This window comes from Aquarana catesbeiana, linkage group LG08 (assembly GCF_042186555.1).
Source record: "Aquarana catesbeiana isolate 2022-GZ linkage group LG08, ASM4218655v1, whole genome shotgun sequence".
NCBI classification, from domain to species: domain Eukaryota; kingdom Metazoa; phylum Chordata; class Amphibia; order Anura; family Ranidae; genus Aquarana; species Aquarana catesbeiana.
In genome coordinates, this window is record NC_133331.1 from 256,000,033 (window position 1) to 256,140,865 (window position 140,833).

Genomic DNA, 140,833 nt, shown 5'->3' on the forward strand with positions numbered 1-140,833 from the left:
GTAAACGTATTGGTCCAATGGGAGAATTTTTTTTTAACCCATTTAGAAGCATTTTCAAAATGTCACTATGTAGCCAATGGGTTGGTATTTGGGGCTCTGTATCTTTAAATTTCCACAGTAAATTCATACCGTATTGTAAGATATCATAGAGGTGGGTGTGTATGACACATCTGCATTGTAAACGTATTGGTCCAATGGGAGAATTTTTTTTTAACCCATTTAGAAGTATTTTCAAAATGTCACTATGTAGCCAATGGGTTGATATTTGGGGCTCTGTATCTTTAAATTTCCACAGTAAAATTTAACCGTATTGTAAGATATCATAGAGGGGGGTGTGTATGACACATCTACATTGTAAACGTATTGGTCCAATGGGAGAAATTTTTTTGAACCCAATTTGCAATTATGCAAAAATGTCACTATATAACCAATGGGTTGATATTTGGGGCTCTGTATCTTTAAATTTCCACAGTAAAATCATACCGTATTGTAAGATATCATAGAGGGGGGTGTGTATGACACATCTGCATTGTAAACGTATTGGTCCAATGGGAGAATTTTTTTTTAACCCATTTAGAAGTATTTTCAAAATGTCACTATGTAGCCAATGGGTTGGTTTTTGGGGCTCAGTATCTTTAAATTTTCACAGTAAAATCATACCGTATTGTAAGATATCATAGAGGGGGGTGTGTATGACACATCTGCATTGTAAACGTATTGGTCCAATGGGAGAATTTTTTTTGAACCCATTTAGAAGTATTGGAAAAATGTCACTATGTAGCCAATGGGTTGATATTTGGGGCTCTGTATCTTTAAATTTCCACAGTAAAATTTTACCGTATTGTAAGATATCATAGAGGGGGGTGTGTATGACACATCTACATTGTAAACGTATTGGTCCAATGGGAGAAATTTTTTTGAACCCAATTTGCAATATTGCAAAAATGTCACTATGTAACCAATGGGTTGATATTTGGGGCTCTGTATCTTTAAATTTCCACAGTAAAATCTTACCGTATTGTAAATGTTAGAGAGGGTGATGTAACATATAATATAGTGATTATACAGAGCTGTCACACATCCATTATGTTATATTTAGTTTTTGTGTGTTTAAAATCCAACCAAAAAATACTCATCTGATAGAATGATTTGCAACTGTCTGATGGCTTGACTTCAGTTAGCCCCCCCCCCCCCTGCAGCCCTTCTCACTCCCCATAAGCCTGCAGATAACAAGTTTGTTTCCTAGAACAGCTGGAAGGTATGGAGATAAGATAATGACTCATCTCAAGGTATGAAAATTAACCCTCTCTTACCTCATAGAACTGCAGTATAATGCTTTTGAAAGTTATTTAGTCTATTTAAAGCTATTCAGAGACCCCACAAGAGACTGCCTTAGATAAATGATCCCCACTGACTGGTATATTGGTATGGCACTCTAAAAAAAAATAGGATTTTTTAAAACAGCTTACCTGTAAAATCTTTTTCTTTCGAAGGACATCACGGGACACAGAGCCACAGTAATAACTGATGGGTTATATAGGTATCACTGGTGATTGGACACTGGCACACCCTATCAGGAAGTTCAACCCCCTATATAATCCCTCCCCCTTGCAGGGATACCTCAGTTTTGTAGCCAAGCAATATAGTGTATTAGATGAGGGGCGGGACCTCTGTGTCCCGTGATGTCCTTCGAAAGAAAAGGATTTTACAGGTAAGCTGCTTTAAAAAATCCTATTTTCTTTCTCGAACATCACGGGACACAGAGCCACAGTAATAACTGATGGGATGTCCCAGAGCAATGCTACCTGAGGGGGGGGAACCACGACCAAGTAGGGTGCAATCAGACCTGAGGATCCTGTACCGCTGCCTGCAGCACACTACGCCCAAAGGCGATATCCTCATGCCTTCTCACATCCACCTGATAGAATCTGGTGAATGTATGAACTGAAGACCAGGTTGCGGCCTTGCAGATTTGAGCCATAGAGGCCCGGTGATGCACTGCCCAAGAAGCACCAATAGCCCTTGTGGAATGTGCCCTGATCTGAAAAGGAGGAATCTTCTGTTTCAAACCGTAAGCTTGAATGATCAACTGTCGAATCCATTTAGAAATGGTAGCTTTTGATGCTGCCTGTCCTCTATTGGGACCCTCTGGCAGCACAAACAAAACATCCGTCTTGCGGATCTGAGTAGTTGCCCCTAGATAGGCCTTAACTGCTCTTACTACATCCAACGAATGTAGAGATCTCTCTTCCGGAGAACAGGGATCTGGAAAAAAGGAAGGTAGAACAATGTCTTGGTTTAAATGAAAATCAGAAACCACCTTCGGTAAAAAACTAGGATGAGGGCGTAGTACCACTCTATCCTTGTGTATAATCAAATAAGGCTCCTTACAGGAAAGAGCTGCTAATTCTGATACTCTTCTAGCAGAAGAGATGGCCACCAGAAAAATTAATTTCCTTGTCAACAAGACCAAAGGAATCTGACTTATTGGTTCAAAAGGCTGTTTCTGTAACACAGCCAGGACCAAATTCAAGTCCCAGGGGTTTAGGGGCGCTTTAACCGGAGGATTAAGACGCATCACCCCCTGCATAAAGTTTCGGACCAAAGAATGCGAAGCAAGTGGCCGCTGAAATAATACTGATAAAGCAGAAACCTGGCCCTTGATGGTACTCAAGGCCAGCTTCATCTCTAATCCCATCTGTAGAAAATCAAGGATTCTACCTATGACATATTTCCTGGGATGCCAACCTCTGGATTCACACCAGGTTATATAAGCCTTCCAGACTCTATGATAAATCATCCTGGAAGCTGGCTTCCTTGCATTAATCAAGGTAGATATGACAGGACCTGAGAGCCCACGACTCTTCAGAACGTGGGTCTCAATAGCCAAACCGTCAAATTTAGCGTTTGTAAGGCAGGATGGAACACTGGACCTTGAGATAACAGGTCTGGGCGTACCGGTAGGGTCCACGGGGAACCCACCGTCATCCTTACTATTTCTGCATACCAAGTCCTTCTGGGCCAAGCGGGGGCCACCAGAAGTACCGACTTCCTTTCCTGCCTGATCCTGCGAAGGAGTCGTGGTAGTAGCACAATAGGCGGGAATGCGTAAATCAGTGAGAACCGATGCCACGGAATCACCAACGCATCCGTCCCGCATGCAAGAGGATCTTTTGTCCTTGCCACAAATCTGTCTATCTTTTTGTTGAATCGGGATGCAAAGAGATCTACATCTGGAACCCCCCATCTTTGGCATATGGCCCAAAAGACGTCGGGATGCAGAGACCATTCCCCTGGAAGTAACTGCTGGTGACTTAGATAGTCCGCCTGCCAATTTTCTATTCCCGGGATGAAAACTGCCGATATGCATGGCACATGCATCTCTGCCCAGGCTAAGATCTGGTTCACCTCTTTTTGAGCAGCTCGGCTCCGGGTGCCTCCCTGATGATTGACATAAGCCACTGCTGTGGCATTGTCGGACTGGATCCTGACCGGACAACCCTGTAGCCTGATAGTCCAGGCTTTTAGAGCTAGATGTATCGCCCGGATCTCCAGAATGTTGATGGGTAAGGTCCTCTCTGTCTTGGACCATACCCCTTGGACCGCAGCCTGTTCCAGAACTGCTCCCCAACCTGACAGACTGGCATCTGTTGTTACCACCGTCCAGGTAACCGGTAGAAAGGATTTCCCCTTCTGCAGGTTTTTGGGTATGAGCCACCAATTGAGGCTCTGACGCACCGCATGCGACAGGTGCATCGGAAAGTCTAATGCCTGAACCTTCTTGTTCCAGGTCGACAGAATACTGTGTTGCAGCATTCTTGAGTGAAACTGAGCATAGGGAACTGCTTCGAATGAAGACACCATCTTCCCTAGTAGCCTCATACAAAGGCGGACTGAGGGACCCTTCTTGGTCCTTACTGTCAGAATCAGCTCTCTCAAAGCAGTGATCTTTGCCTGGGGTAGAAATATTTTCTCCTGGCTTGTATCTATAATCAGACCTAAATACTCCAGTCTTCTTACTGGTTTTAGGAAAGACTTTTCTAAGTTGAGGATCCAACCCAGGTGTTCTAGATACCTGACCGTGGTCCTCAAGTTTCCCTTCAAAGAGGCTACCGACCGGTCTATCAAGAGCAGGTCGTCTAGGTATGCTATGACAGCTATACCCTGAGCCCTTAATCTGGCCAGAGGAGGAGCCAAGATCTTTGTGAACACTCGAGGTGCAGTGGCTATCCCGAAAGGCAGAGCCACAAACTGGAAATGGCGCCCTCCTACCTCGAAGTGCAGAACCTTCTGATGAGCAGGAAAAATGGGCACATGCAGATATGCATCTCTGATGTCTATTGATGCCAGAAATTCTCCTCCCTGCAGGGTGGGAACTACTGTTCGAATTGATTCCATGCGGAAGGATTGAATCCTTAGGAATCGGTTCAGATCCCTTAAGTCCAGAATGGGCCTGACATCCCCATTTGGCTTTTGGACCGTAAAAAGGTTGGAATAGAAGCCCAATCCCTGGTCCTTTGCGGGAACTATCATAATGACCTCCTGCGACAAAAGTCGCTCTAACGCTAGAAGGAGCGACTGCTTCTTCTCTGGGTCTCTGGGAACATTTGATCTGAGGAACCGAGGAGAGGGGAATTCCTGAAACTCCAGCTTGTACCCTAAGGTTACCGCGGAGATTACCCATCTGTCCTGGAAGTCCTCCTGCCAGAGCTCTGAGAACTGTCGCAGTCTTCCCCCCACTCGAGTGAGCGGGGGCGCCCCCTCATGCAGAGGTCTTAGTGTTTTGCCTAGTAGGCTTCTTTCCCCAGGACTTCTTTTGTCCCTGGGGTTGACTCTTGTCTCTGGACCCCGATGGAGGCGGCCGTCGAGACTGCCTGGAGGCTGAAGCCCCCGGCGCTGGGGAAAGAGTCCGTTTGAAAGAGGGACGCTTACTCTTCTTCTTGACAGGTAAGAGAGTGCTTTTCCCACAAGAGATTCTCTTGATATAGTTATCCAAGTCCTCTCCAAACAACCTTGCACCACGAAATGGAAACCCAGCCAGTAGCTTCTTACATGGTGCTTCGGCTGACCAATTTTTCAACCATAGGATTCTACGTATATGCACCAACCCCAGTGAAAGACGGGAGGTTTGCACGATAGAATCTCTAATGGCGTCAACCACAAAGCATAAGGCCGCTGGAAGGTTAGCAAACCCCTGGGCCTGCTGTTCAGGTAATACTTTGATGACCTGCTTAACATGGTCTCTTAAGTATTGACAGACTCCAATCGCTGCTACTGCAGGTTGGGCCACTGATCCTGCTAAGGAGAAAACATCCTTCAATAGGGATTCCATCCTTTTATCTACAGGATCCCTGAGCATCTGAGCATTGTCTACAGGACAAGTCAGGCTATTATTTACGGAGGAAATGGCGGCATCAATAGCCGGTATTCCCCACATTTTAATAAACTTTTCTTCCATCGGATAAAGTGTTGAAAACTTTCTCGGCGGAAAAAAACGTTTGTCTGGGTGATCCCACTCAGAATAAATAAGCTTTTCAAGTAAAGTATGAACAGGAAAAGCATGTGCTGCTTGGAAAGGTTTCAGTGACCCCAAAGCAGAAGAGGATTCTTTAGCAGTTTCAGGTATGGGCAACTTAAATGTGGAGCGGACCAATCCAGTGAGGATCTGCACTAAGACTTTCTCCTCTTGGGAAGTCGCAGAGGGTCCCTCTCCACCTGAATCCTCCAAAGAGGAATCATCCATCCCATCCCGATCCTCTGAAAGGGATTCATCTCCTTTATCCCAGAGCTCCTCTGTCTGAGGGTCTTGGGGAACAGAGGAAAGCCTAGTGCGTTTTCTTCCACTGAGTGAAGACGTAATCACGGCCATTAATCTTTCCTCTAGACCATTAATGGTTGAGGAAAAAACCTCTTGTGTAATATATACAGGGGCTGAAGTGCCAGAAGCAGGTGTAGCCCCTGACCCCTATGGCTCTTCCTGGCTAGCCGTCCCTGGCCCATCTTTAGGGGGGGAGGATGCTGCCGACAGGGGGCCCTCAGAACCTGAACGAGATCCCCTAGTGTCTCTGGTTCCTGGGGTGCTTGAACCTCTTCTACCCATAGTGCAAAGCAACAAGGTGTGAGGTATACAAATGAACACTGCCCGCTGAGCGATGTAGTCTGGCTAAAAGCCTTGCTACCCAATGCTCAGTCTGGTGTTACTTCAGTAAATGCTGCCTAGGAGAATGCCTGTGTCCCACCTTACATGCGACCGTCAGCTCTGTGTCTCTCAGAAGGCTGTGTGCACCTGTACAGAGTGCCTCTAATAGCCTGCAGCTGGCCTGAGTGGGAGTCTAAGCACCTGTGCTGACGTCCCGCCCCCTCCTCTACCGCCCCCCCCCCCTCGAGTTTTGAAAAAAACGAGCGCTTCCCGCGCTGCCGACTCTCCTGTCATGCTTCCGGAGAAAGGCTGGGGATGGGGGGGGGAGGGAGGGAGGCTGGTAACAAGATCTGCCTGAACGGCTATCTTGAGAGATGGTGGCCATTAGGCCGCAGAGCCCGGGTGGTATAACCACTTTCTAGACCCCTGTGGCCCCTCTCTAGCCTGGGGGGGGAACATTCAAACATGAGAAATCCCCCTTTCCACCTTACCTGTTTGCAGCCTGCTTGAGACGCTGGGACATAAACAGCGATTACAACACCTGAGACAGAGTCAGCATGTGTAGGTTTGTGCTCTTGGCAGCCCCCGGTGGTCACAATAGGCATAGCATGCATTTACCTTAAAGGAGAAAAGCCACTAGAACTCAAAAATTCTGTGGAATCTCCTCTTACCTTATCCAGCCGCAGGGTGCTGTTTACACAGACCCAATCTTCACCTCTCACGGTGGGCTCCGTTTGAAAAAAACGTCAGAGACTGGGGCCCCCATCAGTAGGGGGATCCAACAGTTCTGGGACCGTAAAGCACCTCGCCAGAAATTAGGAAGTTTAAAGCCATTTTCTGATCTGCGGGGTCCAGCTCTCTAAAAAGAGAAGCATTACGGGTAAAACCTCGTTTCTTCGGACACGAGGCCGGGTACCATTCAATTCGGCCATGAAAAGACACTTTGAATGGATCCGGTTCACTTGGCTTGCCCCAGTATAGGATCTTAGGATATTCCCTTTGGAGCTCAGCACAGGACATCTTTACACGTCCATCACCTAAGACACTGGCGTAAAAACTGAGGTATCCCTGCAAGGGGGAGGGATTATATAGGGGGTTGAACTTCCTGATAGGGTGTGCCAGTGTCCAATCACCAGTGATACCTATATAACCCATCAGTTATTACTGTGGCTCTGTGTCCCGTGATGTTCGAAAAAGAAAAGATTATATTTTTTTTTTTTCTCTCCTTAAGTGTGTATCTGCCTCTCTACCTGTGTTGGGCAAGTTAAAAGAGACTGAGATGGTCATTGTGATGGAAACTCACTAATCACTTCCAAATATAACACTTGCTAGCGCTCTTTGATAGATCCTTTAACAAGATCATACTACTATAACAGCGTTGCCCCCCTGGTTAATAGAGGGCCTAGGGGGAAAATCTGCCACTCGAGCCCCCCTGATTGAAACGCAAGTCGCAGTGTGGGGCAAATAAAGAGGCGGGGGAATAAGATAAAGGAGGTAATATGAGAGGTCGATCACAAAAAGCAGCTGAACCCAAGACCCCAAGAGAAAGCCTAAATTCTAGCACAATACAGAAATATCTTAAAGACATTAGCACAATGAGCCCAGGACTGGATAAGAAACAAACAGGGACAAAAGAGAAAAAGAAAGAACTGGCGAAACAAAAGGGGGAAACGGGGGAGAATAGCAGGGACGACCCAGAACAGCTCAGAGTGCTGGAACGCAGTATGATGGAGGAGCAGAGAAATTTTGCGTTAATACCCACCAAGCCTGAAATGCTTGAAATGTTTTCCAAGTTAGAAAATTCTATAAAGTCAGAGATACTGAATGTACACACTGACATGGGCCACCTGCTGCAAAGAGTCGAGGAGGCAGAAGAAGCATCAGGAATTCAGGCTAAAGAAATACTAGATTTAAAGTCGCAGATGAAGAAGATGCAGAGCGATTATTGCACCCTGTTACACAAAGTTGAAGAGCAGGAAAATCAGAGCCGCCGCCAAAATGTGCGGATTAGATCTTTACCTGAACAAATGAATGAAGATCTGACGATCAAAATGAAAAAAATCTTTAACCCAATCTTGGGTAGAAGGGAAGAAGAGGTACTAAAGATCGACAGAGTACATAGAATCAGAAAGCCCCCAAATTTGAGGAAAGAGGTACCTAGAGATGTAATCATCAAATTCCATTCATATGAAGAAAAAGAAAAGATCTGGAGGGGTCTTCGGGGGGCTTCCCCAGTATGTTTTGAGAATACGGAATTACAAATTTTTTCGGATCTATCAGCTGGGACTCTGGCATGGAGAAGACAGCTAAGACCGCTTCTTGATCAATTAAGAAAGTCTAACATAAAGTACAGTTGGGGATTTCCCTCTTTCCTAGGAGTTATGAAAGAAGGAAGATCGATTAGACTGAGGCCCATGGAAAACCTACAGGATTTCTGTGAAAAGTTGGGCATTCCAGTTCCAGACATCCCTAGCTAAAGGGAAAAAGGGACTCAGTTTTTTTTTTTTTTTTTTACAGAGGAGAATGTCTCGGACTGGGGGGTTTATTGGCTTAGGGCTTGTATTTCTCTCAGTTCTTAATAATGAATATGGCATGGGGAGGGGGGGTGGGGTCCGGGGGGGGGGGTGGGGGGGACTAATACGGGAAAAATGTGATGCAGGTGTGGGGGGTTACGGTGTAGGACGATGTGTGGTTCGGAATGCCCGCCCCGGCCCCTTTCCCCCCGCCGCCCCATTTGTGGCGGGGTGGGGGGGGGCACTGGTTGCCGTAGGTAGAGCCACACCCAGGGTATGGAAGCGCGTGGCTACGCCTTTTAATTGTGTATTAACATTCTTAATCCAATTCCCCCCCACCTCCCTCATCCCGGGTTCAAAGAATTTATTATCCCTCAAATAAATCAAAGGAGAATTATAACTCCATTTATTTTGAGTGTGAATCTGATCCCATAATTTTAGTGTATTAAGTGTTATATCCGATGTGTTTGTGCTAAGTGCTCTGTATTTTGGGGGATTCCATATAGTGTGCCCTAAGTGTGTGCTACTTAAACTATGTTCGATATTAACCCATCTTTTTTCTGATGTCGGCTTTGACCATTCCATCACCCGTGAAAGCGTCACTGATTTATAATATTTACTTAAGTCCGGTAGGGCAAGCCCACCCTGTTTTTTACCCCTAGTTAGGACCTTATATGCTATTCGTGGCTTTTTATTACCCCAGACAAATTTTGCCATTAGGCCTCGCAAGGCTCTCAAATATGGCTGTGGTAGGGAAATTGGGAGCATCTGAAATTTATAGAGGATTTTCGGGGCCAACACCATTTTTATTGTATTTACGCGGCCAAACAGGGAGAGTGGACGCGTGGACATTTTTTGTATTTCTTGCTTAATTAAATTCAATAAGGGCATATAGTTAGTTAAATACAGTTTCTTCAGAGAGTTGGATAGTTTAACTCCTAAATATTTTATCTCCCTTCTCCAGGGGAAGTGGAATTCCCCTGAAAGTTTTTCTTCTTCCTGTTTGTCTATGTTAATATGTAAGATTTCAGACTTGCTGAGATTTACCTTAAAATTTGATATGTCACCATATCTTTTTAAAATCTGCAGCAAGTTTGGAATTGATATCCGGGGATTCGTAATATAGAAAAGGACATCATCGGCATACGCCGCTAGTTTATGTTCCTCGGTTCCTATCCTTATCCCACTACAGTCTGGGTTTTTTCGGATAGTCGCCAGCAGGGGTTCCAAGGTCAAGATGAATAATAGGGGAGACAATGGACACCCTTGTCTAGTTCCATTCTCCATCTTAAATGGCCTTGAGAGGACCCCGTTAACCTTAACGGATGTTGGCGGGTGATTATACAACATTCTGACCCATGCAATGAATCTTGGGCCAACTCCCAGATATTCCAATGTTTTAATCATGAGTCCCCAGTCTACCCAGTCAAACGCTTTTTCGGCATCCATTGACCTTGTACTATTGGGTAGGCGTAGAATGTATCCAGTCTGGGTTTCCTAAAATTGAGATAATTGTATAAGTCTTGATCGATAAGGCCTCTCTGATGGGCAGAGCCAATGATAGAAAGAAATTTGATTTTAAATTGATTAATTTTTGTTGCATTAATGCGTGCATACCATTCTTTGTTACATAAGATGTTCATAACTATATGTTCGTAGTTAGCCTTAGTCATGAGGACGATGTTCCCGCCTTTATCGGCAGCCTTAATCTCAAGATCAGTTCGGTGGTTTTGCAACCATGAAATCACTTGTAACTGTGGAGGGGTAAGGTTGCTGGATTTAGGCGTAACAATCATCTGTTTTATATCATTGACTGTCCCCATCAGGAAGGCCCAAACATTTGGATTGGTCATAAGATCGGGGAAACGTTGTGATTTACATTTAAATTTAGCTGGAGGTATAGATGCTACAGGATGACAATCAGGGACTAATGAGTTATGCTGGTCAGTATGGTCATTTTCATCTAGTAGCAATATTAAGTCCCGGAGAGCTTGAAAGTCCTCGATTGTATAATTCTTAACTTGTTCTGAAATTTGTTTGTCCTGTATAGAGCGAAGACGATCGCTATCAAAAAGGAATTTATATGTCAGGTGTCGCAAGAACAGGTATAAATCCTTGATGGCTTCATATTTGTCAATTACCATTGATGGACAAAAGCTAAGACCAAATTGGAGAACATCCAGTTCTTGTTTGGTAAATGAGTAGGGAGTCAGGTTAATGATGTCAAGATTAGACTTTAAGTGGGAAGTGGTGTATTGAGGGGTGTTTGAAAATTTGGTGAAGGGTTCCTGGATTGGGAAATATGTGAATCCAGTGTACTTTGACATGTAAACATTTGTAATTGTGCTACTGGTGCAATATACCCCAAAGAATTTGTGGGTAGTGATTGTGTATTATTGGCGGCAGAGACTCCCTGTATAACAGGTATGCCGGTGTCGCCGACAACTGAAGTAGAGATAGCATTAGAAGACATAGTCTGTGCCTGCAATTGAGGGTTGAGTAGTTGAATAACCATAAAGAAAAATACTGTGCTATCCCTTTAAGTGAAAATATTCCACATATATGTTCAGTGAAAAAACAAAGCAAAAAAAAAAGGAACAAAATTTTAACCACAAAATGCTGCTGCAACCTTAAATGCGAGACAACCCCCACCTTCCTAACTGTACAAATAATAGGCTGCGCTGCTAATAAATGAACGTGATCACGATGAGTACAACCAACTAAGTGTTGATTAAACATAAGTAAAATAATTGTGATAATTAAACGTGAGCAAAATAGTAAAAAATATTCAATACCTGAAAGATATAAATCACATGCATGAAGGTGAATAAGAGTACAGTGATCACAACAATTGAGTCCGTATAATCAAAAAATTAAAGTCCCTATGGGTGCAGAAACTCGATGGATAGAGGGAGAAAGACACCCTTTCTTCAAGTGGTGGATAACATGCAGAAAAAAACTGTCACTCTAGGAAGCGTGGTGTTGTATGGAATTCCTCCACCTCAAGTAAATGAGCCCCTTACCAGATCCAAAGATCTCCTGTCAAGGAGATCAAACACGCAAGTGGCTGTGTCCCCCAGCCACTGGGTCTCTGTCAGGATATGTGTCACAAGCCACCTCTCCGGGAAATCAGCCTAATGATGATGTTACCGCTCCCAATCCATGAATGTAACATAAAGAAAAATATTCCATAGCGTAATACAGTTAAAAACTACTTTATTAAATAAAAGAAAAGCACTTACAAAATGTGCAGTGTATGTTCGCCTCTAAAATCACAAATGCGCCGGCCGGCTTCAGTTGCTGCCCGTTCCTTCCGGGTACAGCGTGGTGTGGTGGTGACGTCAGCACGCCGCTCCTCCCTACGCCGTTTCGACAAATCTGTCGTCTTCCAGATTTGTCGAAACGGCGTAGGGAGGAGCGGCGTGCTGACGTCACCACCACACCACGCTGTACCCGGAAGGAACGGGCAGCAACTGAAGCCGGCCGGCGCATTTGTGATTTTAGAGGCGAACATACACTGCACATTTTGTAAGTGCTTTTCTTTTATTTAATAAAGTAGTTTTTAACTGTATTACGCTATGGAATATTTTTCTTTATGTTACATTCATGGATTGGGAGCGGTAACATCATCATTAGGCTGATTTCCCAGAGAGGTGGCTTGTGACACATATCCTGACAGAGACCCAGTGGCTGGGGGACACAGCCACTTGCGTGTTTGATCTCCTTGACAGGAGATCTTTGGATCTGGTAAGGGGCTCATTTACTTGAGGTGGAGGAATTCCATACAACACCACGCTTCCTAGAGTGACAGTTTTTTTTCTGCATGTTATCCACCACTTGAAGAAAGGGTGTCTTTCTCCCTCTATCCATCGAGTTTCTGCACCCATAGGGACTTTAATTTTTTGATTATACGGACTCAATTGTTGTGATCACTGTACTCTTATTCACCTTCATGCATGTGATTTATATCTTTCAGGTATTGAATATTTTTTACTATTTTGCTCACGTTTAATTATCACAATTATTTTACTTATGTTTAATCAACACTTAGTTGGTTGTACTTATCGTGATCACGTTCACTGAGTAGTTGAATAGCTTGTAAGGCAGTGGCACCCAGATATTTGCCTTGTGGGTGACCATTGGTGTCATAGGATTGAGGATTATCATGGAAAGATTTGAGGTGAGTGAGGGTAGTGTCTATAGTAGGAGGGCATTTTTTAAGATAGGGTGTAAAAGACCCACCACCAAGATCCCGCTTATGTGCTCCTTGATGAGTATGGTGAACTGTCTGATTGCCTTTCCTGGTAGTAGGCTGTGAAGGAAACAGAGAAGAGTCAGATTCTGTATCATCATCAGTAGTAGAAGGAACATTTCCCTGATTTTTGGGTATACGATATTTGGTTCTAGAGCCTTTGTTTTGAGATGGTAGCTGCCAACGATAGGCAAAGCCCTCCATGAAGGCCAGCCTGTCCTTGGAAAGCTTGTTACGCCAACCTGTACCTGGGGGGGTGGGAACGAACCATTTTTTCTGATGACTCTTTATCGGATTACATGAGCCAGGCGCTATGCTGGCTACATTATATTTAAACCTTGAGTTATACGTTAATACGTTATATTGATGATATATTCATCATTTGGTCAGGTACCGCTGCCATGCTTAACACTTTTATTGATATCTTGAATCATAACCAATTTAATTTAAAATTTACAGTATCCAGCGATGTATCTAAGATTACCTTTTTTGATCTTACCATTTTTAAGGATAGTAACGGTTGTTTGGCCTCCACACTTTTCAGAAAAGATACAGCAGGCAACACACTTTTACATGCTGATAGTGCCCACCCTAAATACCCTTATTCGTAGCATATCCTATGCACAGTATTTGAGGCTTCGCCGTAACTGTACACACACTGACGAATTCAAACTACAGGCAAACATACTCTGCAATCGTTTGAAGGCAAGGGGCTACTGCAAATCCCTACGACGCAAAGCATATAACAAGGCATTGCGTCAATCACGCAATTCCTTGCTATACAAAACTAAGGCTATGAAATCTAACCAAACCGTAAGATACATAACCAGATACACTGAACATCATGCGAAATTGCGTGACATTTTGACAGCACATTGGTCCCTGCTGCGGGATGATCCTGTTCTCGCCAAATACGTTACCCCTACCCCTGATATTACCTTTCGGAGGTCAAGGTCTCTAAGTGACAAACTTACTTCCAGCCATTATTCCAATAACCGACTATCCCAATACCATCCTAATGGCATCACTAGATGTGGCAAATGCACCTTCTGTCCTTGGATCTATACAGGTACTCGCTTCATACTCCCCAATGGTGAAGTTTTCACCCCCACTTTCCATGCTGATTGTGATACTCAAGGGGTTGTTTATTTAATGACCTGTAAATGCAAAGCCTTTTATGTGGGTAAAACCGTTAGACACTTCCGATCCCGCATAAAGGACCATGTTTACTACTCTGCGGGTGGCAAGATGGTCACCTCAGTGAGTAGACATCTTGATCTGTACCACAAATTCGACACCTCAGTGGTTTCCTTTATTGCTCTTGCAGTCATCCCAAAGGACCCACGAGGTGGCGATTGGGACAAACAGATCCTTAGGAGGGAAACTTTGTGGATACAGCGCATGGATGCTATCCATGCCCCTGGCATTAATGAGGCTCAGTCCTACAAACCATTTCTGTAACCCATTTGTTTATTACTCTCATCTGTTATAGATATTTTGCTAATATACATATAAGATAGTTCCTATGTTGTAGACAATTATTGTCCTATTCTGGCCCTATGTCTCCAAATTCCATACTGTGATCTCCTAGTCCATTCACCAAGCTATCCTAGATTGTACCATCTATGTTTTATATTAGTAATCTATTGGTGTCTTGGCTAGTGCGCGGTTCCCTAATGGGCACCGATCACTGCTATTGCTATTTGTAACTATTATTAAGTTTTGTCTTTCTTTCTTTTACATGTTTATCATTTCTAATATAGTATTGTTTTGTTGTATAGATTTGTATATGTTCGTCTAGCAGCATATTCCCTGTGTTCCTCTGGCTCACTCATTGCAGGTGGGCATTTATAGAGTTACTTTTCAGTCACTACGCGGCTGCCCAGCGACACACCATTTTTCCATCTGTTGATGTGACGCAAGCTTTGGCCAGCGGGGGGAGTCTCCTGCTCTGCTCTCCGCTGACCACTGCTATTCACTCCTAGTGCTTCCCTTTCTTTGATGCGGCATCATTACGCCCAGATGGCACACTCATCGAGCGGGCGCATGCACAGTGATAATTTTGACCGGTTCGGATGACGTCACATCGGCGCAGCCAATTTGCTGATGACGGGCGGGACGTACATACAAATAGGACAGGGTCTAGGTATATTCTAACAGCTGACACTGCCTACGGTCGCTGAATTATTTCAGCTCGTTGGTCTCATTTGGTCCATATTATTTAGGTATGTTTTGCCCTGTTATCTCTCTACCCTTATTGGCTTTTTGAATCTACTGCAGAGTCCTGTCTATTTTATTATATTTATTCGGTCATGCTGTTTGCCTTTTAGGCTATCCTATTGAAAGACCACCCCACTCCCTCTATTTATCCTGTGTGGGGCTCAGTCCTTTTATGGGCACATTTAAATAGATTGCCGGGCTACTATATAATGGACTCCCTGTCTTCAATATGATTTTCTTTGGGTCCCCTGGCGTCACCCTCTGCCTCTACAGCAACTGTGTTTGGGGTTTACCTTCTAATGGGTGAGTGTTTTGCAATGTATTTACCCCACCAAGTACCTTGGCCATTGTCATTTTTCTTTATTATTAAAAATTCTATATTCCTTTATAGGCAATTATCCTAACTAGTGCTGACACTGGACCTCGCTATATATACTTTCCCCATTACCTAGCGCCTCTGATACCGTTTTTGTAGGTGTCTCTACTTCCAATTTTGGTTTTAAATCTTCCATTCCAATACACAACGTACAGTAAGTACTACCTTTTCTTTACTAACATTTTTATTGTTGAGCTATAATTGCTGACCAATTATCCTAGTATATTTATTGTTACCATTGTTGGATATGGCATGTCTGGCCATTTTTCAAAAATTTCCTATATAGTAGTCCGTTTATTTATAAATTAATCCCCTACCTCTACATTCTGTTACAATATTATGTACGCCCCCGTAGTGACGATAATTGTTCCCTTCCACCCATCTTGCATTGTTGGAGTTTGGTATCACAGGGTATTTAGCTGTGTTGTTTGACGACATTTACCTTTGTTGTTAGATTACTTTATATTATTGTATGATTTTTTCTATTTCTATTTTTGTTAGCCACAATACTCTATGCTCCTGAAGTAGAGTGAATGCACGCGCAGCATGTTGAGCACATTTCTATGTTGAAATATTATACCATCTGTATGTTCAGCCATACTCTCGGATCTTCGTTTACCATGGAATGATGCCCACATTTCCGAGTTTTTTATAGATGTATGGTCCCACACAGCAACGATTACATCGAGTATATATGTATTTAGATTCTTTGTGTTTTTTTATGCAAATGTATATTTTTATATGTTTTTTCAATAAATATTTTTGTAATTACTTCTGTGTGACTGTGCCTAAAAAGTCCAAACTCCCTTCCCCACATATTTTTTACAAAAGTTTTGTCCTTAGTTATACCTTAAGGGTTTATTTTGTGGGCACAATGCCTACAACATACACTATATTACCAAAAGTATTGTGACGCCTGATTCCTGTCACATTAATTTTAATTTAAAAGTTCATGTGCGTGTATAGGCAGGTGTCCCAATACTTTTGGTAATATAGTGTATGTGTGCAGTAGGCTTAGAGTTAGACTATATTTAACCAAGTTTAGGCCACACCTAATATCCAACGTGATTTATCCACATTCACCTGTCACTGCTTTGTGTGCCACATATTTTCTCCTTTCCAGGGTGTCGCTCTTTCTCAACATCTGATTTTGGAAGGTATGTACTAAGCACAGCACAACACAAGTCATTGTGTTTTCTAGTGGAGTGGTCAGCAAGAGCTCTTTGGTTCAATAGTTGGGAAATACCTCTATTTTACTTCACCAGAAAAAACATGCACCAATAGAAGGAGAGCCTGATTAAATGATACGATTACAAATTAATTTATTGGCTTACACAAAGAAAACAGCTAATGTGTTTCAGGGGCCAGAAAAGACTCCCCCTCCATTAGGGTTTCATAGTTAAATAGTTAGTTTTAAAAAAAAGACACTAGTCAATCTACTTCAACCAGTAAAAAAAAAAAAAAAACACGCACACAAACACACAATTAGGAACCTCCAAATACACAATCCTATGTCCACAGTTGATCCAGAGGAAGGCAAAAAAAAAACTAATAAATAAGGATCCAATACGCTCAAGTGGGTGCAAAAAAATCCTTCATGATGACCAGAGCAAGTTCTTGAAGGAGTCTATTCCACATTTTCACAGCTGTTACTGTGAAGAAGCCTTTCCATATGTGAAGGTTAAATCTCTTTATCTTCGGAAATAAAAAGTACCCCCTTGTCCTCTGTTTGTCAGTTTTCTATCCATTTGTAATCTGAATTTTCGAAGCTTATAGACTTTAATTGACAGATTAGCCATGTGTGCAGAACTGTGTCAAACTCCAAGTATACTATGTCCACAGCGATTCCTTTCTCTAAGCTTTTGCTTACCACCTCATAAAAAGAAATCAGATTATTTTGACAAGTCTTCCATAAATTCAAGCTGACTATTGCTTAAAATATATATTTTTTTTAGCAAAAACTCTTCTACATGGTCTTTTGTTAAACTCTCAAGTATCTTCCAGACAAAAGAAGTTAAACTAACTGATCTGTAATTCCTTGTTAAAGACTTTGATCCCTTTTTAACCACTTTTTAACCACTTGCCCACTGTAGGCCGTCATATGACGTCCTGGACTTAAGGCTGGGTTCACATCTATGCGAATTGGAATGCAAGTTTCTCCGCATCCAATTCGCATGACAGAAGATCTCAATGGAGCCGGTTCACACATCTCTGGAGCGGCTGTGGAGTGCAGTATATCCAAAAAGCATTTAATAAAAAAATGTAAAAGTTGCACTTACAAAAGGTATATTAAAAACAAGCGATAGAGAGAGGGATCTGACTGCTGCTTCCACCATCAAGTACAGAACACATTGACGTCACAGCTCCTATCTGTGATGTCAATGTGTTCTGTACTTGATGGTGGAAGCCAGTGGTGGCTCCCCCATCCATGCGTCCGGCCCCCTAATCTACATGCAGGGACACGGACGTATGGATTCCAATGGGAGGGGATTTTTTTTTAATGACGTGATTAGAGCCTGAAGCTCTAATAGGCTTCAAAAAAGGGTGGGTTCAGAGCCCAGAGCACTGCGCTCCGAGCCAACCCAGTTGTGTGACAATAACAGGTCTGAAACCTCTTTCCTGATGAAAGGAGAAGCGTTCCGATTGGCCGCCGAGGAGGAGGGTGGAGACGGAAGCCGCCGTGATGCCTGCGGAGGAGAGCAGGAGAAGCCCCCATGATGCCAAGGAGGAGAGCAGGGGAAGGAGAAGCAGCCCGTGATGCCAAGGAGGAGAGCAGGGGAAGGAGAAGCCGCCCGTGATGCCTGCGGAGGAGAGCAGGGGAAGGGGAATGGGGAAGCCGCCCGTGATGCCGAGGAGGAGAGCAGGGGAAGGGGAAGCCCACATGATGCCAAGGAGGAGAGCAGGGGAAGGAGAAGCCGCCCGTGATGCCAAGGAGGAGAGCAGGGGAAGGAGAAGCCGCCGGCCATCGCTGCCATGGATGGGGTAAATCCTCCGGTGCTGCAGATGACCCGACCGTCCGAACCAGGGGGGGATGCAGGTTCCCCGACCGACCGAATGGGGTAGTTGTGGGTGCACTGTTTGCCGCCCCCCAAAAAAAAAATTTACCACCAGCCGCCACTGGTGGAAGCCTCAGTCAGATTCCTCTCTCTATCGCTTGTTTTTAATATACCTTTTGTAAGTGCAACTTTTAAATTATTTTATTAAATGCTTTTTGGATATACTGCACGATGAGTCTCCCCTTCATTGTCTGAGACCAAAGGATACTACTGAGATTGACAGTGAGTTTTTATGTGGAAGAGTGAAAGTTGAGGAGTTCATCGTTGAGCCTGTGATCTGCTCCTGCTTAAGTGCTGCCGTATAGCTGGATGGAGCCCTGGAGCTGGACGGAGCTGGAAGGAGCTGGATGTGAAAGACCCTGGATCTCATGCTGTACATGATCTCCTATAATATAAAGATCATGTTGATCTGTTAAGAGGCTTTGTTTTAAAGAGCACTGATGGAGGACGGAAGCACCATATGATTCTAATATTGATACACACTGGGAACAGTGCACGTCTAAATATATTTATTATATGGACACTTTGTAACAACAATATTTTGCATCTTTTTTGAACATTTTTTTCACTATGGAGGTGTTATTACCATTTCGGGGTTTTTTTTTGTGTTTTTTTTTGCAGCTTTATACACTGTTTTTGTTTTTATTATTTGGACGCTTTGTGGTGAATTTAGTATTTTTGTATTTCTTGACACAGATTTAATCACTCAATTGATGTCAATAAGTTTATTAGAAAATTTGTGTTAACGTCATCATTTTTTTTCCTTTGTGGATTACATCACTTGTAGAGAGAGAGTATCACCGCTCCAGGTGGGTCAGATCAAAGTAAAAGGCATTTCCTTCAGTCTAGAAGTCCAGGCGCTGGCAATGTTGTAGCAGTTGGACATCAAAGATATCCTGGACAGCCGCACTCCAAAAATATTTGCCTTTATTCAATAAAGTGTCATCCAAAATACAGGTCACAGCAAAGTGGAAGAAAGCTTACGCGTTTCGCACTACACAGAGTGCTTAGTCATAGCTATGACTAAGCACTCTGTGTAGTGCGAAACGCGTAAGATTTGTTCCACTTTGCTGTGACCTGTATTTTGGATGACACTTTATTGAAAAAAGGCATATATTTTTGGAGTGCGGCTGTCCAGGATTACATCACTTGTAGTTCATTCATCTGAGAATTTGTATATTCTTGATCACAGACAGTGCAGTCTTTTTTATCTGTTCTCATTTGCCCCATTTGCAGTATTAAGGAAATTTAAAAGTGCAGCCGTCTGTTTTGTATGGTTTATTTATTTTTTTTTTTTCTTTGAAGCACGAGGTATATTTTATATATAGTTTCAATTAAACGTATTTAAAAGAGTTCCATTTAACACTAATTTTAGAACTGATTTCAGTATGATAGTATGAGAGTTTATTTTTATTTAAAATATCTCCAAAAGCATTTTCAATTTTTTACTAACACAGTGCATACATAACTACAGAAAAAAATATTTTATGACTGTTTAATGAAAGCCGTAGAAAATAAAGAATACTATTTCTCTCTCTCTTATATCTATGTGCAATGAACTATTATATCTTCAGTATCTCACAAAAATTAGTACACTCCTCACATTTTTGAAAATATTTTATTCTATCTTTATATGTGACAGCACTGAAGAAATGACACTTTGCTACAATGTAAAGTAGTGAGTGTACAGCTTGTATAACAGTGTAAATTTGCTGTCCCCTCAAAATAACTCAACACACAGCCATTAATGTCTAAACTGCTGACAACAAAAGTGAGTAAACCCCTGAGTGAAAATGTCCAAATTGGGCTCAATTAGCCATATTTGCTCCTCCAGTGTCCTGCGACTCGTTAGTGCTACAAGGTCTCAGGTGTGAATGGAGAGCAGGTGTGTTAAATTTGGTGTTATCACTCTCACTCTCTCATACTGGTCACTGGAAATTCAACATTGCACCTCATGGCAAAGAACTCTGAAAAAAAATAATTGTTGCTCTTCATAAAGATGGCCTAGGCTATAAGAAGATTACCAAGACCCTGAAACTGAGCTGCAGCTCAGTGGCCAAGACCATACAGCGGTTTAACAGGACAGGTTCCACTCAGAACAAGCCGCACCATGGTCGATCAAAGAAGTTGAGTGCACGTGCTCAGCGTCATATCCAGAGGTTGTCTTTGGGAAATAGATGTATGAGTGCTACCGGCATTACTGCAGAGGTTGAAGGGGTGGGAGTCAGCCTGTCGGTGCTCAGACCATATGCCACACACTGCATCAAATTGGTCTACATGACTGTCGTCCCAGAAGGAAGCCTCTAAAGATGATGCACAAGAAAGCCCGCAAACAGTTTGCTGAAGACAAGCAGACTAAGGGCATTGATTACTGGAACCATGTCCTGTGGTCTGATGAGACCAAGATAAACTTATTTGGTTCAAATGATGTCAAGCGTCACGTGTGTGATGGCAACCAGGTGAGTAGTACAAAGACAAGTGTGTCTTGCCTACAGTCAAGCATGGTGGTGGGAGTGTCATGGTCTGGGGCTGCATAAGTGCTGCCGGCACTGGGAAGCTACAGTTCATTGAGGGAACCATGAATGCCAACATGTACTGTGACATACTGTAGCAAAGCATGATCCCCTCCCCTTGGAGACTGGGCCACAAGGCAGTATTCCAACATGATAATGACCCCAAACACACCTCCAAGATGATCACTGCCTTATTAAAGAAGCTGAGGTTAAAGGTGATGGACTGACCAAGCATGTCTTCAGACCTAAACCCTATTAAGCATCTGTGGGGCATCCTCAAACGGAAGGTGGAGGAGCACAAGGTCTCTAACATCCACCAGCTCTGTAATGTCGTCATGGAGGAGTGGAAGAGGACTCCAGTGGCAACCTGTGAAGCTCTTGTGAATGCCCAAGAGGGTTAAGGCATTGCTGAAAAATAATGGTGGCAACACAAAATATTGACACTTTGTTCCCAATTTGGACATTTTCACTTAGGGGTGTACTCACTTTTGTTGCCAGTTTTGGTTTAGACATTAATGGCTGTGTGTTGAGTTATTTTGAGGGGACAGCAAATTTACACTGTTATACAAGCTGTACACTCACTACGTTACATTGTAGCAAAGTGTCATTTCTTCAATGTTGTCACATGAAAAGATATAATAAAATGTTTACAAAATTGTGAGGGGTATACTCACTTTTGTGAGATACTGTGTATGCCTTAGTATACAGTGGGGACGGAAAGTATTCAGACCAACTTAAATTTTTCACTCTTTGTTATATTGCAGCCATTTGCTAAAATCATTTAAATTAATTTTTTTCCTCATTAATGTACACACAGCACCCCAAATTGACAGAAAAACACAGCGTTGTTGACATTTTTGCAGATTTATTAAAAAAGAAAAACTGAAATATCACATGGTCCTAAGTATTCGGACCCTTTGCTGTGACACTCATATATTTAACTCAGGTGCTGTCCATTTCTTCTGATCATCTTCGCGATGGTTCTACACCTTCATTTGAGTACAGCTGTGTTTGATTATACTGATTGGACTTGATTAGGAAAGCCACACACCTGTCTATATAAGACCTTACAGCTCACAGTGCATGTCAGAGCAAATGAAAATCATGAGGTCAAAGGAACTGCCTGAGGAGCTCAAAGACAGAAATGCGGCAAGGTACAGATCTGGCCAAGGTTACAAAAAAATTTCTGTTGCACGTAAGGTTCCTAAGAGCACAGTGGCCTCCATAATCCTTAAATGGAAGATGTTTGGGACGACCAGAACCCTTCCTAGAGCTGGCTGTCCGGCCAGACTGAGCTATCGGGGGAGAAGAGCCTTGGTGAGAGAGGTAAAGAAGAACCCAAAGATCACTGTGGCTGAGCTCCAGAGATCCAGTCGGGAGATGGGAGAAAGTTGTAGAAAGTCAACCATCACTGCAGCCCTCCACCAGTCAGGGCTTTATGGCAGAGTGGCCCAACGGAAGTCTCTCCTCAGTGCAAGACACATGAAAGCCTGCATCGAGTTTGCTAAAAAAAACACCTGAAGGACTCCAAGATGGTGAGAAATAAGATTCTCTGGTCTGATGAGACCAAGATAGAATTTTTTGGCCTTGATTCTAAGCGGTACGTGTGGAGAAAAACAGGCACTGCTCATCACCTGTCCAATACAGTCTCAACAGTAAAGCATGGTGGTGGCAGCATCATGCTGTGGGGGTGTTTTTCAGCTGCAGGGACAGGACGACTGGTTGCAATCGAGGGAAAGATGAATGCGGCCAAGAACAGGAATATCCTGGATGAAAACCTTCTCCAGAGTGCTCAGGACCTCAGACTGGGCCGAAGGTTTACCTTACAACAAGACAATGACCCTAAGCACACAGCTAAAATAATGAAGGAGTGGCTTCACAACAACTCCGTGACTGTTCTTGAATGGCCCAGCCAGAGCCCTGACTTAAACCCAATTGAGCATAGATGGAGAGACCTAAAAATGGTTGTCCATCAATGTTTACCATCCAACCTGACAGAACTGGAGAGGATCTGCAAGGAGGAATGGCGGAGGATCCCCAAATCCAGGTGTGAAAAACTTGTTGCATCTTTCCCAAAAAGATCCATGGCTGTATTAAATCAAAAGGGTGCTTCTACTAAATACTGAGCAAAGGGTCTGAATACTTAGGACCATGTTATATTTCAGTTTTTCTTTTTTAATAAATCTGCAAAAATGTCAACAATTCTGTGTTTTTCTGTCAATATGGGGTGCTGTGTGTACATTAATGAGGAAAAAATGAACTTAAATGATTTTAGCAAATGGCTGTAATATAACAAAGAGTGAAAAATTTAAGGGGGTCTGAATACTTTCCGTCTCCACTGTAGGTAGTGCAGTATATTAATGCTTAAGTACTAAATAAAAGCATTTTGAAACAAAAGTTATTCGGTATAGTATGCTCCATAAGGCCCATTAGCCGACTATCAGCAAAACTTTTAAAAGTACCACAGAAGCCCCATGACTATATTATAGAAGCACTGGTCTCTGAAAGTCTATATTTCCATAAGCTTAGGCAAGCCCCCAAGTGACAATGCTTAGGCCTTGCTTTTGTCACTATCAGCCAAGAAATGGGTGCTGTCACCTCGTTAAAAGTCATTCTCCTGTCACATCCCAACACTATGTGCCTGATTAAAGCTGGACATACATTGGTAGAATTGTGTTCAAAACTTTTTATGTCAAGAATGTTTGTTCGATTTTCTAATTGTTAATGGGGTCAAATCGACGCTTTATGAGATAAGAAAATTCTAAGGAACAGGATGGAAAATTTTTCTCGAATGAATAAGTTTCTAACAGTGAATGTGGTTTTCATTTGAAAAATTCCAATATTCTATTACGCTATCTATTCTTAATTCAAAAAAGTACTTTTTATTGCTCACAGCCTCTTCCAAGTCTCCAATTTCCTTTTTTTTCTTTTTTTTTTTTGGTTGTGATCTGACTTCCTATTAGGGGGTGGCTTATGTTGGTTCTTCACGGTGCCACTGTAAGAACGTAGCCAGCCTCTCTTTCTCACTCCAGAGTTGGACTAGGGACTATGGACTGTGGCATGTGTAGTATGCATACAACAGTGCATATGACCACAAGTAACATGTACTGCTTGTTTTAAACAAACGGAAGTGAGTGGGAAAAGCTCACAGAGGATGTAACAAGGAGGCTAAAAAACATAGTAAGAAACTATTTTATGAAAAATAGATTGCAGGGACATTATGTAATGAATGTGTATAGATTGATTTTGAAAAATAAGTATATGGTTTAGTGTCATTTTAAATAGTAGTGACTCTGGAGGTGTCCTGTATGGTAAACATTACAAAAATTAAAGATTGTCTAACTCCCCCCACCCAAAACTAACTGGGTCCAAAATTAGTTATTTTTCACATTACACTTATTACAGGTATATCATAGGTTCAGTTTGTATCCACTGTTTCCTCTAGACTATATTTTTCACCAGCTTTCTTAGGCTTCTGGTCTGGCTTTGTCTTCCTGGATCATCATATAAGGTGGTGGAGGAGGTGGTGCTGATGGTGGTTGAGGAAATTCTGGTGCCATAGCTGCATATACTGAAGGGGGCATTGAAATCACCACATCGTTCTGAATTACAAATACCTGCAATGAAGATTAGACAGCTCAGCAAAAAACCTAACACTTCAAAACAAAAGATTTTAACATTTTGAAAACTAACCTGAGTCTTATGTTCTAAATGAAGTATATATATTTAGAATGGTTCTTCAAAAACATTTAGTACAGTTACCCTTTAAATGGCCCCCATCCCAAGCAAACATCCAAGGTCTTGCATTTATTGCTCTCACTTTTCTGATATTTAAGTTGTTTTGCCTGCAGGGAGACACGCAGCTGTCTTTGCAGAAGTCTGACACCTAATGGAATTCTCTATAGAAATTAGTGAAGATTCTTACACACATGAAAAAGAAGAGACCTCTGTGGCTGCTGAAGATCGCTCAGTTATTCTTTAAATTCAGCCCACTACTTGAAAAATATGGGAGCTCCTTCCATAAATTCCCTCATTTCAAAATGCTTGTTACTGACTCTTTGGCTTCCATTCTTTCTGAATCACCAGCTTGAAACCAGTATGTAGATTAGTTAAATCAGTGAAATATCAGTCTATCTGCTTAATTGTTCCAGTTCAGTATCTCCAAGTGTTGAAGCCAATGGGTTAGCATGACAGCCAATAAATATTGTGTATTTATTACGATTTTCTTGACCATACACACTATCAGCACATAAGGACACATTTGTCATATGAGGTTATCTTTTTATTGTTACATTTGTAAAGCCTATTTTGGTGCACTATAAGACGCTCACGAGCACAGAGCCAATATGCGCCTATCTCATTGGGATTAGCGCAGCACCACACTTTACTCCATGACAGCCAGGCAACTAGGATTTTCAGAGGAACAGGTTTAGCAATGGTGGCCCCCAATTTTTATTCTCTGAAAGGTTTACCCTAAGTGTGTTTGGTGCAAGGAGAATAAGACATATTACCTCTCAATGAGCTGCCCCCTTTGATCTTTTTTTCTGTAACATTCCCTACTATAGAAAAATATCCTCGTTATTTATATGGAGACTGTATTGAAGTCATGCCTCACCTTTTAAAGCCTAACTGTAGATCAAATTGTATATTGTTTAGCTTTGCATCCAGTGGGGAAGGCTTAGATGTTTCTGGTCAACCACTGTGGGATCAATTGCCCAGATTTTTCTAATCATTAGTGTTTTTCCAAAACTGCTCCTTCTTTTACCTACCACACTCACCTCCATAGTATTACATTAAACATTCAGGTGACTAGAGTATACATGTTTATACATGAAATCTTCAGAAAGTTCAGGGGATGGATAATTTCTGAACACCAGTTGAGCACTTTGGTCAAAATGCTTAATCTCACACATATGCTTTTGTTCAGTCTCAAATTATTAGATAAGCTATCAGGCCTCATGAAGATAGAATGTGAGGAGAATAAATAAGAAGAGAGAACTATGGAAGAAGTCACATTACCAACAGAAAAGCATGTGAAGAGCAACCTCCTATAAAGAACTAACAATCATAAAATAATAGGTCTACACTCAACTTAATTGTAATATAATAGTATGTTACGCCAACGTGTGCTTTGGTGCAGTATTTGCACATTCCCATAACAGTGGTCCATAATGCCAAGCTTAGCTGCAACCTGGCAGTGGTTCTCATGACCTTGACCTCCCTATATTATACTAATACACATATAGAAACGATAGATGAGGGAATGCAACAACTGGAACTTTTTTTTTTATTCTATAACAAGGTAAGGAAAGGTTAGAACCTCTGTCAAGTTTTTTGTTTGTTGTGAAGATGACAGGAGATTTTCCCTCAGTTGCTGTCCAGATTGTTTGACGTCAATAGACAAAGATGTCTTTTTTTTTAACCTATGTAACTAAAAGTGAAGTTTTGGCTGGAGATAAACTTTGAGGCTGGGTTCACACATGCTGCGGCTCACAGCAGGGGGTCCGGTGCGTCCCTGTTCACCGATTCAGGCTTGAATCAGGTCCAAATGTTTGCCTGAATTCGCACCTGAATCGGAGCCAAAGACACACAGAACCCTTTCCAAACACGGACTGCGGCCCTCCTGAACATGTGTGAACTAGCTCCATTGCGAGCCGGGCACAATCTCCTGTCATGTGAATGGCAGGACGCAGGACAATTTGCAAAATAGAAAGACTGTCCAAAAGAAGGACGATTGCCAACTATGTACTAGTGTACACCTTCATACAAATCAATCCAAACGCATGATAAATGCAACTCAAGCATCGGTTTACCCTAGGCCTTAGTTACCAACATATCAAATAATGTGTTAAGACCTTAGTGAGGCCTGCTCTATCTGTGATTGGTAGATTTCTCTAGTTTAAGGTATATTTCCCTAGAAAGCATGTAAGCATGTGTGGTGTGGCACAGTTCAGTAAAGACCCAAGTATTGATAGGTCATGCTTATGATATCTCAAGATAATTAGAAGATGAAATGTCAATATATAGATGTTGTTGGGGGTTCTGTACCCCAGGAGAGTGTACCACTGTTTGACCGTGCTTCCCTGGGGTCTTCAAGAAAGTCTTCCCTGTGGCATTGAGGTGAAGCGAGAGAGTTCCCTGTCCTTTTGTGAAGTAAGTGGCCTACTGAGGATGTGCTCCTTGTTGACACCCTTGCCAATAATGAGAGACTGTCGCCTGAATCATTATGTTGAATGCTGTTAAGAAGATGTGTTTCAATGGAAAAAAGGTGGACAAGAGTTATGAGTGGATGCCAATTACTCCTTACTCATCACAAAAGAATCAGTAGGTAATTAGGACAGTTGCAAGTTGACCCTGCCAACAAAGAGCTTGAGACTGCAGTGTCTGTCAGGATCAGAGAAAGCGCAAAAAGGACTAGGAAACTGGGGATGGATGGAATCAGATCTCATGGACTTTGTTTTGAGAATCAGTAGTTCTTTCCCAGGGGGCATAGAGGAATTTGTGCATGATTGGTAGAAGTCTACATTGGGAAGGCATGAAGAGGTGGTAGACACATGACCTAGTAAATTCCTGTCTGAGAGAAAAAGGGCATGCAGAGTTGGGCACACTATCAAGCGTGTGGCGCTAGAATTTAAGAAACCTATCCGAGAGGAAATGTCAGTGAGGGGTAATGGGAAAAAAAGAATCTCAGAGTTGTGTCACCACTCTTTTAAATTAATGCTGTCCCTCTTCTACAAAGTGTCCCCGGAACCCAGTCACACAGATTTTATATATTATTGTTTACACATTTCTGCACCTTTAGGTATTTTAGATCTTTTTTCATTGGTTATTTTGCTCTCATAATGTGCATATACCCCCGAGTTGCTGGTGAAAGTCTACTTCTATGTAACAGTAAGTATTAATTTACACTGACAGTGACCAGCACATTGTCCAAACATTTTTCCCAGGCTCGTATAACACTTGAGAAAGAAATCTAAGGGGCCTTAAAAGCTTTCAACTTTAATAACTTAGTTAATAAGTTATTATCTATAGTTATCTCAAATAAAAATAATTCAGAATGTTTCCCCTCTATTCAAGATTTTTAATACTCATCTTTTCTGCTACCCACAGTGCCATTTGCTGTTGTATTGCAGAGAAGCTACCACTGGAAGAATCTTAAGAATTCAACACTTCTGGGAGTTCCAGATTCCTTGTTCCCCATTGGGTGTGTAGTTCCTACTGCCAGACCCTATATCACTACTGTGTCTTGTAGTAATAAGGAGGCTGGTACGACGAATCACAGACGGGGAACAGAGGAAAAAATAGAAGAGGCGCGTAAAAAAGATTTCCAAAAGGAACACATTTTGGTCTATTATTATTTTCGCAAAAGAGTGTCTTTAATTGAATGTGGTCCTTTGATCCTACTCTAATTCCTGTAGAGCTTTAATTGTGCATTGACAAAAAATGTTCCTTACACTGTTCATTTTTTATTTGCCCTACATATATCTTTTGCATGGACATATAAGTACATAAACAACCCCCTGCTATCCACCAGGTGATGACTTTGAATCCCATAATGTTTTTTTTTTTTTTTTATTGCTTTGATCACCACTGTGATGAAAATGATGTAGAGTATGCTTTTCTGAAGTCTGAAATACTAAAGCTGGCCATACATGGATACAAAATTGTTTGATTTAGCAACAAGCTAATGGCATGACGGATCCTTCTTTTGGCATAAAACTTTGCATTTCTAGAATCGAAATGCGCCCACCAACTTTTCTAAAGTCAAACGATTATTGAGCGCTTTTTCAACCAATTATCTATCCACATATGACCAGCTTTACGCTTTATTTTACTAAAAGAATTGCCATTTTTTATACAATGCATTGTGCATAGATTCATTTTATTATCCAATTATGTGCAGAGGAAAGAAGTAAGCAGAGATTTTCTTTTAACATGATTGGATAATTGTATTTATTGTGTGAACATTCCAAACTTTTTTAAATAAATCAGTATTGCTAAGTGAGTAAATGTAGATGTCTGCCCAATAAGAAAGCTTTGCTAAGAGAGAGAAAATTCTGGTAATTGAAAAACAGCTCAAGAAGAAAATTATGCGCAGAGATAAAGTCAATGGACAGAAGCATTGGCGGTATGAGTGATAAACTACAAAAACATGCAAAATTGAACTGGAAATTTAGGAAATATTAATCACCATCCTTTAAAATAAAGTTCCCAAAAACAGAAAATTTCCTAAAGGAAGTCACGAGAGTGACGAAACCAGTAGGAGGAGCTTGATTGGCTGACGAGAGAGATACCAGAAAGTGCAGGAGAGCTGACAGGGGGAACGCCATGAAAGCTGGGGCTGCAGAGCCAGACCATAGGTGACTCTATCACCCCTCAGCACTATAGCACTTTAAAAGGCACTTTTATGTATTTGAAATGTGAGTATATATGTTGAGTTTTATGCGCAATTAAACATTTTTTTAAACGGTATCACGCTATTGACCGCCTCTGTCATTTCCCGCATGTGATGTATAAGGAGATTTTCTGAAACATACCAGGAGAAAATAGAGACCTCTGAGCTGGGTTATTATCGGAAGGAGCAGGTGTCCTGTGTTCCATATTAGTGTTCCACAAACCCGCATAGGATAAAGGAAGCAAAGGAGGACCTCTGCAGGCTACTGCTATCTATTACAGGCTTATTATTTAAGCCCTTAAGGTGAGGGAACACCCGGTGGGGGTTGTGTGTGCACCACGCACAAAGATACCATTAACACATGATTGATGTTACTATGGACTTTTGCTGTTTGGTTTAAATACTTCATCAAGGATTTATTGATATTCACGGACACAAGCACTTTGTTATTTTTTATATGGACTATTGTCGTTTAGTTTTATATTATCCTCATTGAGCACTGAGTGCAATATCATGGAGCACGAGCACTTTTGATTTATATATTCCTTTTAATGCATGGTGATATGTTGTAGATATCTTTGCTATATATAGTATATTTTATTTATTATTTACATTATTAGCGCTGCACAGTTTATATATATATTGAATTATCACAGTGTGGGGAAGTGTGGGTAGTGCGGGCAGCTGATTATTTTTTGTGTTTATTCTGGATATTTAGGTTTAGGGTGGCAGCTCACAAGGTTTCACCTATTGAGCAAACTGTTGGCGCTGTATAAATCCTGTATAATAATAATAATATTAATCTCTTCCTATTTTGTATGTATGGATTCTGCACAGTAGTACCTCGATCTGTATGTTGAGTGTCAGTGGTGGCTGGTGGCATATTTCTGGGGGGAGGGGTGGCAAACCACAGTGCACCCACAGTCCCCCGGTCAGGTCACCCACAATCACCCCCCCGTCGACTTACCCCATCTATGGTGCAGGCAATGGGCAGCGGCTTCCCCTTGCTTCTCCTGTTCGGCATCACAGCGTCTCCTCCCTCCTCCTCCTAGGCCAATTGGAACGATTCTTCTTTCAGCCAAACGGGAAACGGGTCTCACGACCTGCTTTCTAATTGGTCGAGAGGAGGGTCAGTGAGACAATAGCGAATATTTATTCGTTATTCTCACACAACTGGGTGGGCTCAGGGCACAGTGCTCTGCACCCCGAGCCCACCCTTTTTTGAAGCCTATTAGAGCCTGATCCCTGATTGGAATCCATGTGTCCAGCGCCCCGCATGTAGATTAGGGGGCCAGACACATGGGGGGGGGGGGGGGGCGGCGCCCGTGCATCCTGTATGGATGGGTCACCACTGTTGAGTGTAATTCTTAGTATCTGTTCTTATACTGTATATGGACCCATATAGCCCAGTACAGCTTCTCTTGTTCTGTATGCTGGCTTGAATTCTCAATATATATTCAATATATGCCCTTATTCTAAATGCATGGACAAAACACAGTAGCAGATATCTTATTTTGTTTTGGTCATTCTCAATTTCTGTCCTTATTTTCTATGTATGGGGATGCTGAACATCACCACTTATTCTGTGGCTGAGTGGAATTCTCAGTACTCTCCCACTTTCTTGGCAGGTTCAAATACAAAATACAGACCTATGCACATCTTCAAAAAATCCCTATCTTCAAAAATCGATATATTGTATATATAACCTTAGAAAGCTGTGTTTAACATACAAATACAAATTCCTTTATTAAATCTAAAAGCAGCTAAACTTTGTCATGCATCTTATTCACAACCTACAGCTTGGCTATGTGTATTATATGACATCTTGCAGGAAGCTGTGGTCTGAACAATCTACAAATTCCCCAAGTCACGAAGATGCATAAAAATAAAAAATAATTTAAAAAGGGTGCGGTCCTAGGACTAAGGCTGGCCATACATGGATCAGTTTCTTTTTGATCAGCCAGCAGACACACAGGCGAGATGAATGGAGGAATTCTCCCAGCTGTCCCACTGTATTCTGACAGCAGGGACTCCTTCGCTGTCAGAATACATTGATCAGCACTACAGCTAATCGGCTGCAACACTGGTCAAAGAAAATTTTTTCAACAAGCCAGTTTGAGAGAAGTTAATTATTAGTGTTGTTCATTGGGGCAGTGTGCAGGGGGTTTGTTGAACCACTAGAGAACCTAACAGCTGCTTTGTGTGTGAGCAGTGGTCTCACTGTCCAGAGTGCTGCAACACAATACAATACTCCCTCCTCGGGGTCATATTTAAAACCAAATAACCAACAGCATCTTTGCAGCCTAGAAGGTGATCATATAATTGTATAGCTGCAGTGTATTCAGTACATCTGGGGATATTTGCCGCCTGCAACAGGTAAATTGATTAACTGAGAAGTGGTGTTTCAATTTTTGTTACTTAGTATTCTTGTGTCCTATGAATGAGCAGATTGTATTTCATAATAGTACTTGTAGCAAACTTGCCCTAAACAGGGCTGCCAGTAAATGTAGTTGTGCTAGGTGGTAACTAGCCTGGCTAATTTGTAGTCTTGATCAAATAGTTTTCTTCTAAGCTTGAGTTTAACTGTGATTTCCGTCTTCTGTCAATAGGTGGCACTGTTGCCTTTGGCATTAGAATGATAGATTACAGTGAATTCAGGTTATAAGTGAATATGCTTTTCTCAGCCAATCAGCAGGAGTTTCTTTGGCCACTGAAGCTGCTGGGATAGTCTATTTATTTGAAGAGAGTCAGGTGATAGGGGTATTTTCAGCCTGGGTGAGTGTGTGTAGCAGCAGCCGAGGTGTAGGCCTGAAGCCTGAGGCCTAGCCACGTGTAAATAGGCTTGGCCTGAGGGGAGCCTGATCATTGCTGGAGGCAAAGGAGAAGCCGTTGCCAGAGGGACAACCAGTCTTCTTGCTGGAGGCAAGTGTAGAAGGAATGGAGCTCTGAAGGAGTACCAGAGCAGCGGTTTCACTGGCCTGGGACGGTGAAGTAAGTGGGAAAGCTTCAGTATGCAAGCTGCATTCAGCTTAAAGGCCCTTTTTCTGTATTGCTGTCTGCCTAGTTCTATTTTTGGATTGCAGAGTCTGCCAAGTTGCTATTGCTTTTGCCTAAGGGTGTCCTGTGCCCTACCCCTCTCTCCCCTGTGCCTGTTAGGAGAAATAAAACTCTCTTTGTTCATTTTAAAAGTGACTGGCACCGATCTTTCCATCTTGCACTACACTCACTATGCCTAGTAACCTGCACCTTGAGAAGGAATGTCAGCTCTCCCTGACTCTGGAGGTTATCACAAGGCCTCTGGGGGTCGGGGAGACTGCTACATACAGAAAGCAGCTGAACAAATGTAATTTTGAGAGGGGCGCGGCTGCTGACAGGAGTAGTGACCATGACATTACTACTCCTGTCAGCCCAGCGAGGAGGAGAGAGCCCAGGGGCAGTGCGGCTGTGTTCTCTCTCCCCCTGCCAGTGCAACGCTACTGTTGTCTGTACTGTTCTCCCATTGAGGGGCTGTCCAGAACTTCATCTCCAAGGTGCCCCTGGGATCCGCACTTCTTGCAGCCATGAGGGAGCTGATGAAAGGGTATAGTGTGAGCGGTGGAGGGCGCCGCCTCAGTGTGTGCTGTGCAACCCTCCTGGTAAAGTTTGTGGAAGTATGTGAAAAGAGCCCTTTCCTGGGCAGGCACAGCTCCTTTTCTTCCAGGACCAGAAGTAGAGTTTATCCCAACTGATCCTTCCTTCTCCACATCAACAGATGAGAGCCAGACTAGGAAGGTAGGCTTGTCACTGATTGTAGGGCACTGTGTCTGTGTGCGTTGAATGTCAGATAGTCCTAGCAATCACTGTGCTCTCACTACACAGAACCACAGATCCAATCTTTGAGCTGCAGCCGACAGTGACAAGAGTAGCTGCAGCTGAAGGATCTCTTCTGTGTTACTACTACTGCACTGCCTAAGAGAGAGCTCTAGAACTCTCCACACCTCCCCAAACATCACTTGTTTGCTCCAGCTCCCGGAGGACATAACTTCCCCTTTCACATTTGCTCCTTCTCTCAGCTCCTGCTGAGCTGCTAAAACCATGCTGATTAAGGTAGGGGGCACATTGATACAAAGGAGGTGGGGGCACGTTGATGCAAGGGGGGATACACTGGGGTAAGGGAGGAGGGGGGCACACTGATTTAAAGGGGGGGAATTTATGAAGGGGAGATACTCTGATGTAAAGGGGGTACTGATGTAAGGGGGAAGCTCTCATGCAAGTAAGGCACAATTGTAAGGGAGACACTTATGTAAGGGGGACTCTGATGTAGGGGGCACACTGATGTAGGAAATGACTCTGGTGTAAAGGGGGAATTGATGTAAGGGGAGCTCTAAAGTAAGGGTGGGTGCTCTGTTGTAAGGGGGCACACTGATGTAAGGAAGAACTCTGATGTAAAGGGGGCTCCGAATTAGGGGGGGGGGCTCTGATGTAAGGGGGTTCACTGATGTAAGGAAGGAATATAATGTAAAGGAGGGAATTGATGTAAGTGGGGGCTCTGAAGTAAGGGGGCACACTGATATAAAGGGGCACACTGATGTAGGGAAGGACTGTGGTGTAAAGGGGAAATTGATGTAAGGGGAGTTTTGAAGTAAGGGGGGGACTCTGATGAAAGGGACCGCATACTGTTGTAGGGAAGGACTGTGGTGTAAAGGGGAAATTGATGTAAGGGGAGTTTTGAAGTAAGGGGGGGACTCTGATGAAAGGGACCGCATACTGTTGTAGGGAAGGACTGTGGTGTAAAGGGGGAATTGATGTAAGGGGAGCTCTGAAGTAAGGGGGGACTCTGATGTAAGGGAGCGCACTGATGTAAGGTAGGACTATGATGTAAAGGGGGAATCGATATAAGTGGGAGGCTCCGAAATAAGGGGGCACACTGATGTAAGGGGGCGCACTGATGTAAGGGGGCGCACTGATGTAAGGGGGGCTTTGAAGTAAGCGGGACACTGATTTAAAGGGGAGTACCAATGTAAGGTGGGGCATTGATATAAGGGGGAGGGCCAATGATGTAAGGGGGGCTCTGATGTAAAAGGGGGTTCTGATGTTAGGGGGAATTCTAAAGTAATGGGGGACATTGATGTAAGGGGCACTAATGTAAGGGGGACACGGATGTTAGGGGGGGATTCTAAAGTAATGAGGGACTCTGAATAAAGAGGGACACTAATGCATAATATTGTAAAAATGTAATTGTAAAAAATCATCACATGTTGGCGTTACCATGGCCTTCTGGAAGGTATTCATGGTATTTAGGAAGCTATGGACAAAAGCCTGCCAGCCCCTCTCAGCCATGATCTGTCTGCATTTCATAGAGAAGCTCAAAGAACTAGTGATGAAGTCACTGGGTCTAAAATAAGGTATGTGTAGGAAGGTGCAGCGTGATGCAGTGGCCAGAAAACGCACAGTCCAAGTGCAGTAACAAGAATATATTGTAGTAGAAGTCTAGTAATACACAGCAGACCCGGCAGGACGGCAACCCACCCGGGAACACTCCCAAGTTGTAGCAGTGATGAGACAGTAGATTGAAGACTCCGAGGTGCCCTCAGCATCTTTCTCAAGGAGAGCAAGGTGGCCTGACCGGTCTGTACCCAATTGGGAAAGCTTCCATGAAGGATGGCTTGTCCCTGCACTTTCCCTACTCCTCCGGAACCTTTCCTTGATGCTAAGCACTGTCCCTGACAAACGGGGGACCTGTTCATACTCTAGCCACATGCAAAATGTGCATCAAACCCAGGAGCCAGGGTCCTCAATAGACTCTGCCTGACCCAAGATGACCATCAAAGTCACATGGGGTTCCAGCATCCAATCGGATAGCTGCCTCCCTGTGACCGAGGAAACAATATCTAGGTTCCCTTCGATTTCCTCCTCCATCTGCATTGCTGCTGCGGAAAAGCACCACCTGCAGTGGAGAAAATGAACAGCACCTGTCTACATATTGTATGAATAGAAAACAGAAATCTTTTGCTGAATAAGTTCATTATCAGGTTGATGGGGGAAAGGAGGAGCCAGAGAAGGCAAAATATAAACAGATTAAACATCAACTTTAAGGTAGCAGACACGACGAATCTCCTGTATTGTACCATAGCACATAGCTGTTATTGGTAAAAAAAGCATTTTTAAGTATATGTTAAGGTAGTCACAGTCTGCATTGGATATTCAGATTTTCTATTGGCTCCCCAACTACAATAAATATTGAACATCCTAATTAAAAAATGCTCATACCCTTGGAAACCTAATATTTTATTGTTCTCTGTCTTGTTGCATTAGTGATAACTATAGTGCTGATTGCAAAGTTAGCAAATTGCCATTGCTTGGTAAATTATGTCTTTGGTCTGTAACTAACATCTCTGTAGAGAGATTATTATTACATACCTTATATCTTAATCCAATATTGAGATCCTACATATTTGCTATATTTGAACGACCCTTTGTTTGTGTTCTATCATTTATGGAATTTTAATGTTGTGAACTATTAAGTGGTCGCAAAGGCACAGATAGCATGGGTTAGTGAAAGACAGAAGTTGTCAAACAAATCTGATTTCTTTTTATGAAGAGGTAAGTAAAACCTTGGACAGAGGTCCAACGCAAAAGCGTTCGATACAGTTCCCCACACATGGCTAATGTGTAAGGTAAAGTCTACAGGCTTGAAAAGATCAGTTTGTAAGTGGATAGCAAACTGGCTAAAATATAGATTTAGGAGAGTAGTGGTTAATAATTCTTACTATGAAGGGTCTAAGGTTATCAGTGGTGTACCCCAAGGTTCAGTGTTGGTACCCTTACTTTTTAATATCTTTATAAATGATATAGGGTCTGGGATTAAAAGTACCATTTCAGTCTTTGCAGATGACACCAAACTATGCAGTGGAATAACATCCTTACAGGATGTCTCCAACTTGCAAGCCAACCTCAACGCACTGTTTAATTGGGTGACTATGTGGCAGATGGGGTTTAATGTAGATAAATGAAGAGTTATGCACTTGGGGGCTAAGAATATGCATGCACCATACATACTAGGGGGAGTACACCTGGGGGAATCAATGGTGGAGAAGTATCTGGGGGTTTTGGTAGATCTTAAGCTCAATAATAGCATTCAATGCCAAGCTGTGGTTTCCAAAGCGAGTAAAATCTTTTCTTGTATTAAGAGAGGTATGGACTTCAGAGAGAGAGAGAGAGAGAGAGAGCGAGAGAGAGATAATTTTGCCCCTGTACAAATCATTAGTAAGACCTCATCTGGAATATGCAGTTCAGTTTTGGACACCAATTCGCAAAAAGGATATCAGGGGGACTGGAGAAAGTGCAGAGAAGGGCAACCAAACTGATAAGAGGAATGGGGGGAACTTAGCTATGAGGATAGATTAGAGGAACTGAATTTATTCTCTCTTGAGAAGAGGAAATTAAGGGGGGGGATAAGATCAACATGTACAAATTTATAAGGGGTCCATATAGTGAACTCGGTGTTGACTTATTCACTTTACGGTCAACACAGAGGACAAGGAGGCACTCTTTACGCCTAGAGGAAAAGAGATTTCATCTCCAAATACGGAGAGGTTTCTGTGACGGGAGTCACTTTGTGCGGGGGGGCTTGTTAAACCCAGCATACCTTGGAGAGCACTGGAAGCTCCTTGTCCAGCTTCCCTGGCCCCTCCTATGTATAAGTTACCCTGTGTCTATTAGGGGCAAAGGGTGACCGAGAATTCCAGTTGGGTCTGCCTAACCCAACTCACCGTACAACCACACCGGACTCAGCATTTCCTTTTGACACTGTTGTCCTGGATTCTGTGTGTGTGGTTTTTGCTGAAGAAGTGAAGGGGCTCTTTTCACTTGGGACATTAATGTTTGTGAGCAATATCCTTCATCTTTAGGACTGCTAGACTCTTGTATGAGTATTTCACAGACCATTGCTAGATAGTTTGAGGTGGGGTGGGGGTTGTTATGCGTTTGTTAAATGCCTGTATCCCATTGTTCTATTGTTTGTGTCTGCCTTAGGAGCAACCTATTATGGAATGTATGTCTATGTGATTAGCTGTGAGAGGGGGGTTTCTCCAGCAGCCCCTCCCAAAGACAGTCTACTGATGAGAAGTTTGAATCCACCTGTGTCATGCTACTGGTGGAGATGGGAGGGGGGAAATCCTCCAACAGCCTCCCTGATGATAAGATGGTCTATTGTTAAAATGTTGAATACCTGTGTGTCCCTTTTTGCTGATTGGACGGTTTACCCCGCCCTGAATCAAAGGGAGGGGTGATTGTCCCCTGAGTATGTATATCTGTACATGTGTTTGAATAAACAGTCTCTGTTGTTTTACACTACACTGATGCTTCGACAAAGTGACTGGGTGGGCTAAGGGACCTTGGACCGTGCTAGTACTGGACAAAGGAAGCATTTACGGAGGACAAACTCATCTTGAGTACGGGGTCTGTGACAGTTTCCTCACAGTAAGAGATGTGAAAATGTGGAATAGACTCCCTCCAGAGGTAGTTCTGGTCAGCTCGGTAGAGAAAGGCCTGGATTCTTTCCTAAATGTACATAATATAGTTTTTCGCCTTCCTCTGGATCACTTGTGGGTATAGGATTGGGTATATTGTATGATATTATTTTTTATTTACAGTAAAACCTTCATAATTCGTTCTAGAAACATGCTTGTAATCCAAAGCACTTGTATATCAAAGCATTTTTTTCACAGGGTATAAAAGAGAAGAGAGGCACCTCTAAGTGTAGCAATAAGTTGCTAAATGTTGTACCTTCATTAAATGTAACCATATTGCTACACTTAGAGGCTCCGCTCTTCCTTTTTATACTCAGTTGTGACATGACGCTACTCTTATATCAAGACATTGCTTGTATATCAAGGCAAAATTTATTAAAACATTTTGCTTGTCTTGCAAAACGCTCTCAAACCAAGTTACTCTCAAACCAAGGTTTTACTGTATTTATTTTTATGGTTGAACTAGATGGACTTGTGTCTATTTTCAGCCTGACTAACTATGTAACTATGTAATTTGTACTAGCCTGACAATAATTCAATGTTCGTACCTCAAAGGGATGAAGTAGATTAGAATGCATTCTGATCATGGAGTATTGTGCAGGGGAACATTAATCTACAGATGGTGGGATCAAAAACCATCATAAAATGGAAATACTAACAACTTTGGAAATGTTCTCGTGGAGAGATAGGTAATGTGGTTTAAAGAGGATTTCTATATCAGCATTTCCAAGTGCCAGAGAGAGGGAGAGGAGATCAAACGGGAAAGAGAAACAGCCTCACCTTCTTTATATTGTTATATACTAAAAACCCTAAAACATTGTAATCTAGGTTCCCAGGCATGTCCCAGTTCTTTTAGAACCCTAGAAACACTCTCTATGGATAAACAGATACCTCTTGATCTTCATTCTCACCAGTAAAGATGTCTCCAGATGCCCCTTGATCTTCATTCTCTATGGCCAGGAAAGATCATAGACCATGGTACGGTACAGCTAATAAAAACACTTCTGCACTTTACCTTTACAGCTTTCATTTGTAGGGATAAGTTCGCATTACCTTCAGCCTTCTCATCCAGATATTTAATGTCAGATAACATCTTATTTAAGCCCAACCAAGGCCCATATTCCATGTTTCTCTCACCTGAGGGACTATGGATGATGCATGACTCAGAGAACGGCATCCAAATACAGAGACGGCTATAGATGTACAAAACAGCAGCAGGTTTGTCAGCAGAAGGATGGAATGAATAAAATATCCACCAACCTGTACAATACACAAACACAAGAACTTTGCTAAATCATGTGTGGTAGCCATAAGATATCATTTGACTACCAATATAGGAAATAGAGCAATGGCCACAGTTTTTAGAGTTTTAGGATGACTGCCCACCAAAATATTGTTCAAAATGTTTTCTAAGCATTTGGAAATTGTTCTTAGAACATAGGTGTTTTTCAAGGCTACTGCTTTGCTAGCATAATCTAGAGTGGGAGGGGGGGTAGCTGTTTTGTGGCTAGAACACTAAAGTTGTTATAAATAAGGCAGGGTAAAATAGCAACCTCTATGATTTAGTATTAGATAGGTGCTAGCAGGGGCGGACTGACCAGTTGGGCACTTTGGCCATGGTCCGAGGGCCCAGGGTAAGTAGGGGGCTCCATGAGAGGCTACACATGTGTCACAGAGCAGGGGACTGCTGGTGAGAGGAGCGGAGGAGGTGGCGGCGGTACCCAGGGACGCCGATGTAGGAAGCCCGACCAGCTGGCAGCTTCAAGTTTATTAATGCACTTTTATAACTGATTTTTTTTCCAGCCGGAACTTTCGGCGCTGGCCCCTTGCGTTGCTGCTCACTACAGACACTTATAAAACACAGAAGACATCTCTATCCTTAAGCCCGCAGCATCACAAGAAGCCCATGCCGGCAGCCTGACCTCCTGTAAGTTACAGTCCATTCTTTTCTATGGGGCAGAGGAGCTCTGTGTCCTAGACAGGGAGGAGAGGTCTGTACTGGAAAAGGAGGAGAGAGGCACTCTGTCCTGGCCAGGGTGGAGAGAAAAGATCTGTACTGAGGGAGAGGGGGCAGAAATTTTAGGGGAGAGCTCTGTACTGGAAGGGGGTTGTTCTGTGAGATATGCACTCTGTACATAGCAGAAACCTTAACCCTGCACTCTGAATGTAATGCAATTCTGAACGCTCTCCTCTGTATGTAGCGCAATCCTGAACTCTGCACTCTGTACGTAGTACAATCCTGAACTCTGCACTCTGTACGTAGTGCAATCCTGAATTCTGCACTCTGTACATAGTGCAACCCTGAACTCTGCACTCTGTATGTAGCACAGTCCTGAACCCTAGACTCTGTATGTAGCATAATCCTGAACTCTGCACTCTGTACGTAGCGCAATCCTGAACTCTGCACTCTGTACGTAGCCTAATCCTGAACCCTGCACTCTGAATGTAACGCACTCTTGAACGCTGTCCTCTGTATGTGGCGTAATCCTAAATCCTGCACTCTGTATGTAGCCTAGTCCTGGACTCTGCACTCTATGTGTAGTGAAATCCTGAACCCTGCACTCTGTACACTCTCTACGTAGGCTAATCCTGAACCCTGCACTCTGTATGTAGCGTAATCCTGAGCCCTGCACTCTGAATGTAATGCACTTCTGAGTGTTCTCCTCTGTACGTAGCATAATCGTGAACCCTGCACTCTGTATGTAGCACAGTCCGGAACTCTGCACTCTGTATGTAGTGTAATCCTGAACTCTGCACCCTGTACATAGCGTAGTCCTGAACCCTGTACTCTGTACGTAGCATAATCCTGAACCCTGCACTCTGAATGTAATGAACTCCTGAACACTTTCCTCTGTATGTAGCACAGTTCTGAACCCTAGACTCTGTACGAAGCATAATCCTGAACTTTGCACTCTGTACGTAGCGTAATCCTGAACCCTGCACTCTGAATGTAATGCACTTCTGAACGTTGTCCTCTGTACGTAGTGTAATCCTGAACCCTGCACTCTGTACATAGCACAGTCCTGAACTCTGAAGTCTGTACGTAGCGTAATCGTGAACCCTGCACTCTGTACTTAGCACAGTCTGGAACTCTGCACTCTGAATGTAATGCACTCCTGAATGCTGTCCTCTGTATGTAGCGTAATCCTGAACCCTGCACTCTGTATGTAGCACAGTCTTGAACCCTAGACTCTGTACGTAGCATAATCCTGAACTCTGCACTCTGTACGTAGCGCAATCCTGAACCCTGCTCTCGGTTGGTGGCGTAATCCTGAACCCTGCATTCTGAATGTAATGCACTCATGAACGCTGTCCTCTGTATGTAGCACAATCCTGAACTCTGCATTCTGTATATAGCGCAATCCTGAACTCTGCACTGTATGCGTGGCCCAATCCTGAACCCTGCACTCTGTACGTAGCATACTCCTGAACCCTGCACTCTGTACGTAGTGCAGTCCTGAACTCTGCACTCTGTACGTAGTGCAATCCTGGACTCTGCACTCTGTACGTAGCATAATACTGAACTCTGCACTCTGTACGTAGCATAATACTGAACTCTGCACTCTTTACGTAGCATAATACTGAACTCTGCACTCTGTACAAAGCGCAATCCTGAACCCAGCACTCTGTATGTAGTGTAAACCTGAACCCTGCACTCTGTATGTAGCGTAATTCTGAACCCTCCACTCTGAATGTAATGCACTTCTGAACGCTGTCCTCTGTACGTAGCGCTAATCCTGAACCCTGCACTCTCTACGCAGCACAGTCCTGAACCCTTCACTCTGTACGTAGCGTAACCCTGAACTCTGTATGTAGCATAATCCTGAACCCTGCACTCTGAATGTAATGCACTCCTCAACGCTGTCCTCTGTACGCAGCGCAAACCTGAACTCTGCACTGTGTACGTAGAGCAGTCCTGAACCTTGCACTCTGTACGTAGCGTAATCCTGAACCCAGCACTCTGAATGTAATGCACTCTTGAATGCTATCCTCTGTAGGTAGCGCAATCCTGAACTCTGCACTCTGTACGTAGCCTAATCCTGAACCCTGCACTCTGAATGTAATGCACTCCATAACGCTGTCCTCTGTATGTGGCATAATCCTGAATCCTGCACTCTGTATGTAGCACAGTCCTGGACTCTGCACTCTGTACGTAGTGCAATCCTGAACCCTGCACTCTGTACACTCTGTACGTAGACTAATCCTGAACCCTGCACTCTGTACGTAGCGTAATTCTGAACCCTGCACTCTGAATGTAATGCACTTCTGAACGCTGTCCTCTGTACATAGTATAATCCTGAACCCTGCACTCCGTACATAGCACAGTCCTGAACTCTGCAGTCTGTACGTAGCATAATCGTGAACCCTGCATCTGTACGTAGCACAGTCTGGAACTCTGTATGTAGCGTAATCCTGAACTCTGCAGTCTGTACGTAGCGTAGTCCTGAACCCTGTAATCTGTACGTAGCGGAATCCTGAACCCTGTACTCTGTCTCTCTCTCACCCCCCTCTCTGACACCTCCTCTGTATCCCCCTCTCTCTTACCCCCCCCATTGTCTCTCACCTCTCCCTCTCACCTTCCCCTCTGTCTTTCACACCCCCTCTCCCTCTCATCCTCCCCTCTGTCTCTCACCCCTCCTCTGTCTCTCACACCCCCTCTTTCTCTAACCCCCATCTTTGTCATACCCCCCCATATCCACCTCTGTCTCTCACCCCTCACTCTGTCTCTCACCCCCCTCCCCTCTCTCTCTCTCTCTCTCTCTCTCTCTCACGCCCCTCTGTCTCTCACCTCCCTCTCTGCCCCCCTTTTCCTGGTTGCATCATAAATATGGCTGCGTCATGGCAGCCACCTTTAAATCTGGAAGTGCCCAGCGGCTTCTATGGAAGAAGCCGGGAACTTCCATGCAGGCTATGCTGCGGTGGATATTTAAATTTCCCCTTTATGCAGCTGAGCTGCAATATGTAGGTGGGGCTTTCTGTGGGTGTGGCTTGAGTGTGGACACAAGGGGCCCCATGATCTCTTATTGCCCGGGGGCCCCATGAGTTCTCAGTCCACCCCTGGGTGCTAGAATTAGGTAGATTTAGTGCTGGCTCAACTGTAACCATTTCAGGGTTAGGCAAATTCAGCTCTACCTCACGGTAATCAGTGCAGCTGAATGATTAATTAGGCCTGTTCAGTGTCTCAGCAGCTGCTGGTTTGATTGCTTCCAGTATGCTGGCAATCAGCCATGTCAGTAATGTATTGATTAGGCTTCACTTGATCTACTGGTCCCTGATACCCAACTTGTCACTGGTACATGTGTGATATGAACAACCTCTATCAATGGCTGGATCCATTTGCTTTATAATTGAGGATAACACAACAATATTGTGGCAACGGTAAAAAAAAAACTGCTAAAATCTTCCACTTAAATTTCTAAATTCCAGTCATACTTAGTCACTTTGGTCCTACAAAAGACAAATAGCATTAAAAACTGAGGTCTAAAACTTACAATTCTTCTGTGGCACGATAAATGGTTAAAACACCAGACGATGTGAAAGTCGACAAAAGTCAGGATTATTCCAATAAATGTGAATATTGATGTAATGATGTTCAAAGCCAAGGAACCTTTCACCTGGGCAAGGTAAAACAGTTTACTGATTTTTTTATTTATTTAGTGTATAAACATATCTGTTCACTTTTCACTATTCATGTAAATAATACCTATTTTTATTTTTTTTAAATACTTGTGGCGTTAGATTAGCCATGCAGCTTTTTCACAATGGGCACAATTTTTAGTCAATCAGACTTTACGAAATACCTGACCTGTATACTGGACATTAATATTTAGAAAGTGTTTTAAAAGCACCTAATGTTGATGACCACCATGTTTTTTGGCACCAGTGTTACCTAGGAGAATTGGAGATGTTGATTTATGCACACTTTACATCAATCCTCTGGGAGACAGTAGATTGCTATCACTTGCCCTGTAAGCTAGCACATATATATATTTTTAAATTATACTCCCCTTTGTTAACAATTGAACTACATTTTAGTAAATAATTTTCCTTTGGGGTATTCTTTATTTAAATCTCTTGCAAAAAGGCTTTCCTTCATAAACAAACCCAATTGGACTTATCTTTTATAGAGAGAATTTTTCCATTTTTACATCTTCTTAGTCACCAGCTCTCTGCTCTGCCCCTCCAGTGCTCACTGGAGCACAGAGCTGGGGAGGAGAGGGAGCGGCTGGCTCAGACACCCAGCGGTGCAGCTGAGAGGCTGAGCCATCTACCGGTCCAAGCATCTTGGTGGATCCCGACTGAAAAGTTGGGATCTTTCCCCAACCTGGAAAGGCTGAGTGACGTAATCCAACAGCAGACTTTAGCCCGCTGTCAGCTTAAAACTGGTCACAGGAGTGCAGAATAAAAGAAAAAAAAACTTTGGCCATACTTCTTTAAATAGTTCAGTTGAAAACCTTACAGTTATATCAAATATTTCACATGCCACTCTGGGCAAGAACAGGCTCCACACTCCACAAACACATCTATGGTGCTGGCTCATCTCGTCTCCACCAGATCAACCAAATGTTCCAAAGCTTGAGAAATTGCTGTGCCTCGCATGAAACATGCCAGAAAAGAACCTATTTCTGCAGGATTTTTTTTTAACAAAGGAAAATATGTATTTTGCATCTTGAGCTGTAGCATTCCTGTCCTGGTACAATTGATTGCTTAGAGTTATGTTGTACAGATAAACAACCTTTTGTATAAATTTTGGTGTGATCTAGACCAGCCTTTTTCAACCAGGGTGCCTTCAGGTGTCTTCAGGGGTGCCTTGGCAAAATGCCTAAAAAAATTTCCAAAAAATGTATACAAGCTTGTGGGTAGATGAAGCCTTTTAGTTGCACACAGCCATGGGTTTTCATTGTGCACCATTACAACCTTCTAGCCACCAGGGTCATAACAACCAATAATGCCATCAGTTGATAAGGAGGACCTTGGGTCCTTGCACACCTTCTTATTTACCCCTCCCCTGCCACTCTCTATGAGCACAGGGGGTCACATTAGCTGAGTGAGGGAGAGAAAGGAAAAAGAAACACTAGAATACTAGTCGTTACCAGCTTGCAGAGGTGTGTTTGCATCACCTCTAAGGTTGGGTGTCCTAAGCTTGTGGATGTTGCTGTATTATGTAAAACAATAGGTTTCTTATATTTTAGAAAGGGGTGCCTCAAGGTTGTGCAGAATTTTAAAGGGTACCTCAACTGAAGAAAAGTTGGGAAACACTGGTCCAAACTGAGAATGTTATGCTCTTCTACTCTAACCAAATGTGGGCTACAATAGTGCATGTTGTAATGCTGTACTCATATTTCAGGTTTATAGCTCCAAAATTCCCCTTTTCAGTTGTCCAGAGCTTGAACCATCACCAGCCACACAATTTGTACTTAATGGGACCAGTAGGCCAGTATTATATACTGTATAGCACTTGTATATCAAAGTGATTTTCCCCATAAGAAATAATGGAAACTCAAATGATTAGTTCCACAACCATTTATTCATAAGTCCTTCAGGTTATAGTCCATATAAAAAGATTATAGCAATGTGATAGATTGTGTAACCATAGAAAGTCCATCCACAAATGGAAGCCTCCACAAGGGGATTAGAAGCAAAATCCAGCAGGAGCTACAGAGTATAAAAGAGGAGAGAGGCGTCTCTAAGTGTAACAATATGGTTACATTTAATGAAGGTACAACATTTAGCAACTCACATGGTTGGTGATTAAAATAGGCACATCTAAGTATGCAGGCATCTAGGGTAAAGCTGTCCACATAGACCGTCCTCTGCACCGCCGGCTCTCACCCCTGTCAGCCTGAAATCGTGACCGGGAAGACTACCCCGCAGTAGAGCGATTGAACCGCTTGAGGTGCGCCACGTGGAAGGGACGACGTCGATGGCGGTGTGGAGGATGGTTTATGTGGACAGCTTTACCCCGGATGCCTGCATACTTAGATGTGCCTCTTTTAATCATCAACCATATGAGTTGACAAATGTTGTGCCTTCATTAAATGTAACCATATTGCTACACTTAGAGGCGCCTCTCTTTTACACTCAGTTGTGACATGACGCTACTTGTATATCAAGACATCGCTTGTATATCAAGTCAAAATTTATTACAAAATTTGTCTTGTCTTGCAAAACACTCTAAAACCAAGTCACTCTCAAACCGGGGTTTTACTGTGTGTATGTGTATAATATATATATATATATATACAAATATTTTATGCAAGGATGTTAATGATCTGTAAAGATTTGTTTATATATTTTAGCCCCAAAATACAATTTCCAGATCATTATTAATTTTATATCCTCTTCTCATTGATTATACCTATATGATGAGGGTGTAAAATTTGCACAGTAGGCAAGGTATATTGTTCTCCTTTATTGTATGATAAACTCACCAGACAAATGTTAGGTTTGGCTTTGGCTGCGATTGTCAGTGATCCAGCAATGACATACTGCAAAATACACCACATTCATCATTAAAATAAATACAAATAATTTCCAGCTTGTATTGTTTTTTTCTAACTACACAAAAAAAAAATTAAATTTTTTTAAATGCAATTACAGAAATACACACAATAAAATAGATTTATTAGGTATACATTATAGCTGGGCAAATACTTATTGCTATCAGTCTAATTAAATTCTTAGTCCATTTAGATATTATATTGCAGTTATAGTCAGATAATTTAGCAACTTAAATCACTTCATCTTCCCCACAAAAACACTGCAAGTGAGATATGAGCACTGAAGTTCCCAATTCCAGCCACCTGGCCATGACACAGACCTCTCATTCTTACCTTAACCACTTCAATACAGGGCACTTATACACCTTCCTGTCCAGACCAATTTTCAGCTTTCAGCACTGTCGCAGTTTGAATGACAATTGCGCGGTCATGCTACACTGTACCCAAACTAAATTTTTATCATTTTGTTCCCACAAATAGAGCTTTCTTTTGGTGGTATTTGATTACCTCTGCGGTTTATATTTTTTGCTAAACAAATAAAAAAAGACCGAAAATTTTGAAAAAAATAAAAGTTTTGCTTTTGTTTCTGTTAAAAAATGTTGTAAATAAGTAAGTTTTCTCTTTCACTGATGGGCACTGATAAGGCGGCACTGACAGGCACTGATAAGGAGGCACTGATGAGGTGGCACCAATGAGCAGGCACTGATGGGCACTGACGATGGGCACTGATATGCGGCACTGGTAGGCGGCACTGATGGGTGGCACCGATGTGCAGAACTGATGGGCATTGATAGGTGGCACTGATGGGCACTCATGGGTGGCACTGGGTGGCACTGATAGGCGACACTGATGGGCACTGAAAGGCTGCAAAGATGGGTTCTTATGGGTGGCACTGATGGGCACTGATAGGTGGCACTGCTAGGCACTGATAGACGGCACTGCTGGGCACTGATGGGCACTGATACGTGGCATACGTACGTGGGCACAGATTAGTATTTCCCTGGGGGTCTAGGGGGCATACCTGGTGGTCTAGTGTGGATGGCTTCCCTGGTGGTCCTGGGCGGCTTCTCTGGTGGTCCTGGGTGGAATCCGAGGGGGGGCTGTGCTGATAAACAATCATTACAGACCCCTCCTGTCAGGAGAGCAGCCGATCGGCTCTCCTCTACTCGCGTCTGTCAGACGCGAGTGAGGAAAAGCCGATCATCGGCTCTTCCTATTTACATCGTGATCAGCCGTGATTAGACACAGCTGATCACGTGGTAAAGAGTCTCCGTCAGAGACTCTTTACCTAGATCGGTGTTGCGGGGTGTCATACTGACACCCTGCAACAACGATCGCCGCGATGCGCACCCCCGGGTGCGAGCAGCAGCTCAATATCCTACGGACGTCATATGACGCCCAGTCAGGCTATTGAAACCACTTTGCCACTGTCATTCTGCTATATGGCGGGCGGCAAGTGGTTAAAGTGGATGTAAACCCCATTCATGAAATCTGACCTAGGTACATATATCTGCAGTGTTTACTTATCTCTCTCCAAAGCCCTAAGTCCCAGGCTTTTTTTCTTGGAGAATAAGTGCAGGTACTCCCCTCTTCTGAGTCACCATTTTTCTTCGCCACCTACCCACCTCCAAGCACTGTCCCTTGGTTCCACCACCTACCCACCTCCGAGAACTGTCCCTTGTTTCCACCCCCTACCCACCTCTCAGTATCACCCCTTGAAAAATACAGAACCAAGTATCATTTTGTGGTGCTTCGTAATTTGTATAGAATTTGGTAATGATAACAAGGAAAGCAGTAAAATAGATTCCCTGCAGCCAGCAGCAATAGACCCCCCACAAACAATAGATCCCCGAGAAACAATAGACCTCCCGCCAAAAACAATAACTCCCCCTAGCAAAATAGATCCACGCCAGCAACAATAGATCTCCCAGCAGCCAGCATCAATAGACTCCTTCTTCAATAGCAGGTACCTCCTAGCAACAATAGATCCCCCACCAGTAACAATAGTCCCCCTTGCAACAATAGATCCCCTCCAGGGATAACAGATCCCACATCAGCCAACAATAAACCCTCCAGCACCTCCCAGCCATTACAAATAGTAATTACATACATTCAGTGCCAGAGGTGCCGGAACTGCATTCCCCCACGTTCCCACTGAAAAAAAGGACTGCCTAAGTCCTGTGTCTATCTGCTGCTTCATTCCTCTGTTATCAGCATGATAACTTCTAACAAGCGCTGACACACGAGCTAAAAACAGCTCAAAACTTGTGTTGGGGTGAGTGCATAGAGATAGATTAGCAGAGAGCTTGTCTATTCACAGCTCAGCTCTGCATGTTTCTTCATTCCTCTGCCTATGTGTGTGGGGGGGGTGCCTTTCCTTCAATCAGCTCTCACACAGGGGTTGATTTACTAAAACTGGATAGTGCAAAGTCTGGTGCAGCTCTGCATAGAAACCAATCAGCTTCCAGGTTTCTTTGTGAAAGCCTAATTGAACAAGCTGAAGTTAGAAGCTGATTGGCTACCATGCACGGCTGCACCAGATTTTGCACTTCCCAGTTTTAGTAAGGCAACCCTACAGTGTATGCCCAGACTCCACATCCAGTGGTGGAACAGGAAGAAAAGTTTCTTATGCCGCGTACACACGACCGGTTTTGCCGTCGGAATAAACTCCGAAGGTTTCTCCGACGGAACTCCGACGGAATTCCATTCAAGCGGTCTTGCCTACACGCAGTCAAACCAAAGTCCGACCCAAGTCCGACCGTCAAGAATGCGGTAATGTACAACACTTCCGACGGGACTAGAAAAAGGAAGTTCAATAGCCAGTAGCCAATAGCTTCCGTCTCGTACTTGCTTCAGAGCATGCGTCATTTTTGGTCCGTCGGAACAGCATACAGACCATCGGTTTCCTGATAGGAATTGGTTCCGTCGGAAATGTTTAGAACATGTTCCATTTCTAGGTCCGTCAGAATTTTCGAGAAAAAAAAGTCCGATAAGGCCCACACATGATCCGAATAGACAATGAAAACATTCCGTCTGACTTTTTCTGTCGGACATTCCGCACATGTGTACGCAGCTTTATACAATGTTTACTTTCTAAGCAGTGTAGAAAGCTGATGACAGCAGATATACAAACAAAAATTATATAGGGAGATTTGTTTAATCTCTGTGTATCATCTGAGGCTGTGACTGGGGAAAAGTGTGTGGGCCGCTCAGGCTCGATAGGGAGGGGGTATGTAGTGCATTCGCAGCTGCTGCTAGAGTGTTGACAGAGGATGGAGCCTGTCCTGGCTCCTGCACAGGTTCAAGGAAGGAAGGGTGACCGCTGGAAGTCGCACATCCATGATGTCCTGCTGCAATGAATGGAGTGGCAACCTCAGCCTAGACGGGCTCCATCCCCTGTCAGCACTCTAGCAGTATGCTAACCAGAAAGCTAAAAAAAAAAAAAAGTGGCCCTTTAAGTGTTTACCGGGCGCCGGACACACAGGTGTCTATGGGAACCGTGACATCTTCGCAATCATATGATTGCAGGTCAGATGCTTTATTGGCTTGCTCTGGAGTGTCTTCGGGGTGCAGAGCGATGCGACAGGAACACTCCCACTCCAGCATTATCCTGCCTGTGTGAGGGTTTGTCATTGGAACGGTCCAGAGGACATGAGCGGTGCTTTACACAGAGCCATAGCGTCACTTGCGGTTTCACTGTCACTGAATGGAATGCACAGCCTGAGTGGCGCCTCCTCTGTTAGTCTCGGCTGGACGGTAAGCACCGGCGGCGGGCGAGAATCAATCACTAGTGCCTTGCGCTGCGGCCTGCCCTGCGATATGGGAAGATTTGGTGGTGGGTTAGCTGGTGCGGTGGACTTGAAATTGATGGGCACAGTGATGCTGATTGATGGGCACAACAATGCTGATTGATGGGCACAGTGGCTGCATTTTGATGGGCACGGTGATGCTGATTGATGGGCACAGTGAGGCTGCTTTCTGTTGGGCACAGTGAGGCTGCATTTTGATGGGCACAGTGACGCTGATTGATGGGAACAGTGAGGCTGCTTTCTGATGGGCACAGTGAGGTTGCTTTCTGATGGGCACAGTGATGCTGATTGATAGGCACAGTGAGGCTGCTTTCTGATGGGCACAGTAACGCTGATTGATAGGCACAGTGAGGCTGCTTTCTGATGGGCATAGTGACGCTGATTGATGGGCACAGTGAGGCTGCTTTCTGAAGGGGAAAGTGTCACTGATTGATGGGCACACTGAGGCTGCTTTCTGATGGGCACAGTGAGGCTGCTTGCTGATGGGCACAGTGAGGATGCATTTGACGGACACAGTGACGCTGCATTTTACAGGCACAGTGAGGCTGCAATTGATGAGCACAATGAAGCTGTAATTGATGGGCACAATGAAGCTGTAATTGATGGGCACAGTGAGGCTGCAATTGATGGGCACAGCGAGGCTGCATTTGATGGGCACAGTGAGGCTCCAATTGATGGGCACAGTGAGGCTACAATTCATGGGCACAGTGGCTGCAATTTATGGGCACAGTGAGGCTGCAATTGATGGGCACAGTGAGGCTGCAATTGATGGGCACAGTGAAGCTGTAATTGATGGGCACAGTGAGGCTGCAATTGATGGGCACAGTGGCTGCAATTTATGGGCACAGTGAGGCTGCAATTGATGGGCACAGTGAGGCTGCATTTGATGGGCACAGTGAGGCTGCAATTTATGTTTTTATTCAGTATTTTTCAGAATTTTTCAGTTTGTTTATGACCCCCCCTGTAAAAAAACATTTGAGCACCAGCCACCACTGCTGCTAACAGACTAGACAAACCATCTACCACTGACAGAGTTGCTAACGATAATCAGCTTTTATTTATTCATGTTAAACGTTTTTACCCAAACAAAAAAAAAACCTGCATGATGTAACGGCTTGTGTAACTGTAGGGTAAGCTGGAGTTTGGCTTCAGTTTGTTAGTATATCTACATCTGCTAGTACATCTACCACCCTCTCCCCCCCAGATTAACAATGCTGCTGTCCAAAGGTGCACCTATGCTCCTTTATCCAGAGTGGGGGCACTCTAATGCCCCGTACACACGGTCGGACTTTGTTCGGACATTCCGACAACAAAATCCTAGGATTTTTTCCGACGGATGTTGGCTCAAACTCGTCTTGCATACACACGGTCACACAAAGTTGTCGGAAAATCCGATCGTATTAAACGCGGTGACGTAAAACATGTACGTCGGGACTATAAACGGGGCAGTGGCCAATAGCTTTCATCTCTTTATTTATTCTGAGCATGCGTGGCACTTTGTCCGTCGGATTTGTGTACACACGATCGGAATTTCCGACAACGGATTTTGTTGTCGGAAAATTTTATCTCCTGCTCTCCAACTTTGTATGTTGGAAAATCCGATGGAAAATGTCCGATGGAGCCCACACACGGTCGGAATTTCCGACAACACGCTCCGATCGGACATTTTCCATCGGAAAATCCGACCGTGTGTACGGGGCATTATACAGGATGTGTGTTACTGGCTAGATCACCAGAAGAAAACAGAGGGAAAAAGTCTAAAAAAAGAAAACGAATGCAGCCAGCACATCCAATGACTGGTAAGCTGCAATATACAGTAGTACGTTTTGGGTTAAACATCGCTTTGAGGTACAATCACAAGTATAAAATACAATAATATGATCTAGCCACATTCATATACATTGAAAATTGGGACTCATGGAGTTGCTTTCAGTACTTACAATAATAGGTCCCCAGAAGGGGATTCCGCTGGGCAAAGAAATGGAAAACGTAGTAAAAAATAAACCGATCCCCAAAGCAACCTGCACGAGACTGGCCACGATAATAACAATCTGGAGAAGAAAGAAGACAGTTTTATACATACTGTGTATATATGTATGTATGTATATATATATATATATATATATATACAGTATCTCACAAAAGTGAGTACACCCCTCACATCTTTGTATGATATAGAAAGAAAAAGGATTATGGCCAGGACACCCTTAAGCAGTTGCAATTTCAATTGGCAGACTCCGAGACTTCAATAGGAGGAGAGCTGTACAGGGAAAGGCCCCCAGCAAGGCGCCACATCTGCACGTGCAGGATTGCTGGCTCTTTTGGCAACAGTCTTTAACAGTTCCTAACACATCGTTACAGTCCTCTTTGCTTCACTCCAACCAATACTTGTAGTTTTTCAGCCCCTTGAGCTCCCAGTCTCTCACTGAACCCTCTGATTCACTGACTCTGAATCCCTGGCGCTCCTCAAAGCTTTGCGGTGGTATCTCCCTCAAGTGTCATCCACGCTTCCCTGCTGGGTCCCTAGCTTGGCTCTCCAGATACTTCTCAAGCTTCACCCCTGCTAACTGGCTTGGTCCCTGGCTTGACTCACAAGGCTGCTCTGCAAGCGTCACCTCCACTGCTCCGGTACTTGCTTCAGTTACTGTGGTCCCTGGTAAAGGTGGTTGGTCCCTTAATGGCGACAGCTTTCCTTCTACTGTACCTCCGACCACGACAGGTTCATGGTTGAACTGCAAGCCGCAATCCCAACCCTGCGCTGCCCTCTTACTTTTGGATAGGCCCTCACACAGCCTGGCAGCCAGATGCCCCCGGGATAGGCCCAATCTCCGGCCTAGCAGCCCAGGGCGTATGACACACGTCCACCCAGACAGCCATCCAGGTGACACAGAACATAGATCACCTGACCTCACCCAAATATATAGGTTCTCCCAGCAGGCCAAGGGGTTCAAGAAAACCCCTGCCCATTGGCTGAGATACCCCATATACCCATAACCTGACCTTGGGTTGCCCTTCTCATATCTAGTACCACCAAGTGCCTGGCCATCTAGTGGTAGAAGAGAAAAATACAGCAAGACCAAACTTAGGGAGAAATCAATGGATCTCTAGCAATTAACCAGGGAAACTACTCCTGGCAAGTAAATTTGTGAGGAGCTCCCTGACTAAACCCCAGGGCACTACATATGTGTGTCATATGTTTTGAACTCTTTATTATTTTGCTCTGTTTGCACAATGAATAGTTATCACTAAAATATCATTTTTTATCCATTATCGTCCAATGTGCCTCTAAAGTCCGACTCAGGGATGTTTTTTGCCCTTTTTATCTGTTTCAAGAGTTATTATCCTGCAGTTTTATTTTATCCCTTATATCTCAGTTCCCAATAATAACCTTTGGCGCTGTGTTTTATCCTTTTTTTAAATAAGAAATACTGCCTAATTTTTTTATATTTACAATTTTTGAGCCAAAAATGTGGCCGGTTTATCGGACTAATACTATCTGCTTCGGTGAGGAGAGCCTATTATTTAAATAATACAATAGCTAAAGCTCAGATTACACATAAATCTTGCTTTGAGCACTGTTTTTTAATTGAAAATTCATATGTCTCCCACTTGGAAAAAAAAACAATTGCTCCAAATCTGGACTGTATGGCTCGTCCATGGATCAATGGAATCCTCTCTGGTGAAAGCTAACTATAGACTTTTATTACCCTGGTACATGGTTCCCTAGGGGTTGACTAAATGTCATACTGACACGTCAGACCAATGTTTTAGAGGCTGTAACATACTAGGCACCCGTAAACATTTATGATGGGAATGCCCAAATGAATGCAAGGGATTTTGTACCAGAGCTTAGTGAATGAGGTGAACTCTGCTGACTTCCATCATCCAATCATCCATGAGCAACCAAAAATGCTGTTTTTTAAAAATTTTCCTTACATGTGATTGGGTATTCTTTCCAAAGTGAAACCTCCCCACATTCACTAAGCTCTAAGAAAAAGTCCTTTGCAAAGTACAGCTTCCCTAGCAAAGGGAACATCCTATTTGCCTTTAGTAGATCAATCCCACTATCTCCTGCAGGATTCTGATTGCAGGGTTTCCTCCCTGCCCCAAAGTCCTCTCAAACCCTCCCCTCCCCACTCCTTCTCCAGGTGCCCTTTTCCACCCCACATATATTACTTTCTCTGCTTTTCTTCTACCTCTCACTCTTCTGTTGCTCTAAGAGCTATACTCATTGGAACATTCTGGTACTTAATAAGATGACAGCGACCTGAGAGTATGGTCATCCTGATGCCTAATTATTGTACCATTTATATTGATGACCAGGCAAGTGTAGATCCATCGTGATTCTGAGTAGTGAAGTTGTTGGGTTGTGATCATACCTTAGGTTAATTCCGGGCCTCTTACAGTAAGTGTGATTAATCATTGTTATGTAATGTACGAAAAATTTATAAAAATGTATTGAAACAAAAAAACCCACATATCAAAGTTCTAATTGATCGACCTCTTTTATAGCTGCCATATATGCTGTACTACCTATTGACATTTTGCGTACCATCAGTCAATTTTTAAGTCGTCTTTGCAATTTTGAGTTAAGTTAAAGGGCACTACCATGGAAAATATTGTGTTCTAATACCCTGTTTCCCAGAAAATAAGACCTAGCATGATTGTCGGTGATGGCTGCAATATAAGCCCTACCCCCTAAATAAGCCCTACCCTGTTTCCCCGAAAATAAGCCCTACCCTGAAAATAAGACCTACAAGGACTTTAACTAGGGCTTATTTGGGGGGTAGGGCTTATATTGCAGCCATCACCGACAATCACGCTAGGTCTTATTTTCGGGGAAACAGGGTAATTGTACAGAATAGGGAATGTGTGGAGGAGTTGTATCTATTTTTTCCTTATTATGGCCAGGAATAAATAACTATAGGATAATATTTTATATATATTTTTATATATTTTATATTATTTCTTGAATCTCATTTTCAGCCAGCAGATGGTGCTGGAGTTTCAACATCTACTTTGCTAACAAAAAATCTGTTTACAGAGCTGAAACGTACTGTAAAGGAAATTTGTAAGTTCTGTATATAATTGTATTCTATTTTGTATGTATTGCATACTGCCCTCACTGTGCACACGGCACTAATAATGTTTTCATTACATGTTTGCATTCTTTCGAGTCCTGATTAGAATTAGTCTGCCTATGTTACGCCCCTTGTTACCATATACGTACAATTGTAATATTAATGTGATACCTACGTAATCATGTGTATAAAAACCTTCAATTGCGATATAATAAAGCAGAACAGTTATTTGGAAAGATGCGGAGTGCATCTTTTGTGTCTGTTCCCTACTGCAGTAGTTAAAATTAATTTGGAACCACTAATCAATATGAGGATAGGAGCTGCCTATCTATAAAATTCCATGTCAGTACAAAGTCCAATTAATACACCATAGTAAATGAGTCAGGGACTCTCACCCTCCTTGACTCAGAGGACAGTATCCATATCAAATCTAAATCAGAGAGAGTATGAAAGTAAACCAATCCTGCTCCTGGCCAGATCCCCTACACCCATTAGGCTTGAGTGCCCGCCTAAGATTGCTTGCCAGCATTTTAGCTCTATTTTGACTTTGTCTCATTGCAAAAGCATCAATTAGCATGGCTATTATGGAGGTAACTACCTCATTGGTTAGAAACTGATACAAGGGGCCATTCTCTTTACTGCACCTAGACTTTACCCTGTTTTGTAATGATAGCTGTTTTCCTCCTGTACTATCTGCTGGTGAAATGAAGGAATCACAATGTGACCGACAGAAAGCAGTAATTTTCAATATAACTCAAAAAAGACCAGCGTGCTAAGCACTGTATAAAACAGCGACGCCAACTATTCATTACAAGACAGATGCAGAAATAATTCCTTAGGGAAGTGGGATTTACATGTAAACTGGGAACCATCTTTACTCTAAATAAATATGTGTAATTTAATACTTACCCCGAGAGCTTTGGGCTTGGCCTTTAAAAAGGTCTGGTAAAAGGCTGAAGACTCTGTAATTTGAGGTATGACAGCAGAAAAGCTCCACTGAGGGGCAACAGTAGGCACTTTCCACATCTGCGGAGCCGGGGGTACTTCATACCCCATAGGAACTGTATGGACATTAAACTCTGCAGGATTGCTGTACACATTAGGTTGTGGAGCATCCATAGGTACTTCATTTGGTAGAGCTTCATAGCTTGGCAGATTAGCTTCACTGGTCAAAGAGGGCATCTTGAAGAGGTACTGAAAGAAATAACCAAAAAAGCATTAAGAATAATCTATAAAAAATTCTTCACCAAGATTAGCATGTAAAAATCACCTGCGTAGTTTTGTCTAAACAGTAAGCCAGGATTACCCATCGGTCACATGGCCTATTTGTTATTTTCTTACTTGATCTCATTAAAATTACACTTTGCTCCCTTAGGGATTTATTATAAGGCACATGAGAGCATCTCTGTGGTTGTGATGTAGTCACGCTCTTAGGTTTCATAGAAACAGAAAACTTTTTCATACTGATCATCCATTCATCTTGTATAATGTTGGGAAAATAGACAGGGATACCAAGTGGCCAATCCGACCTGAACTTTTATCTATACATAACAAAACACATTCACAATTGTTAGGGAAGTACTACAGGAGCTGCCAATCAAGTTCTTGGATATGCGATGTTCTAAAAACAACCTTTAAGGATTAACAGTATTTTCTGCAAAAATCACATCTAAAAAAAAAATGATACCATGTAAAATTGCTGGACAAGCCATTTTTTTTAATTTAGCGGATTTTAAAATATACTTTCCAAAAAATGTGAATACCTCTAGAATGGAATTTTTAAGGCAATTATGAAAAATGGAGATTGTGTATATATTAATAAAAAAATGAAAATTTATTGGTACAATTTTAACATGATAAAAACATTTTTTTCCCCCAAACGGGAAACCCAGGCAAAGAAACACACATGTACATGTATCATAATACTGATAATATCACAAGTGGCATCACCCCACTACACATGAAATACCATCCATAAGGTGAATAAATGAATGATGGTGAGTAGTGGGAATATCCAAGATATGGATATTAATCATTTTTTATTAATATATACACAATCTCAATTTTTCATATTTGCCTTAAAAATTCAATTCTAGAGGTATTCACATTTTTTATACTTATACAGGAATGATGGCAATTTACATGCCAACCTGCATGAGTCTTATTTTTCTTAAAATATACTTTCCATTTCAATCTGCAGTTGTTTTAATTTTCAAATACCGTAATTCAATATAATTTTCTTAGACATCTGTGCTAAGATATAAATAACATTTTAGGCCCCATTCCCCCACATCCCCTGTGGCTTTCCTTTTTAGAAATCAGTAAAACCTTGGATTGTGAGCATAATTCATTTCAGAAACATGCTTGTACTCCAAAGCAGTTTCCCCATAAGAAATAATGGAAACTTAAATGATTTGTTCCACAACCATTTATTCATAAGTCCTTCAGTTTATAGTCCATATAAAAAGATTATAGCAATGTGACCAGGTTGTGTAACCATAAAATGTCCATCCACAAATGGAAGACTCTACAAAGGGATTAGAAGAAAAATCCAGCAGAATCTACAGAGTATAAAAGAGAAGGGAGGCGCCTCTAAGTGTAGCAATATGGTTACATTTAATGACAGTACAACATTTAGCATGTTGCTAAATGTTGTACCGTCATTAAATGTAACCATATTGCTACACTAATGCCGTGTACACACGACCGGACTTTCTGTGAAACTAGGTCCGACGTTCTTCCTGCCGGACTTCCGGCAGACTACCACCGGACTCTCTGAACGGACGGACTTGCCTACACACGACCGGACTTTCCGGCAGACTAGGTCCGCCGTTCTTCCCGACGGACTTTCGCCGGAGTTACGGCGGACTTTCAGAATGAACGGACTTGCCCACACACGGACAAGTCCGTTTATTTTGAACGTGACTCGGGTACGACGGGACTAGAAAAGGAAGTCAATCTCGCCGCTTTTATCACGCAGCCCGGCAGGTCAGGGAAGGGGGTGGGGACGAGCAGACGCCCCCCCCTCCTGAACCGTACCAGGCTGCATGCCCTCAACATGGGGGGGGTGGGTGCTTTGGGGGAGGGGGGACCCTGCGGCCCCCCCTCCCCCAAAGCACCTTGTCCCCATGTTGAGGACAAGGGCCTCTTCCCGACAACCCTGGCCGTTGGTTGTCGGGGTCTGTGGTCTTTAATAAGGGGGCCCCAAGATCCCGGCCCCCCACCCTATGTGAATGAGTATGGGGTACATGGTACCCCTACCCATTCACCTAGGGAAAAAAGTGTCAATAAATAAAACACACTACACAGGTTTTTAAAGTAATTTATCAGACAGCTCCGGGGGTCTTCTTCCGGCTTCGTGGGTCTTCTTCCGACTCCGGGGGTCTCTCCGGTTCTTCTCCGCTGTCTAAGGCCTCTTCTCCCATTGTTGGACCTGTTCTCCGCGCTCTCCGGGTCTTCTGCCGGGCTCCTCCGCTATCTTCTGCCACTCTTTTGCTGCCTCTTCTTTTCTTCCGATGTTGACACGCTCTCTCCGGCTGGAATGCTCTCTGAGCGATCCGATGTGACTTATATAGCCGGTAACCCCGCCCCCTTATGCCATCACAGTCCCTGGGCATGCTGGGACTGTGAAGGCATAAGGGGGCGTGGTCAACATCACCCGGTGACCACGCCCCCTTATGCCGTCACAGTCCCAGCATGCCCAGAGTCCGCCGGACCAAGTCTGCTGTAAAGTCCAGTCGTGTGTACGCGGCATTAGAGGTGCCTCTCTTCTCTTTTATACTCAGTTGTGACATGACGCTACTTGTATATCAAGACATCACTTGTATATTAAGTCAAAACGTATTTAAAAATTTTGCTTGTCTTGCAAAACCGCTCTCAAACCAAGTTACTCTCAAACCAAGGTTTTACTGTACTAAGATTTGTTCACATGGTTATAATATAGCCTGACCCTCCCATTCAGGAATCAGCCTGGAAAGGACATAGTGAAACAAACAACAATTTCTTCAAAACAGAGAAAGTTTGGTAAATCCTTATAATGTATGTAGATTACCCAGAGGGGAATGTTTATTCTCAAAAAAAGTGGAGTACATCAGTTTTTGGGAGATGCTGGAGAGAAAGCTAAACTTCGGGTAGCTTGAGCCCAAGCTGCCATTGCAGATTTGTTTAACTATATCTTGGTATGATATATATTGAATCTTGTGTTACTTGCTGAGTCTTCAGACCCCCTGTGTGGGCACAGGAATTCATTAATTAGAATGCAGATACAGTGCATCCGGAAAGTATTCACAGCGCGTCACTTTTTCCACATTTTGTTATGTTATAGCCTTATTCCAAAATGGATTAAATTCATGATTTTCCTCAAAATTCTACAAACAATACCCCATAATGACAACGTGAAAGACGTTTGTTTGAAATCTTTGCAATATTATTGAAAATAAAAAACAAACAAAATCCCATGTACATAAATATTCACAGCTTTTGCTCAATATTTTGTTGAAGCACCTTTAGCACCAATTACAGCCTTTTGAGTATGATGCTTGAAGCTTGGCACACCTATTTTTGGGCCGTTTCTTCCATTCTTCTTTTCAGGACCTCTCAAGCTTCATAAGGCTGGATGGGGAGCATCAATGCACTGCCAATTTTAGATCTCTCCAGAGATGTTCAATCGGGTTCAAGTCTGGGCTCAGGCTGGGCCACTCAAGGACATTCACAGAGCTATCCTGTAGCCACACCTTTGGTATCTTGCCTGTGTGCTTAAGGTTGTTGTCCTGTTGGAAGATGAACTTTCGCCCCAGTCTGAGGTCCAGAGCACTCTGGAGCAGGTTTTCAAAAAGGATGTCTCTATACATTGCTGCATTAATCTTTCCCTCGATCCTGACTAATCTCCCAGTTCCTGCCACTGAAAAAAAACATCCCCACAGCATGGTGCTGGCACCACCATCCTTTAATGTAGGTATTGGTATTGGCCAGGTGATGAGCTCTGCCTGGTTTCCTCCAGACATGACCCTTGCCATTAAGGCCAAAAAGTTCAATCATTCTTTCATCAGACCAAAGAATTTTGTTTCTCATGGTCTGAGAGTCCTTTAGGTGTCTTTTGGCAAAGTCCAGGCGGACTGTCAAGTGCGTTTTACTGAGGAGTGGCTTCTGTCTGGCCACTCTACCATACAGGCCTGATTGGTGGAGTGCTGCAGAGATGGTTGTTCTTCTGGAAGGTTCTCCTCTCTCCACAGAGAAATGCTGGAGCTCTGTTAGAGTGACCATCAGGTTCTTGGTCACCTCCCTGACTAAGGCCCTTCTCCCCCAATTGCTCAATTTTGCTGGGTGGCTTGCTCTAGGAAGAGTCCTGGTGGTTCCAAACTTCTTCCATTTACAGATAATGGAGGCCTCTGTGCTCATTGGGACCTTCAATGCTGCAGAAATTTTTCTGTACCCTTCCTCAGATCTGTGCCTCAATACAATCCTGTCTCGGAGGTCTACAGACATTTTCTTGGACTTCATGGCTTTGTTTGTGCTCTGACATGCACTGTTAACTGTGGGACCTTATATAGACAGGTGTGTGCCTTTCCAAATCATGTCCAATCAACTGAATTTATCACAGGTGGACTCCAATTAAGTTGTAGAAACATCTCAAGGATGATTAGTGGAAATAGAATGCACCTGAGCTCAATTTTAAGTGTCATGCCAATGGCTGTGAATGTGATTTTTTCATTTTTTGTATTTAATAAATTTGCAATTATAGAATTATAGAATTTTATGCAAAATAATGAATTTAATCCATTTTGGAATAAGGCTATAACATAACAAAATGTGGAAAAAGTGAAGCGGTGTGAATACTTTTTGCATGCACTGTAAGCAAACTGATTTCTATAGAGCCAAGTTGTTTTAATATGTTTTATAGATGTTTGTAGGCAGGTGCCTACTGTTGGGGTGCACACTACTTCTTGTTAATTGCACTGTGTTTCTAATAAAACGTGCGTGAACCTAAATGACATCCCAGTCTTAGTCCGTATGGTTCAATATTGAGTTGACCCACCCTTTGCAGCTATAACAGCTTCAACTCTTCTGGGAAGGCTGTCCACAAGGTTTAGGAGTGTGTCTATGGGAATGTTTGACTATTCTTTCAGAAGCAAATTTGTGAGGTCAGGCACTGATGTGGATGAGAAGGCCTGACTAGCAGTCTCCGCTCTAATTCATCCCAAAGGTGATCTATCGGGGTTGAGATCAGGACTCTGTACAGGCCAGTCAAGTTCTTCCACCCCAAACTCGCTCATCCATGTCTTTATGAACCTTGCTTTGTGTACTGGTCCATATCATTTGGTGGAGGGGGGATTATGGTGTGGGTTTGTTTTTCAGGGGTTGGGCTTGGGCCCCTTAGTTCCAGTGAAGGGAACTCTTAAGGTGTCAGCATACCAAGACATTTTGGAAAATGTCATGCTCCCAACTTTGTAGGAACAGTTTGGGGATGGCCCCTTCCTGTTCCAACATGACTGCACACAAGTGCACAAAGCAAGGTCTATAAAGACATGGATGAGGGAGTTTGGGGTGGAGGAACTTGACTGGCCTGACCTCAACCAGATAGAACACCTTTGGGATTAATTAGAGTGGAGACTGAGAGCCAGGCCTTCTCATCTACATCAGTGCCTGACCTCACAAATGTGCTTCTGAAAGAATTGTCAAACATTCCCATAGACACACTCCTAAACCTTGTGGACAGCCTTCCCAGAAGCGTTGAAGCTGTTATAGCTGCAAAGGGTGGGTCAACTCAATATTGAACCATACGGACTCATGCCGCGTACACACGGTCGGACTTTTCGTCTACAAAAGTCCAACGGACGCTGACGGACTAAAGCTGGCTGGTAATCCGATCGTGTGTGGGCTTCTCCGGACTTTCAACGGACTTTTTTAGCCTCAAATCCGACGGACTTTAGATTTGAAACATGCTTCAAATCTTTACGTCGTAACTACGACGGACCCCGAAGTCCGCTCGTCTGTGTGCTAGTCCGACGGACAAAAACCCACGCTAGGGCAGCTATTGGCTACTGGCTATCAACTTCCTTATTTTAGTCCGGTGTACGTCATCACGTACGAATCCGTCGGACTTTTGTGTGATCGTATGTAGGCAAGTCCGTTCGTAAGAAAGTCTGCCGCAAGTCCGCCAAAAGTCTGCCAAAAGTCCGTCAAAAGTCTGTCGGACAGGCTGTCGGACTTTTGTAGACGAAAAGTCCGACCGTGTGTACACGGCATAAGACTGGGATGCCATTTAAGTTCATGTTCGTGTAAAAGCAGGCATCCCAATACTTTTGGTAATAGCTGCAAAGGGTGGGCCAACTCAATATTGAACCCTACGGACTAAGACTGGGCTGCTACCAGCCTCTACCCAACTTGAGAGGTCACCAGCTCAGCCTGCATCCCATCCTGTCAGATGGACAAAGACAGTGTTCGAGCGGGATCTACCTTGACAAGAGGAAATTGCTGCTGAGGCTGCTGAGCGCCCTGCCACTCCGGTACCTGGAGCTTCGTCCCCTTTGGTGTCAGATGCCGCCCCCCTCCATCGGGCGCTCACTGCCCTGAAAGCTGGGAGTTCAATGAATCTACCCATACACACTGTTCAAACAGTGTGTGTGGGCACATCTGCCTGTGCCAGAATATCTACAGGTTCTGGAGGAGGATTGCAGCACCACTGCAGCATTCCACAGATGCTTTCATGAGTTCAGCTTAGGGTGCCACATCCTAATGGATAGGGTGATCCTTATGTAGCCTGGAGAGGAAGACCTGCACCTCCAGTTCTTCCGCTTCCACCCCAAAACTGGGAAGTGGGTCCATTTCCCAGACCCACGCTATTATGTCTAGGACTGCATCTGGCTGCCACAAGGACTGAACTCATAAGTTGCTGGTAATAGTGTTTACCCTGTTTCATGTTTCACTTTTATTTGTGATGTACCTGAGAGAATGTGATGGGTAATATACTGTGTTGTGCCCTGTTAGTGCTGCTGTTTCTTTTGCCTAAAGCAAATGACATTGTGAAATGTTATGCACTGATAAGCATATGGTAGTGACTTATTGCTTAGTTATTAAAGTGTTATGTTCAGGGCCATCTTTAATATTGATTGGGACTCAAAATATTTTTTTTTCTGCAGCAGATCAGGTAGCGACTGTGATTGGTTGCCAGAGGTTACAGCATATCATTAATGTTCACTGACTGGTTGCTACAGGCTACAGCACATTTCTGCTTGCTAATTGGTTGCTAGAGGTTACAGCACACATTACGGTTCACTGATTAGTTGCTAGAGGTTACAGCACATCATTACTGCTAACTGATTGGTTGCTAGGGGTTACAGCACATCATTACCGATAGCTGACCGGTTGCTAGAGATTACAACACATCGTTTCTGCTTGCTGGTTGGTTTGTAGAGGTTACAGCACACATTACGGCTCACTGATTAGTTGCTAGAGGTTACTGCACATCATCACTGCTCACTGATTGGTTGCTAGTGGTTTCAGCACATCATTACTGCTAACTGATGGTTGCTAGACGTTACAGTATATCACTACTGCTCACTCACTGGTTGCTAGAGTTTACAGCACACATTAAGGCTCACTGATTAGTTGTTAGAGGTTACCGCACATCATTTCTGCTTGCTGATTGGTTGCTAGAGGTTACAGCACATCATTAATGCTGATTGGTTGCTAGAGGTTACAGCACATCATTAATGCTTACTGATTGGTTGCTAGAGGTTACAGCATATCATTACCACTAGCTGACCAGTTGCTAGAGGTTACAACACATCATTAATGCCAACTGATTGGTTGCTAGAGGTTACAGCACATCATTAATGCTCACTAATTGGTTGCTAGTGGTTACAGCACATCATTACTGCTAACTGATTGGTTGCTAGGGGTTACAGCACATAATTACCGATAGCTGACCGGTTGCTAGAGATTACAACACATCGTTTCTGCTTGCTGGTTGGTTTGTAGAGGTTACAGCACACATTACGGCTCACTGATTAGTTGCTAGAGGTTACTGCACATCATCACTGCTCACTGATTGGTTGCTAGTGGTTTCAGCACATCATTACTGCTAACTGATGGTTGCTAGACGTTACAGTATATCACTACTGCTCACTCACTGGTTGCTAGAGTTTACAGCACACATTAAGGCTCACTGATTAGTTGTTAGAGGTTACCGCACATCATTTCTGCTTGCTGATTGGTTGCTAGAGGTTACAGCACATCATTAATGCTGATTGGTTGCTAGAGGTTACAGCACATCATTAATGCTTACTGATTGGTTGCTAGAGGTTACAGCATATCATTACCACTAGCTGACCAGTTGCTAGAGGTTACAACACATCATTAATGCCAACTGATTGGTTGCTAGAGGTTACAGCACATCATTAATGCTCACTAATTGGTTGCTAGTGGTTACAGCACATCATTTCTGCTTGCTGGTTGGTTTGTAGAGGTTACAGCCCACATTATGGCTCACTGATTAGTTGCTAGGGGTTATAGTACATAATTACTGCTAACTGATGGTTGATAGAGGTTACAGTATATCATTACAAAACAAACGAACACTGTGCTAATATAAGATAAAATGAATGAATAAAAAAAGTGCTGCTACTTAAAAATAAAATAATATGTAAAATAGGTGAAAACAAATGTAGTGTCAACAACTAATCAGTGAGCGTTAATGTGTGCCGTAAACTCTAGCAACCAGTCAATGAGCAGTAATGATTTACTGTATGTAAAATAGGTGAAAATAAATGTAGTGTCAAAATACTCATTCACAGTAGCGCAATGAAAATAATATACATGAACATAAAAAATAGGAATATTTAAAAAATAGTGTCCATATTCAAAAAAATCCATATCAAAAACCTCATTAATCAAAAGTCCATTGTAAAACAGTGGTTCAAATCTTCATACAAAAGTTTAAACTTAAAATCACCAAGAATCCTTCAAGTGCCAATTCCACACCCTTATAGGCTGAGGCTCACCAGATTGTATACAATTCAATCGCATCTGCAATTAATATTGCTCCAAGCAGGTGACAATCCAAAGCTCCGCTCAGATCTATCCAGACTGAAAATAGATGATGCCTCTCTCCACATGTACAGATAAAATCAACACAGAGCCTCCAATAGTGTAAAACCTCTTAGATAACGATTTTAACCATTTCAGCCCCGGAAGGTTTTACCCCCTTAATGACCAGAGCATTTTTTTGCGATACAGCACTGCGTCGCTTTAACTGACAATTGCGCGGTCGTGCGATGCTGTACCCAAACAAAATTGACATCCTTTTTTCCCACAAATAAAGCTTTCTTTTGGTGGTATTTGATCACCTCTGCGGATTTTATTTTTTGTGCTATAAACAAACAAATGAGTGACAATTTTGAAAAAATAAATTTTTTTTTTTTGCTTTCTGCTATAATACATATCCAAAAAAATATATAAAAAAACTAATTTATTCATCAGTTTAGGCCAATATATATATTCTTCTACATATTTTTTGGTTTAAAAAAATCGCAATTGGCGTATATTGATTGGTTTGCGCAAAAGTTATCGTGTCTACAAACCACGGGAATCGATTTAGGGACTTTTACTTTTTTTTTTTGTTTTATTGGTAACTGCGACATTGCAGTGGAAAAATCTGACCCCAAATTACACTTTTTGGGGACCAGGGACATTATTACATTGATCAGTGCTATAAAAATGCACTGATCAATGTAAAAATGACACTGGCAGGGAAAGGATTAACACTAGGGGGCGATCAAGGGGTTAAGTGTGATCCCTCAGCGTGTTCTAACTGTAGGGGGGATGGGCTTACTGAAACATGACAGAGATCACTATTCCCAATTACTGGGAGCAGTAGATTTGAAGATTTGAATATTTGTATATGAAGATTTGAACCACTGTTTTATGTGGACTTTTGATTTATGAGGTTATTGATATGGACATTTTTTGAATATGGACACTATTTTTTAAATATACCTATTTTTTATGTTCATGTATATTATTTTCATTGTGCTACTGTGAATGAGTAGTTTGACACTACATTTGTTTTCACCTATTTTACATACAGTAAATCATTACTGCTCACTGACTGGTTGCTAGCGTTTACAACACACATTAAGTCTCACTGATTAGTTGTTAGAGGTTATCGTACATCATTTCTGCTTGCTGATTGGTTGCTAGATGTTACTGCATATCATTACCGCTCACTGATTGGTTGCTAGAGGTTTCAGCACATCATTACTGCTAACCAGGGGCGGACAGACAACTCATGGGGCCCCCCGGACAATAGGAGATTATGGGGCCCCCGGGCAATAGGAGAAGATTATGGGGCCCCCGGGCAATAGGAGATTATGGGGCCCCCAGGCAATAGGAGATTATGGGGCCCCCAGGCAATAGATTATGGGGCCACACAGTATGCACTGATCAATGTAAAAATGACACTGGCAGGGAAAGGGTTAACACTAGGGGGTCGATCAAGGGGTTAAGTGTGTTCCCTCAGTGTGTTCTAACTGTAGGGAGGATGGGCTTACTGAAACATGACAGAGATCACTATTTCCAATTACTGGGAGCAGTAGATTTGAAGATTTGTGTATGAAGATTTGAACCACTGTTTTACAATGGACTTTTGATTTATGAGGTTATTGATATGGACATTTTTTGAATATGGACACTATTTTTTAAATATTCCTATTTTTTATGTTCATGTATATTATTTTCATTGTGCTACTGTGAATGAGTAGTTTGACACTACATTTGTTTTCACCTATTTTACATACAGTAAATCATTACTGCTCACTGACTGGTTGCTAGCGTTTACAACACACATTAAGTCTCACTGATTAGTTGTTAGAGGTTATCGCACATCATTTCTGCTTGCTGATTGGTTGCTAGATGTTAATGCATATCATTACCGCTCACTGATTGGTTGCTAGAGGTTTCAGCACATCATTACTGCTAACCAGGGGCAGACTGACAACTCATGGGGCCCCTGGACAATAGGAGATTATGGGGCCCCCGGGCAATAGGAGATTATGGGGCCCCCAGGTAATAGGAGATTATGGGGCCCCCAGGTAATAGGAGATTATGGGGCCCCCAGGCAATAGATTATGGGGCCACACAGTATACACACACACACATACAGTATACACACACAGACACACAATATACACACACAGTATACACACACAGAATACACATACACACACTGAAAAGGTACTGGAGAGGCGGGGCAGGTATAATCTTGGGATCGAAAAAAAAACTGATTTTTACATACTATCCCTGGTTTTATTGAGGCTGGCAACCCTGATGGGGCCCCTTAGTGGCATGGGACCCTCGGGCAGTGCCCGAGTGCCCGAATGGTCAGTCCGCCCCTGCTGCTAACTGATGGTTGCTTTAGATTACAGCATATCATTACGGCTCACTGACTGGTTGCTAGAGTTTAGAGCACACATTAAAGCTCACTGATTAGTTGCTAGAGGTTTCAGCATATCATTTCTGCTAGCTGATTGGTTGATAGAGGTTACCACACATTATTTCTGCTTGCTGATTGGTTTCTAGAGGTTACTGCACATCATTACTCCTAACTGATTGGCTGCTAGAGATTACAGCAATTCATTACTGCTAACTGATTGGTTGCTAGATAGAATATGCTACAAACTCACACAGCAGTCCCCTTGCCAGAGTAGAAGTGTTGTCTTGCACTGCAGCAGAATTTAACAGAAAAGATGGGGTTAATGAAGCCGACCAGGATTACCTTCAAAACAGTACTGTCAATGATCACAGCAAGCAGAGAGGCAGAGATGAGTAATGGTCTAAAGCAGTGAAAGAGTTCAAATGAGCCAATTCAGGTTGTTGAACATTCCAGCTGTCTGCTCATATATGTAGACCATTATGCACAGGCATAGTTTAGCAGCTGAAACAATGGAAAACATCAGCTCAACCAAGCAGACCTTTTTTATTCAGAGTCAGAACATACCTCCCAACTTTTTGAGATGGGAATGAGGGACACCTATCAGCAAAAGTATGCAGGCATAGGACACACCCCTCCACGCCATCTTAAAGGAGAACTGTACAAAAAAACAAGATTGGTTAAACCCACAAAGTCCTTTTTTTACCACCACTATTCCTTTATATTGGCTTTTGGAATTTACAAATGCAGCAACTTAGAAATTGGATGAAAGGTTTAGCACTGGAAAATGTTTTTTTGATAGATAAAAAGTGCATTTTATATACAACTATATAGATCAGACCAAAATGAGGGACAAATGAGGAGGAATGAGGGACAGAGGGACATTGCTCCAAATCAGGGACAGTCCCTCGAAATCAGGGACAGTTGGGAGCTATGGTCAGAACCGCCCACATTCTTGTCAGTGTGTCTCTCCACTCGGCCAGCTCCGGTGTCAGTCATGGTGCCGGTTACTGCTTCCCTTTCACTTCAGCTGCACTATGTGAGGAGATGTTGGGCTCCACAACAATGTCTGGGCCCAGGGCAGCTGCCCCGTTTTCCCCGCCAAAAAAGACAGCCCCGAAAAGGATAAGGGTCTTTATTTTCAGCAGAGTGATTGTGATATTCAAACCTCAGTGATTGCTGAAAAAACATTACTTGTTTAATGTGAAAATAAGTAATAAAAATATATTGGCAACAGGTTTTCTTTACATGAGCAGAAAGGGACTATATGCAGAACTTCAGTCATTTTTTCATCTTTTCATCTATTAAATCTTCTGCCCTTGTTATTTTACCTTTGGAGAGTAACTACCTTATACAGCCCACTTCCTGTTTCTTGTCTAGTAAAAAGCCTAGGTGTAAGACCATACCTCCCAACCATCCCGGATTCCACGGGACCGTCCCACGTTTTGAAGTAAGTCCCGGGGTCCCGCGGATCTGGACTGGAGTCCCGGAATCCAGGGCTGTCACACACAGCGCCAGGTGAGGATTCCTGGGAGAAGATCTGGCCGGCAATCTCCTCAATGCAGTCACCAGTTGTTAGGAACGCGTCCTTACAACCGATGACATCATTTGCAGGCCACCTCTCAGATCCCCCCCAGCTCCCGATCCTCCTATCAGCGGCCCCGATGCTCTCCTCTCGGCTGCCACGTTCCTGCCTGTCAGCGGCTCGTGGAAGGTAAGAGGAACAGAACTCCTTGTCACATAGAAGCACTGCACATGCTTCTGTGTGTTAGCATCAGGCACCCAGGGGGGGGGACATGGCCCCACATTTGGTTGTGGGTGCCCTGGGTCCTGGTACCACAACTGCCCACATTGCTGCCCTCACATTTGGGATGCCAGAGGGATCTTTCCCCGCCTGTCAGCACTGTAGCATGGAGCCGAAGAAGTGCTGTGAAACTCTTCGGCTCCATGCTACAGTCACTGCACTGGGAGCTGTCAGCAGCACTGTGCTTAAAAAAAAGCACAGGAATAAATATTTATCTGCATTTGTGAGAGAGTTGGGGGGGCATTAGTAAGAGCGGAGGGGGGGACTTGTGAGAGAGCTTGGGGGGCATTAGTAAGAGGGGAGGGGGGATTACTAAGAAAGGAGGGGGAATTGCTGAGTGAGCTGGGGGGGGGGGCATTAGTAAGAGGGGAGGGGGGATTAGTGAGAGTGGAGGGGGGACTTGTGAGAGAGCTGGGGGGGCATTAGTAAGAGGGGGGATTAGTAAGAGAGAGGAGGGGGAATTGGTGAGAGAGCTGGGGGGGCATTATTAAGACTGGAGGAAGAATTAGTGTAAGAGGGGAGGGGGGATTAGTAAAAGAGGAGGGGGAATTGGTGAGAGAGCTGGGGGGCACATTAGTAAGAGGGGAGGGGGGATTAGTAAGAGAGGAGGGGGAGTTGATGAGAGAGCTGGGGGGGGCATTAGTAAGAAAGGAAGGGGAACTGGTGAGAAAGCTGGGGGGGAATTGGTGAGAGGTGGGGAGCATTGGTGAGAGAGCTAGGGGGCAGTAGTGAGAGCTGAGGGGTGAGGGGCATTGGTGAGAGAGCTGAGTTTTGTTTAGCCACACCCCTTAAGCCCCTCTCACTATTAAGACTTTGGCCACACCCACATTTTGCCACAATGCACGCCACAGCTCATTTACTCCCTCAATTGTCCCTCATTCTGAAGTTAAAAAGTTGGGAGGTATGTTTGACATCATGCACAGCTCTCTCTCTCACTCTTGTGAGAGTCAGGGGCGTAACTACCACCATAGCGACCCATGCGAGCGCTGTGGCATACCTCTCAACTTTTTGAGATTGGAATGAGGGACACCTATCAGCAAAAGTATGCAGGCATAGGACACACACCCTTGCCACACCCCTTTAAAGGAGAATTGTACAAAAAAACAAGATTGGTTAAACCCACAAGTGCTTTTTTTACCACTACTATTCTTTTATATTGGCTTCTGGAATTTACAAATGCAGCAATTTAGAAGTCAGATGAAAGGTTTAGCGCTGGGAAACACTTTTTCATAGATAAAAAGTGAATTTTTTTACATATATATAGATCAGACCAAAATGAGGGACAAATGAGGAGGAATGAGGGACAGAGGGACATTGCTCCAAATCAGGGACAGTCCCTCGAAATCAGGGACAGTTGGGAGCTATGCTGTGGGGCCCAGTGAGCATAAGAGCACCGCCGGCACAGTCTCCCAGCCAGGAGAAGAGAGAGGAAAGGAAGCTGTCCGTATCAGCAGAGAGCTGAATTGCCCAATGTAAGAGCTTTCATTAGAACATCCAGTGTTCCCGGGGCTCACCTCACATAGCTCCACCTTTTGGCCCGGTGCCTTTGATAGACAGAACGCTGATCCAATGCGGGACATGTGACATCATCAAAGGCGTCGGGCCAAGAGGTGGGGCTATGTGATGATGAGCCCCGGGAAGACAGGAAATTCAAATGAAAGCTATTACAGCGGGCAATCCCGCTCTCTGCTGATCCGGGTGGCTTGCCTCTTCCTCTGCATAGGTGAGGCTGTATGGGGCACAGGCGGACCAGGCAGTTTTGGGCACAGGTCACGCTGTATGGGGCACAGGTCACGCTGTATGGGGCACAGGTCACGCTGCATTGGGCACAGGTCACGCTGCATTGACACTAGGGCAGCTGTGGGGGGGGGGGCTGTTTGCAGGGGGGCCCCATACAACATTTTGCTATGGGGCCCTGCTATTTCTAGTTACGCCCCTGGTGAGAGTTTGCCAGGAAGGGAGGGGGGATGAGTCATAAGAGGGCCAATGAGAGCTGCAGAGCTGGAGGTGTGCCTCTGTGTGTCTGTGTAAATCCAGGAAGTGAACAGGCAGCAACTTCAGCTGCCCACAGTTAAAATGGTTGCATCCAGACTCAGTGAAGGGAACTTTCTGCAGTATATTTGGCAAGTACAGAATCACAGTATATAAAATAATATGCAAAGTGGTTTGAGGGAAGCTTCAGAATGGCAAATATGGTTTTTTTACACATTATGTGAGCAGACTGCAGTTCCTCTTTAATGGGACTTCCATGCTAATAAGCAATGCTTTTTGTTTCATAAATACATCTTAATGTGAAAATAAGTAATATAAATGTATTGGCAACAGGTTTTCTTTATATGAGCAGAAAGGGACTATTAATGTGACTTCCATACTAATAAGCAATGCCTTGTGGTTCAGAAATCCATCTGAACAGCCTCGTATTTTTATTTTTACAACCACTAGATGGCAGCAAACACATACAAATATACACACACTATCGCTTTGCACTGTATGATGAGGATACGTTTCTGTAACAGAGACACCTGGTGGTCATTTGGCTTGCCTACACGCTCATGAAAACAAGAGCCCTCTTTGAAGTGACCGGAAGTTTGCTCTTTACAGCGGCGGCCATGTTGGATCCTGGCAGAAGAAGGCATTAAAGGTCTTGCAATGGTCGTGAGGGAGTTTTGAGGAACACAGAAGCCGCCCAAGTGAGTATGTGAACGGAAATCAGGAGAGGTTGGAAGTTTAGCGTTTCTGAGTCTGATATTGGAGACTTCTCTGCATGTGTGTAGAACTTGTGTGAGCTGAAGGTCAGGGGTGTCCATCATGTGACAGTGGGGGGGGCTCTGAGAATGTGCTTGTGGGGTCTGTCATTAGAAAATCTGCAACTGGGTGAAGTCTCCTGCATACAGCGTCAGATCGTCGCACAAACTTAAGATTTTTTTGTGGCTATGACCTTTGCCTGATCTAATGTAAGCGCAATTACTGGTGCCTCAGCTACGACGCTCCGGGCACCTTGCGTAGACAAGGGCTGCTGATGATGGCGCAGAGATATCGGTGTACCCAGGGATATCGGTGTGCTCATGAATATCAGTGTGCGCAGAGATTTGAATGTACGCAGGGATATCGGTGTGTGCAGGGATATCGGCGGGCGCTGAGATTTGAATGTGCGCAGGGATATCAGTGATATTAATGTGCGTAGAGATATTGGTGTGCGCAGAGATTTGAATGTGCGCAGGGATATCAGTGTGTGCCCAGAGATATCGGTGTGCCCAGAGATATCGGTGTGTGCGCAGAGATTTTGGTAGAGATATGGGTGTGCGCAGAGATTTGACTGTGCGCAGGGATATCGGTGATATTAATGTGCGCAGAGATATCGATGTGCGCTGGGATTTCGGTGTGCGCAGAGATTTGAATGTGCGTAGGGATATCCCTGCGCACACCGATATCCCAGCGCACATCGATATCCCTGCGCACATTCAAATCTCTGTGCACACTGATATCCTTGCGCACACCGATATCTCTACCAAAATCTCTGTGCACACGGATATCTCTGCGCACACACGGATATCTCTGCGCACACACGGATATCTCTGCGCACATTCAAATATCTGTGCACACCGATATCCCTGCGCACACTGATATCCCTGCGCACACCGATATATCAGTGTGCGCAGAGATTTGAATGTGCGCAGGGATATCGGTGTGTGCGCAGGGATATCGGTGTGTGCACAGAGATATCGGTGTGCGCAGAGATTTGAATGTGCGCAGGGATATCGGTGTGTGCGCAGGGATATCGGTGTGTGCACAGGGATATCGGTGTGTGCGCAGGGATATCGGTGTGTGCGCAGGGATATCGGTGTGTGCACAGAGATTTGAATGTGCGCAGGGATATCGGTGTGTGCGCAGGGATATCGGTGTGTGCGCAGGGATATCGGTGTGTGCGCAGGGATATCGGTGTGCGCAGAAATTTGAATGTGCGCAGGGATATCGGTGTGTGCGCAGGGATATCGGTGTGTGCGCAGGGATATCGGTGTGTGCGCAGGGATATCGGTGTGTGCGCAGGGATATCGGTGTGTGCGCAGGGATATCGGTGTGCGCAGAAATTTGAATGTGCGCAGGGATATCGGTGTGTGCACAGGGATATCGGTGTGTGCCCAGAGATATCGGTGTGCCCAGAGATATCGGTGTGCCCAGAGATATCGGTGTGCCCAGAGATATCGGTGTGCCCAGAGATATCGGTGTGCCCAGAGATATCGGTGTGCCCAGAGATATCGGTGTGCACAGAGATATTGGTAGAGATATCGGTGTGCGCAGGGATATCAGTGTTCACAGAGATTTGAATGTGCACAGGGATATCAGTGATATTAATGTGCGCAGAAATATCCTTGTGCGCAGGAATATTGGTGTGCACAGGGATGTCAGTGATATCAATGTGCGCAGACAGAGATATCGGTGTGCGCAGAGATATTGGTAGAGATATCAGTGTGCACAGAGATTTGAATGTGCGCAGGGATATCAGTGTGCACAGAGATTTGAATGTGCGCAGGGATATCAGTGATATCGGTGTGCGCAGAGATATCGGTAGAGATATCGGTGTGCACAGAGATATCGGTAGAGATATTGGTGTGCGCAGAGATATCGGTGTGCACAGGGATATGACTCATAGATTTTTGCTACACATAACCTTCTTATCCTTCTCCAGATCAGATGCAGGGCGCCTGCCTGTCATGCTCATCCTCTGACTCCAAAACTTTTGGCATGGACGGCTGGGTAACCACTATTTTCGGAGGTCAGCAATGACAGTCCGCATATTTTTCTCACAGCGGTTTTCCTTTATCCTTTGTTCTGCCTAACTAATTTTTTTTTCACATGTGCTAAATGTGCCCCAATTATACTTAGACCCCCCAAAACAATATACACCGATCAGCCATGACTTTATGACCACCTACTTAATTTTGTGTAGGTCCCCCTGACCCATCGAGGCATGGACTCCACTAAACCTCTGAAGGTATGCTGCGGTATCTGGCACCAAGCCATCAGTAGCCCTTTAAGTTGTGAGGTGAGGCCTCCATGGATCGGACTTGTTTTTCCAGCACATCCTACAGACTCTTGATTGGACTGAGATCTTAAAAGTTTGGAGGCCGAGTCAACTACTGTGAACTCGTAGTTGTGTTCTTCAAACCATTCTTGAACCATTTTTGCAGTGTGGCAGTTATCCTGCTGAAAGAGGCCACTGCCATCAAGGAATAGCGTTTCCATGAAGGTGCGTACTTGGGCAGCAACAATGTTTAGGTAGGTGGAACGTGTCAAAGTAACATCCACATGAATGGCAAGACCCAAGATTTCCCAGCAGAACCCTGTCCAAGGCATTGCACTGCCTTTGCAACAATGTTTAGGTAGGTGGTACGTGGTGTTAGGGTGGTTCCCTTCTTCCCCTACTGCATCATGGTGCCATCTCTTCTACAGGTAAGTGATGGACAGTTAGGCATCCATATGATTTAAAAGAAAATGTGATTCATCAGACCAGGCCACGTTTTTATGTTGGTCCGTGGTCCAGTTCTGATGATCACGTGCCCATTGTAGGAGCTTTTGGCTGTGGACACGGGTCAGCATGGGCAATCTGACCGATCTGTGGCTACACAACAAACTACGATGACTATTTTTCTGCTTTTAACACAACTTCAGGGATAGCATGTTCACTTACACTTCACTTTGTAATGAGATAATCAATGGTATTACCTTAACCTGTCGGTTGTCATAAAGTTATAGCTAATCAGCATTAGTTCATAGAATCCAAGTGTTTCCCTTTTTTAACATCCAATAGAAAAATAGTAGCTGGAACTGAAATACTTCTGTTGTCTGCACAAATTGGCACAATGGTACATATTTTTAGTCTTTTATTCTAACTTTATTGTTACATTTATTCTGTTATTGTTATTTGTTTTCTGTTATTTTTGTTGTTATGTATTTTTTTTCACAGTTTAAATTTTACATTATTCTTATATCACTGTTTGTATTTTGCAGAGTCAAATGAGTCTTCATCTGTCTGTTATCCAGCGTGGACTCTGCACCAAGGTTCTTCCGAACGTACCCGCGGAAAGTCTTTCCTATGAGACAGAACAAAGGTGCCGGGAAGTTCTGAGTAGAACGGCGCTACCAGTCAAAGCATCAGCAGGAGTTCTGGTAACATTATGTACCTTCCGCGGAGCCCCCTCCTTTCTCTATACTCTGCGCTCCCCCAAGCTGAAAGGAAGGCACAAAGGAGACATCAGGTAGGCTTCAGACTACCTATACAATGTATACCTAGACACTTCCAAGGACTTAGCCTCGCTTTTGCATTCCTAGCCCACGTTTATTAACCACTTCCGGACCGCTCCATAGCAGATTTACTGCTACAGGGTGGCCTTCCTGTGCAGAATCACGAACAGTATCTCACAAAAGTTCGTACACCCCTCACATTTTTGTAAATATTTTATTATATCTTTTCATGTGACAACACTAAAGAAATGACACTTTGCTACAATGTAAAGTAGTGAGTGTACAGCTTGTATAACAGTGTAAATTTGCTGTCCCCTCAAAATAATTCAGCGCACAGCCATTAATGTCTAAACCGCTGGCAACAAAAAAAAAATGTCCAAATTGGTCCCAAAGTATCAATATTTTATGTGGCCACCATTATTTTCCATCACTGCCTTAACCCTCTTGGGTATGGAGTTCACCAGAGCTTCACAGGTTGCCACTGGAGTCCTCTTCCACTCCTCCATGACGACATCACAGAGCTGGTGGATGTTAGAGACCTTGCGCTCCTCCACCTTCCGTTTGAGGAGGCCTCACAGATGCTCAATAGGGTTTAGGTCTGGAGACATGCTTGACCAGTCCATCACCTTTAACCTCAGCTTCTTTAGCAAGGCAGTGGTCGTCTTGGAGGTGTGTTTGGGGTTGTTATCATGGAATACTGCCCTGCGGCCCAGTCACTGAAGCGAGGGGACCATGCTCTGCTTCAGTATGTTACAATACATGTTGGCATTCATGGTTCCCTCAATGAACTGTAGCTCCCCAGTGCCGGCAGCACTCATGCAGCCCCAGACCATGACACTCCCACCACCATGCTTGACTAGGCAAGACACAATTGTCTTTGTACTCCTTGCCTGGTTCCTGCCACACACGCTTGACACCATCTGAACCAAATAAGCTTATCTTGGTCTCATCAGACCACAGGACATGGTTCCAGTAATCCATGTCCTTAGTCTGCTTGTCTTCAGCAAACTGTTTGCGGGCTTTCTTGTGCATCATCTTTTATCGAGGCTTCCTTCTGGGATGACAGCCATGCAGACCAATTTGATGCAGTGTGCAGCTTATGGTCTGAGCACTGACAGGCTGACCCCCCCCACCCCTTCAACCTCTGCAGCAATGCTGGCAGCACTCAAACGTGTATTTCGCAAAGACATCCATTGGATATGACGCTGAGCACGTGCACTCAACTTCTTTGGTCGACCATGGCGAGGCCTGTTCTGAGTGGAACCTGTCCTGTTAAACCGCTTTATGTTCTTGGCCACCGTGCTGCAACTCAGTTTCAGGTTCTTGGCAATTTTATTATAGCCTAGGCCATATTTATGTAGAGGAACAATTCTTTTTTCCAGATCCTCAGAGAGTACTTTCCCATGAGGTGGCATGTTGAAATTCCAGTGGCCAGTATGAAAGAATGAGAGCGATAACACCAAATTTAATACACCTGCTCTCCATTCACACTTGAGACCTTGTAACACTAACGAGTCACATTCCACCGGAGAGAGAAAATTTTTAATAGGGCCCAATTTGGACATTTTCACTTAGGGGTGTACTCACTTTTGTTGCCAGCAGTTTAGACATTAATGGCTGTGTGTTGAGTTATTTTGAGGGGACAGCCAATTTACACTGTTATACAAGCTGTACACTCACTACTTTACATTGCAGCAAAGTGTCATTTCTTCAGTTATTTAATCGTTATTCTGCACTACACCTAAGGGGGGGGGGGGATGGGTGTGCCTGATTAATCACAGCAGAAGCTGATTTACAGGTGTCGGGCACTGGATGTCTGCCTTTACCCACCGATCGTCAGACAGAGACTCAGGACTGTGTAAACAAGGCAGAGCTATGTTTTGACAGAGGGGAAGGGATGGATAAAATTCATTACTTCCTCTAGTAAAAGCAGCGCGTACAGTACATAAAAACACTAGCTAGGTACACCGCTAACCCTTTGATCGCACTAGATGTTTAACCCCTTCCCAGTCAGTGTCATTAGTATACTGACAGTGCATATCTTTAGCACTGATCACTGTATTAGTGTCCCTGTGTTGGAAGGCAACATGTTTTATTTCATAATACAAGATGTGTTTTGAATATGAAATTTGGATACACCTACACCTAGCCTCATCACTCTTGGGGGGGCCGATTGGAATGTAACAGGTTGCCCATCAAGGCAGGGGGAGTATGGGAACAAAAGCTTGGCTCCAAACCACCTAGTGTGATAAATATTGAAATGCTTGATTAACACTCTGCAAACAAGCTTCAAAGTGGGCCACTGCTGCCAAGATGATTGAGTTGAGCTACCAAGTTCAAAGACCAGATGTCATTGAAGATCTGACCAGGGTCGGATATCTATGGTTCATGGACAAAGGCTGCCCTAATGACACTACAGCATGCTTTCTGGAGGATGGACAGATATTGGAAGGACTGCCTCTTGGCGATATTCGATTGGACAGGAGAGGTGTGGTGTATGAGCGGGTCTGAATGCAGTTTAAAAGTGCACACAGAATGGAAAAATCTCTCTCTTGCCATTTTTAGCCCAGCTGACGAGACAATATCTAGAGGACGACCTTACGTAAAGTATCATTGATGTTCTTTTGTTATATGCTCTGTAATATTTTCCTTTAGTGTTTTTATGTTAGAATTTCCTATTTTCTTGGGGAAAAAATAAGATGTTGTTTTACTAAGCATTATTTTCATAGCTAACCTTATATCATTGTACTATCACCAGTAACATTATGAGAGGTTTGATAGTCTAGCTAATTAAGGAATAGACAAGTTAATACATATATGGAATAAATAGAGGGAATCCATAACCCACCGGTAAATATTTATTTCACCCTGGTTCCTGCAGTCTCCCAAGTGTCACAATATCGCAGTCCTGCCATAAGTCACCGATCGCCGCCATTACTAGTATAAAAAATAAATTAAAAAAAAACTAAAAGTCCAGTATATATACCATAGTTGATTTTTTTTTTTTACCAAAAATATGTAGGAATACATATTGGCCTAAATTTATGAAGAAATTTGATTTCTTTTTTAATTTTTTTTATTGGATATGTTCTATAGAAGAAAGTAAAAAAAAAAAAAATGTAAACACATAGGTGATCAAATACCACCAAAAGAAAGTTCTATTTGTGAGAAAAAGGGACATATATTTTATTTGGGTATCCTAAAGTCGCTGGGCTTCAGGATCCAAGCCAGGCTTAAAATCCAGTTACATCTATATGACGCAAGCACCCCAGAGTCCCCTCAACCTGCCTGAATGAGAACCCTGGGTGACATATAATCCTTTTTTTTAATACCGTGACAGGGCACAGTACTGCCACAACTGGCTTACCAAAATATAACCTATGTGATGTGTTGTGTTCCTTAAACCATTCTTGACTTCATCAGACCAAGGCCACCTTCTTCCATTGCTCTGTGGTCCAGTTCTTATGCTCGCATGCCCAGTGAAGGCTCTTTTTGCTGTAGACACAGGTCAGCATGGGCACCTTGACTGGTCTGCGGCTACACAGCCCCATACACAGAAAACTGCAATGCACTGTGTGTTCTGACACCTTTCTATAGGAACCAGCATTAACTTTTCAGCAATTTGGGATATAGTAGCTCTTCTATTGGATCAGACTACACAGGCCAGCCTTCCTTCCCCACATTTATCAATGAGCCTTGGCCGCCCATGACCCTGTCCAGTTTTCCTTCCTTGGACCACTTTTGGGCAGTCCTGACAACTGCAGACTGGGAACATCCCACAAGAGCTGAGGTTTTAGAGTGGTTCTGACCCAGTTGTCCAGCCATTACAATTTGGCCCTTGTCAAAGCCGCAAAAATGTTTTTCCTGCTTTCATACATCAACTTCAGAGACAGAATGTTCACTTGCTGCGTAATGTGTATATCCCACCCACTTTCGGTGTACATATGTCTTACACAGGTTAGTTTGCATAGGTGTTAGGAGGAGGGAGGGGACAGTTTTACTCATCTGCTTTAGCTGTGATGGGTCTAATCTAAATCGATTCCATAAACAATAGAGTGGTCTAATTTATTTTTGTTTTACAGCAGCCCTGTAGTAAGATTGTGCTTGAAAGGTAGATCTGAGGGTGGAAACTAAAGCCAGCCTTAGTGGAGGAGACTAAGAAAAATCCCAAGAAATTCTTTAAGTACATAAATAGTAGGAAAGGGAGGTCAAATCATATTGGACCCATAAAGAATGATGAAGGGAATCTGGTTACTAAGAATGGGGAGGTGGCGAAGGTATTGAATTTATTCTTCTCCTCAGTCTTCAAGAGGGAATTGGGGGACTTCACTAACCAAAACTGCAATGTTTATCCTCATGACATGTCACAGGAAGCACCCTCTGGGCTAACAGAGGGCAGAATTAGAAATAGACTTGAAAACATTAACATTAATAAGTCACCAGGAACAGATGGCATCATGCACCCGAGGGTACTTAGGGAACTCAGTCAAGTAAATGCCAGACCATTGTTCCTAATTTTTACTGACAGTCTACTGACTGGAATGGTACCAGCTGATTGGAGAAAAGCCAATGTAGTGCCAATATTTAAAAAAGGGCCGAGATACATCCCTGAGAATTACAGACCAGTTAGCCTAACATCAATAGTATGCAAGCTCCTGGAGGGGATGATAAGGGACTATATACAACAGTGGTCATCAACCCTGTCCTCAGGGCCCACTAACAGGCCAGGTTTTATGTATTACCTTGGGGAGATGCAGACTAGAATACTGCAATCACTGAGCAACAAATGATATCACCTGTGATGTATTTCAGTTATCTTGCAAACCTGGCCTGTTAGTGGGCCCTGAGGACAGGGTTGATGACCACTGATCTGCAAGATTTTAGTAATGACAACGGTATCATTTGCAGTAATCAGCATGGATTCATGAAGAATCGTTCTTGCCAAACCAATCTACTAACCTTCTATGAGGAGGTGAGTTGCCATCTAGATAAAGGAAGGCCTGTAGACATGGTGTATCTGGATTTCGCAAAAGCATTTGATACAGTTCCCCATAATCGTTTACTGTACAAAGTAAGGTCCGTTGGCATGGACCATAGGGTGAGTACATGGATTGAAAACTGACTACAAGGGAGAGTTCAGAGGGTACTGATAAATGGGGAGTACTCAGAATGGGCAGGAGTGGAAAGTGGGGTTCCCCAGGGTTCTGTGCAGGGACCAATCCTATTTAATTTATTCATAAACGACCTGGAGGATGGGATAAACGGCTCAATCTCTGTATTTGCGGACGATACTAAGCTAAGCAGGGCAATACCATCTCCACAGGATGTGGAAACCTTGCAAGAAGATCTGAACAAATTAATGGGGTGGGCAACTACATGGCAAATGAGGTTTAATGTGGAAAAATTAAAAATAATGCATTTGGGTGGCAAAGATATGATTGCAATCTATACACTGGTGGGAGAACCTCCTGGAGGAATCTAGGATGGAAAAGGACCTGGGGGTCCTAGTAGATGATAGGCTCAGCAATGGAATGCAATGCCAAGCTGCTGCAAGCAAAGCGAACAGAATTTTGGCATGCATTAAAAAGGGGATTAACTCCAGAGATAAAATGATAATTCTCCCGCTCTACAAGACTCTGGTCCGGCCACACCTGGAGTAATGCTGTCCAGTTCTGGGCACCAGTCCTCAGGAAGAGAGTCCAGAGAGGGGCAACAAAACCAATAAAGAGTCTGTAGGAAAGGTTACGAGCACTGAACTTGTTCTCTCTGGAGAAGAGACGCTTGAGAGGGGATATGATTTCAATGTGCAAATACCATACTGGTGACCCCACAATATGGATAAAACTTTTCCGCGAAAGGGAATTTAACAAGACACGCAGCCATTCACTAAAATTAGAAGAAAAGCGATTTAACCTAAATTACGCAGAGGGTTCTTTACTGTAAGAGCGGCAAGGATGTGGAATCTTTCACAGGCAGTGGTTTCAGGGGGGGGCATTCATCGTTTAAAAAAACGATTGGATAAGCACCTGAACGACCACAACATACAGGGACATACAATGTAATACTGACATATAATCACACACATATGTTGGACTTGATGTACTTGTGTCTTTTTTCAACCTCGCCTACTATGTAACTATAACTGTAACGGCTGCGGGAGGGATCCCCCCATCAGAACTCTCTGTTGATGGGGGAATCAAGTGATTTTCTTTTTTACAACCTGTGGTTGCAGGAAAGAAAATTGAATCATCTATGAATTGCCAAGGTAAGCATTATGTGTGATGATGTGTGTCTTTAAATAAAATAAAATTATGAGAGCATGTTTGTTTTGTTTTTTTAAGACGGGGAGATACAGTAAAACAATTTCAATAATATTCATAAATCACATTTGATAGTTTTTATGAATCTGATTTGTGTTTTATATTTTAATTCTTTAGTTTCCCAGGAGGGAAGTGTGATGCATCTGATAAAGACATCATAGACACGGCTCTGAGGGAGGCACGAGAAGAACTTGGTGTTTCCGTGGCTCGCAGTACGGTTTGGGGTCCTATGAAGCCAATCACTGATTGGGTAAGAAAAAGAACTTCAGTACACTAGGTTAGCTAAATACATTTTCCTGTTTTGTTATAACTTGAATGTACATTCTTTTTCTTTTTTTTTAATACTATTAAAGCAGAGCTCCACCCAAAAGAGAGTCTCCAGTTATTTGCCTCCTTACCCCCCGCCCCCAAAGTATTATCGATAATGACTTCTGAGTACAAAGATGTGGGGTGTACGTGTGTTCAGTTATTATATAATGTTGCAGAGTGGTAATGCTGAAAATAGCACACTGGCCTTCTATTTATGTCAACATTACGTTGTAGTAAATGGTTAGCGCAGGGGTCTGCAAGCTTTAAACAAAATGCACTGTCCTTTAGACAGGGTTGAGCAAGGGACGAGTGACGCAGCGGTGTGGACAGAGGAGTTGCCTCCATCTTGTTGGTAGGAAGCGCTTCACGCTCTCCTTTATGCCTGTATTGTATATATTACATGTGAGTTTTGATACATAGTTTTTAATGGAATAAATGACCTCTCTGTTGTATATCTGCGAAATGAGAGTGTCTTTCATCTTCTATACATGTGACCACCGTGCCATTTCTTTGGAGCTTGCCTCCTAAGCTAAAGTTGAGCTATGATCGAGTTGCCTAATATCTGGCGGGTCATTGGATGAAAGATCTCTTGCTGAATTAGTGGATCGTTTTAATGAATAAGAGAAACCGTGGATTTGACCATACAGTGATTTGTATATTGCATATATCCTATGTACTGACGGTAAGAGTCAGTTATATCGGGTGTTGGTGACGGTCTTCTTTCTTCATTCTATTGATTTCTTCAGATGGACTATATTGCTAACATTAGATCATTTTTTTTATTATTTAATTTATTTTATATGAACTTTTTGTTTACTTATCACCATTTTTCCCTCTTTGTTATTGCTCTTTGTTATTGTTATTGCACCCAACAATATTGTGTTAACAGCTATCCATATATGTTCATTTATTTAGCGCAACAAGTTTCTTCTTTCATACTGTCCGTTAGACTGTTGGGGGGTCTGGATTGTGGCCACAAGGAGGCAGAAGTCAGGGGGAGTAAAAAGGGCCCCTATGCCAGTGTTCAAAGGAAGTAAAAAATACCCCTGCATCGGGGATCAGTTGGAGTAGACCCGTGGTTCTCAACCTCAGTCCTCAAGTACCCCCAACGGGCCATGTTTTCAGGTTTTCCTTTACTTTGCACAGCTGCTTTAAATCAATATCAATGACGTGGTATTAATAAGAGCTATTTTATCTAAGGGAATTTTCCAATACATTGCCTGTTGGGGATACTTGAGGACTGAGTTTGAGAACCACTGGAGTAGACTATGCCCCGCTGATGGAAAGAAAACATGCAATGACACCAGTGGTCAGTAGTGTTCTATACATATATGACTACATGTAAAATTCGAAGATGTCGGTGGTCATGGGAAGTAATAAATGCTCTGTTGGTGGAATATCTCCCTATAAGCACTGTTAGGAGGAGGAATGGCTCCCCTTTGTTGCCGATTGTGGAAGGAATAGTTCCCCATCATTGGTATCAGTGAAAGGAATGGTGCCTTATTGTCAGTGTCATTTTGAGGATTAGTGCTCATCATTGATGTCAATGGGATTTGGAAAGCCCCTTCAGCATTGCTCTTCAGGGGTAGATGTGAAGACACTCCATATCCCACGCTGATTCTCTACTGGTTGGAAGATAATGCAGACAGAATTTGCATGCATTGTTGAACAGACTCCTTTACAGTGGTGGTTAGAATGTCACCCTTTAAAGATCATTGCTTTCATGCTACTGGCTCTGCCAAGTGGAGATGGAACTAGATCTATGAAGGAACCATCAGATGATAGGTCAATCAGCCACAACTCAAGGAACCTCTAGCAACCTCTTAAAGGAACCCTAGCATTCCATGGAACCCTGGTTGAGAGAGGCTGCTCTAGAGGTTACTGATAGCCATTCTGGATAACTCAGAATAGTTACGTAAACAAACCTCTACCAGATACCCCCAGTGGTCCCCTGGAAGACTTCTTTTTCATTGCACACATTGTAACATTTGTGATGTGAGAGCGTTGAACCTCATGCAAGTGCGTTTTAACACGATGGGTGGTTTGTGGTCCTAGAGGCTGCTCACCAGCAACTGTGGGGTCTTGCTGGACCCCTAGAGGAGTTTGTTGAAGTTTTGAAAGAATGGGAGCGCCACACCAGCTTGTATAGACTTTTTAAAAAAATTTTGTTTTGTAACAGCTAAGACGTTTAGGGGGCTCAGCACTCCCCCTTCATCAGGACTAAATCCAAGTTGAGTTGAAATTCAATCAAAGTGCCTGCATTATCCTGTTTTTAGCCCTGATGATGGGGGAGTGCTGAGCCCCTGAAATGCTCTGGCTGTTACAAAATAAAAACCTTTTAAAAAGTCTATATAAGCTGGTGTGGTACTTCCATCCTTTCAAAACTTCAACATTGCTCACATTGTGATATACAGTATAGATGCAGTGGTACAACACTGATGATGAGCACCTTTTTTTAATATGTCCTCCTATAAGAAGCTGTTATACCTAAAATAACTTGAGGCATTTATTTCCCACACTACCCCATTCGGTTTGTATACGATAAAATATAATAACGTGAGACATTGTATATGGGATTTGCTCGTGGCTTGTAATTTGAAAAATATTTGTTGCAAAATGCACCATGTAATATGAAACTGTAAAGCTTCGTACACACAGTACGATTGTTGGCCAACCGAGCGTCTAATTTTTGTCGAAAGGGCATGTGCCAGGAACTTGTCTTGCATACTAACGGTACACAATTGTCGTGCCACAAACACGAACGCAGTGACGTACTACAAGGAATTTCAGCTCTTGAGTGCCACCCTTTGGGCCCCTTCTGCTAATTTCGTGTTTGGTGAGCATTGATTCCGAGCATGCGTGTTTGTATTTTCGACTTTTGTCTGACGTCAAACAGTTGTCCGCTGAAAATTTACTAGCCTGTCATCCAACATTTGTTGCCCGAAAGTTGTCAAAAGGAGCGTACTTATGGTAAGGTTTTAGGACAACAGCCTGTCAACAGACAATCCCCTGCCAACAATCGTACCGTGTGTATGAGGCTTGAGAATATTTTTATGTGTAATGACCACTGATGGGTAAAGAGATCAACATTGATTAACTACACTGCAAGAATGATTTGAGGAAAACAACAAAAAATTCTCCAGATCTCAATACTGCTTTAATTGAAAACCTGAACGCTAATGCACATAAACCTTACATTATGTATGCTTACTTATATATTTTTTTATCTTTTCTTTGTATCCCAGTGATATCTGTGCAACCTACTGACGTACAGACAGGCACACATTATGAGGAGGGAGCTTTAACAGCCTTGCGATCTTCCAAAACCTGACTCAGCTTTGTCATACACTATCCATTCTCCACAGCAAGCGGGACATACTCACTTTGTCTACTGCAGTGGTTCTCAACCTCAATCCTCAAGTACCTCCTAACAGGCCATAGATACATAGTAGGTGAGGTAAAAAAAAAGACTCAAGTCCAACTTATGAGTCCAGGCCATGTTTTCAGATTTTCCTTTGGCTTGCACAGGTGCTTTACATCGGAGTCAATGGCTTGGTATTTTGAATAGCTATTTTATCTAAGAGAAATTCCAAAAACATGGCCTGTTGGGGGTACTTGAGGACTGAGGTTGCTAACCACTGGTCTACTGAATATGGAGGCAGCCATTGCTGACCTCCTTCAGAAAATGCTAGTTGCCTGGCTGTCTCTGGCTTCAATACTTTGAGCCTTTAATGCAGCTCACAGACATGCAGACCAGAAAAGTCAGAAAGGCCTTATCTGCATACTTGTTTCAGGTTAGTGTCTCATAGTACTGAAGCTGGAAGACCAGTTTAAAAGTCTAGCAATTAGAAGATAATAAAATGATCAAAACTGATATATGAACAACATATATTTCTGTTCTTTCATTTTTATAGACTGCCCCCATGTTCTGCAATATTGCAGCCAGTCACTCAGATCATTGTCAATACTACAGCTAAGATCTTTGTTTTCCCACAGACGGGGATGGTCATCGTTCCGGTTCTGGCAAACATAGGCTGCCTTGAGGACCTGGCTGCCAAGCCCAATCCAGAGGAGGTGTGTATATTGCAATATGGCATTAAAGCAAACCTGGTCTGAGAGAAATATAGGGGCTGACATTGACATTTATTACTTTGTCAGTTATAACTTTATTTGCTTCATTTTTGTTACAGATTAGTAATTCAGAAGTATTGAAGCTGGAGGATTAGCATGACAAGCATGAAACACATGGCCAGTGGAAGGTTGTGGGGAAAAGGGGAAGGGGAGGTTAACACCAGTCAGAATGCTAATCATAAAGCCAGTGGGATAGCAGTATATATGAAACTTGGAGACTATTGTGGGCTCTTACAAATTATCAAAGTATACTGAAGCTGTTAGTAGAAATATGATTTGTAGTATAACTGCACACCTCGCCTCCTTGTCTATGTGAAGGAAAGACTCAGCCATCCAGACGAAAAAAGAAAGAATGGAAGAGAGGATGGAAGGGTTGGGAAAAGTGGAAGAAGGGGTGTGATCAGTTGTCTGGGTCGTATACTCTTCCAGAATGCATTCATTTCTATGTCCTGCCAAAATTTGTTTATTTATTTATTTTGGATAGATTGGGGAAGGATTAGAATCATGTCTGGGCATCATTAGGGAGTTTTCCCCTAACATCCTGTACAGTGGCAAAGTCTTCACCAGACAGGAAGTAAATGGAGATTTGCAAAAAAGACATAGATGGGGAAAAAAAGCTGACCATGGTTTTAGCCTTCCCCCACCCCTAATTTTTTTTCCCCATATTTGTCTGTGTTGCTGTTTGAGATTTTCCATTACTTAATGTCTGGTAAAATCGTTGTCACTGCAACACTAAAATTAAAATCTCATTAACAGAGTCCCCAATAGCAGTAAAAACCTGACAGGGGTTCAAACTCTTCCCCAATCTATCCAAAACTAAAAAAAAGGACCAGTTCCTGTGTTTGCTGGCCCCCTCCTGTACTTTGCTAAGTACTGCGATGGGTGCCCTCAGCAACCTATTGTGAGGTTTGGGCGATGGTAGGCAGTGGGCCAGAGCTGGTGACAGGAGAAGCTGACCATTGTTTCCCCAACAATGCATTCCTTTCTTGGGGTCTGACAGCTATTTTCAGGATACCTGAAAGATCTATAGGCACCTGGAAAAGGCAACTATTCTTTATAAATTTGTACCACATTAGTTTCATTTGGCCACGCATTATTTGAAATATGGGGTCTGTTTTTAAAGGTACGGGCTTTAGAACCACAAAGGGAACTGCTGTTTTCTTGTGCATCCAAAGAGATCCTTGGGCACATAAAGTGTGGAAGGGGAAAGCAGCTGCACTCCAGCTTGTAGCCTCAGACAACTGGGTCTGCAGAGTGGTATCCAGAGTCCATTAAGGCCAATAGATATCCCTTCACCCGTACGAGTAGGGGCACCCCTTTACTGTGAGGATGATTTGCCTCCGGAACCGGAGGACTTAGACATCCAGTTCTTTTTACGGAACAGGAATGTAGGCTTTTGTTTAGCGATTGAGCCTGGTTGCTTACGAAAGGAACTCTTCTTAAATTCCAAAGGTGTTACCTTTGCCTTTAGGGATAGGAGCATGCTTTTCTCTATAGTCCCCTTCTGGATGTAAGCATCCAAGTATAGTCTAAGTAAGTGTTCGCCTCAAAGGGCAGCCTTTTTAATTTTACAGAATTAATTTTATTAATTTTATAGTTTCACCAACCTTCTCATTTGGACAGACATGATGCCTACTCGTAAAAGCTTCCTTATGGAGTCTTCCCAGGCATCCACCGAGAAAACGCAAAGCTCTCGGAATAGCTTCCAGGAACTTCCAAATGGCAGGATCTTCTGGGTCTGATTCTCTGGAACAGAGCATACACTTTACCCAAATTTGAAGGGCTTGGAAAACTCCCCATGTAGGCTGCAGAGCTGCTACTACCAGAGAGACAGACACTTTAGAGGGCCCCTAACCTCCTATCTGTGGTGCCTTTAAAGACCAGGATCTCATCCACCGGGACTGTCAGGGTCTTATTTAAAGCAAAATTATACTTGCCTCCAGCACTGTGGTGTCCCAGAGCCCCCTTCCCAGCTGACATCTTTGGCTGGTCTTCTCCCGGGTACTGTTTTTTTAGCCGGTTTCATTGGTTGGGCCGAAATGACATGATTGCTGTGCATGCCAGGAGTGTATTCATCACGACAGATGCTGTAATTATACGTTGAGCTGTGCGTGGAATATCCTTGATGGATTCAAAGGGTGGTTTTGGAACCTTCTGCTGTTGGAGTAAAATTGTCTTACCTATTACCTTTTATATGAGTTAGACAGGTACCTCACTAAACAGACATTTTCTTTGGAAGAGTATATGTGTGAGGTACCTTTTGCTGGCAGCTTTAGCAGTCCAAGCTTTTAGCCATAAGATTCTGAACATGTGAATAAAATTTGTCTCATGACATGCTCTAAGGCAGTGTTTCTAAACTCCAGTCCTCAAGGGGCCCCAACAGGTCATGTTTTCAGGATTACCCTCAGATGAAACTGCTGTGGTAATTACTAAAACAGTGAAACTGATCAAATCACCTGTGCAAAATAATGGAAAGCCTGGAAACATGACCTGTTGGGGCGCCTTGAGGGCTGGAGTTGAAACACTGCTCTAAAGGTATCCACACAAAAAAGTAGAATACAAAATAGGGGATTTTATGGCTGTTTTAGGCAGTACCACATCCCTTGTAAATTGTGCAAAAAGAAAAGAACCTAACCAGATGGGACTTTACTAGTACCAGAAAGTAACGATTACACAATGTAGATGTATATACAAATTATATTTTATTACAAACATTTATAAAAGAACTATAGATAAAAACAGATTTTACAGTATCCTGTGCCATTGGCCATATAACTATGCCAGCCAAAAAAGCGCAATGGTGAAGCACCGTCAGTATACTTTGCAGGTGTGATAAGAGATTGACACGTTTCGCTCAGAGCTTCATCAGGACCTTGTCATCTTAACTGTAAAGGTAACAAATAAAAGGCCTGGCCAAGAAAAAGACACAGTAAGCATCCTGTAATATGTGCATGATATAGTATTGCAGTTATAGCATTGTGATCACAATCTGTGTGAATTTATGTACCCCTTTAGGCAGTGTAGTCCGAGACCATTGTGTCAGAGTAAAATAGGATTTTGGGAGGGTAACATACATGGATCAATTGGTATGTTCCTGGTCCCTAAATATAGAATAGTATAAGCTGTTTATAATGTTGAATGTATGCAGACAGTATATAGAGAGCTTGCCTTTATGGGTCATAAAAAATGAATTAACATACATAAATGAGGAACACCTGAAGAGACCATCAAACTCAATCCACAAACAAAAAAGTAGAGCAGAAGGCAAGTGCTGACATTGTTCTGCAGCAGCACGGTCCTGGAATACAGGGTCATGTCAGTCTAGTCCAGTTCGCTGCAGTTTGGCATACAGAAATTGCAGTTAGAGCAGATTGCAGGGCTGGGGCTGCTAGGTTAAAGGGAGCTTTTTGAAACATCTAAAATTTTCTACCTGCAGAAACTTTGAAAGAAGGAACATCTTCAATAGGCACAGTGAGATGTTTAAAGTGGGAGTTCGGCGACCAATCTTTTTTTTTTAGGTCATTGAGACACTTTGCTAATCCCAAAATAATACTCACAGTTTGGGTGTAATATTTCCGCCTCTGTCTGTTTTCGTACTGAAGAATAACTTTAAAAATGTGATGCTGGCTGTTTCCATCTTGCTTGTGGGCATGTGAAGCCCACAAGCATTGATTTCCTGTATGCGGTGAATGCTGTTCATTCATAGCTTGTTCACGCGCATGATCATTGTTCCTGCACTGAATCTTGGGAAGCCTGACACTAAGCTCCCAGGAGACAGTGCGGTGTCGGGGAAAGGCAATAAACACGCCTACTCCCATGGGAGGAGAGACAGGAAGTGCCACAATAAAGTACAATATAAAGGTAATTACAGCGATAAAAAAAAATTTTCGTGCGGCATTTGAACATCTATGCAATTAACTGAAGGTGGTAAGATTAAGGTAAAAATTTGAGTGGAACCCCGCTTTAAGACAGCAGGATCAATCACAGGAAAAGCCTAATTCTATGCAAAATTTTTTGTCACTGGATAGAGCCCAGCCTGATTATGGGGGAAGTGAAAATCCTTTCAAAAGCTTGCCAGCGTCCAGTCACTTGAAGGCATGTGCCTATAACCCATAGTGTATGAATAAGTATAGGTTGCCTGTGCCCTTGCACAGTAACCTTCCCCTAGCTCCAACCACCATGTTTGCTCATGGGTCTATCCTGTAATTCCAAATATAGGGAAGGTGATCATATCCTCTTCCTCCGATGTGCTGTTGCTTGGATTCCCAGGCTCCTTGCTGTGACATGGGGTGGGGAGAGAGCCCTGTCTAAGCATAATTTTGTGGGTTTAAGCTTTTACACAACTTTATCCCAAGCCTGGACTACATAATTTTAATGTAATGCAGCAAAACTGTCAAGACACTGCAGACATCATCAGGAGATGGTTGGAGACTCCAGGTATACTACAAGAAGAGACTGCAAACATGCTACAGAAAATGATCAGAGATTGTGGGACGTGCTTCAGGAAAAAGTCATAGGCTAGAAACGCATTACATGTGAGTGCTAGAGATCACCCCCATTACAGCCCCTTTGCAAATAAATGCTTCCACGGTATTTGTGTCTCACATCCCCCATAAAAATGACTGTGCCACATTTGATATATCTCTCACCAGGGCTCTACAGAATGGTGTCACTATTCTGGCTATACAGGAAAAATAACAATCTAAGCAGAAGTTCAAATTTTTTTTGCATTTTAAGCAAATGGTGTATTTCACTGTTCTGGCATATGTTTTGGATTTTTCATATGTTTTATTCTCTTTCCTTAGGTGGAGTCTCTCCTCACCCTTCCCCTTTCTCTGGCCTGTACAAGCTCTTCCCAGGGATACACCTGTTTCCGCCAGCGTGGCCGCTATGCCTATACGCTACCAGTTTTCCGCCTACCAGGACACAAGGTGTGGGGCCTCACCGCCATGATGACAGACTCTGCTCTCTCACTGCTCTTCCCTGGAAGCTATAGAAGCGTCCTCAGTGGCTCTCGCTCACGATAACATATCGGAATTGGGACAGTACATTACAGTACTGTTAGTTGATTGCCACAATAAAGTTTTTTTTTTTTTTATTGTTGTACACTTTCCAATTAAAAGAGAAGTATTTTATTTATTTTTTTTAACCCATCATACTTACCTTGGTGGATGCAGCAATCGGGCAGATGCTGCATCTGTCCCCTGGCACCTCTGTACTAAGAACCGAGCCATCAAACACTGCCGATGGCTTGGTCCTCTCTACTCATTGGAGCGCTAAGCTGTGGAGGGGCAGGGAGAGGCCATCTCAGGCTCTCAGCAGCTCGCTGAGAGCTTGAGACAGGCATCAGTGCAGGCACCTGGCGGATCCAGACTTTATTGTGATTATGTGGTGCCTGGATTGATTCCAGCGACATCAGCAGAGAGTGGACTTCAGACCACACTCCGCTAAAAATGGGTCACAGGAGTGCAAAACAAATTGCACTCCTGTGACCCATAGGAGAAGCCCAGCCAAACGAGCTCAGGCTGGATTTCTCCTTTAAGTCTGCTCATACACAAAGCTCTTCCTACTTAGGGATTTACAAAGACATCAATAAGACAGGTCAGCTTAGAAAGTTCCGGTTTATTAACACGTATCAACACAAGGGGCAAAAGCCAGCATTCTTCTCTGATAAATAAAGCGGATCTGGCTATTTCAAAGCAGCTGTATTGCACTCAGTTGCTGGCCTGCTGTCTATTGGATGCATGGAACCGTCTTATCCTCTCCTCCAGCTCTGGACGGAAATGACGAATCAAACCCTAAAGGAAGAAAGGGATAGTTACACAGAATAGCCAAGCCAGCCATACACCAAAAAACAATATTTTAGTTACAGTGGGGACGGAAAGTATTCAGACCCCCTTAAATTTCACTCTTTGTTATATTGCAGCCATTTGATAAATCATTTAAGTTACATTTTTTTCCTCATTAATGTACAATATTTGCTGTGACACTCATATTTGACTCAGGTGCTGTCCAAGCCACACACCTGTCTATACAAGACCTTACAGCTCACAGTGCATGTCAGAGCAAATGAGAATCATGAGGTCAAAGGAACTGCCTGAAGAGCTCAGAGACAGAATTGTGGCAAGGCATAGATCTGGCCAAGGTTACAAAAAAATTTCTTCTGCACTTAAGGTTCCTAAGAGCACAGTGGCCTCCATAATCCTTAAACGGAAGACGTTTGGGTAGACCAGAACCCTTCCTAGAGCGAGCTGGCCGTCCGGCCAAACTGAGCTATCGGGGGAGAAGAGCCTTGGTGAGAGAGGTAAAGAAGAACCCAAAGATTACTGTGGCTGAGCACCAGAGATGCAGTCCAGAGATGGCAGAAAGTCAACCAACACTGCAGCCCTCCACCAGTCGGGGCTTTATGGCAGAGTGGCCCGACGGAAGCCTCTCCTTAGTGCAAGACGCATGAAAGGCCGCATGGAGTTTTCTAAAAAAAAAACACCTGTAGGACTCCAAGATGGTGAGAAATAAGATAGTCTGGTCTGATGAGACCAAGATAGAACTTTTTGGCCTTAATTCTAATCGGTATTCGTGGAGAAAACCAGGCACTGCTCATCACCTGTCCAATACAGTCCCAACAGTAAAGCCTGGTGGTGGCAGCATCATGCTGTGGGGGTGTTTTTCAGCTGCAGGGACAGGACGACTGGTTGCAATCGAGGGAAAGATGAATGTGGTCAAGTACAGGGATATCCTGGACGAAAACCTTCTCCAGAGTGCTCAGGACCTCAGACTGGGCGGAAGGTCAAGACAATGACCCTAAGCACACAGCTAAAATAACGAAGGAGTGGCTTCACAACAACTCCGTGACTGTTCTTGAATGGTCCAGCCAGAGCCCTGACTTAAACCCAATTGAGCATCTCTGGAGAGACCTAAAAATGGTTGTCCACCAACGTTTACCATCCAACCTGACAGAACTGGAGAGGATCTGCAAGGAGGAATGGCAGAGGATCCCCAAATCCAGGGGTGAAAAACTTGTTGCATCTTTCCCAAAAAGACTCATGGCTGTATTAGATCAAAAGGGTGCTTCTACTAAATACTGAGCAAAGGGTCTGAATACTTAGGACCATGTGATATTTCAGTTTTTCTTTTTTAATAAATCTGCAAACATGTCAACAATTCTGTGTTTTTCTGTCAATATGGGGTGCGGTGTGTACATTAATGAGGAAAAAAATGAACTTTTATATTGATTTTATACTGCAGCCATTTGCTAACAAAGAGTGAAAAATGTAAGGGGGTCTGAATACTTTCCGTCCCCACTGTATGTCTGAATGCCAAAAGTCTCTCTGCTGAGTTTAGCTTTGAAGCCACAAACACGTCAAAAGATGAGCCCCCTTTAAAGTCGAAGAATTAGACATTGCACTAAAACTTCAGTTTTCCTGTTAGAACAGTTGTACAATTACTAATTATGACAGCACACCGTAAGACAAAGAAGGCCTAGTGCAATCAGTTCTCAATAACAAAGCTAGTCAGACATATACCCTCTCTTACTTTGTAATACAAGTCTGTGTGAGGACACTTGTTCTGAGGGGTGTGGCCATTACTCAGCTCTGCCAAAACAGACCCCTGCAGAGTGAGGGTAGGAAGCAACATTTGAAAGCATTTCCAGCAACAAATTCTAACATGTGAAGGTGATAAAATTGGTTTTACAAGAAAACCTTTCCTAAGCAAAACATGGAGGCCGTTATTGCCAGCTTTTCATTCTGCAGCTGACTCTCAGACTTCATTAATTTGACTTATTGGCACAGAACAAGAATGCAGACTGCTGACTTTGCGTCAACAACCTGGAACAGGCAACCAGCACTTTAAGAAGGTTAGCAATGGCAGTCGCCATTCGTCTCTTTAAACTGTCACAAAGTAAGTATGGGAGAGGTAATGACCGCCGAGGAATGCCTGACCTCTTGCCAAAAATTCTAGTTGCCTGGTTGTGGCTGACTTAAAGCGGAACTTAACCCTAAAAGGTAAATTCCTCCCCTCCTTTTCAACTTTTGGACTTCAATTTCTTTTGACAGATCCCACTTCCGCCAGAATCGCCTAGGCCAGGAGTCACTTTCTAAACAAAAGGCCAATTTTTGTCCTTTAGACTTTAGGGGGCCAGACTGTGGCTAGTGGGGTTAGAAAATGCTCCAGTTTTAGGAGGAAAACAATGCTTGGTGGTTATTGGAAGTGGAAGTAGAGAAAATTGCATAGCACCTGGGGCCATTGATGTTAGGGGAAGTAATAGTGCCCCACTAGTGTCAGCGGAATAAATGGTGCACTATTGTTGGTGTCACTGAAAGGAATAGTGGCCCATCATTGGGGTCAGTGGGGATAATAAAGCCTCATTGTGTCAGTGTAAGCAATAGTGCCCCATTGTTGCCGTTAGTGGGAGGAATAGTGTGCCACTGTTTGTCTGTGGAAGGAATAGTTCTCCACTATTGGGTGTTAGTGGAAGGAATAGTGCCTTATCATTGTTGTAAGCGAGGAGGAACAGTGCCGTGTGTCAGTGGAAGGAATAGTGGCCCAAGGGTTGGATAAAGGCAAGCGAAGGGCCGCACGCAGCCCACAGTTTGGAGACCACTGGCCTAGGCGAAATTGGCCGAGTGCCTTGTCTGCAAGCCTGTACTAAGGAGGCACCCGTGTGCTCCCCAGCCGGGCTGTATGTATCAATAGAGATATACAGTGCTGGTAAGCCACGCCTCTGCTCCCTCCTCACAGGAGTTTGACTGACAGCAGCAGCCTATGGCTTCCGCTGCTCTAGGTTTCCTGTGAGAGGAGCAGTGCTTCAGGCAAGGTGACAGGAGGTAAGTGTTTAGGGATAGGTGTGGGTAGGAGAAGTAGTGGGGACTATTTATTTATTTACATTAATGCAGACAATGCATTATGGTAAAGAAAATGTAGACTTTAAAGCAGCATCAAACCCGCAGTGTTTTCAGCGTAACACACTAAGCACAGTAAAATAAGCATTCCCCAGTAAACTATTTGTTAAAATTCTTACCCAAATATTTGCAATTTACATAAAGTTGTATAAGTTAGCGCTCTGAGAGAATAGCGGCTAGCACAAAAAGGTGACATGCCAACCTTCTAAAACAAGAACTCAAAAACAAAGTGCAGTGCTCCAACCCAAATAAAGTACTATATGGCATAAATACATAAAAAAAGTGCCTTAATAAAGCATAATATATGCAAAAACAGTGTACAAAACAAAGCAATCCTAATCCTGCACATTTGGTGAAGGACTGGAGGTGCCTTTTCTGCACTTGGGGACATTTACTCGCAGTACTTTGAGAAGATTTGTGAATCTACAGATTGTTTTTTTTGTTTAGTCCATATCCAACTGCTATATGTACATATTTATATACATATAATAGTAGATTATTGAGCACTGTCAGCACTTTAGGAATGCTTTGTTTTGTACGCAAATGTTTTCGCATATATTATGCTTTTTTAATTAAGGCACTTTTTTATGTATTTATGCCATATATTTGCAATTTACAACATTCAATGCTGCCGGTTTCTGCTCTCTCTCTTAGTGCTGCTTTCCTGAACTTCCAGTCTTCACGGAAATGAGTTGACAGTGCAGTCTACAGCCAGTTAGTCTGGAGAAAGGAGGAGCAGGGGAGTGCTTTGCCACCCTAGGCTATTGAGCTGTTTCTATAAAATGCACACGGTATACAGAGACACAATTCTAGTCCCTGCAATCAAGGGTGGCTCCATAGGATGCTGCAAGAAAAGGAACCTTATATGGAAAAATTATAAATGCATATATAATTATTTACAGGAAAATAAAATGGGCATTTATTTTTTTGCATAGAAGCCTGAAAAACATTGTACCCACAATTGCTGGATCATGGGTACAATGTCAGGCCCCTGCAGAATCCGACCTCCAGCTCTATGTCTGTACTGAGGTACGGACTTTCAGTTGGAGAGCTGGAGAAGTGTCAATGGACTACAAGTCCCGTGATCAACATTCTCGTGTTCCAATGAGAACCGCAAGTCTGCCTTCTGCTGTGGCAGTTTTGGGGTGATGGGGTCCCATTTGCATCATGTTACACCCTAAACACAGATTAATATGTAAAATGTGGCAAATTATTGAGTTAGCCTTTCAACTTAAACACAGGCAAGGATTAAAAGATAAAGCTGCAAATACAATAAGTAATTAAATCAGCTGCTGATGGTGCTTTAAAATAAAACCTGAAGGATTAATATGACTTCAAGAATGCAGGTAATTTATGCAGAAGCACAACAGGTCTTAAAGCGAAGTTCCAGTCATATTTTTGTTTATTAAAAGTCAGCAGCTACAAAAAGTGTAACTGCTGATTTTTAATAAACAGCCACTCGCCTGTCCAGCGGTGCACTCCCCCACGCTGTGTTCTCCCCGTGTCCTCCCTTAGTGGCACCGGCATCTCTATTAAGGGCACCTGCCTGTGACAACTTGCAACTTCACAGCCAGGTGCCCACTGCACATGCGCGAGCGGCGCTGTGACTGGTCCCGAAGTCTTCTAGGACCCGTCATGTGTCCCAAAAGACTTCAGGAGGGTGAACCTCCACTTCCGATCGCCTAAGGCGACCAGAACAGGGAGTGGGAGCAGGTACCTGTCAAAATTGGGTACCTGCGCCCCCCCTCCTCCCCAAAAGCTCAGTTTCACAAACAGGAGCCGAGGAGGAGGCCTTAAAGGGAAACTTCTACTTTTGGGTGGAACTCCGCTTTTAATATGTAACTTCCAAAATACAAAAGCACCTTTGTTGCGTTAGAAGAACTGATTACTGCATCTCTCTCCTCTTCCACCCAAAAGTTCTACTGCACTATGAGAAATATTTACCTGCACAGGCCAAGCCGCGCCGTCTCCTAAAGCACAGATTGTGTGGCCTTCTATTTGTTTACTGATCTCCCACAACATGTCTATCTCTGCCTCCTGGGCATTTCCTTGGCACATCCTCCACATCATTTTGTTCATCCAGTCGACCCCTGTGGAAGACCAAAGAAAAAGACCTCTGTAAGAAATAAGGACAACCCAGCGTTCTGCTTTGTGCTGCAATGGCGTGCGTTTACCATGCAGCAACTGTCTGGGCTGAACTTGGATCATTTTTGTACTTCCAGAACAAATGCTGTGATGCACTGAGAAAGGGGATTGGGGTTAGTGCAGCGGTTGGCCTAACAGTGTGAGGATCCAATAATGCTGGAAGTGCCAATTTTCTGGCATAATTACCACACTGTTATCTTTGTTAACTGCTTGCTGACCAGCCGCCATCATTTTACTGCAGTAGATCGGCACTACCCCGCAAGCCGTCGTAGCTATACAACGGCTCGTGGGATCCGAATAGCAGGCGCGCACGCTTCAGTGCGGGGGTGCCGATACTCGTGGCCGATGGTCGCCGGCCACGAGCGATCGCGGGCACGAGAGGCAGAACACGGAAGTGTGTGTGTAAGCACACAAATCCCTGTTCTGTGAGAAGCGACAGATCGTGTGTTCCTAATAGCTAGGAACCAAGATCTGTCACTTCCTCTAGTCAGTCCCATTCCCCTTCAGTTAGAAACACGTAGCAGGGAACACAGTTAACCCCTTGATCGCCCCCTAGTGTTAACCCCTTCCCTGCCAGTGACATTTTTACAGTAATCAGTTCATTTTTATAGCGCTGATCGCTGTATAAATGCCAATGGTCCCAAAAATGTGTCAAAAGTGTCCGACTTAATGTCGCAGTCCTGATCAAAAAGATCGCCATTACTAGAAAAAAAAAAAAATAATAATAAAAATGCTATAAATCTATCCCCTATTTTGTAGACGCTATAACTTTTGCGCAAAACAGTCAATATACGCTTATTGCGATTTTGTTTTACCAAAAATATGTAGAAGAATACATATCAGCCTAAACTGAGAAAAAATTAGCTTTTTAAAAAAAAAAAAATGGGGATATTTATTATAGCAAAAAGTACAAAATATTGTGTTTTTTTCAAAATTGTTGCTCTTTTTTTGTTTATAGCGCAAAATAAAAACCGCAGAGGTGATCAAATACCACCAAAAGAAAGCTCTATTTGTGGGAAAAAAAAAAAGGACATCAATTTTGTTTTGGGTGCAGCGTTGCACGACTGCGCAATTGTCAGTTAAAGCGACGCAGTGCCGAATCGCAAAAAAAATGGCCCAGTCATTCAGCAGCCAAATCTTCCGGGGCTGAAGTGGTTAAGGACCCTCAAATGTATGCCGCAGGCAGAGCTTCTGTAAGAACCTTATTCAGATTGTCTGCCTTTTCAAATTTCAGTGCAAAAAAACATTTCATGTGATATTGGCGCTAAAATGGGTTAACTTTGGGTTAGCTTTAGTTTAGTGTGATTACTTAGCATACGTTTTTTGGGCCAGATAAATCAGTGGAGGCCTAAAGACTAATACACTGATATAGAAGTGAGAACACACACACTAAGACTCATGTCCCTATAGGAGTAAAGCATACCTTCCCTGCATGGTGTGCACTGACCACAGCTCTCATGCTTATAGAATTCTATAAGACGGGCAATAGCGCGAACAATGTCTGTCTGTAACGGAAGAACAAAGTCAGAGAACGGCATTTTCAGGTCATACTAACAATGGTATAGGACTCAGACAACTGTACTTACCGATTTATCCATGACAATGAGTGCAGCTGTGCCAAGACCAGTCTGAGCCTGAACAAGAGCATCGAAGTCCATGAGGACGTCATCACATACAGAGCGAGGGATGATAGGAGTGGAGGAGCCTCCAGGAATGACACCCAGCAGATTGTCCCAGCCACCAGTGACACCACCTGCAAGAACAAGACAGACAGAAGTCACCAGAAACATCACGTTACTTGGGCAACACAGTCCAAGGAGAAATGACAAGCCATCTCTGTTGGATTCACTGGGGCTCCCCTGGGTGAGCAGGGCTATGAGAATGCCTTCAGCCAGGACCACAGCTTCTTAATCTAACCTGAATAAGCTTCCTGCTTAGTATTGAAGGTTTCCAGGAGACTGCAGGAGTTGCATGAATAGTTACATTCAAAAAATGATCAAGGTTTATTAGCAGCCTACAGTTTTCTACAAACCTGTAAAGAAGAAATAGAATACTTATCTTTCTCACTGCCCGTGTCACAAAATCCACTCGGTTGTTGAAAAATGATACCCAGAAGTCCACTGGGAAAACAACCCAGTTCAGGGAGTGCCGTTCTCTGTGGTCCCCCGTAGTTCTCACCGATTTCCTCTGCTGATCTCCACACCACTATAGGATGTAGTAATGACATGAAGATCAGCAAGATGAACCAGTGAGAGCTGCAGAGAACCCAGGAGATCAACATTCCTGGAAGTGTCCATTTCCCAGCAGATATCATCAGGCAAATCAGCAGATTTAAGTGGCATGGGTAGCGTTAAAGGTAAGAATTCTATTTCTTCTTCACAGCTTGCTTTACATGTATGTATGTGACAGAGTAAGTTATATCTTCAGAGAGACTGTGCAAGGGTGCTTGAGGGTCCTTGGCCTGGTTAATCAAAGGATCAGGGAGACTCGGAAAAACCTGGTTATCCTTTACCGTGTTGTTTTGCAGAACACAGACTAGGTGTACGTTGCTGGATTAGTATATAAAGGCCCTGGGCATGTAGGCCAAGCCCCCCAATGCACCTAAATGCTAAATTTTAACATCTGACCAATGTAATCTCTGCAAAGAACTGTTTCCATCTGAAAAACTACACACTTTGTTCCCGATTCAGCAATTAAAGAGGAGCTCCAGGCTTAGAGCCGCACAATTGATCGATAAAAAAATCGTGATCTCGATTCAACCCCCCTGACGATCTCTATTGCAGAGTTTGCCGATTCTTTCATATAACAAGTGGAGAGACTTATCTGCATACTCAGCTGTCAAAAGAAAACATCCGGGCAGTCTGCCAAGTTTTTAACATGAAACATTGTAACTAACTCTTCCTTCTTAGGGTTTTCCTCAGTCACACTTTAGCAGATCGGAGCGGGTCAGATGTCAGCGGACATGTCACCGCTAACATCAGTCGCTCCATAGACCTGTATGGAGCGTCTGTTCAGGTCCGCCTAAAAAACTGACAGGCGGACATGAACGGTCTGCCCTCATGTCCGCCTGTGTGAAAGGGGCCTTAGATCAAAGGGATAAACTTCTGTGTGAAAAAAAAATCCAGGCAGTCTGCCAAGTTTAACAACATGTAAATGCAGGAAGTTTAACCACTTAAAGTCTAAATCTTTTTTCTGACACTTGTTTCTGAAGTTAAAATCAATATTCTTTGTTAGAAAATTACTTGGAACCCCCAAACATTATATATATATTTTAGCAGAGACCCTAGGGAATAAAATGTCAATTGCTTCCATTTTATGTCACACTGTATTTGCCCAGCGCTCTTTCAAATGCAATTTTTTGGGAAAAAATACACTTCAATGAATAAAAAGAAAAAACGAAACAGTGAAGTTAGCCCAATTTTTTTTTTGTTTTAATATGAAAGATGATGTTACACCGCGAGAATCGTGATCTATCTTCTAAGCAAAAAAATTGTAATTCTTATTTTAGCCAGAATCGTGCAGCTCTATCCAGTCTCCTGCAACTACAAATCCTGTAGCTGCTGACTTTTATTATTAGGACACATACCTGTCCAAGAATCCAGTGGTGTCTTCACTCGAGCTGATTTTTAAATTGGCTATCGGGTGTTGCCGCCGACTCCACTAAGGGAAACCAGCAGTGAAGCCGTGCGGCTTCACAGCCGGTTCCCTACTGCACATGTGTGAAGCTCGCTGCAATCTCCAATTGGGCCAGCTGCGGGGGAAGGAGGAGGGGGCCAAATTTCCATCTGAGTTTACCGCAGTGAACTAAGCTGGAAGTAGGAGCAGGTACCTGTCAAAGCTAGGTACCCACTCCTCCCCCAAAAGGTGCCAAATGTGGCAGCAGAGCAGGGGGAGGAGGCAGATTAGTGGAGCTCCGCTTTAAGATTACTGGTTCAGTAGTTTAGCTTTCTGTGTCACCTCTCTGTCTCTAGCCTCCTCATTGTACAATTGGTCAGTACCATCAGTAAAAGCAAACAGGGTCACTTATCCAGCGCTCAAGATAAGAAGTAAATTAAACTACGCAGCTGCTGTAATCAAATATAACATTAAGGAGAAAGCAAAAAAGTTCCAAACAAATTAATTCTTTCAGCGCTCAAAAAAAAAAAAAAAACAAAAGCAAAAAAAACAACAACAAAAAAAAACACATAAATAAAAGTTAAAAAAAAAAAATGCATATGAGCAACCAGCACTCTAAAAATATAAAAATTGTGACAGTCCAGGTGTTGAGTAACTTTTCATTGCAGAAATGTTCCACCGTCACCACACCTTGTGATTCCACTCCCTACGAGTGCAATTCCTATAGGGAGTGAAATCACAAGGTGTGGTGACGGTGGAACATTTCTGCAATGATATGAACTGTCTCATGAGAAATTACTCAACACCTGGACTGTCACAATTTTTATATTTTTAGAGTGCTGGTTGCTCATATGCATTTTCTTTAAACTTTATTTATGTGGGGGGTTTTTTTTAGCGCTGCTTAAGCCGGAAAGAACCAATTTCTTTGGAACTTTTATGCTTTATCCTTAAGGTCAGTACCATCACCTCTGTCCAGTGAGCTGGAAGATGACCCAGAAACCAGTAAGGCTAAACCAGGATCCAACAGATTTATCTTATGGACTAGCAAGGGTGTGTATATCACAGTGGCTGGGTACAATTACAAAACCTTTATTATTAGAAAAAACAGCAAATTTGCATCAACAACTACTTAAAAGCAGTTTAGTCGCCAGGGAAGTCCAGGATTTGATTGTGTAAGTTATTCTCTCCTTGGATAAGTTGCCACTTCTACTGTTTGCTTAGGACAGGGGTCGGCAAACCGAGGCCGCCACCGCTGAATGTCCGGTCCATCGGGAATTGCTGGAGTTTACTTTTTCATTAAACAGCAGGTGATTGGCTGCCGGGAGATCCTAGCAACCAATCACCAGCCTGTTAATGCGAAAAGTTAACTTCAGCAGTTCCCGCCCCCCATCCAGCCCTGTGATATCGATCTCTGGTGCTCTGCTTGCTGTACACCTGTGTAAGGTAGGAGAGTTCTACCTACACTGTGTGTGTGAGAGGGGTGGGGGACAGAGGATGATACAGTGGGGGGGGTGCAGGGGACAGAGCAAAATGCTATAGGGGACCACATCACCCCCTGGGACAGGGACCCCTTCTTCAGGGACCATGCTGGTTAGCAGGGCTGGCGTCAGCCACCCTTGGGTGCCAGGAGGGGGGGGGGGGGGGGGGGGGGGGAGTAAAATCCGAATCCCCAGCTACATACTCCCCCAGGGTGAACTGGCTTTGTATTAGTGAAGCACCTTAAAGTGAGGTAAACCTGTACTGTTACCTCGCCTGCTGCGAGTGTTCAATACAGCTAGGTCGGATGGTAGATTGCCACCCTCTATGAGGGAAGCGTTGGTCATTCTAATTCCTAAAGGGGGAAAAGATCTTCGGGAGTGTGACTCCTATAGTCCAAGCTCACTAAATGAATGTTGATACCAAAATTCTGGCTAAAATTATTGCAGGGAGACTACAAACCGTTTTCTAAAATTGGTTGATGCGGATCAGATGGGATGTGCACAGATGAACATTAGGAGACTCTTTGCGAACCTCCAAACTGTACACGATAACTACAGGACAAGAGTAGTAGCCTCTTTAGATACTAAAAAGGCTTTTGACTCAGTAGAGTGGGCATACTTGTTTCGCCTTTTAGAATCCTATGGCTTTGGACCTGTCTTTATCTCCTGGGTGCGGCTGCTGTACACAGATCCGATGGTCAGATTACGGGTTAATGGTATTATATCGGATCCCGTTCCTATATCCAGGGGGACTAGGCAGGGATGCCCGCTATCGCCCCTCCTGTTTGCCCTGGCCATAGAGCCCCTGGCAGCTAAGCTGAGATCTACTACTAACATGTCTGGTCTGCGAATTGGGGAGTTTGAAGAGCGGGTGTCTCTATATGCAGATGACATGCTTTTGTATCTGCAGGAATCCAGGACACTCGCTTTCGGGGGCCTTTAGGCTCATTCAGGAATTTGGAGATTACTCTGGATTTCAAATTAATTGGACAAAGTCATCCCTTTTTCCCATAAATGATGCAGTAGTACTTCCATCTGAGTGTCTCATTCCCTTGTCTACCTCTTTCATATATTTAGGAGTTGTGGTGCAGCTCCCTATTTCATGGTTTCTGGAGACTAATCTGTCACCGATTATCGGGGCCTTTAGAGAGAAGGTACAGAAATGGCAGAATTTGCCGATTACATTGATGGAACAAATAAATTTGATTAAGATAATTTTCTCCCTAAATTTCTCTATATCCTCTCGAATTCTCTGGTCTTTGTGACACTGCAGATTTTCAGAACCATTGACTCCATTATAGTGGAGGATGGGGATCACGAGCCCCCAGAATCTCTCTAGCTGTTCTAATATTACCAGTTACAATGGGGGGGTTAGCCCTTCAGGACTTGCGCTCCTATTTTTTTGCATCACAATTGTCCTTTTTACACTGGCGATTCTTGCTCCAGACACCCAATGCCACTACTTTACTGGAAGCGGTGGTTGCCACCTCGCAAGAAACCCTACTAAACATGGTCTACAGGCCTACTAAACATGGTCTATCTCTGTTCCCAACAGATGAAGGATGGGCCCTTATGGCTGTCCCCAAATAGCCCTTTGTGGTGTAATAAATCTTTGGAGGAGTTTGTTAAATTGACAGATATAGGCAAAGTATGGTATAAAGTAAATGCAATGTACCTTTAAATAGGATGACGTATGATGCCAGGGGTGCCCCTAAGAAATTCAGGAAGGTATGGTTTAGATGGGTGGATTCCAAGAACACACTGGAGGAAGGAGGGGCCTAGAGTAGCGGCTATAACTAGGAGCTTAATCCAAATGGCAGAGTTCCGCCAGAGGCTGCATGTATAATTTTGGATATGCTAAATAAAAATGCTTTGAAAAAAACCTGTACTGTTTTTATAACTGTGTTAGGATTTTATTATCTTCATTTATTAGCAGGTGCATGCGTTCACATACATTGAATCCAGCCCTTAAGTGGAAGAAGGTTGCTGACCCCTGGCTTAGGAGAACAAAGTGTACATGTGCAAATCTATCAGAATAGTAAAGGTAGGGATGGACCAAACCTACAAGTCTAAGACCCAGGAAGCAAGTGGGGCGGCGATTTGAATTAGCAAAAGATATGGCGATACTTTAATAACACAATGAACAAGGCTTCAACCCATAGATTGACATGTATACACAGTATTACTTTTATCCCTTAGCAATGCTCCACATCTCCCTTGTACCGGACCACTTCAGTGTAGTCTATACAGTACCTGCGTGCCTTTCTATAAGCTCTTTCAGTGGTATGGACATCTCTTCCTCCACAGTACAAGGATTGTTGACGTGACCGGAGATGTTAAACAGTTTAGTTCCCGAATTTCTTTCCCGACCGAAGCCAGCAAACCAGGAGCCTCCACGTCTGCAGATGGTGGGCGCCACTGAAACGGTCTCCACATTAGCAACAGTTGTTGGGCACCCAAAGACACCTACGAAGCAGAATAAGAGACCAGACCTTTATTATCCCCCATCCACCACCAAGTGTCTATATGCATTCAGCAGTAAACTGTAAAAAAAATAAAAAAAAGAAGTAGTAGAGGAGACAGACATTGTTTTAGCTTCTATCAGTGAAGGTTTTAGAGTGCTTCAGTCATTGAGATGTGGGGTTAGATGTAGCAAAGCCTTTATTTAGTATCCCGCATCTTTAATTGTCATACAACACCCACATAGGTTAAGAGAACCAGGCTAAGTTTATGCAGGAATCTAAATATTCACTTTTAAAGTATGACTAAAGGCAAAACTTTGTAGTTTTAGACAGAGTGAAGAGGGATTAGAACACTTGTCAGGTTTTTATTGCTATGTCCCTGTTAGGAAGATTCACCCTCTCTATTTGTCCAGTTATTACTGAAAGTGAAAGAAAAAAAAAAAAAAAAATCACAGATTTTGGGTTGTCACCAGAACAGGAATGGAAGGGAAATCTTTCAAAGGGGACGCGAGAATATGAGCTATGAGTAAGCACTTAGTGTAAGTGTGAAACGCTTCAGCTGTTGTTCTGTACCACCCCACAGTGGTGCCCTGTGTACCCCATGATCCTGTTTTACAAATAAAGACAAAACTAATTCATTCCGGTGTGCGGCTGTCCAGATCTCTTCGTTCATCTAACCCTGGTGAGAATGAGGGATTCAATCACTTTGAAGGGATTAGTTCTCACTTCCAGTTTTGGCTATGGGACCGGAAGCGAAAGGAAATCTCCCAAATGGGACACAGATGGCAAAAATAATAAAAACCAACTAGTGTTATAACCTTCCCTTACTCTATCCAAAATGAAAAAAAAAAAATAAAATAAAAAAATTTTTTCCTTTAGTTCTACTTTAAAGTGAACCTGCACTTTGCTCATTCTGCCATAAAGGCTTACATAACCTAAGCTCCCCCTTCTCCCCACCAGAGCCCAAAGAAAAAGCCCTGTATAAGCAGTTCCAAGGAGCCTCTACTTGCCATATGTGTCTTTACCCAGGCCTAGAGATTGGCCGATCCGTTGTTGATGGCTCATTTGTATGAATAAGGATAGAGAGCTGCGTGCTTCACCATATCCAAAATTATCAGGTACTTCACTATGCTGTAGGTGCAGTATCGCCAATTGGCCAATTAACAGGTTCACTTTATTATAATTGTACAGGCTGATGCCAAACACTGAAGTTTAAGTATCAAAGGTCAACTGAAGTCTGACAGCTACTGCCTTTCCAAATGCCTGAACTACAGTCTCCCAGATCCCGTGTCCACATCAAAAGAAATTCCAAAGTTAAAGTGCACCAAAAATGATGTCAAACTTTGCAATACACTAGTAATAGATCATCTCCAGGTGTTTGATTGTCAGTTTAGTTTACTTGAGAAGCGCCCTCAGAATCCCTAAGTAATTATGTAGCAAGCAGTATTTTAAATCAGCCCAGTCATGACTGGTTCTAGTAAATAAAACTAAAAAGCTGCACATTACAAGTGAATGTATGGCTGGGCTGGATTGTCATTCACAAACCACTTGTATCCAAAGCCTAATCATGACAGGACATAACCTAGGTGTAAGACACTAAAAATCTGTACTACTGAGCAACAGCAAGCAGTAATGTGGTCAGAAGTCATCTTTCACCCAGTTGCCTAACTACAAACAGGTTACCATTTGGGGAAGAGTCAATGGATGCCCCCAACCCACAATGTCGGTCAATAATTGAAAAATTGGAGGATCGGAAGGGTTTGTGACAGCCATGTGGTGGGAGTCATTTGATTCTTTGACTGCTCTACACAGTTGAATAACCTACAAGGAATATAATACACGTCAATTTTACAAAACCAGATGTAAATGGTGTAAACACTATACCATGTTCTCATATTTTTGGAACACACATTGCTAGGCAAATTCATCTCAAATGTAGACAATGGTTTCCACAATCACCACTGTTATTTTTGCATCTACGAGCTGTATTAAAACTAAGAAAAAGGTTTAGCTACCCCTACAATATGCAACCAGTAACATAAGCTATGACAAGTCACAAGCTCCACAGTTTAAGTGGACTGTAGTTTGCCTGTATTAGGGGGCCCCTAATTAGCGTTAAGGTTTTACTAAACCCAGGTCCCTGCATTCACTAGATCTGTTCCCCCACAGTACACAGAACATGGAATGCAATTATTTTAGTAAATATAAACTGCTAAATACCTTTTCTCATCAGCAGTAAATAGCAGTCTTGTGACTTCTATCAGTGTCCGGCCGAAAGCCTGTAGGAGAAGTTTTCGTTCTTCTCTCACTGTTCTAGGAGGCTGCATAACCCCTGATCCTCTGTTTGGACTGTGCTGTTCACATGCACTCTCCCCAAAAAAAACAACAACTCTCTAGCAATTCACACCAAACTGAGCATGTGCAGAGTGCTTCCAAGTCTTTGTACTATCAGGTCATGGATTGGAGACAGTAAAAGAAGGGGAGGATCAGAAACGACAGGATCAAACAGCCTTTTTACACAATGCAGAGGTCCCACAGTGAGTATAACAGACATGCTTTACTGCATATACAGTATATCACAAAAGTGATTACACCCCTCACATTTTTGTAATTTTTTTATTATATCTTTTCATGTGACAAAACGGAAGAAATGACACTTTGCTAAAATGTAAAGTAGTGAGTGTATGAGCCGCTGAGAGGCTGAAACTGCCGCTCCCCACCCCTCCACAGCTCAGCGCTCCAATGAGCGCGGGGAGGCAGTGCAGAAAGCTGCTGATTGACAGTCAGCAGCTCTCTGCTCGGGGAGCCGAGAGAACCGAGCCATCAGCAGTGTTAGTTGGCTCGGTTCTCAGTGCAGAGACTCCCAGGTTACAGATGCAGCATCCACCTAGGTAAGTATAAATATGGAAAAAAATCCAAACCCATACTTCTCTTTTAATCATTGCATTGTGAGTGTCTTCTATTGGAAAGAACCTCATTAGTTCTTGTGCACAGCACATGCAAGCAGAATGTACCATTTCTAGATGGTAATGAAAAGCAAATCAGTACTTACCAACATCAGCGGGAAATGGGGGTTTGAGACGGGGCTTCCCCTGCTTCCCTTCAATACTCTCGATCAATGCTGTTTCTTCACCGCAGATGTATGCCCCGGCTCCTCTTACCACAAACACGTCAAAGTCAAACCCGGAGCCGCAAGCATTTTTTCCGATAAGTCCCGCCTCATACGCCTCCCGGATGGCCACCTGTTCCAATGCAGAACAGTGAGTTTAGAAGCAACAGCACATAATGCTAATGTATATCAGACTATGCATACAAGTTTAACCACCTCAATACAGGGTACTTTCACCCCCTTCCTGCCCAGGCCATTTTTCAGTTTTCAGCGTTGTCGCGCTTTGAATGACAATTGCACGGTCATGCAACACACTATACCCAAATTAATTTTTTATAATTTTCTTCACACAAATAGAGCTTTCTTTTGGTGGTATTTAATCACTGCTGGGTTATTTTTTTATTTTTTATAAAAGAAAAGACCAAAAATTCTGAAAAAAAAAAAAAAAAATGTTTTTCTTAGTTACCGTCAGTAAATTTTGTAAATAAGTAATTTTTCTCCTTCACTGATGTGTGCCGATGGGGCGGCACTGATGAGGTGGCACACTAGCATGCTGCACTGATGGGCACCGATAGGTGGCACTGATAAGCAGCACTGACTGGTACCAGTAATGGGCATTGATTTGTGTCACTGATGGGCACTGACTGATCATTCATTGGCACTTCACAGTAATCAGAGCAATGATAATCAGTGCCCTGATTATCAGCCCTGTTCTCCCCTGCGAGGAGATGCCCTTGATCTCCTCTCCTTACACTCTGTCAGTGTGAGGCGAGGAGAGCCTATTACCGGCACTTCCGTATTTACATGTGACCGACTGTGATTGGACACAGTCGATCACATGGGTAAAGAGCCGCCTTAGCGGCTCTTTAAAGAGATCCGGGTCATGTCGAGTCCTAACAACACAGCGCGACTGTGCACCCCCGTGGGCACGGCTGTTCTGGTGCGCCGTCATATAATGTCTCCCCAGAACAAGAGCGGCACCGTCCCTCCGTCATTTGACGGTGGGTGGGCGGCAAGTGGTTAAAAGAGCAGCAATAAGGAGATATACAGAAGTTATAACAGAAACATATTTATGTTTTTTAATTTATTCTGCATTTGCTCCAAGGCTGGGTTCACACTACTGCGAATTGGATCGGGTTTTCCCATATCCAAATCGCATGACAGGAGAGTGTGACCGGCTATCAATGGAGCCGGTTCACACATCTCCGGGGCGGCTGCGGAGCACACTGCCCTGTCCTGTGCGTCTTTGGCTTGGTTTCAGGTCCGAACTCAGCGAATAATTCAGACCTGAAACAGTGAACGAGGATGCACCAGACCCCCTGCTGTGACCTGCGCCGCACACAGTGTGAACTCTGCCTAAAAACACAGAATTGAGAGGATGTAATTCAAGAAAAAACATTCTAGTCCTGTTTGCAAACTTTTGGCTGGTCTCTGTCACCATTTTTCTATACAGGCTGCCATTTCTATGCATTCTTTTCCCCTTTCCCCTGTTTCTATCATGCCCCTATGAAACTGAGACTATTCTTGGCAGTATGTGTCTTCTATGAAAAAGGGAAGTCAATTAGAACTTTGATATGCAAGTTTTTCAATGCAGCATAAACAGCTTACAGTTGTAAAGACACCATAGAGTGTCCATACCCACACTGCAGGAATATTGGTCAAAGATATATAAAGGGCTTGTAAGGACAGGCAAGTACCTGGAGGTTGGATGCCTCATTGTAGAACTCTCCACGGATGTAAATATAAGCAGCTCGTGCACCCATACTGTGGCCAGCCACCAGACAACCCTCCACCAGCTTGTGGGGGTCATGCCGCATAATCTCACGGTCCTTGCAGGTTCCTGGTTCTCCTTCATCAGCATTGACTACAAGATACTTAGGCCTGAAATGTGAAGGAGGTGGAGATTTGCATTCACTTTGTCAAGAGAAGACATCATAAGCATAAGACACCTGAGAAAGCAGCTTAATTTAAATACTCTAAACAAAAGAACTGGATGTCTTAGTGCAGAATTACAGTGCATGGTGTGTAATGGATGCTATGCCAAGTACCCAGGGTGTTATATAAAACAGGCATCATCTACAGACCAACATCTCAGTGACACTTTTTTTTTCTTCCAAAACTGTACAAAAAAAAAAGTAAATAGTTTTGACTTTACACTGTAATGTATGAGTTCTTCCGGTAGTTCTTTAATTGCTTTAAAAGTCTCACAATAGAAATACAGAGGCTAACGTTTCTGGCATTTCCTCCTAAAAATGCCAATGTACTAGCTGACAGACTCACCTGACTCGGAGTCACAAATCTGAAACAAGTATACACATAGGGACCTATGGGGACCTATGTGTGCTAAAAACCACAGTTGAACCATGGTTTTAGCACCCACCCAAAGAAGGGCATGCAGCCACTCAGGGCAATACACAAATCATGGAAAAAAACAAAACCACACATGGCTTTTGGTGTTACAGCTGCCAAAGGCAACACATTAAAAGTGCAATGCTGCCTGGTGGTTTAGCCTTTATAGAATTGAAACTGGCGGTGAACAAGCATCTTATTGCCTCCTCACCGCCTATCAAACACCTCTGAATAGCAATCCACCAATCCAATCCATGTGTGAGCATGAACCCTTTAAGGCAGAGTCAGCCAGGTGATTAAGGCCTCTTTCACACTGGGGCGGTTTGCAGGCGCTATTGCGCTAAAAATAGGGCCTGCAAACCAACCCGAAACAGCCGCTGCTGTCTCTCCAGTGTGAAAGCCCTGAGGGCTTTCACACTGGAGCAGTGCACTGGCAGGACGAGAAAAGAAGTCCTGCTAGCAGCATCTTCAAAGCGGTGAAGGAGCAGTGTATACACCGCTCCTGCCCATTGAAATCAATGGGACAGCCCGGCTATACCGCCGGCAAAGCACCTCTGCAGAGGTGCTTTGCAGTGGTTTTTAACCCTTTCTCGGCCGCTAGCGGGGGGGGGGGGGTAAAACCGTCCCGCTAGCGGCCGAACACCAACAGTAAGGCGCCGCTATTTACCGCCGACGCCGCCCCCGCCCCAGTGTGAAAGGGGCCTAATGCCCCGTACACACGGTCGGATTTTCCGATGGACAATGTCCGATCGGAGCGTGTTGTCGGAAATTCCGACCAAGTGTGGGCTCCATCGGACATTTTTCATCGGATTTTCCGACACACAAAGTTGGAGAGCAGGAGATAAAATTTTCCGACAACAAAATCCGTTGTCGGAAATTCCGATCGTGTGTACACAAATCCGACGGACAAAGTGCCACGCATGCTCAGAATAAATAAAGAGATGAAAGCTATTGGCCACTGCCCCGTTTATAGTCCCGACGTACGTGTTTTACGTCACCGTGTTTAGAACGATCGGATTTTCCGAAAACTTTGTGTGACTGTGTGTATGCAAGACAAGTTTGAGCCAACATCCGTCGGAAAAAATCCATGGATTTTGTTGTCGGAATGTCCGAACAAAGTCCGACCGTGTGTACGCCCTATTAGATGTCCAGAAGGAGATCAGTAAGGCAGCCTTCACATTTCTCTCCATATTAGTGTACTACAATGGTCATTATTATACCTTTCTACTTAAGCAGGAAATCAAGGTTACTTCCCTATTTATCCTTTTACACTAAATAAAATGTCAGTATTTAAAACACAATCATCCCATCGGTTACAGATAGGGTGGGGTCTGGTAATGCCAGTTTAGTTTGCCCCTGATGTCTCACACAGCATCAACACTTACTAATCTCCAAAAAACACATTTTCTGCATTATCCACACATTTCAGACCGCTTCTCATTACCTTCCATCAGATGGCTTGTTCATGAAGCTCCATTTGAGCCCAGTGGGGAAGCCAGCTCCTCCTCTTCCTCTCAGTCCCGAAGACTTTATCTCTCCCAATATCCAATCCACCCCTTTGAGCAAAATCTCCTTGGTCTTGTACCAGTCGCCGCGGCTCTGCGCTCCTTTTAACCTGCAAGTGGAGAGGAGGAAAGGTAAAAATCAGGCTGCAATTGTAATAAAGCAAAACTTGGAAAATGTTTAAACTTTCTGTCCTCACAGTACTTAATTTCCACCACAAGATGTCCTCAGTCTCCATGGCTAAATTTATTCCAGCATTATTCAACCCAGAAGACTGAGGACGATACTATTAATGTATTAATGTAGGGTGTCATGAAGGGGCGTCTTTCATTCCACTTTAACTTTACTTTCAATTTATTCTAAAGTCTTAACAGAGTGTGGAGTGAAACTGCCTTTCTAGCAAATTTAGAACTCCTTACACACTGGGGCCGTCTGTGCGTTAGCGGTAAAGTGGCGCTTTACCGCTGATTAAGCTGTGCTTTTCGGCCGCTAGCAGGGTGCTTTTAACCCCAAAGAAGGGGTTAAAAACGCCTGTGTTGCGGAGCTTCGGAAGCGCTGCCCATTCATTGCAATGGGCAGGGGCGTTTTGGGAGCGTAATATACAGTGCTCCCAAACTGCCCCAAAGATGCTGCTTGCAGGACTTTTTCTAACATTCAGCAAGCGCACAGCCCGGGTGGGAAAGCATTTGGGCTTTCACACTCGGGCGGCATGGGAGACAGTTTACATGCGCTTTACAGGCGCTATTTCTAGCGCTAAAACGCCTGCAAACTGCCTCGGTGTGAAAGGGTCTTAAAGTGTATATAGCAGACAAAAGTTTTAAAAAAAAGTTTTGTTTTTTTTTTTTTGCTGTCTGTGTACCAATAGGGAGATTTTTCTTCCTGTCCTGGAACACGAAGTGAAAGAATTCCCCTCTTAGGCAGTTGTCACCAGAAACAGTGGCTCCATTGGAAGATTTACTCTCACCTCTTGTTCTGTGACAACTCCACAATTTTGGATTTTCCATTACTTTCTGTCTCGGCAAAGATAATCAACTGGAGAAATAGAGAGGGTGAATGTATCTAGTGAGGACACAAATGGCAATACAAACCTGAGAGAGGTTTCAATCCTTCCCTATTCTATCCACAAAAATATCTGGATAACATAATAAAATAACACACTGCATGACTATCCATTCAGTGCATACAAACTCACCTCATGGTTAAGCAAGCCATAGATCAGGGATCTTCAAACTATGGCCCTCCAGTTGTTCAGGAACTACAATTCCCATCATGCCTAGGTCATGTCTGTGAATGTCAGACATTTACAATGCCTCATGGGATGTGTAGTTCTGCAGCAGCTGGAGGGCCGTAGTTTGAGGATCCCTGCCATAGATGATGCGATTTTCTTTCCTGCAATCAGTCAGTGTTGATGAGGGAATTTTTCCCACAGTGCTATTGTGGTCTTCTGGCCGGGAGCCTTCCCTGTCAGCAGAACACAATGATTACGGCTAATGGTTATAGCTATAGCATGCAAAAAAATCCTGAAAGGCTGGTTATACTGAAGTCAATCGATGGATTGACTTCAGTATAACCGGCCTGCTCATAGATGGATTGAATCTCGGCCGGAGATTTGATTAATCTATGACTGGCTTCAAAGACCATGCTATATCAGATAATGGTAATGCGATGAGTACTGTGGTGACATGATTTACATATTAAAGAAGACAACCATGGGTGACAAACATGCCTGCAAGCAAAGACAGAATCCCAACTGACAATGACTTTTCCAGTAGAAATAAGACAAAGTAGGAAAATCTAGCAGAGACAGGCCAAGCACATAACAAATTTAGCTCACCTCCAATCATGACGTCCATACAGATTAGTGAAAATTCTGTCTTCGTCGCTCAAAGGCCCAAACTTTGTCTTCTTTGGTGCCTAGGAGGAAAAGTTCAGAAGAGAATTTTGTACTAAATGACCAAACTGCACCTGGTTATGCCAAAGCTCCACATTTCCACATCTGGTTAGCAGAAGGGGAATGGGGAATGTAGATATAGAGATCTCACTGCTGAAGCCAGTAGATGGTTCACCTATCTATTGTCTTCTGAGAAGGTTCTCATTTATCCAGGTCGTGGTATAGCTAGTAGTAATTGTTCACATTCAGGTGGACTTGTTCTGTAATGCTGAAGATGTTTCATAGCTTCTCCCAGTCACTTCTGCAGTTTCAATGAGTGTATACCCCAAGCTTTGTACCCACACAGGTAGCACAGTTACCTTAATACAATCACCATGGAATGTGTAGAGCAGCCATTTTCAAACCAGGGTTCCTTCAGAGCTTTGTCTGGGTTCTCTGAGGTATGGCTGATTTAGCTCCAATTTGATGGTACCTGCATAGTTACTGGGGGTCAACACCACTTGGCAGAGACAGCTGCACAAACCCAATGATCTTTTTAGCTGCATGTAAAGGTCACATTCTGACCACCGCTGTAAGGGGGGCATGCTTCCCACCGACCACCAGTTGGTTGGGGATCTATTTTTGCTGGTGGGTCTACTGTTTTGGGGAGGTCTATAGTTGCTGGCTGTTGGGGGATCTACTGTTGCTAGGGGGTCTATTGGGCGGAGAGTATGGGACATATACAAGGGACAGTACTAGAAGGTTTACTGAGGCTGGGACAATGGGCGACTTGGGGGAGGGTGGAGTACTTGCACCTATTCTCTGTGGAAAAAAAAGCCCTGCCAACATCCATAGCAACAGTACTACATCAGTGAACAGAACTCAACATTACTATCAAGCGCTGCATAAACTGTTGGCGTTATATAAATCCTGTATTATAATAATAATAATAATAATAGCTTATTGACTCTTCTAGAGCCAGCATAGAGCTTGAGGTCAAGTTACTGCCAGTCTGTAAAATGTTATTTGTCATCCACTACCATTTACTGAGGTTCACTGTGATGAAAGTTTTATCATTAGCTAAATATTTGCAAAAAGCAGTGAACAATTAAAGATATGCTGAGATGGGGGTGGGGGGGTGGGGGGGTGGGTTTCATGCTATTCATGTTTACTTTACACCACTGACTGCAGTAATGTCAGAACCTCACACTCCGCAGGTATAACAAGGCCATTCTCAGTTTGTACAGAACAGAAGTCAGGGTATGGAGTATAGTTTGCTGTAATCCTTGCTTTGCACATTCCCGATCTTTGTCTTGCTATTAAAGGAGAGCTGACTTACCTGCTCAGGTGCTGTTGAGTTAAATCTAGCGAAGGCGACAGTAAGTGAAGGAGAGGGGAGCGGAGCCCGAAGGATCTGCCGGAGGGAAAGCATCATCCTGACTGGAGACGGCCTGTTATGTAATAAAAGGACAACAGACATGTTAGGAGGTGTTAAAAACTTTGCAAAAAAAATTGTCTAAGAGCAAAAACACAAAGCCCATTTTACAGATTGATAAATAACTGCTTTGCCTTTGTGAAATGTCCCAAATTAAACACTCAGAGCCATCACCAAGGCCCTGCTATCCCTTATACAGCAGTATTTACCACTTTTCTATCTCATTTATAAAATGCAGGCCATGTTGTAGACTAGAGTATGGGGTGCCTTTGTAGTTTTCCTGCTGAACTTTATAAGGATTGGAGGAAAAGCTGGTCATGTGACTGACAGGTCTCTCCCAGCACTTCACTGAGTCTCTTGAAGCAAGTGGCGTGGAATGTATACTTTTTAATAGCACACCTCTGCGTCCCATCAAATACAACATAGCTCCCAACTGTCCCTGATCTGGAGAAATGTCCCTCTTTCCCCCTCATTTTGGTCAGATCCGTATAGTTGTATATAAAATGCACTTTTTATCTTTAAAAAAGTGTTTCCCAGTGCTAAACCTTTCATCCAAAATCTAAATTGCTGCATTTGTACATTTTAAAAGACCAGTATAAAGGAATAGTAGTGGTAAAAAAAGCCCTTGTGGATTTAAGTAACCTTTTGTTTTTGGTTAATTCTCCTTTAAGGGGGTGTGGCAGGGGGCGTGTCCTATGCCTACATACATTTGTTAGTAGGTGTCTCTCATTCCCATCTCAAAATGTTGGGAGGTATAAATATGACAATGTATGGTCTAAACGGTTAGCAGACCCCACTACCGCTTCATCGTAACTAGTCTTTTTTTTATTCTTTTATGGAAATAATGTTCTTCACAGGGCCATCTGTGGTACTATATGCTATGTTCTCTTCTAAGTTACTCACTGATAGTTGACAGCTGTACATTGAGAAGTCACATAATATTTATCCCAATGTTACCTGTGCTTATCTTATACATCTCTGGTGTATCCCTTATTACATACACCTGCGTGGGTAAAAGCCTGGTCCTTTTTTTTCTTGCCGTTTTTATTTTTGAGATCTCTCTCTCTCTCTCTCTCTCTCTCTCTCTCTATATATATATATATATATATATATATAAACACACACACACACACATATATATAATAAAAAATTGTAAAGAATAATAAAAAATAAAAAAAAATAAAATTAAAGAACTACTGACACAGTCCACATGTCATCAGTGCTGCATTCTAGTGCCACTGTCACATGACATAAAAAAAAAAAAGTATCCGTAATCAGTATTGGCGAGTACTTGAAAAAAAAGTATCAGTACTTGGTCTTAAAAAAGTGGTATCGGTGCAACCCTAGTACCTGGTAAGCAATTGCCCCCACCCCTCCCCTCCCCTCCCCTCCCCTCCCCTCCAGGGGTGCTTCCTTCCAGGTTTGGACTCTCCAGGACATTTGACATTTCATTAGAGTTGCCACCTCATCCCTTTAAACCTGAACACATATGAATTACACAGGTTCTGAGGCCAATTAAATGCAGATAAGGCACCAAGTGAGTTTAATTACCACCTTAATCAGCCACAGAACCTGTTCAATTAATATGTGCTCAGGTTTAAAGGGATGAGGTGGCAACCCTACATTTAATTGATACCACGCATGCACATAAGAGCCATGCCGTAGATGTACATTAATGCTGACAGGCAGGGAGAAGCAGTTATGACCAAGTATCTTGGTTTGGCGCACACAGCGTATATTTAATTTAAACATTTTTGTGCCCCAAGTTCGACTTTAAAGTGGTTGTAAACCCCGTTACACCACTTGTATCTACAGGTAAGCCTATAATAAGAATATTATAGGAAATATCTCCTAAACCTGCACCGTTTAGAAGATATTTACCATATACGCTTGCACAGACGTGATCGGCACATGCGCACTGAAGAAATGGCTCGCTCGTGCCGTTTCTTCAGCAGCGGAAGCTCCCGCGGGAGTGAAGTCTTCACGGCTCCGGAGTGCTGGAGCCCACGAACCCGGAAATAACTCCGGAGACATGTCGCCGGTCACAGCGGTGTGCCGGGGCCGCTGCAACAGCTTCGATCTAAGGTAAGTATTTCATAATGAGCTAGTATGCGATGCATACTAGCTCAATATGCCTTTGTCTTACAGGGTTTATTTATTATTATTATTATTTTTTGGGGGTTTACGACCACTTTAAGGTACAAGAGCTGAGTGGGTTCGATTTAATGTTATTATAAATCTTCTTTTTTTCTTTAAAATACCAAATGTCATATTTACCTGCTCTGTGCAGTGGTTTTGCACAGAGCAGCCCCGATCCTCTTCTTTTTGGGTCCCAGGCCGGCGCTCCTATCTCCTCCCCTCTGCAGAGTGCCCCCATCGCAAACTGCTTACTATGGAGGCACTTGTGCAAGCTCACTCCCAAGCCAGGCTCAGTGTCAACATAAGACACACAGAATGGGGATTGGCCACTGTCCCCCACTGGATGTAAATGACAGCAGTGAGAGCCAATGAGGAGAGAGAGAGCCGGAAGAGTCGCTGCTTTTGTGCACAGCGCTGGATCGAGATCAGGCAAGTATTTAGGGAGAGCTGCATGCAGAAGGTTTTTTACCTTACTGCATAGAGTGCATTAGGGTAATAATAATAATATGGGGTATAGGTGTAGCGCTATTAAAAAGAGAAAAAAAAAAAAATTTAAATGCAAAAGTCCATATATTCAATAATAGGGAAAATTCCAGATTTGATTGATCCTGAATCAGTTCATGAGGACTCTTGGTTTAGATGAAAATAGAGAGAACCCATCACCAACACCCAAACACACTAACCCTTACCATCAGTAAATGGGTTAAACAGCACAGCACTAGTAGATGGTGTCCACGTTTCCTCACAAGCATTAAAAACTCTCACTCCACTGATCGACACAGAATTAGGTATATGCCTTTTAACAGGATGGTTTTAGCCATAGAAGTGCACTCCGAAGATATATAACAATAGTCATATATACAAGGGAACGCAACTAAATTACGTGCGTTCCAAAGGACGACCATGCCTTTGATGACGCACGTTTGTGACGAAACGTCGGGCGGAGCAAAGGGACAAGTGACGCATTGGTGAGGACGGAGGAGCAGCAGCCATCTTATTGTTAGGAAGCGCTGGTCGCTTTCCTTTTCTACCTAACATTTACTTTTTACATGTGAGTTTCTATTTGGGATTTTATGATCAATAAAGCTGTCCTTGCTTGGGATGTCTGCGCAATGAGCTTGTTTTTTCTTATTCCCTTGCATATATGACTATTGTGATATATCTTCGGAGTGCACTTCTATGGCTAAAACCATCCTGTTAAAAGGCATATACCTAATTCTGTGTCGATCAGTGAAATTAGAAATTTTTAGGCACCGAGGAGAGTTTTTTATGCTTGTATGCTTTTTTTTCTATCCCAAATAGAAACTCACATGTAAAAAGTAAATGTTAGGCAGAAAAGGAAAGCGACCGGCGCTTCCTACCAATAAGATGGCCACCGCTCCTTCGTCCTCACCAATGCGTCACTCGCCCCTTTGCTCCGCCCAATGTTTCGTCACAAACGTGCGTCAGCAGGGGCGTGGTCGTCCTTTGCGCACGTAATTTCGTTGCGTTCCCTTGCATATATGACTATTGTGATATATCTTCGGAGTGCACTTCTATGGCTAAAACCATCCTGTTAAAAGGCATATACCTAATTCTGTGTCGATCAGTGAAATGAGAAATTTTTAGGCACCGAGGAGAGTTTTTTATGCTTGTATGCTTTTTTTTCTATCCCAAATAGAAACTCACATGTAAAAAGTAAATGTTAGGCAGAAAAGGAAAGCGACCGGCGCTTCCTACCAATAAGATGGCCACCACTCCTTCGTCCTCACCAATGCGTCACTCGCCCCTTTGCTCCGCCCAATGTTTCGTCACAAACGTGCGTCAGCAGGGGCGTGGTCGTCCTTTGGAACGCACGTAATTTAGTTGCGTTCCCTTGCATATATGACTATTGTGATATATCTTCGGAGTGCACTTCTATGGCTAAAACCATCCTGTTAAAAGGCATATACCGAATTCTGTGTCGATCAGTGGAGTGAGAATTTTTAATGCTTGTGAGGAAACGTGGATACCATCTACTAGTGCTGTGCTGTTTAACCCATTTACTGATGGTAAGGGTTAGTGTGTTTGGGTGTTGGTGATGGGTTCTCTCTATTTTCATCTAAACCAAGAGTCCTCATGAACTGATCAATCAAATCTGGAATTTTCCCTATTATTGAATATATGGACTTTTGCATTAAAATTTTTTTTTACTCTTTTTAATAGCGCTACACCTATACCCCATATTTCTTTGATATTGCACCAAACAATATTGTGTTAGCAACTGTTATTTATTATTCCTAGTTAGCTCCACAAATCCATTTTGAATAATAATAATAATAATAATTCTGCCTTTACAACCACTTCAAGGGTTAAAGTGGTTGTAAAGGCAATACATTTTTTTTTACCCCCCCCCCCTCCCCATACATTGCCTATCTTGATCCAGCACTGTGCCTGTCTGCAGTGGTACTGGTCTCTCTCTCTCCTCTCACAAGACACAGAGGCAGGAGTGGGAGCCATTGGCTCCTGCTGCTATCAATCAAATCCAGTGGGGAGGGGGCAGGGCTAAGCCATGCTGTGTGGGTCTATGGATGCACACAGCCCGGCTACGGAGCAAGACCACATGTCTGCCTTCATAGCAAGTGTCTTGATATGGGGGTAGACACAGAACAGGATAGGGTTGCCCCCTCATCCCTTTAAACCCGAACACATATGAATTACACAGGTTATGAGGCTAATTTAGCGCAGATAAGGCACCAAGTGAGTTTAATTACCACCTTAATCAGCCACAGAACCTGAGTAATTAATATGTGTTCGGGTTTAAAGGGATGAGGTGACAACCCTAGAACAGGAGGAGCGACAACGGAGGACCCCAGAAGAAGAGGATCTGTGCAAAACCATTAGAGCAGGTAAGTATAACGGGTTTGTTAAAAAAATAATTCCAAGCTTAACAATCATTTTACATTGAAGATTTATGGCAGCTGTGTTTAATTTCACAAATTAGCACAAGTATTAGTGTAAGAGAATTCAATCGGCTTTTAATAGCTCAGTCACACTACAAAATCTGCCAAGAGTAGCGGGCAGTTTCTAGAGACATGAAAACAAATGCTTTTCTTCCTGTTGGTGTCCCCGGAGGGGAGATTTCTCCCACTTCCTGTCCCGGTGACACCTGTTTGGTGCAATGTTGGGGTTTTACCTATACTATAGGTGCTCCAGTATACTATATTCCTATAGACGAGGAATATGGTGGGAAGCAATGCGATGTGGCTTCTTCTCTATCTGATCTGTGTGTAGTATTGGTGCTGTGTGGCTCCCTCTCTATGTATTGTATAAGTGGAGTAGGATTCTTTATGTAATCACACAGGCAGTGTCCCCAGTTATGTAAGAACCACAGTATGAATGTAAAGGCCATGTGTCACCCCCCGCCTGGCAATCCTCACCCAGCCTCTCCTGAGACCCCCCACTGACATCTTTTTGATGTAGAACCCAAAACACAATGTTTATGTATAAAAAAAGTCACCTTCAGCAGCGGCCACAAGCAACTTCTCCTCCTCTTCCGGTGTTTCGTCTGATTCGGCGACCTGTCATAATGTGTAACGGAAGTGACGTTTCGTCGCCGCCATCTTGCTACGCCCGCACTCCACAGTAAGGCTACAGTGAGAGGGGGAAAGCGGACATCTTGTTACACCCACCGGAGTTTTGCATTTTACACTTATTTTTAACAATACAGTGCATTTATATAGTTGAATACAGTAGTAAGAACTCCGTCTGGCTAGTTAGATGCTGAATTTTAAAAGCAGCGGCAAGCCTGCTGATCTCTCAGGTTCGCTGCTTTTAAAATTAAACATCTAAACATTCAGACGGAGTTCTGTACTGTACTGTATTTCACTATATAAACTCACTTTACTGTTAAAAATAAGTGTAACATGCAAAACTCCAGTGGGTGTAACAAGATGTCCGCTTTCCCCCTTCTCAGTGTATTCTTACTGTAGAGGAGTGCGGGGTGTAGCAAGATGGCGGCGACGAAACGTCACTTTCGTTACACATTCTGACGGGTCGTCTAATCTGATGAAACACCGGGCCCTTATGTGGGACGCATGCGCCGTGTGAAGTTCCTGAACGCCTGACGGCCATGTTTGTTGCGGGCAAGTGTCCTGTAATTCTGTATGCTTGCAGCGATTGCGCATGTGCCGGCTCAGCTATGTTAGTTGGAAGTCAATGTTGCAGCTTTGACTCCTCGGTGGAGGCTGACTGAGTGGACAAATTAGATTATATCACCATATAAAGCAATTAAAGTAATAGGAATAAATAAAGTAATAGGGAATGCATATTCCTATTTTATACATAAAACATAGAGATGTGCTGAGCTTGAACTCTTTTATTTCCACGTTCACTTTCTAATCTAGTGAGCGAGGGAAAATATTTTCTGATAGGCGCGGTTGTGTGCGCGTCATGGGTTTATTCATTTGAAAAAGCAAGAAACGCAGGGAGAAATTCCCCGACCCTTTTCTGAAAACGCACCAAACGGCACGGTGTGGTTCCAGAGGTGCCGATGCATGAAGGGTGCCATTGAGAATGAATAGCCCCATATGGGAATTAGACTTCTTGAGCCGTTGACCCTGCCGTTACTCCCCACTTTTCCTTCCCTCCCTTTTTTTTTTCCCTTTCCCCTTTGTCTCCCCTTTTTTAAATACACCTAGTGTATATATTTTTTTTTCTCTCTCAAAATAAAGAAGAAAACATACCCGGTATGCGCTGACTGTTGGTGCAGCTGCTTTGGGGCCCGGACATAGTTGCCTTACACTATCTGAGGTCTTTGTTTAACCCCCCACCTCATGGTAGTTATGTGCCATCTTCTCGGTATGTACACAGACATCTCAAGTCTCCCGGAAGGTGCGGGAAACTCCCGCATTTCTGCTGTGGCTCCCGCACACCCGCAAGCGCCTCCCGAACTTCCGGGAATGATCGGTGCAGCAGGGATCAGCTGTGATCACGATATCAGCTAAAAAGCTATACATGGAGATCGGTGATCACAGCTGTCCCTCCAGCCACACCGATCATCCCCAGCTGCTCTGTGTGCTCCTCCCCCCCTCTATGTCCTTCTCCGCCCCCGTTCTCCTCCGGGCCCCTCCATGTCCTTCTCCGGCCCCCGTTCTCCTCCGGGCCCCTCCATGTCCTTCTCCGGCCCCCGTTCTCCTCCGGGCCCCTCCATGTCCTTCTCCGACCCCCGTTCTCCTTCAGCCCCCTCCATGTCCTTCTCCACCCCCGTTCTCCTTTGGCCCCCTCCATGTCCTTCTCAACCCCCGTTCTCCTTCGGCCCCCTCCATGTCCTTCTCCACCCCCGTTCTCCTTCGGCCCCCTTCATGTCCTTCTCCACCCCCGTTCTCCTTCGGCCCCCTTCATGTCCTTCTCCGACCCCGTTCTCCTTCGGCCCCCTCCATGTCCTTCTCCACCCCTGTTCTCCCCCAGCCCCCTCCGTGTCCTTCTCTGCCCCCGTTCTCCTCCGGCCCCCTCTATGTCCTTCTCCGCCCCCGTTCTCCTCCGGGCCCCTCCATGTCCTTCTCCGACCCCGTTCTCCTTTGGCCCCCTCCATGTCCTTCTCCACCCCCGTTCTCCTTCGGCCCCCTCCATGTCCTTCTCCACCCCCGTTCTCCTTCGGCCCCCTTCATGTCCTTCTCCGACCCCGTTCTCCTTCGGCCCCCTCCATGTCCTTCTCCACCCCTGTTCTCCCCCGGCCCCCTCCGTGTCATTCTCTGCCCCCGTTCTCCTCCGGCCCCCTCTATGTCCTTCTCCGCCCCCGTTCTCCTCCGGGCCCCTCCATGTCCTTCTCTGACCCCGTTCTCCTTTGGCCCCCTCCATGTCCTTCTCCACCCCCGTTCTCCTTCAGCCCCCTCCATGTCCTTCTCCACCCCCGTTCTCCTTCGGCCCCCTTCATGTCCTTCTCCGACCCCGTTCTCCTTTGGCCCCCTCCATGTCCTTCTCCACCCCTGTTCTCCCCCGGCCCCCTCCATGTCCTTCTCCACCCCCATTCTCCTCCGGCCCCCTCCATGTCCTTCTCCACCCCCATTCTCCTCTGGCCCCCTCCATGTCCTTCTCCACCCCCATTCTCCTCCGGCCCCCTCCATGTCCTTCTCCACACCCATTCTCCTTTGACCCCCTCCATGTCCTTCTCCAACCCCATTCTCCTTCGGCCCCCTCCATGTCCTTCACCACTCCCATTCTCCTCTGACCCCCTCCATGTCCTTCACCCCCGTTCTCCTTCAGCCCCTTCCATGTCCTTCTCCACCCCCGTTCTCCTTCAGCCCCTTCCATGTCCTTCTCCACCCCCGTTCTCCTCCGGCCCCCTCTATGTCCTTCTCCACCCCCGTTCTCCTCCGACCCCCTCCATGTCCTTCTCCGCACCCCTCTTGTTCTCCTCCGGCCCCCCTTGTCCCCCGCAGCCGGCTCCCCTCCTCTCCTCTCCCGCTGGCTGCGGGGGGGAACTAGTTAATGGACACATCGAGCGAGATCGCTCCTGTGTCCTGTGATAAATGAGCAGAGTAAACTGTGTTTACTCTGCTCAGTTTATGAATGGACAGGAGCCTCTGTCTTCTGTTCATTCATCTTTAGTGCTGAGAAAGGGACTGGGGAATGTGTCCTCAGTCCCTTTGTCTGTCTCAAAGGGGAGATGTCAGGGGTCTGTTTAGACCCCTGAAATCTCACCAAAGCCCCGCAAAAAATATTTTAAAAAATTCTAAAAAAATTCTAAGAAAATGAAAAAGTGTAAAAAAATAAAATAAAAAACTACTGACACCACTCTCCCCTGCACTACCAACACTGTCCACTGCCCCAACCCCCTCCCCCAAAAAGCATTGTGAAAAAAAAATTTAAAACAAATTGAATTGTAAAAAAAATCAATTAATAAAAATTAAAAAAAACTACTGACACCTTCCACATACCACTCACCCCACCCCCTTCCCCAGAAGCACTGGGAAAAAATATTGAAAAAGTGATTTAAATAATATTTTGTCACGGGTTGTGGGGGGCGTTTGCGGGCAAAGCGCCACCTCCCTGAAATGAGTTTCTGCAGGTTCTCCTACGTGACTCTCTTTAAAATACAGGTTATTCGCACTATGATTGCCTCAATCTCTAAGTAGATATGTTATTGAAAGGATATTGGCCGGTGGCTTTATTGTTATCTTTAGCCCCCGGTTTATGTTCGCTTTTTCTATCAAGGTTATTAGTTATTATTAAGAACGGACTGTCATGTCGTACTACATTGTCATGTTGCATACCTTAAATAAAGAATAAAAAAAGAATGAAGAGCAATTCCACATGTCTGCTAAAGAGCAGCGTTATGCACGTGTTCCCGACCTGCACATACACTATATTGTCAAAAGGGACACCTGTCTTTAATGGCATCCCAGTCTTAGTCCGTAGGGTTCAATATTGAGTTGGCCCAACCTTTTGCAGCAATAACAGCTTCAACTCTTCTGGGAAGGCCGACCACAAGGTTTAGGAGTGTGTCTATGGGAATGTTTGACCATTCTTCCAGAAGCGCATTTGTGAGGTCAGGCACTGATGTTGGACGGGAAGGCCTGGCTCACAGTCTTAGCTCTAATTCATCCCAAAGTGTTCTATTGGGTTGAGGACTCAGTGCAGGCCAGTCATGTTCCTCCACCCCAAACTCGCTCATCCATGTCTTTATGGACCTTGCTTTCTGCACTGGTGCGCAGTCATGTTGGAACAGGAAGGTGACATCCCCAAACTGTTCCCACAAAGTTGGGAGCATGAAATTGTCCAAAATGTCTTGCTATGCTGACGCCTTAAGAGTTCCCTTCACTAGAACTAAGGGGCCCAAGCCTAACCCCTGAATCCCCCCACTCCCAACCAAATGATTTGGACCAGTGCACAATGCAAGGTCCATAATAAAGACATGGATGGGCGGGTTTGGGGTGGAGGAACCTGACTGGCCTGCACAGAGTCCTGACCTCAACCCAATAGAACACCTTTTGGATAAATTAGAGCGGAGACTGCGAGCCAGGTCTTCTCGTCCAACATCAGTGCCTGACCTCACAAATGTGCTTCTGGAAGAATGGTCAAACATTCCCATAGACACACTCCTAAACCTTGTGGACAGCCTTCCCAGAAGAGTTGTAGCTGCAAAGGGTGGGCCAACTCAATATTGAACCCTACAGACTAAGACTGGGATGCCATTAAAGTTCATGGGCATGTAAAGGCAGGTGTCCCAATACTTTTGACAATATAGTGTATTTGAACCTAGCCCTAATTAATATGAAGAGCTGGTAATTAAAACAGTAATTTGCATGGCTCCACCCAGTGTCCTGAAATGGGATTCAAACCACCCTAGTGCTGTTAGATGGAAGTGCTAACCACTTAGCCAGTGTGATATTTTTAAGTACCATTGTTTTTTTCAATAGGGGCACACAATTTTAAGACTTGTCATGTTTGGTATTGATTTACTCAACGCAACCCCATTTTTATATTTTACCAAAAAATTTGTTATTATATTTTATTATATTTTTTCCTGAAAATATGCATTTGATAAATATCGCATTTATTTGTTCATATGCACAATTATTGTGCAACATAAAAATTGCAACTACTGTGTTTTTATTCTGACATGCCTCTGCTTTCAAAAAATATATAATATACTGCAGTTTTAAGTAATGTAATTTTATAGCCAAAAATGCAGACTTTTACATATGTGGAAAAAAAAAGAAAAAAGAAAATGCTCTAGAGCATAAGGGGTTAAAAAAAAAAACAGAGCCATGGAACTCTGGATATTTTAGAAAGACTGATGTAAAAAAAAAAAAAAATTAGTTTAGTGTCACTTTATACAAATAAAAATAACTAAAATAATCCCCGTGTATAAAATGATAGCACCTACAGAGGGGGGAAGCCAGAAGACCTCTTGGGGGGAATGGCATGCTTGATGAAATATGGAATCTGGATGGGTTATTGCACTTTGCATTTCATAACGGCTCCATTAAATAAGGTCTTAGGGGATTGTGAGTCACAGATGGTATCATAATTAGGTCCCCTGTCATGTCACCCTGGAGGGGAATGAAGTGTGACCTTCCTGGCCCCAGTACAATGCCATAAAGTGACCTTCTGACCTACTGTACAGACATTGTTTTTTTTTTATAAAGATACAACAAGAGGAAGACATCCTACAAAGCTATATCATACAATATCACAGGGGTCTACAAATCATGGCCTGCAGGCCAACTCCGACACCCTAAAGGGTCTTATCTGGCCCACAGATAGGATCCGGGTTCCTCCTGCTGTGCTCATCTCATCAGTTGGTTACTACAATCTTCAGCATGTTATCAACTGATAACATGCCTGCCCCAGCTGGAGGATAGAACTTCCTCTGTCCATACAGGACAGGTAAAGATGGATAACTGATAGGGAATCTGAGGTAAGGGGGCTCGGATGGGACCCTGATGTGAGGGAGGCTCTGATGCCCTGATGAAGGGCAGGGGGAGGGGGCCCCTAATGTAATGGGGGGCCCTAATCAAAGAGAGAATCCTAAAGTGGACTCTGATGTAGGAGGGGCTCTGATGAGGATTGATGTGTGGTGGACTTTGATGGGGACTCTGATGTAAGGGGGACTCCCAAGGCAGCCTCTAATGCAAGGGGTGCTCTGATGTATAGTGCATCTGGAAAGTATTCACAGCGCTTCACTTTTTCCACATTTTGTTATGTTACAGCCTTATTCCAAAATGGATTAAATTCATTATTTCCCTCAAAATTCTACAAACAATACCCCATAATGACAACCTCAAAGAAGTTTGTTTGAAATCTTGTGTAGATAAGTATTCACAGCCTTTGCTCAATACATTGTTGAAGCACCTTTGGCACCAATTACAGCCTCAAGTCTTTTTTGAGTATGATGCTACAAGCTTGGCACACCTATTTTTGGGTAGTTTCTTTCATTCTTCTTTGCATTACCTCTCAAGATCCATCAGGTTATACGGAGAGCGTATAGGCCAAAAAGTTCCATTTTGGTCTCATCTGACCAGAGCACCTTCTTCCACGTGTTTGCTGTGTCCCCCACATGGCTTCTCGCAAACTGCAAATAGGACTTCTTATGGCTTTCTTTCAACAATGGCTTTCTTCTTGGCACTCTTCCATAAAGGCCAGATTTGTGGAGAGCACGACTAATAGTTGTCCTGTGGACAGATTCTCCCACCTGAGCTGTGGATCTCTGCAGCTCCTCCAGAGTTATCATGGGCCTCTTGGCTGCTTCTCTGATTAATGCTCTCCTTGCCCGGTCTGTCAGTTTAGGTGGACGGCCATGTCTTGGTAGGTTTGCAGTCGTGCCATACTCTTTCCATTTTCAGATGATGGATTGAACAGTGCTCCGTGAAATGTTTAAATCTTGGGATATTTTTTTTAACCCAACCTAGCTTTGAGCTTTGAACTTCTCCACAACTTTATCCCTGACCTCTCTGGTGTGTTCCTTTGCCTTCATGATGCTGTTTGTTCACTAAGGTTCTCTAACAAACCCCCGAGGGCTTCACAGAACAGCTGTATTTATACTGAGATTAAATTACACACAGATGGACTCTATTTACTAATTAGGTGACTTCTAAAGGCAATTAGTTCCACTAGATTTTAGTTAGGGGTATCAGAGTAAAGGGGGCTGAATACAAATGCACGCCACACTTTTCAGATATTTATTTGTAAAAAATTTGTAAAATCATTTATCATTTTCCTTCCACTTCACAATTATGTGCCATTTTGTGTTGTGGAAAATTTCAAGGGGTATGAATACTTTTTCAAGGCACTGTAAATGAGAAGTTTTTTTTATATATTGGTTACTCGAAAACCGTTGGGGCTAAATTATGGGATGTCTCACATTATTATGAATGAAAGGTTGATTTTTTTTTTCTTTTTTTTTTTTTTGTATGTTTTTTTTTCATTTAATTTTAATATATTATTGTTTTACGATTGTTCTTATGTCTGCGCACGATACTCGCAGTAAAAAGGCACTGCTCTGCGAGAACGCTTGAGGCTGCCATTCCTCCTGAATGGCACCCCCACGCATGTAAAATCAAACTCCCCAGGGCCGCATTTTTGAAAAGGTGCATGCACGGCAGCCCATTCATTTGAAAACACGGCCCGCGAAAACGCATAGGTGTGAACCTAGCGTCAGGATTGTGGAGAACAGCGGCAGCTGCTAATGATTGGTGGCTGTGCTCTACGTATCTCGCCTGTGTTCACCTGCATATATATATATATATATATATATATATATATATATATATATATATATATATATATTTGTACCCCTGAGAGTTACCAGTTTGTTTGATCTAGCACGAAACGTGTTAGTAGGATGCTGTAGTCCCCTCTTGTATGGACGTCTTTTTATGAAGATTTCTAATACATTTTTTTGGATGTGCAGCTAAATAGATCTTTCCTTTCATTTGAACTAGGTAGACTATTTTCTTTTTTCAACCTAACTATGCAAGTGTATTTCTACTGATAATGGGAGAATAATAATTAATTTAGCACCAAAATAGCCCTGACCTGTATAGGCATGGACTCCACTAGACCTGTGATGGTATGCTGTGGTATCTGGCACCAAGCCGTCAGTAGCAGATCCTTTAAGCCCTGTAAGTTGTGAGGTTGGGCCTGTTTTTCCAGCACATCCCACAGATGCTTAATGAATTGAAATCTGGAAAATTTGGAGGTCAAGTCAACACCCCCAACTCGTTGTTGTGTTCCTCAAACAGTTCTTGAACCATTTTTGCAGTTTGGCAGGGCACATTATCCTGCTGAAAGTGGACACTGCCATCAGGGAATACCATTTCCATGAAGAGGTGTACTTGATCAGCACTAATGTTTGTAGGTGGTATGTGTCAAAGTGACATCCACATGAATGGCAGATGCCAAGGTTTCCCAGCAGAACATTGCTCAAAGCATCAGGGCATCACTCTACCTCCGCCGGCTTCTCTCTTTCCCATACTGCATCCTGGTGCCATCTCTTCCCCAGGTAAACAACGCACATGCAGACGGCCATCCACATGATTCGTCAGTCCAGGCCACCTTCTTATATTACTCTGTGGTCCAGTTCCGATGCTCACGTGCCCATTGTAGGCACTTTTGGCTGTGGACATGGGTCAGCATAGGCATCCTGACTGGTCTGCAGCTACACAGCCCCATACACAACAAACTGCGATGTCCATTTTTTATGCTTTCAATATATCAACTTCAGGGACAACATGTTCACTTGCTGCCTAATATATCTCACTGGCTTTCAGATGCCATTGCAATGAGATAATCAATGATATTCATTTAAAGTGGTTGTAAACCCTTTTGTCTTACTTTCATCTATAGGTAAGCCTAGAATAAGGCTTACCTATAGGTAGTGGAAATATCTCCTAAACGTGCGCCGTTTAGGAAATATTTCACTTGTAGTGCGCCCATGTTGTCATGCGCATGTGCTGTGAAGAAAGTTCTCCAGCGTGTCCCGTGACTGACCGCTCCCGCGTGCCGCGCAGGAGTGACGTCACGTGGCTCCGGCCAGTCACAGAGCCCCGGAAGGAAGAGGGGCGAAGATGGACGCGGCCTGCACAGGGGACAGCGCGGGCTTCGTATGCAGGTAAGTGTCACATAATGGGCTAGTATGCGATGCATACTAGCCCATTATGCTTTTAATTTGCAGGTCTTGCGGCAAGCAAAAGAGGAAGTAAAACCCATCGGGGGTTTACTTCCTCTTTAACCTCCACTTTGAGTGATTTCTTCTAATTTTCTTTTGGGCTTCTGAGACAGGAAGTGAAGGGAAATTTCTCCAGTGGTACACAGATAGCAAAACAGAACCTACCAGGGGGTTTTAACCCTTCCCTATTCTATTTAAAAAAAAAAGTTTTGGCTATACCTACACAATAATGAAAGAGCAGTCCCTCATCCATTCATCATTATGGATGGGACTGATGCTGGCCATACATATAGAAAAATCGTTTGTCAACGGTCTGAAATAAAAGAATCTGTCAAATGTGCATGCAATAACGCCATCATTGTATCCATAGATGTCGCCCAATTATCGGCATATTATCGATCGATAACAACATAAACGGTAGATTTTACAGGGATCGATTACACAATCTGGGATTAAATTTTAGCACGCGCATGCGCAGTGAATTTGTTTGAACTGTTTTCGATCAATTCCACTACTGGTATTTCAAAAATCGTTCCTTTTGGCGCAAAAAAAATCCGACATGTTAGTTTGTTTTTTTGCCATAAAATTTGCATTTCGAGATTTTGAATTTGGCCACTAACGTTTCAAAAGTCGAACGATCGAGCGTATCAAACGCTTTTTCGAACGATTTTCTAACCGTGTATGGCCAGCATTAGAGAGGAGAGGCTGCTGCTGACACATCCAGAAAATTGATCTAAATTTAATAAACAATATTCATAGGGAATGCTTCCATTTCCTCCATTGGAAATACCTGGGAGCAACACAGAACTATAAAAAGGCGATGCGATTTGCAGAAAAGGTTAGAATTGGGCCAACTCTGGACAAATATTGGAAATTAAGTGAAAAAGAGAAAGGAAAGTGATGGTTGACTGTAGCAGCCAATCAAATGTTTGCTTCTGATATATAGGCAGCAGTGGAAATATGGCAGTGGAAACTGTTTCCAGCAATGCAGAGACTCTTTTGAACCACACTTTGCCTATTATGTCCCATCTACTTCCAATTTGTTCTAGCAAAAATCAACATTTTACAAAACGCACTGCAGTCAAGGTAAACAGCCAAGTGTTAATTTATTTTGGCCAAAGCCTAAACATAGCTTTAAAGTTCAATCAGATTATTATAATGAGATGTAAATGAGCTAATTAGAACCTGTATTCTAGTTGTTCAGCCAAATCACCAGCCGATAATTGGTGAACAGGATATGTATTGACAACACTGCCAAGACTGTCACCCCTACAGACATAGGTCAGTTAAGCTGGGTATACACTAAGACGTTGTAAAATTTCAAATAAAAATTTCTACGAAAATTATTAGAACATTTGAATGTTGTTCAAAAGATTGTGTTTGCTTTTAACATTTGAGTTTGGAATAAAGGGATTTTACCAAACTCACATACGTTGTTAGAAACATATATTTTCGAGAAAAAATGTCCTACTAATGATTAGAGAAACGAACGAATGTGCTAACAGCAGAAAATATAGAAATGAGATTCTTCTAGTGTATACCCAGCTTTATAAACCCATCATATACTGCAGACTTTAACTTAATCTTGCCATAAACCATTCCATTTTTTTTTTGTTTAGTCTGCGGGTTAATAGATTCTTCATGCGCACACAAAACAAATCTTCCGCTGTGCATATTGTATTCGATGTACGGCGGTCGGCGGGACTGGGCCACCATGGCGGATTTCGACTGGTTCATGAGGAACCAGTTGAAATTTGCATAGCTTTAAAAATATCTTTGCGCATTTGCCTTATAAAGTATTTGTTACATACCTTTTTTTTCCCTGAAAATAAGACCTACCCTAAAAATAAGACCTACTGTTATTTTTTCCCAGGAGGGCTTCAATACAAGCCCTACCCCGAAAATAAGCCCTAGTTTAAAATGCTTGTAAAATCCTATAATCCACTCTATTACAGTAGTATATAATGTACAATCTGTGTGTTTCTGTAATATAATTGTGCCAAATACCTTCGGTACATCGCCGCTTGGTGCTCAGCTGACCTCCCGCTGCTCTCCTCCACACCACCGCTTGCATTGCACACAGTTGCGGTGCAGCAGCATTGAGTTAAATAGCATGAATCTATCCATGGCCGTCCCCCATTCATGCGTCCGGCCCCTTTCAGGGCACCTGGCACGTGAATTACAGCGGCCAGGGTTTTTTTTAGGCACCTGATTAGAGCCAGGGGCTCTAACAGACTATAAAAATAGGGTGGGCTCGGGTCGCAGAGGATCCGTCCGGAGCTTACCCAGGTGTGTTGCAATAGCGAATGAATATTCACTGTTGCAACACTGATCCTCCTCCCGGCCAATCGGGAAGCAGGTCTGATACCCATCCCCCGACTGGCTGAAAGGACAGGTGATCCTATTGGATGCCTAGGAGGAGGGGAGGAGACGCACAGCAGAAGCGAGGAGGAGAAGAGCCGCTGGCCGATGCCTGGATGCCCGATGCCTGGATGCCCGATCCCTACTGATGCCTGGACGTCCGGTCCCTGCCGATGCCTGGATGCCCGATCCCCGCCGCCACTCCTCGGATGCCCTGCCTAGATGAGGTAAGTGCCAGTGGACTGACCGGCAGACAGCGGGGGGGGGGGGGGTTGAGTTGCCGCGGGGGGTTCGATTGTTTGCCCCCCCCAAACGAAAAAACCACCAGCCGCCACTGGTATTTGGCACAATTATATTACAGAAACACACACATTGTACATTATATCACTGTAACAGAACTCGGTTCACACTGGGGATTCCTGACAGGCAGGGAGGGAGAGGGGGAGAGAAGACCGCACATTACATGGTAAGACCTACCCCGAAAATAAGCCCTACCATGTCTTTTGTTCCCAAAATTAATATAAGAGCCGGGATTGTTTTGGAGGAAACACGGTACTTACATTATTTGCTGCTACATGTTTATATAATTTTATCTTAACACAATTTGAATAGCTTTTTTTGTTTTTTTTATCCGAGTTTTAAATGGAGATTGTGCTAATTAGCATGTTGGTGGTAAGCTTTGATTGGCTGTTTGCAGCATTGAGGTTTGGCTGTAGCCGTACCTGGGAAACCAGACCCAATGCTAGCCATACATGCAGAGATTTCCTTCTAATAGATCTCTCTATCCACATTAAACAGCATGAATGGAGGAATCTCCTCCTGCCAGATATTATATTCAGACAGCAGCAGTGTCTGTGGCTGTCTGAATGCCCAAACAGTGACTGATCTGATTGAATGCAATCATTGTTTGTCAATTTTCCACTCTGATTTATCGATTTTTTTTTTTTCGACTCGAGTTGAGTGGGGGTAGAAAAGGCAACCTATGGTTTGAATTTGATCCAATTCAGCAGGAATCAGCCAAAATTCGAACCATGTATGCAGGGCCTTGCCGCCAATGAGCTGCTTCAGGGTGCACATACCATGTTTCCCCGAAAATAAGACCAGGTCTTATATTAATTTTGGCTACAAAAAACACACTAGGGCTTTTTTTCAGGGGATGTCTTATTTATTTACGGTATGTATAATAATCTACATTTATTCAAATACAGTCATGTCATCTTCTTCTGGAAAAAAACAAATAAAATATCCTGATCCTTTAAAGCATGATAGACAGCACAGTGCTTGTGTCCTTTTCCCTTCTCTATGTTCTAAAAAAGGAAAAAAAAACAATAAAATGTTTTTTAAAAAGTTCCTGTGTCCCCTGTCTTCTCTCCCCCTCTCCCCGTCAGCATTATGAAATTCTGTGATCCCAAAACGTGGGTTACGATCCATGTAAAATCATGTAATCTGTTCTGTGAAAAGATTATATAATGTGTGTCTCCTTGTGTAACTTTATTGTGGAAAATGCCTTATTTACAGCGCCGCTGGGCGCTCACGTGACCCGCTGGAGCTCTTCTTCTCTGCTCCGAATACTGCAGCGGGAGGGGCCGAGATCCCCGCTGGCGTCAGCCCCGCTCCATGTACTGCAGAGGGAGGGGCCGAGATCCCCGCTGACATCAGCCCCGCTCCATGTACTGCAGAGGGAGGGGCCGAGATCCCCGCTGACATCAGCCCCACTCCATGTACTGCAGAGGGAGGGGCCGAGATCCCCGCTGACATCAGCCCCGCTCCATGTACTGCAGAGGGAGGGGCCGAGATCCCCGCTGACATCAGCCCCGCTCCATGTACTGCAGAGGGAGGGGCCGAGATCCCCGCTGACATCAGCCCCGCTCCATGTACTGCAGAGGAAGGGGCCGCTGACATCAGCCGGGAGGAGAGGAGAAGATGTCCGGCGGGTCACGTGACCGCCCATCGGCTCTGTAAATAGGGAATTTTCCACAATAAATTTACAAAAGGAGACACTGCACCTTATATAATCTTTTTACAAAACGGATTACATGTTTTTACAAGCACTTTAACTAGGGCTTATTTTCGGGGTAGGGTTTATATAGCAGCTATCCTCGAAAATCACACTATGTCTTATTTTCGGGGAAACAGGGTAGTGGGGAGCAGCACTAAGGCCAGACTGCTTTTTCCTGGCTTGTTGTGGTGCGTTGGTATTTAAGTGAATAGGTTGTCTTAATGCAACAAAACATACACGTCATCACACCACACAAGTGTAAATGGGAACTGACTGTGTACAATTATATTTCTCTCTAACATAGCCACAAATTGGCCTAATCCTCATCCAAGCTCTTCATTAGCCAATGACATTGACTAAATCTGAGCATGTATCCATATGAAGGCACAGACATCACCAGCTTTGGTTACGTGTGCTGCAGAGCAGGGAATGAAACAGCCCACAGAGTTTGATGTGTGGAAGTGAGTTCAGAGGATGCCAAAGCTCAAATCTGCTTTAGGTCCCTTTTACATGAACGTTCTGATCGGGTCTGCCTGTCCGTTTTTCAGGTGGACCTTATCGGAACCTCCATTCTCCAATATAGAGGGGCGGGTGTAAACGGACATGTGAGATAGTATGGCTGAATTCGCATTGCATTTGGGCCAAACTCGTACAGGACCCTTTTTTTGGTCCGCAGCAGAATCGGATCGCATGGGTGTTCACACAATGCGATCCGATTCCTGTCCGAGTTTGCAGATCACACTGCGATATGCGAACTGATTTGGGGGTGTCATTAACTTTTAACTGACACTCCCAGCTGTTCGCATAGTAGATTCGCAGCCTTCCCGCATCGCAGCAGTGGGAACCTAGCCTAAAACAAGTAAATATGATATACCTTCCTATATGTTTACTAATGCTAGCAGTATTAGGATTAAAAATAGTTAATGTTGATTGGGAGATATAATCACACACATAGGTTGGACTTGATGGACTTGTGTCTTTTTTCAACCTCACCAACTATGTAACTAAGTTCAACCTGCTGGTTGAACAGAAAAAAAATGAATCTTGTATAGACCGTCTAACAAACCTTGCACAAACATTATTTTTTCTCCCATAATACGCTGGCATTAGTGGTGGCTGTTGGTTGCATTGGTTGACAGTTTGTTGAATGGTCTTTCACATCTTCTTAGAAGGTCTGATATGATTGTTCTTACACTATCCATAAAGGGATGAACCAAAAACATTTCAAGTCACAATCTTCCAGCCTGTTTGTTATCACTATGCAGGTATCTTGAGGCCTGCCATAAACATAGCAATACATTGCTCAATGAATAGAGATATACATTGACAATGAGATAAGCTCATGTCTGGAATAGGTCCTTCATGCCTACTGATAGATGGTTTAAACTTTCTTTTGCCAGCTGGGATCTCCACAATTTGCAAAGTCGTTAATATGTGAGCCGCTCACTGCATAATTAGGACAAATGGCTTATTGGTGGGGTCATTAGCAACTGTTTGTTAAGGAGTCAGCATGAAAAGGTTGCCAGAAGTTGGGGATGGCTGAAGGCAGACTGATAATACGCATTATCATAGACACACAAATAAACATGCACAGCTTATATTCCAGCAGTGAAGATGACCACACACATTCCAGTTCTGGGTCAAATATAAAGGTTATTGAACTGAAATGAAATCTAAATGTGGCCATAGACTGCAGAGGGTGGCCAGACATGACGGCAGTACACCCAATGCAGACTTGCATTTATGCACAGTGCTCACAAGAACCATTGTTTGGCAGGCAGATCATATCTATACCACCTGTCCCTAAAACTGTGTATACACTACCCTGTTTCCCCGAAAATAAGACCTAGCGTGATTGTCGGTGATGGCTGCAATATAAGCCCTACCCCCCAAATAAGCCCTACCCTGAAAATAAGACCTACAAGGACTTTAACTAGGGCTTATTTGGGGGGTAAGGCTTATATTGCAGCCATCACCGACAATCACGCTAGGTCTTATTTTCGAGGGAAACAGGGTAGTAACATTTTGAACAAAAATTCATATGAAAATTCTTTTTACCATTCGATTTTGGATTAAATGGAGTTTATGAAAACCACATAGACAGTTAGCAATTTGTACTAACATCCAAATTTTCAGGGCAAGCTTCGCAATGTGTCTTCTTCTTCAAGGTGCAAGCAGTATGACATTTCTTTTATCCTGCTCCTCGAAATCTCTCGTCACTGTGGTTCAAAACGTCCATTTGACCACACTAATTATCATGCCGCGTACACACGGTTGGAATTTCCGACAGACAAAGTCCGATGGGAGCTTTTGGTCGGATAATCCGACCGTGTGTATGCCCCATCGGACTTTTTCTGTCGGCATTTCCGACAGACTTAGATAGAGAACATGCTCTAAATTTTTCCGTCGGAAATGGCGACGGAGCTTGTCCCGTTGGCAAGTCCAACCATGTGTACGCGGCATTAGAAGAAAAAAAACAAACCTTCTCAAGCCTCGTACACACAATCAGATTATCGGACAAATAACCATCCGTTTTTTTGTTGCATCGAAAGTGAAGTGGTAACTCAACTTACGAAAATTCTCGTACGACAAGATACAACTTCAGAAGTGATCCAATGTGTTGAATTGTTTTGTAATGTATTCATTCTTTTCCAATCATGCGTAGTCTTGCTCTTACGATTTTTTTTCGAAAGAAAACTGTACTAATTCAACGAAAATCGCACCATGTGTTCAAGTATGATACAAAATTTTATAGCATGCACCTTGAGTTTTTGTCATCCGAAAAGTCAGAATCGGCTGTCGAAAGCACCATACTAATGATCAGATAATTGGCCAATCGTTGATCGTACAAAATGTTACTTCCAATTTTATTATCGTGTGTACGGGCCCTTACATTGCAAAATGTCAAAAGAAATTCTATTGGTGTATACTCAGCTTAAGGCCAGGTTCACCTCTTTGTGCTGCAGTAGCACACATGCATTGATGCATGATAAAGCGGGTTTTTACACGCATTAACTTGCTTTGTGTTAAGGCAGCCCTTTTATTTGAATGTGCTGCCTCCAGCACCAAAATCGTACCAAAAAAAGTACACGTGCCGTCTTTTAATATAGCAGCACACTACAATGCATTGTAATAGGTTACCATGCGCTGTGGTGCACTGCAACCCATGCGTTGGGGTGCCTTTAGGAATGAATGCTACTGCAGCACATCAACAAGAAAAATGCATTTTTCTTTCATTGCAAGGGTGTAACTACAGCCATGGGAGAGTGTTGGACTGCCATGGGGCATGGAGCATTCCACACTGATTTATACAGGTAGCATCAGCATTTGGCAAGCACATAGGATCAAATGAATGTATAGTTCAGGAACTTATTTACAAAGCTATGGAAGCAATTAGTGTTGTGTATCACTAGAGGACTGGCCTTTGAGATGGAGATTAGAGAGGCAGGGTGATCTCTTAATGGTTTTACTATAGAGCCTTATTGCAAATAGTTTCAGCCCTAAGTTTCCTTTAACCACTTCAATATCATGCTATAGCGGTCCTCTAGTTCTGGGAGGGCGTCCAAGGGTAAAGGGCCAAGAACAGAGGCCCTTTACCATGTGATCAGCTGTGTCCAATCACAGTTGAACCCATGCAAACAGACTTGCCAGCTAAAGGCAGTCCTTTCCACGCGTGCTGTGTCTGTGTGAGGAAAGGAGAGCCGATAACTGGCAAGGCCGTCAACACATTGTTTACACTGATAATCAGTGCACTCCCATCAGTGCCTCCTCATAAGTGCCCATCAGTGCAGCATCATCAGTGTCCATCAGTGCAGCCCATCAGTGCAGCCATATCAGTGCACATCAGTGAAGAAGAAAAATTACTTATTTGCAAAATTTTGTAACAGAAATTTTTTTTTCCAAACATTTTTGGTTTTTTCATTTATTTAGTAAAAAATAAAAACCCCAGTGGTGATTAAATACCACCGAAAGAAAGTTCTATCTATCTCAAAAAAATGATTACTATTTCTTTGGAATGCCGCGTACACACGGTCGGACATTTCGACCGGACTGGTCCGACAGACGCCGACGGACCAAATCCGGCGGACAATCCGATCGTGTGTGGGCTCCACCGGAACTTTAGCAGACTTTTCCAGTCGCAAATCTGACGGACTTTAAATTTGGAACTTGCTTCAAATGTTTACATCGTAACTCCGCCAGACCCAGAAATCCGCTCGTCTGTATGCTAGTCCGACGGACAAAAACCAACGCTAGGACAGCTATTGGCTACTGGCTATCAACTTCCTTATTTTAGTCCGGTGTACGTCATCACGTACAAATCCGTCTGACTTTTGTGTGATCGTATGTAGTTAAGTCCGTTCGTTAGAAAGTTCGCCGCAAGTCCGCCAAAAGTCCGTTGAAAGTCTGTCGGGCGGGCTGTCGGACTTTTGTAGTCGAAAAGTCCGACCGTGTGTACACGGCATAAGTGTCTTTTGAACACAGCTTTCAGATGAAATTGTCTTTCGGACACAGTTGATCACAGATCAGGGTAAAGGGCCAACCACAACAGTCTTTTACCATGTGATCAGCTGTGTCCAATCACAGTTGATCACATGTAAACAGACTTGCCGGTTATTGGCAGTCCTTTCCTCATGAGCTGTGTCTGTGTGAGCAAAGGAGAGCCGATAACTGTCAAGGCTCTCCACACATTGTTTACACTGATAATCAGTGCAGCCCCATCCGTGCCCATCAGTGCAGCTTATCAGTGCCTCCTCATCAGTGCCCATCAGTGCACATCAGTGCAGGCCTATCAGTGCAGCATCATCAGTGCCCATCAGTGGAGCCTATCAGTGCCCATCAGTGCAGCCTCATCAGCACACATGAGTGAAGAAGAAAAATTACTTATTTGCAACATTTTATAGCAGAAACTAAGATTTTTTATTTTTTTATTATTTTTTTTGTCTTTTTTCGTTTGTTTAGCAAACAATAAAAACCCCAGTGGTGATTAAATACCAAAAAAGAAAGTTCTATCTGTCTCAAAAAAATTATTAAAATTTCATAGGGGTACAGTGTTGTATGACCGAGCAATTATCATTCAAAATGTGACAGCGCTGAGAGCTGAAAATTGGTCTGGGCAGGGAGGGGTTGAAAGTGCCCAATATTGAAGTGTTTAAAGCTGAATTCCAGGAAAAGGGAAAAAATTCCCTTGCAGTGGGGTTGTATGCTTGTTTATGCATAGGTTATAGCCACTGGCAATAATCGCACGCCAAAAATCCGACATGCTGGTTGTACCCAAGTCAATCGATGGATTGACTTGGGTACAATTAGCCTGCCCAAGGATGGTTCAAACCATCTATGACCGGATTTAGACTCCAATAGTCCACAGCTAGAGTTTCATCCACTCATGCTGTCTTCTGTGAATAGGGAGAGCTATGGATTTCTTTTGCTTCTCTGGTATGGCCAGGTTTAGACTGAAAGGTTAACACTAATGTACTCACCACATCTAAAGACTGATAAGCTACAACATATTATTTTTGGTTTGGGGTTTAGGTAAGCTTTAAGTATCTGCCTGAACAGACTCAGCAAATACATCATCAGTTTATCCCAATTGTTTAACAAAATGCATTTCTGTATCAGAGACTGTATGGGAGATGTCACAAGTTTAGAGACAGCAAAACATAAACAGTCAGATAACAGAAAGGGCTGTTATCAGAGTGCAGATAAAAAGGGAGGGCTCTTAAAGAGAGAGATAGGAGGAAAAGCTTTGACCTGGCACCACACATATACATATGGAGAACATCTGTCTATCTGCCACACACAGTGACAAGACATGGTCATAAAAGCCCCATATAATCAGATACAAAAGCTCATCCCTGGGGTAACTAATGGGCAGACACTATTTTGGATACTATTTGGACCAGTTTGTGTTAACTGCTGAGCAGTGGCAAGTATTGCCAGTCATCTGGTATGCTGGGAATTCTTTACAGCTGTCCAGCAAGTGTACCCCTTTCTTCATAAAGAGCAGTTGCTCCATTGTGTTCACTTTTTGTTGGCCATGCTTTTGAGGAATTCCAACTTATCTGCCAGCAGCGATCAGACCCCAAACATTTTTTTTCAAACTTAGACATGATGTAAGCACTCTATAGAGCAGTCTTTCTCCACCTTTTTGCCCCAAGGGAACCCTTGAAATACTTTTCAGTTCTCAGGGAACCCTTCATAAGATTAGTCCAACGTGGGTCATTGGGAAAATGCACCTTAC

At 43.5% G+C, this 140,833-nt stretch overlaps 3 protein-coding genes across 3 annotated transcripts; 1 reads left to right on the top strand and 2 right to left on the bottom strand.

Annotated features, from left to right (window-relative positions):
* Positions 1-23,369: 23,369 nt before the first annotated feature.
* Positions 23,370-56,577, bottom strand: LOC141105355 (membrane-spanning 4-domains subfamily A member 4D-like). Its single transcript, XM_073595218.1, has 6 exons — positions 56,275-56,577; positions 52,225-52,335; positions 46,407-46,463; positions 43,467-43,589; positions 39,112-39,234; positions 23,370-24,686 (listed from the first exon to the last, which is right to left on the bottom strand). Exons 1-6 carry the CDS (start codon positions 56,545-56,547, stop codon positions 24,537-24,539), a joined length of 837 nt encoding a protein of 278 aa, XP_073451319.1. The 5' UTR covers positions 56,548-56,577; the 3' UTR covers positions 23,370-24,536.
* Positions 56,578-72,139: 15,562 nt separating this feature from the next.
* Positions 72,140-91,695, top strand: NUDT8 (nudix hydrolase 8). Its single transcript, XM_073597040.1, has 5 exons — positions 72,140-72,286; positions 75,606-75,853; positions 82,277-82,409; positions 86,465-86,542; positions 91,405-91,695. Exons 2-5 carry the CDS (start codon positions 75,612-75,614, stop codon positions 91,624-91,626), a joined length of 675 nt encoding a protein of 224 aa, XP_073453141.1. The 5' UTR covers positions 72,140-72,286; positions 75,606-75,611; the 3' UTR covers positions 91,627-91,695.
* A 506-nt stretch (positions 91,696-92,201) lies between these two features.
* Positions 92,202-121,235, bottom strand: NDUFV1 (NADH:ubiquinone oxidoreductase core subunit V1). The gene is made up of 11 exons (XM_073597039.1): positions 121,083-121,235; positions 115,370-115,481; positions 113,995-114,074; positions 112,102-112,272; positions 110,006-110,189; positions 108,252-108,441; positions 104,991-105,203; positions 99,231-99,397; positions 99,068-99,149; positions 97,444-97,589; positions 92,202-92,397 (listed from the first exon to the last, which is right to left on the bottom strand). Exons 2-11 carry the CDS (start codon positions 115,463-115,465, stop codon positions 92,314-92,316), a joined length of 1,413 nt encoding a protein of 470 aa, XP_073453140.1. The 5' UTR covers positions 115,466-115,481; positions 121,083-121,235; the 3' UTR covers positions 92,202-92,313.
* Positions 121,236-140,833: the final 19,598 nt, after the last annotated feature.

Coding starts and splice junctions, on each gene's coding strand:
- NDUFV1 (XM_073597039.1), bottom strand. CDS start 115,465: ATGATGCTTTCCCTCCGGCAGATCCTTCGGGCTCCGCTCCCCTCTCCT. Junction 110,190..112,101: donor AACAAGCCATCTGATGGAAG/GTAATGAGAAGC, acceptor TTCACATTTCAG/GCCTAAGTATCTTGTAGTCA. Junction 97,590..99,067: donor GTGCACACCATGCAGGGAAG/GTATGCTTTACT, acceptor GGTCTTCCACAG/GGGTCGACTGGATGAACAAA.
- NUDT8 (XM_073597040.1), top strand. CDS start 75,612: ATGAGTCTTCATCTGTCTGTTATCCAGCGTGGACTCTGCACCAAGGTT. Junction 75,854..82,276: donor AGGCACAAAGGAGACATCAG/GTAGGCTTCAGA, acceptor TTAATTCTTTAG/TTTCCCAGGAGGGAAGTGTG. Junction 82,410..86,464: donor TGAAGCCAATCACTGATTGG/GTAAGAAAAAGA, acceptor GTTTTCCCACAG/ACGGGGATGGTCATCGTTCC.
- LOC141105355 (XM_073595218.1), bottom strand. CDS start 56,547: ATGCCCTCTTTGACCAGTGAAGCTAATCTGCCAAGCTATGAAGCTCTA. Junction 43,590..46,406: donor CCAAACCTAACATTTGTCTG/GTGAGTTTATCA, acceptor TACCTTGCCCAG/GTGAAAGGTTCCTTGGCTTT. Junction 24,687..39,111: donor CATCATCCATAGTCCCTCAG/GTGAGAGAAACA, acceptor TCTTCATTGCAG/GTATTTGTAATTCAGAACGA.